Here is a 144,179-nt window from a genome sequence, read left to right as displayed (position 1 = left end):
AATTCTTGTGTTCTTGAAAGTATACTTTCTATTTCTTAGGTGTAAATCAACCTCTCTCTCTCTTTGGGTTTCATTCAAAACTTCTACAACTTAACTAATTTATTCTTGGCTGCTTGGCTTATGGAGTCTTTGATGGACTTGAACTAAAATATCCCATCATGCTTGTAAGTTTGTAAAATTTACCTTAGAATTTTGCTAGTTTTTGCTTTATTTAGATAAAAACTACATATTTATCTCCTCACAAACATGATTCTTATATATTCTTTGTGAATTATTATTTTTTGTTATCGTTTCTTCCATTCAGTTCTTAGGCTCTGTTTTGTCTGATATTACTAATTCTCTGCCAGCTTGCTTTTGGTTACTGTTTACAGGGCATCTTTTGACACATCTGTATTTTCTACTTCTCAGCATAGTTGCATCCTGAATTTTGATTTTTAATCTCAAGTTAGTAAATCATAGTCTTTTGTTGTGAGCTTAATCTATTACATATACATTTATTTTTATTTTTGCTGTCTTATTTTGTGGTTTTCTTCCGCAGACTTTCCTTTGCTCTCTTTTTCTCCTGTTTGCTTTTGAATTAATATTTTTGTCTGCATTTTGAACACTTAAGGACAGGTGGAAATAGTCATCACATATTATTGATTAAAACAATTGTTTACAAAAGTAGCATACAGAGTGGAAATCCAGTTTTAGCTTAAGAATTACATTTCATTTTTCTTTTCTCAAGAAAATCTCTAAGAAAATTATAGGACAAAAAAATAGCTGTATGAAACTGCTACTCGACAATCCCTGCAAAGAACACAAGAGACTGAGTTTCTCTTATGGTTTCTTCAACTATTAGAACCACATAGAAAATAACTGTGCTCCATTTTCTCAAGCAAATTTCATTAAAAATGTCATGGGTATTGTTTAGTTGTTAAAATCATTTAATATATGCAGGTAGATATATAAATCATCACCAAATTAATTTTGAAAGAAAAAGAAGATAGTTAATTTAATGAATTAAAATTTTTAATAGCTACTTTTATTTTCCTCTACAGGCTTAAAAGCTCTAATGTATAATCACTTTTATAGACACTCTAAAATGTTTAAAATATATATAGTTCGTGGGGCCGGGCGCAGTGACTCACATCTGTAATCCCAGCACTTTGGGAGGCCGAGGCGGGTGGATCACGAGGTCAAGAGATCAAGACCATCCTGGTCAACATGGTGAAACCCCATCTCTACTAAAAATACAAAAAAAAATTAGCTGGGCACAGTGGCGCGTGCCTGTAATCCCAGCTACTCAGGAGGCTGAGGCAGGAGAATTGCCTGAACCCAGGAGGCGGAGGTTGCGGTGAGCCGAGATCGCACCATTGCACTCCAGCCTGGGTAACAAGAGTGAAACTCCATCTCAAAAAAAAAAAAAATATATATATATATATATATATATATGTATATAGTTCGTTACTTTTTTTTTAACAAATTATAACAATACACAACATTTCTCTCCTTCTCTCATATCACACTACAACTATGCATTAATCATTTCAACCTATCACCTAGTTATTTACAATTAGAGTTATGATTTGATATTTTAAAAAATACATAAAATACTAAATTGTTGTTATGGTCAATAAATAATTATATTTAGTGCCATTTTTATCCATTTCTGTGTTCTCCTCTCTACTTGACGACAATCTTTGTTTTTTAAGCTGAGTATCTTTGGTAAATACTCTTAGTGTTTTGTGTGTTTGGAACTGTCTTCATTCTTTTTCATCTTTATGATTTTCCTGTGAATAAAATTCTAAGTCGCAGATATTGCTTCAACACCTTAAATATAGAACTCCATTGTCTTCTGGGTTTTCTATTACTGAAGAGAAATTTCCTAAAAGATTTTGTCCTTTTACTGTAATGGTTTTCCTCTACATTTTGCTATTATTTTTAGTATCTTTAGCCTTCTAGTTCTGATTGTATTTATGTGTATCTTGCACACAACTCAAAATTCAAAATTTGTTATGAGCATTTTTGTTTTCCCTCACTTAGGGAAAATTCAGTTATATCTGTTCAGATTTTACTTATTCTATCCTTTCACCCTGGAACCTCTGAAATCGATTGGCCATATTGCTTAGTTGCTTCGCTTTGCCTTTTAGGAATTTATTTTACTCTTTGTGATCCATTCTATGTGAATTCCCAGCATACTTTTCCAATTCATAAATTCTTTTTCTGCAGAGTAGTTTCACAGGGAGAGAGAGAGAGACAGAGAGTGTGTGTGTGCGCACGCAGGTGTGTGAGTGTGTGAGTTTTAATTTCAGTGACTGTATTTTTTTCATTTCCAGATGGTGGTTTAGTCTGTCTTATCTCCTTTGGGGCTTATTTACAAATGTTTACATTTTATAGATTCTTGCACTTGTTATGAAGAAATTATTCTTTCATTTGAGGTTATGTCATTGTCTTCCCATAACCCTGTAACAGCATAGTTTCCGGAAGTAAGTCAGCAGTAGTGTTTTTGGGTTTGTTTTTCCAGGCTTTGTTTTTGCTTTTTAGTGAGCAGGAACCATCCACACACCCCAGCCCATGTTTTCAAGTAATTATTTTTGTTTGGGTCTTAATTTCACGGGAAACTTTTTAAAGCCACCCTAACAGTGACTGGTACAACCTGGATCTGAACCTGTGGAGTCAGTCTTGCTCACTGCTTTGCTTGCCTATTTCGTCTTTTTTACACAAGAGTTTATCTTGGTGAGCTTCATGATGATATTTCAAAGGCCTAATATGTTTTATTGGTTGTTGCTATGATTTTGGAACTGTTCATATGGAAAAAGTGAAAACTATGCTCCACTTGGCTTATGTTTGGCACTTAGTTTGTTGTTAAATTAAAAACTGTAAATGTGCTCCTATCTCAAAACTGATAGAAAGTGTATTATACTTCCAGTTAAATATTAGTGAATATCTTTGGGCAACTGATTAAGAATTCTTTGGTAACAATGAGATGATTTGGAATGGAAATAAAGAAACCTTATTATCACTTCTACAACTGGAACAAGGCAATCTTGGAATAATATTTATGACCCCCAAATTATCTGTCAAATGAGATTTAATGTAGATATATAAAATAAATAAATTTTTTGAACATTGTGAATTCCAAAATTCTTATTAAATATCTTTCAATAAAATTTTCCAAAATTGTGAAATTCCATAGAATAATTGACATATTTCCCAAGAAAAAATACTTTCTTGATCAGGAAAGCTTCATAATTCTGGTTAAATGAAGGGAAACAGGTTTATTTATAGCTGGGTTTCAGAACCTTTAATATGCTAATGTTAGGGGGTCTTGTTGATTGAGCCATCCATGCAACATTTCAAACATACAACATGCAAAAGTTGACCTTGGAGCCTTTCCTCCTTTACTTTTGAAAGGACGTTTTATGGGAATTAGTGTTCCATAAAACAAACATTTAAAATTTAGTGTTAGATATTTTTTTAAGTTACAGTGTACTTTCTATAAGAGAATATATAGCTATACCTACTACTGGTTTTCTGCCTTCTTAATTTTGATGGAACTAACTGGGGCAAGCTCTGAACCCAAAGAACAATATCAGAAAAACTGCTTGGGATTTCAGCCCATCATTTAACCTATTAGCAACCTCATCTAACCACATACAGGATCAATGGTAAGAGGAAATTTGAATGTGACTTACCACATAGTATAGGTTAGGATTCTTAGGCTTGGAAAGAGAGAAATTAACCAGCTAAGGAGATCAGCTTCTTGGGGCAATGCTAATGGGCTCTGAAGTGTTAGCTTCTGCTTTTATGGATGACTACTCTAGCCAGTTAATTAGGTTACATGAAGCCAAGAATTCTATTTCTTAAAAGGGAACATATGTCATTTGCCTATTTTTATCCAACATGATGGTAAGCAGCCTGGACTACAAAGAGTTTTCAAATAGCACTAGTCAGCAATGTCAATAATTGGAAGATGTGAGAAATAATTTTTAAAATGAAAATGTACCAGGACCAAAAATATGTGTGTTAATGGATCCATTTTTAGTAACAGAATCAGAAACAAATCATAAAAACACTAATGAGGTGTAGTTTATGTATTACACCTCATTATTATGTATTATCTATCTTTGTTTACCTATAGTAAGTTTAGCTTACTTAAATCAATAATTTCACATTTTGTATCTTTCTTAGAACCTTTTTATCAGACTAATCTCCTGAATTCCTATAATGTATTTTCTTGAAATTTGAAATGATTTCTGAGAAACCCTTGATAAATAGCCTCATTGTTTGCTACAAAGTGAGTCCTAAGAACAGAAAGATGTTGCAACACAAGCTGAAACTGGTTTCTTAATTCCTTTTTTAGAGTTATTTCCCCTCTAGCAATTCCTTAGAAACAAAATTCAAAGCACTGCCATAATTACAAAATTTTAAAACTGTTATAAGGGACCCCAAATGTTATTGACCTAATATTTATGCCTTTTGGTTGTAGTCTCCAATAATCACTTTAAAGATGTTTGTAGCAAGTATTATTATTATTTCTGAACACTTATATACAACAAGCAATATCCTAATTAATAAATTTCTATAATATTTATTTTCTTGACTTTTCCATCATTTCTCCCCAAGCATCTGGAAAACATAAAAGAAGAAAATTCTGTAGTTGCGTAAAGTCATCTACTTAGTCATTTACCCTGCCCTATTCCCTCCTCCCATGAAAGGATTTGAGTTGGCTTAGGGAAGAATGGCTTCATAGCAAGAGCAGAATTAAGTTATCAGAATCCCCCATGACTTGATTCTAATTTATCACCAGGTGCAACTCTCATGACTTCCCGCCTTTAAATTTATATTCTAACAGCACACAATCTTAGGCAACTGACTCATTGTTCTTTGTTATTGCTCTATGTAAGTGAAATATCTTTCTTCCTACCTGTAACCTTCTTTTCTCTTAGCCTGATGAACTCCTACTTGTCCTCTAATACTTTCCAAGGAAGACTTTGCTGACCTCCCTGGGTTGATAATTGCTTTTCTCTAGGTTCTCATAATATGGCATACAAAGATACACCTTTGAAATTTTCATTACACATTAGATTTATGTGGTTTCTCCTCTCTGCTTGAAGAGAACATCCCCATTTTGTTCTTTGTGTCACCAGTGTGCACCTGGCACACAGGTGTCCAATTAATGTTTACTGGTTCACAAGTGCTACATGTGAAAATATACATTAAAATATTTGGGGGTTGGGTACATAAAGCTCCACTAAAGTAAGGATTAGAAAATAAAGCTATGTGAAGTACTGAAGAAGGTTTGAAGGACTGAAGATGGAAGTGTCTGAGACTTTGGTGTAAGATGACTGCTGTCTGTCTTGCATCCATAAGGCATTGAAGTATACCATATAAACTTATTGTAAATATGAGCATATCATAGAAAACACAGTTGATAGGTAACATGCTGGGTAGGATTAAGAAGTCAGTTTTATTTTGATGTTCTTTATAGCAAACTGCATTGCCCTCATGGTTCTCAGCTGTATTCCAATATTTGAGATGTACTGGAAGTATGGTCTTTTTATTAGCATGAATTTTCAAGGTCTGCCTTGCTACACAATCTTTCTGGTTTACAGATTGTTTGGGAAAGTGGATGGGCTATGGGATAAGTTAAAATTTCAGTATGGTGGTAGAAAAGAACCAAAGACAGATTTTGCAAGTTTGCTGTGAGATGACCTTGGTAATGTGCCAGATTTTAAGCTCTTTCTTGTAAACTCATTGAAGGCAGAACTTAATTTTTTAATCTAATTTAATTAATCAGTGAATTAATTTAATTTTATTTATTTATGAAAGACTGATTTTTATTAGCCTTAGCCTTTATTAGGCTATGCTCAACAGCACAACATCAGTGCTTAATAAATATTCAACCACTGATAGGCTCATCCAACAATTCATGTATGAAGGAATAACTTGTTAATTATTAGCACAGTAATCTATATATTTTCTGACTCAGAAATTCCAAGTGTTTCCAATAAATCTGTAGATATGAGATGTTTTGTTGCCAATAGTATTTTGTTCAAAGATAAAAGATATGTTGACCCAAACTAATTATAGAAAGCTGTGAAAGTCAATCAGCCTTTAAAAAAGTTCTCATTTCCTTTTCAAATATCTTGATTTTTAAGTATTACATCATCTGTAATCTCCTTAATTCTTCATCTCCTTGACTGAAAAAAAAGTCAATCTTCTAGCAGCCTGGAATGGGTGCTCCTCTGAAAGAGAAAGACAGGAATATCAACTAGATCTCCAATGTAGAGCTCTCTGCAAGCCTCCATATTGATATATCCAAATTCTTAAGGGACTTCTCTAGTTACATGCCAGTAGTTGTTTGAAATTTACCATATCCAATACGAAACTCTTAAATTTCTCCACTTAAATAACTTCCGCTTCTATCATCTTGCTAATCTCATCAATGACAGCTCCATCTTGCCGTTTGGCCCAGATTTTTACTCTTTGTTGACCCCTGCCTTCTCTCAAACTCATCTCTAAACCATCAGTAAACTTTACAGCTTCTACCTCAACATTATAAGACAATCTAGCATTTCTGTATCTTTCTTTAGCCCTGATTCTTGTCCGAGTCATGACCATCTCTCACCTAAACCATCACGAGAGCTTCCTAACTGCCTTCCTTGCCTCACCTTTCCCCTCTACTGTTTTCTTTTCTTTTCTGTTTCTTTTTTCAGACAAGGTGTCACTTTGTTGCCCAAGCTGGAGTGCAGTGGTGCCATCACGGTTCACTGTAACCTCAACCTTCTGGGTTCCAATGATCCTCGTACTTCAGCCTCCCAAGTAACTGGGACTACAAGCATGTACATCTGGCTAATTTTTAAAAATTTTTATAGAGACATGGTCTTGCTGTGTTGCCCATGTTGGTCTCAAACTCTTGGACTCAAACAGTCTTTCCGCCTCGGGCTCCCAAAGTGCTAGATTTACAGGCATGAGCCACAGTGCCCATTCCTCTCTACTATATTCTTAACAGGACCCCAATAACATTTCTAAAATGAAAGTCACATTATGTCACATCTCTGCTCAAAAACCACCAATAGCTTCCCATCTCATCCAGAGTAAAAGTCTTCACGCTAGGCCTTCTATAATTTATCTTCTAGTGTGTCACGCTGGTCTTTCTGTTCCTCAAATATGCCATGTCCACTCCTTCCTCAAGACTTTTGTACTTCCCTTCCCTGTTCATTGTTCCCCATATGGTCCTATCTCACTCCCTAATTGCCTTTAGGTCTCACATGCCATTGTGTTATTGATACTTTCTCTACCCAATCTACCTAATATAACAACCCCTCTCCTCCATCACTCTATGTCAGCTTTATGCTATCTTTTTCTTTCCTTTATCTATCTGTCATATGATATATTTACCTGTTTTTAAAATTTTTACTTTCTATTTCCCTTCCCCAGAACAGGAATTCCATTTGGCAATGACTTTGTTTTTTTCAGTGCACAGGTCCCACATCTAAGGCAGTGTCAGACAGATAGTTGATGCCCAGTAAACATTTGTTGACCACATGTATGAATGAGCTTGTAAGTGATTAACAATAGCACATCATTGTCCATCAACTCACTTTCCCCTCACTAGACACCATGACCAAAGAGTGGCTGAGAAATTGTTAGTCTGTTGAAAACCAAGACTTCAAAAGGTGTCTTAGAACTCGTGATTGCAGGTAATAAAACTCACAAAATCTAGAAAAGCAATAGAAAGAACTCCAGCAATACAACATTGGCTATCTCACAGATCAGAGAGCAGAGATAGCCAAGCCACAGATAGAATTTAAATGGGGTTGTGAGGTAAGAAAGCTGCCAAGTTGACTTTCCATCCTCAAGATAGCTTAGCAATGCATTGCCTCAGTTTCCCTTTCTCATATTTGCTCTTCTCTTCCTTCCTACCACATTGTTTTCCCCTGCAGATTAGCTTTTTCTGTTCCTTTATGCATGTGGAAGAATACAGCGTACCTTTTTTTTTTTTGTTTTTTGAGACAGAGTTTCACTGTTCTTGCCCAGGCTGGAGTGCAATGGCATGATCTCTGCTCTCTGCAACTTCTGCCTCCCGGTTACCAGAGATTCTCCTGCCTTAGCCTCCCAAGTAGCTGGGATTACAGACACCTATCACCATGCCCAGCCAATTTTTTTGTCTTTTTAGTAGAGACGGGGTTTCACCATGGTGGGCAGGCTGGTCTCGAACTCCTGACCCCAGGTGATCTGCCCACCTCAGCCTCCCAAAGTACTAGGATTACATGCATGAGCCACTGCACCTGGCCCACAGCTTACCTTTTATTAACCTTGTTGGGAGGAGAAATTCTGATTGGTACAGTCCAGTTTGTCATAGGTAAGTAGCAAAGAAGACAGCTAGCTTCCCACAGAAGTGAAAATCATTTCGAGCTGGTTAGATTCCTACAAACTCTCTAAAAGAAAAATCAAAATAAATTTGCCCTAAGATGTTGAAGAAGTAGTATTTGAACTGGGGTCTTCTGTCCTAAATCTTGGGTATTTTGAACTTCGCCATATTTAGTGAGTTACCCATGAGTTTTTTCTGTGACTTTGATCACCAAAATCAAGAGTGGTTAGGTAAAAATATATATAAAATAGAACAGGAACTAGGCACAATGTCTCAAGCCTGCAATCCCAGCCACTCAGGGAGCTGATCACTTGAGACCAAGAGTTCAAGACCACCTGGGCAATATAGTAAGATGCCCTATTAAGTTTTTTTTTCTTATTTTTTTATTGCATTTTAGGTTTTGGGGTACATGTGCAGAGCATGCAATACAGTTGCATAGGTGCACACATGGCAGTGTGTTCTGTTTGCTTTCACCCCTTCACCCACATTTGGCGTTTCTCCCCAGGCTATCCCTCCCCACCTCCCCCTCCCACTGGCCCTCCCCTTTTCCCCCCAATAGACCCCAGTGTTTAGTACTCCCCTCTCTGTGTCCACGTGTTCTCATTTTTCATCACCCGCCTATGAGTGAGAATATGCGGTGTTTCATTTTCTGTTCTTGTGTCAGTTTGCTGAGGATGATGTTCTCCAGATTCATCCATGTCCCTACAAATGACATGAACTCATCGTTTCTGATTGCTGCATAATATTCCATGGTGTATATGTGCCACATTTTCCCAATCCAGTCTATCATCAATGGGCATTTGGGTTGATTCCAGGTCTTTGCTATTGTAAACAGTGCTGCAATAAACATTCGTGTGCATGTGTCCTTATAGTAGAATGATTTATAGTCCTTTGGGTATATACCCAGTAATGGGATTGCTGGGTCAAATGGAATTTCTATTTCTAAGGCCTTGAGGAATCGTCACACTGTCTTCCACAATGGTTGGACTAATTTACACTCCCACCAACAGTGTAAAAGTGTTCCTTTTTCTCCACATCCTCTCCAGCATCTGTTGCCTCCAGATTTTTTAATGATCGCCATTCTAACTGGCGTGAGATGGTATCTCAATGTGGTTTTGATTTGCATCTCTCTGATGACCAGTGACGATGAGCATTTTTTCATATGATTGTTGGCCTCATATATGTCTTCTTCCGTAAAGTGTCTGTTCATATCCTTTGCCCACTTTTGAATGGGCTTGTTTGTTTTTTTCTTGTAAATCTGTTTGAGTTCTTTGTAAATTCTGGATATCAGCCCTTTGTCAGATGGGTAAACTGCAAAAATTTTTTCCCATTCTAGTGACTGTTTCTTTTGTGGTGCAGAAGCTGTGGAGTTTGATTAGGTCCCGTTTGTCTATTTTGGCTTTTGTTGCCAATGCTTTTGGTGTTTTGTTCATGAAGTCCTTGCCTACTCCTATGTCCTGGATAGTTTTGCCTAGATTTCCTTCTAGGATTTTTATCGTGCCAGGTCTTATATGGACCCAATACAGGAGCACCCAGATATATAAGGCAAGTTCTTAATGACTTACAAAGAGACTTAGACTCCCACACAATATTAGTGGGAGACTTTAACACTCTACTGTCAATATTAGACAGATCAACCAGACAGAAAATCAACAAGGATATCCAGGGCTTGAATTCAGACCTGGAACAAGCAAACCTGATAGACATTTACAGAACTCTCCACCCCAAATCCACAGAATATACATTCTTCTCAGCACCACATCACACCTACTCGAAAATTGACCACATAATTGGAAGTAAAGCACTGCTCAGCAAATGCAAAACAACTGAAATCATAACAAACAGCCTCTCAGACCATAGTGCAATCAAGTTAGAACTCAGAATTCGGAAACCAACCCAGAACCACACAGCTTCATGGAAACTGAACAACTGGCTCTTGAATGTTGACTGGGTAAACAATGAAATGAAGGCAGAAATAAAGAAGTTCTTCGAAACCAATGAGAACGAAGACACAACATGCCAGAATCTCTGGGACACATTTAAAGCAGTCTCTTTAAATGAGGAAAGTATATAGCAATAAGTGCCCATATGAGGAGAATGGAGAGATCCAAAATTGACACCCTATCATCAAAATTGAAAGAGCTAGAGGAGCAAGATCAAAAAAACTTAAAACCCAGCAGAAGACAAGAAATAACTAAGATCAGAGCTGAACTGAAGGAGATTGAGACACGAAAAACCCTTCAAAAAATCAATAAATCCAAGATCTGGTTTTTTGAAAAGATCAACAAAATAGAGAGACCACTAGCCAGACTGATTAAAAATAAAAGAGAGAACAACCAAATAGATGCAATAAAAAATGATAAAGGGGAAATCACCACAGACTCCACAGAAATTCAAACCATCATCAGAGAATATTACAAACAACTCTATGCACATAAACTAGTAAACCTGGAAGAAATGGATAAATTCCTGGACTCCTGTGTCCTCCCAAGCCTAAACCAGGAGGAAGCTGAAACTATGAATAGACCAATAACAAGGTCAGAAGTCGAGGCAGCAATTAAATTTTTTTTTTAAGCAACCAGGCATGGTGGTGCACACTTATAGTCTTAGCTGCTTGAAAGTCTGAGGAGGGAGTATCGCTTGAATCCAGGAATTCAAGGTTGCAGTTAGCTATGATCCTGTCACTGCAGTCCAGCATGAGTGACAGAGTAAGACTGCTTCTGAAAAAAAAAAAAAAAAAAAAAAAAAGACAAAATGAAATAGAAAGGCTTTAGGGGAAGAGAAAAAAAGCAGAAAAAGCAGATTATGAGAATGAGGACATTCATATTCTGAGAATCCAACCCCAACCACCATGCTGCCAGAAAGATGACTGCAGTGTCCAGTTAGCTCAGACTGCATATTCACGAGCCTGCTGCTGGAAAGCCTGAGGCATAGAGATGTTCGTGCTCCTTTTGTGGTTCCAGTGTGCCCAGTGGAGCATCAAGGACATTGGTCTGGCATAATTCCAGCACTGATCGGTATAGGCCTGCGCTGTAAAATATTTATTTTATCAATTTTATTATAACTCTGTTTCTTTCCCAAAAAATGGTGGTATCTCTGTGCTATTCATTATAAAGAAATGTAATTTACTTTTCTTTCTGCCCACAGTTAATTTAGCCCCATTGTGTCCTTGCCCCCAAGTTCATGGAAATGTGACTTCACGAGGGAAGAATCCATATAAAGATTGTACATTATACTTTAATGTCGGAAAGGTGGATGAGTTGACATCATATAATGGAGAGTGTATCACCCTTTTACTAAGAGACGTAATAGCAGAAACAGTCTTGACTGTGGCAACTGCCATAGCAACTGCTATTCTCATTTTTTATTGATGATGGATAAAAATTCTCATAATACTGTAGCACAGTAACTTGCTGGAATATAGCTTTGAGCTGCCCCTAAGGCAGACTTTATTTATGCATCTCTACTTTCACTATTTGTAATGATAATGATAATAATAATAATAAATATGAGTACTTTCAGAATTGCAACAGGAGCTAGAAGTTTCAGCTGGACTGACTCTGCTGAATTTTCTTTTATAAAGGTAATGCAAAAAAGAGCCATTATGATCCTCACCATTGTCCTGATTGCTAATAAACCTGTGCTAGCAATTTGGAACAGAAAGTGAAATCTGCCCACTGCGGGTTTTGCTGGTTTTGCAACTATTGTCACAGGCTTTTTAAAAATTATTAATTTATAAAGTGCCCTGAGCCTTACAGAATAAGCAATTGAATGAGCTGGGGAAATAAAGTTACATAAATCGCTATTAAGTTAGTAGCACAAACCACCGTGACCCTACGATGGTTCAATACAGTCATTTCAATCAGAAGTTTCTTAACGCCTGCGAAAGGAAGTAGAGACAAAAATGAATATACATTTCATGAGATTTATAAAGACTGTGTCAAATGGAGATTCCAGATTCCGAAAAAAATAAGATGTCAGGATAATGTGTAAATTTCTTGTTAATTTGACATTTTTGATGACTTTAGAGGTATTCAGGAGAGGAGTAAATCAGCACAAAAAAGGGCATCTCACCATTAATAAACATGCTTTCCTCAAGTGAACCTACAATGTCCCATCGTCTCATGAAACTCCTCGCTGGATTTATTGTATGAATGGTGTCAAGAATGCTGTTCAATAAACTATGTGTGACAGTGCCAGGCCCAGTGAGAGAGATCCTGTCTGTCATAGTACCAAGAACACTAGGACCTCTTCTGAGTAATGGGTTTTCAATGTGTGTGTGTGTGTGTGTGTGTGTGTGTAAACATGTGTGTGTGTGTAAACATTTGTGTGTGTGTGTAAAATGGACCCTGGGAATTGTGTAATTGACTAGGTTTCCCTTTTCATGCTGGCTGTGAGAGAAAACAATTCTAATGTGCAGACTTCTAGTAGTGTAAAGGTCCTTATCCTATTTTTTGTTTTTAATTACACTTTAAGTTCAGGGATACATATGCAGAACGTGTAGGTTTGTTACATAGGTATAAACCTGCCACAATGATTTGCTGCACCCATGAACCCATCATCTACATTTTGTATTTCTCCTAATGCTAATCCTCCCCTAGATCCCCACTGCCCAACAGGCCCCTGTGTGTGATGTTCTCCCTGCATCTATGTGTTCTTGTTATTCAATACCACTTATGACTGAGAACATCTGGTGTTTGGTTTTCTGTTCCTGTGTTAGTTTGTTGAAAATAATGATTTCCAGCTTCATCCATGTCCCTGAAAAGGACAAGAACTCATCCTTTTTTATGGCTGCATAGTATTCTATGGTGTATATGTGCCACATGTCTTTTATCTAGTCTATTCTTTATGGGCATTTGGGTCACTTCCAAGTCTTTGCTATTGTGAACAGTGCTGCAATAAACATAAGTGTGCATGTGTCTTTATTGTAGAATGAGTTATAATCCTTTGGGTATATACCCAGTAATGCTGGGTCAAATGGTATTCCTGGTTCTAGATCCTTGAGGAATCACCACACTGTCTTCCACAATGGTTGTACTGATTTACACTCCCACCAACAGTGTAAAAGCATTCCTATTTCTCCACATCCTCTCCAGCATCTGTTGTTTTCTGATTTTTTAATGATTACCATTCTAAGTGGCATGAAGTGGTATCTTGGTGTGGTTTCGATTTGCGTTTCTCTAACGACCAATGATGATGAGTTTTTTTTCATATGTTTGTTGGTTGCATAAATGTCTTCTTTTGAGAAGTGTCTGTTCATATCCTTTGCCCACTATTTGATTGGGTTGTTTGTTTTTTTCTTGTAAATTTGTTTAATTTCCTTGTAGATTCTAGATATTAGACCTTTGTCTGATGGATGGATTGCAAAATTTTTCTCCCATTCTGTATGTTGCCTGTTCACTCTGATGATAGTTTCTTTTGCTGTGCAGAAGCTCCTTGGTTTAATTAGATCCCATTCATCACTTGTGGATTTTGTTGCCATTGCATTTGGTGTTTTAGTCATGAAGGCTTTGCCCATGCCTATGTCCTGAATGGTATTTCCTGGGTTTTCTTATAGGGTTTTTATGGTTTTAGGTCTTACATTTAAGTCTTCAATCTTGAGTTAATTTTTGTATAAGATATAAGGAAGGGGTTCAGTTTCAGTTTTCTGCATATGGCTAGCCAATTTTCCCAACACCATTTATTAAATAGGGAATCCTTTCCCTGTTGCATGTTTTTGTCAGGTTTGTCAAAGATCAGATGTTTGTAGATGTGTGGCATTATTTCTGAGGCCTCTGTTTTGTTCCATTGGTATATATATGTATGTTTTGGTACCAGTCCCATGCTGTTTTGGTTACTGTAGCCTTGTAGTATGGTTTGAAGTCAGATAACATGATGCCTGCAGCTTTGTTCTTTTTGCTTAGGATTGTTTTGGCTATACCAGCTCCTTTTGGTCCATATGAAATTTAAAGTAGTTCTTTCTAATTCTGTGAAGAAAGTCAATGGCAGCTTGATGGAGATAGCATTGAATATAGATTTAATATAGATTAAAATTACTTTGGGCAGCATGGCCATTTTCACAATATTGATTCTTCCTATCCATGAGCATGAAATGTTTTTCCATTTGTTTGTGTTCTCTCTTATCTCCTTGAGCAGTAGTTTCCTTGAAAAGGTCCTTCACATCCCTTATAAGTTGTATTCCTAGGCATTTAATTCTCTTTGTAGCTATTGTGATTGGGAGTTCACTCATGATTTGGCTCTCTGTTTGTCTATTATTGGTGTATAGGAATGCTTTTGAACAGTGATTTTTGCACATTGATTTTGTATCCTGAGACTTTGCTGAAGTTGCTTATTAGCTTAAGGAGATTTTGGCTGAGATGATGGGGCTTTCTAAATACACAATCATGTCATCTGCAGAGACAATTTGACTTCCTCTCTTCAAAACTGAATACCCTTTATTTCTTTCTCTTGCCTGATTGCCCTGGCCAGAACTTCCATACTATGTTGAATAGGAGTGGTGAGAGAGGGTATCCTTGTCCTGTGCCTGTTTTCAAAGAGAATGCTTTTAGCTTTTGCCCTATCAATATATTGGCTGTGGGTTTGTTATAACTAGCTCTTGTTTCATTAATGCCTAGTTTATTGAGAATTTTTAGCATGAAGAAGTGTTGAATTTTATGGAAGACCTTTTCTGCAGCTATGGAGATAATCATGTGGTTTTTGTCATTGATTCTGTTTAAGTGATGGATTATATTTATCAATTTGTATATGTTAACCAGCCTTGCATCCCAGGGATGAAGCCCACTTGATCATGGTGGATAAGCTTTTTGATGTGCTGAGGATTCAGTTTGCCAGTATGATTATAGGTCCTTATAGTCAGTGTTTTTCTCCTCACTTCTGAATTCACTTTATGTTCCTTCACCATGTTTTATTATGTTATGTTAGCTTTACACATCTGTTTAGTTGCTTTATTTAAATACTTACTTGAAAGATTGTGGGGGTTGTGGAGGAGAAAAACTAAAAAAGTAGAAATTTGTAAACTTAGATATAAGCATAATGTTCTGTGATAAATTATAAGATCTAATTCTTCTGTATTACAAAAAGGTAATTAAATTCCTCTAAGGGATCCATATCTCCAAGGCAAAACAGCTTTGATAAGTGGGTACCAGTTTTAACTTGTATCGTGTGCATGAATGTATCCATATTAATGAACACTGAATGTAGACTCACAGTTTCATACTATGGGATATTCAATAGGTTTCCTAATATCTCTTTCATTTATTCGTCTATGAGATGGTGGTATTAGCATACACCTTAAAGACTTGTCTTGAAAATTAAAGAAAATTTCTATGGAGAGCAAGCCTTAACCTTCTTTAAGCTCAATTTTCTCATGTATAAAATGGATATAAAATCATACTTCTGTCATAGGTAAGTTGTGAAGATTAAAGAGGTGGGCATATGTATCATACTTAGAAAAATTCCCATATAGACTAAATGCAATTATTACTATTTTATATTATTTTACAAAGCTTTTATAATATGCCAAATTAATTCCCTCACCTTAAATATTGGAAATACAGATTTCCTCAAATGAAGTACCATAGTAGCATTCTTTAATGGGCTTAAAATGACCATTTTTAAAAATTGCATGGTCTCCCACTGCTTTCATGGGATTCTGTATTTACTTTGGCCCTAAATCTCATAAGATTAGCAACTGTAGAGCAATGATACTTAACCAGCCATGGGTGATTTTGTGCCCCCTCCTCTCCTTCTTCCTCAAGGGTATTTGGCAGTGTCTGGAGTTATTGTTAAATGTCACAACCAAGGAGAGATGTAAAACTGGTATTTAATGAGTGGAGGTCAGAGGGGCTACTAAACACCCTAGAGTGCACAGAGCAGCCCCCATAACAAAGAATGATCTCGCCCACAATGTTAATAGTGTCAAGGCTGAGAAACCCTGGAAAGCTGGGAAATCCTGGTGTAGAGTTTTACTTCCAGAGGGGACTAACAGAAGAAACTGCCATAAAGCTGGTAGAAATACATGTTTCTTACTCAGGTACTGCTGTTTCTGGATTTTCTTTCTGACTTTTGTTTCTAGTTTTGTCAGAGGCTTAACAAATACTGTAAGAAAGTAAGAAAATATGACATAGAATAGTTTAGAGTCCTGCAGATTACCATTACCCATCTGCTTCTAAATCCATAAACAATTACATTTCTAAAAACTGCTTGGACTCAAATTAACAATCTTAAAAAGATTCATCTGAGTCCACATCCAGCATACACCCAAATTAAGAATCCTGAAAAGATTTATCCGAGTCTACATCCAGCACACATCCTAAAGAAATCCTTTGCATGTGAGTGTGCAGGGCTACACAGAGCAATATCATTGGGAATGGTAAAAGGCAGATGCAATTTAAATATCTCTTAAGAAGAAATGAATAGAAGAAGTGAATTTAAAAATAAATGAGCTAGATATTTATCAAGGTAGATAAAGTTCAAACATAATATTGAGTGGAAAAAGTAAGGCAACTTCATTTTTATACAAATCGTTACAGCGAAATAATACAATACCAGTTAGGACTGTATTTGGCTACATTTAGAGAAATTTAACAACAGTAGCTTAACCAACAAGATCATTGCAATTTTGTCCTGTAAGATTTCAGCTAGAGGTAATCTAACTGAAGTTGGCTTCCAGGTGCCATCAATCTTGTCCCCACAAAGTGAGGGAGAGAATAAAATTAACCAAATTAATTGGTCTGGTGGTCCAAAAGAAGAACAGGGAATGACAATGTGCTAGTATGTTTAATTAGTCCACTTTTGCTAAAGAACTCAAACATTTATTTTTGTATGGGCTCATACCTGTCGCCAGGGTCCCTCCCATAAGGATCATGGCTTATTTTACCTTCTTTTATGTTTTCATCCTCAGGATCACAAGACAACAACTCTTGTGACAGATATTACATCCATGCTCAGATCCAAAGAAGGAGGGAAGACACAAGGTGAAACTAAATCTAAATCTGCCCCACATTAGCAAGAAAACTATGATTTTCCTAGAAGTCCCACCTTTAAAACTGCTTATAGCTCCTTGACCAGAACTTGGCCATGTCCTTCTCTATCCACCATTTGGCTTTTTAGCTAATGACAGAAGAGCCTGGGAGGAGGGATGACTAGAACTCACTAGGCCACAGACTAAAGTTCGGATAGGACAGAAGAAGGGATTAGTGACAACTGGGTGGGTCATTAGAATTTATTGCCTCGCATGTTACATATTGTTTAAAAATAGCTAATAGAGATATCAAAACATAGACTGGAAGAATATATACCAAATTTATGAAGACGTGTCTTTAGGCAGGGAGAAAGAGGAATACAACTGAACAGAAGTACAAAGAGGATTTTTAGTTGATCTCCACTATTTCATATTTTAAAACATTTGAAGCATACGTGACAAAATATTATAGCTTTTAAGCCTGGATGTTAGGTACATGAATCTTATACTCTATATTTTCCTGTAATTTTTCAAAATTAAGTAAAAAATCTTGAAAGGCATTTTGTTAACCTTCAAAATACTGGGGCTAGTGTTAAGTGTTCTTTTATCTTGAGAGAGAAAGAGACATGAAAGTATCTCCCCAAATAATAAGAGAAAGGAGGACTAAGATAAAAATTCCAGGGAGCTACATTCCCATTGGTCACCTAAGCCAGACAATTCTTGGAAGTTCTAACTTCCAAATCCATATTACATACAGAGTCTCCCAGGTGCATACTCTGAAACAATTAAACTAGGATTTAAGCAGAACCATGGGGGGAAAATGTAAGTATTCATGATTCATCTTGTTCTCGCTGAAAGTCAGCATAAAAGCTTACACGTACAATGTTTCCAAATAGCTGACTGTCCTAACATTTTCTTTCGTAAAAGATAGGTCACACAGGATACTCATACAAGAGGTGCTTTTATGTAAGACATTTGTATCCCCCTCCTCACCATAAAAAATGTGTAATAAATTATTTCCTAAAGTTGATGGTTTTGGATTCATTTTCATGAAAGTCAAAGTCACCCCCATGCAGTAATGAATTCTTTTTGGATGCAGTTCAGACTTTCCAAGGTTACCAATTCAGGTTCTACAGAAAGAATTATAACAGTCTGACAAGGGGTATCTAAGAGAAGTTGAGGAACAAAAAGTAAGGAAGAAGAAGACAGGATGAGGTGACATCACCAGCACTGGGCATCTAATGAGTACTTAGGAACTTATTTTCATGAAATATAGACAAAGTCAGTTTAAAATAGGTTTTAATTTATGCAGATAAAGAAGTCAGAGAAATGAGAGAAAGGAAGTCGCTGTTTTAGTTTCACTTTTACTTGCTGCAGATTAATGTCCCATGACCTAAAGTGCTCGCGTGCAAAGTGGAAGAGCCAGGGAGAGAAAGAAAGGGAGAAACCTGTGTCATGGAAGCTTGAAGGCTCTTCTATCACAGAACCTCACAGATTCTCTGCCATGGTGTCTTTCTTTTATTCTTTTAATTGTTTTTGAAATGTAGTAAGGGTTTCAGTGTAAGAAGAAAAATTAGTTTTCTTTTTTCCAGCCCCATTAAATATAGAAGAGAAGACAATCAAAAGAAAACACTCTGACAGAAGTAATTCTAGTGCCTCAGAAACAAGGGCAATTGTTTTCCTTTGAACCAATGTGCACAATGTTAACTTCTGTTTGGAAAGAGGCAGTCAAATGACTTTTCTCATTTCTGATGAGTGTTGGAATATTTCTGGAAATGAACTCTGTTGGCATCAAACCAGCTTAGGACCCAAAGAGAGAGTGGTGATTCAATCCCATTCTGATTATGCTGAGAGATGGAGTTGTCATTTTATGGAGATGGGTTTGTACCCACTTCCAGGGACAGTGGGACTATTTTACTGGTCAAAGCTAAGTTTAGAACATTTCAAACCAATGAAAGAAGCAAATCAACTTAGATTTTTAAGTTGCTTTGTTGTCACTACTGCTCCATGATGGAACAAAGTCATTTCATAATGCATTCCTACCTCAGGAGCTGAACCTTCAGACTTGAGTCCCTTGGACCCAAAGACTTGACCTTTTATAAGTCTGTCAACCTCTCTGAGTGGTCATTTCCTCATTTGTTGTTTGTTTTTTTTAACTTGCTTCCGGAGTGGCTGTCAAGATTGAGATAAAGATGAGAAAATGTATGAACTTTAAAATGGTGGGAAGTAAAATTATTTCAGGGATATTATAGATATTATGTGCTAATAGAAGAAAAGTAAAGATGCTTAATTTTTTGTATCTTGTAGGTTTTTCTTGTAATTTGCTTTTATGTGCAGGTCATTCTAGTATTGAGTGTGCCATCCCTAGAATGCAACTAGGATGATCCTTTTCTCAGCTTTCATTTCTTTGTTTTCAAGGAGATAAGGAGATCCAATATCCCTTCAAGCTCAAAGGCTCCAGGAGTATGAGACTCAAAGTATAAATAAAGAGCCGAGTCTATGAGTAAATCCTTGTACGGGCAACCTCTGAAAGGAGGTCCATAGCATGACACTAAGTGAAAAAGCATTTTTGAGGGACTTGAAGCTGAAAAAATAGAAGTTATCATAGTCAGTGTTTGCTTTAGCTTCTCTAAGAAGTTGGAGAAACAAGGTCTATATTTTTTGGAAGCTTCTGATTGAAAAGAGAATTTTTATGAAGTTTTAGAAAAGCCATAAGATGAGGGTGAATTCTCTGATAGCTGCTCAGATGGTTCCTGAACATTATCCCTTTCAAGGGACTGGAGCTTTGATGAATGTATCTGTCACCCCAGAGATGCCATGTATAGTATAATAGATGGATCAGTGCCTGGATGCTTAGTCTTCTATGGAAGAACACAGAATGCAGAGATTCAAGGGTGAGCTTATTTTGGTCAGTGCTGATTTTACATCTGTGCAGGTAGGTGTGCAATTTTAAAATGCAAATTACCAGGATGCTATATAGATCACCAGCACTCAGGCTGTGAAGCGGCATGTGTGTGCAGCAGGACCAGAGATGTCTGCAAGTTCAATCAAGTCTGATTCAACAGTCTCTAAAGTAGAAGCAACAGCAGATCCAGAAATACCAGCCATTGCCTCTCATGATGTTGACTCCCAAGCCAAAATAAACCAGACTGAATGAACTTTTTTGTCATATCTGATTCAGCAGCACATAGCTTAATGGGCTGCTTCCCGAAAGAGAGAAGTGGTGGTGGACATCTGTTCTTAAAAATGACTGACGTGTTCCCCAAACTAGCATTTTCTCTATGGCTTTTATGCCATGTATCACTATCACTAAATATCATTTAAACCTTTCAAAAGTATTTGGAAGAGTTAAGAAAAGAGATTACAATCCTCAGGTATGGGCCACAAGTTATCTTCTAACATTGTTTTGCTGTAATTAAATTTGCTAGAGAGTAATGGCCCCAAATATTCTTCCTGTTAGCCAGTGATTCTGTAAAAATAAACCTCTCAGTGCTTCTCACATTTGACAAATGAGCATCTTCTGCCCTGAATATCTACCAGGGATACACTTTAAATTATTCTGAAGGTCTGTAAAGTGCTTTTAAGTCTTCCATGGGGCTTTCACATGAATGCTGCTTTATCACTTTGAGCATAGAAATATGGCTGAGTTCAGACAGAAGCCTTTCCAGAAGTGCCGCATCCTTTGAAAAGAAGACAGCAAATCATAGCCAAAACTGTTGTAAGTCTAGAATGAGCTCTTGCCATGTTTGGGAGATCCTATGGTGGCCATCCCACAGTGATCAAGGGCCATCAACCCACAAAGATGTGTTTTCAAAAAACAAACAACTCTCATTTCTTTTAAATCAGCCCTCTAAGATCTACTTTCTTTTTTGCATTTCCTCTTATATTTCAAAGTGCATGCTGGGAGCCAGGCTAGGGACTTCAGGTTCCACACAATACTCATAGAGAACGAAAATGAGCCCTTCATAGGCACGAAGATAGGTGGCAGGGAGCAAAGTTTATGGAAGCTGTAGCAGCATTTTTTCAAAGGCCACTGTTATAAAATTTTCTTGAAAGAAAGTAAAATGTCTTATTCATTTGTATATCCCTCACATAGCTAGCAGTGGTTTGTATATGATAGATATTAAAAGATACTCATGATGCCATGATCATTCACGGAGCAAAAAATTATTCCTCATGTACCATGAGAGTCTCTGTGGATAATAGAGAAACTAATAAAATGAGGTTTCAATTCCAGAGTTTACCACAGGGGCACCATTTGGTCTAGGCTTCAAATTCACAAAAGGCCTGAAAAATATTTCATTTCTCCAAGTGAGGTTATGTATGCCTTCATAAAGGTGATACTGACAAGATTGAGAGCTGAAGTTGTTCAAAATACATCATTAAATTAAGACAAAATTTTTGGAACTCTGTCAGTGTTTTCTTTTTATTTTTAAAGAATAAGCCAGTGTATCATTCCATTTATATCTATCTATCTATATTAAAGGATTCACCAAAGAATAACCTTAAAGTGTTCATTATAAATTGTAATAAGTTGGGAGTTCATGTGATTTTTACCCTTTGTATGTTTTGCCCTCTGTATGTATTTTACCCTTCTGTATGTTTGAAATTATTACACTGATCACTTATGATTTATATAATCAGAGAAAGAAACAAAATTATATTCATTATATGAAACAAAGTATAGGACGCAGCAAATGACTTTGAGAGTCAAAGATAACTCCTTAGTCTGAGCCCAAATGACTCGAGAGGTGATGGTTCTATTAAAAGAAATTGAAAGATCAAGAAGAGAAACAGATGTGGGAGAGGATATGTTTTGAAACTAATTGTGAGCATGTTGAGTTGGAAGTGCCAGATGTGTTTCTGCATGGAAATGTTGAAGAGAAGCTTAGAACAAAGCTGGAAATGCAGATTTAATATGGCATTGGTGAAAGGGGAGTCACAGAAAGAGAGATGAGCCCAAATGAACAAATTAGGGCTTATAAATTTACAGAGTAAAGCAGTAAACAGACCCATGCACACAAAAGAAAACAATAATGAGGAATGAAGAGGTGATGGGTCTCATATAACCATGTGAGTGGAGGTGACCACTATGTGTCAGCCCCTAGGAGAACTTTGCATTCCATCTGGAATCAAAATGAGTAGAAGGAGCTGCTCTAGGGTGGGGTTGGGGTGGGATAGGAACATCCCAGGAAGAAGCATCCACAAATACAAACTCCCAGAGACAGAAAGAAAGTTGGTGAACTCTGGGAATAGACAAAATTTCAATGTGTCTGGAGTTCTGTGGTTATTACAGCAGAGTATAAAACACAGCCAGCACCCCAGACAGCTCACAGTCTGATGGGAGAGATGAACATAGCAACAAATCATTACAATACATTATGGTAAGCACAGGGATAGAGATAAGACAAGTAGGAGTGCTATAAATAGAGAGGAGATGTTCAGGTCTGGAAGCAGGCGGGTGCCATATTTTTCATAAAACTTTTGAAAGTTTTATGAGAGATTTTGCCAAAAAGATGGTAAGTAGTAAATGGGAGATATTGCTAGAAAGGGAAATCTCTGGAAGGGAGAGGAAAAGGGAGAATACAATATATTTACAATACATTTACAAGCTGTTGGATTAGTAAACACAGAGAATAATTGCATAGTTCAGCCAGATTCAAGAATCGGAGAAAACTTCTCTTGCAGACTCTAGTCAAGGTTCATGGTAAGTGATAGATCCCATAGCTCTGTATCTATATTGCCTTACCTGGCATCCTTAGGATTGCTGCTTCAAAGGAAACCTACAAATTAGAGACCCAGGACTGAAGGATGTCTCTCAGGACAAGGCATGTCTACACTCACTCACCTGGAGTACCCAGAGGGCGCAGAACAATTTTTGCTTCTGGGATTGTTCTTTCTCCCCTAGCTATCAACTCTGGCTGGAGAAATTAGGTCATCAGTATTGGAGTGGTGGCATCACTAAAAAGAGAATTATGCTTGTAAACACCAGCAATGTAAAGGATAATGGCATAGTTAGGGGAACACATATATTATGGTCTTATGGTGGCAGGTGTGTGTGTGTGTGTGTGTGTGTGTGTGTGTGTGTGTGTGTGCGTGTGTGTGTAGGAGACTGCAGTAATAAAAAACCAAGTTGAAGAATTAGGTTAGGGGCAAGTTGTGAAAGTTCTTGAATGATTTTGGAGGGACTTTAGGTTTTATCTTGTGGGCAGTGAGGCATCATAAAAGTGTTTTAAATAAAAGAGATGTGTAGAGCAGCCAGCTCGGAATGCAGTTTGGAAGATTACTATGGAGGATTAAACAAGGAGGTGGGAAGACCAGTTGGGGAATAATTGCAATCACTGAGGCAAGAAATGATGTGACACTAAATTAAGATATTAGTACTTGGAATAGAGATGGTAGGATAAAGATTGAGAGGAGGTATAAGCAGCATAACTGACAGAATTTAGGGATTACTTAAGAAGAAGGTATAAGAAAAAAGAAGCAAGGGCCTAGGAAACATCTGGTTTTGGCATGGGTGCCTCAGTGGCTGGAGATGCTGCTGGTCATTGCTTGGAACACAGGAAAGGAGTAGGTTGGGAGTTGAGTGTGGTAAGACATATATAATTATGTATATAATTGAGTCTGTGATACTTGCAGAGTATCTAGGGGAGATGCAAATCCAGGCATAGAGTACAGGAAAGGAAAGAGTTTGGAGTTAGAAATACCAATAAAAATCACTAGTTATAGGAATTAGTTGAAACCAAGAGAGCCAATGAAATAATTATAGAATTTGACCCAGCCGTTGCTGCCACTTAGGTCACATGCGGACTCTTGCATAATAGAGAGAAATATTTTTTGCCAGAAGGTATAAACAACTCCCAAGATCCCAGAGCCACAACCATCTGAATTCTTCAGCTATGCATTTGGCAGAAGCTGAAAACCAGCATCCATAGAGAAAACATATTTTGTCTGGTAGATCCAATTTTCCTTGCCCAAAATTCTTAGTTTGGATAAAAAGACTATATGATATTTGACATATGGTTGGTTTAGGAATGTTTGTTTCCTCAATAAGTCGATCAGATTTGCATATGATCCATTTGATCACTTACCACAATCAGTTATAAATTTAGCAAATACTTGGCAAAATTATAAAAGCTTACATACACAAATTAGATGGGCTGTGAATACAGACATGGAAACAGATGCATAGATTCTTTCTGAAGTTTTCTCTGTCAGGGTTCCTTCAGTTCTCAATCTCTTCTGGGGAAATCAGCATTGACTGTGTCATTCAAAGTGAAATTCATTGATGGTTTGTTTTGGTGACCCTATAAATGTCAGGAGTGTGGAAGTGTTAGGCTGGCAGCTTCAAAGCAGTCTTCATGGTACTCATCAAGAAAGACCCAGTGAATAATCCTTTTGGTAAGTTTGATTTTTCTGTGCTCTTCTATATATATTCATTATTTCATTTCCCAAGTATTTGACACTCCCTAAGGCAAACAGAATTTGACATGGTTTAAGCCCTTGATTTATCTAAAACTTCTCAAGATTATCCTTCGTTATATTGAGAAGGTCTTGATTTTCTTTGGTGAAAATAAATGCTGTGCTTTTACTTTATTTGCAAAATGATAACAAAGCATCTGTACATAGCAGCAAGTGCAAGTAAAGGTTACAAGTGGTGAGGTTTTCTTTGTTAAAATTACTTTTAACATTACAAAAGTGATGCATAATTTTAAAATTTCAAGCTATTAAATATAAAAAGTAATTTTAAAAAGAGGGAATATTCACGATCATTAAAAACTTGATCATCATTTCATGTTTATTAGCCGCTTATAGATAACATTTACAAAAAGGTGTAGATAACATTTACAAAAAGAATAACATACTAACTTGTTTTGTATCCTTATTTTTACTTAACAGAATATTTAAGCTATTGTTTCCTATCAACGCTATGGCTCTACTTCATTCTTTTAAAAACTGACATGGTATTATGTAGTAAAGAGGTTCCATTATTTAACCATGACTCTATTGATGGACATTATGCTGCAACTATAGAAAATACTGAACAGCCTTGTACCCACATTTTTGCACACACATATCTGCAAGATACATTCTTAGAAGTGGAGTTGCTAGGTCAGATGATAAATGTGGTTTTTTTCTGACTGCCATTGCCAAATTATCTTACAAAGGAGTTGTACCAATTTACACCCTAACTATGAATAAGAATGCCCACTTCCCTTGATCCCCCATAGTACAATATTCTAAAAAACTTTTGGGTCTTTGCCAACCCAGTAAGTGAAAAATGATTACCCTGTAGCTGAGTCTGCATTTCATTGTGGTTTGATTTGCATTTCTTCAACTATTCCTTTTTCAGTGAATCAGATACTTACATTTTTACTCATGCTTTCCAGTGACTTTTTTTTCTTATTTGTAAGAACTGTTTGTTCATTAAGAAAACTAATGCTTTGTTATATTTGTTGCAAACAAATTAACTCAGTTTGTTGTTCAACTTTTGAATTTGCTTATGGTATTTTTACAATGTGAAAATTTTTAATTTTATGAGCTGAAATTGATGAATCTTCTATGGTGTCACATTTCATATCTTGCTCAAAAAGCATTCTCACCATCACAATTATAAAAACAAAGTTTTCAGTCATTATTTTTTAATCTTAAATGTTTAATAGTTTGCTCTATCTGGAAATGTTTTGGGCATAAGGATTGAGGTAGGGAACCAATTTAATATTTTCCAGAACCTAAACTATTTATAATATCTTACCCGGCCCCATGATTTATCACATTTTGGAATCCCTTGTGTAGCTTAGTCTATTTATTAAACTTATTCTGTTCAACTTTTTTCCTACTTATTCATATTCCACAACCAAATTGTCTTGGTTATTATAGCTGTATAACATATTGAAATATCTTTCTTGTTTTTCTACTTTCTTTTGGTATTTTCCAGCTATTCTTTCATGCTTATTTTATCATGAAATCGTTGGAAGCAGGTTGTGCAATCACAAAAAAAATTAATATCTTGTTGCTAGCATGATGAAGATTGTGCTACTTGACCTATTTATAGCTCAATTTAGGGGAAACTGAAACTTTAAAAAAAAATCAAGGCTTCTTAACAATCCCCATAAAATAATTTCTTATTGTTAAATTTTTCATGTATGGCCCTCAAAATCATTTTAAAGTGTTCTTCACATAGATCTTATACATTTCTCAGGTTTATTCCTATGGGTTTTATGGATTTCATTTATATGTAAAAGAAATCTCTTCATCAAGTATATATTCTATGTAATTTTGTATGTAGAAAAGCTATTGATTTTTGTGTGATTTCAGATTATTTTTAATAGTTTCTTAGGTTTTAATGTGTTTTCCTTGGATGTTCAAAACTCAGTCTTCTATGAATCAATAATAAATTTGGCTCCTTCTAATTTCTGTACCTCTCATTTCTCTTTTTTGATTTCTCTGACTCCTTTCTCCAAAAAGGAAAATAAGAGTGATGTATTTAAGAAACCTTTTGCCATTAAGAAATGTTAAACTTTTATGTAGGAAAAAAATCTGTCAATTCTTCTGTGGCTTCATGTCTTGTTTCAGAAGATTTTTCCCATCCCCCACAGGCTAAAGACACATTGCATATTTTCTTCTAATATTTATAGTTTTCATTTTACATTTACATCTTTAATCCATCTGGAATTTATTGCTATATATTTCAGGAGATAAAAATCTAACTTTATTTTTTCCAGATGGATTGCAAAATTTCCCAACATCATTTGTAAAATTGGTCAGCCTTTCCTCACTGGTTTGAAATGCCACTTTAATCACATTCTAAATAGATCAGTTTTATTCTTTAAACCAGAGCTTAAAAAGTGTAAAGGAAATGAATTGAAGTAGAGAACAAAGACATGAAAAGCCAGCAAAAAATCCACATTAAGATAAAGTTGTGCACACACTATTTAATGCATATAATAAAATACAAAGGCCACTAATAGCAAAATAGCATAAATATAAATACTCCAGAGAAAATATTCTTATATGGTATTCTAGTAAGAAAGATTCAGAGGATGGAATGGATACTCATAAAATATAAGACTGTAGCAGTTAATTATTCAAACATTGTGTAAAGTTACTCCCTGCATATGGAATGTTATTTGAAGCCTCAAAGCTGTAAACATCCTCCAGCTGCCTAGTTTAACCCCAAATCAGATGTTTTTGAGAGCAAATCAGTATGTCCACTGAGTAAAAAGCAAAGTCTGAAATTAGAAAAAAAAAATAACAATCCTCTTTTCTTCTTGTAATTCAAGACTGTTTGGTTTTTCATTTGTGTCTCTGAGTCTCTGTAGTATACGTCACCATCCCTCTCGCTTGACATTGGAGGAAGGCTAACATGGACAGAGACCTGGCATTTGCAATTCTTTCGCTCTTTTAACAGGAAAAGTTGGTTAAGAATTATCAGGAATTAAATGCCAAACAGATTATTACATTCAACTCTGAAACCTGGATAGAAATCTTAAAGCATGTGTCCCTGCAAATGCATGGCTCTCCAGAGCTTTGAAAAGTTTTAATTAAATAGTTAACAATGAATAGTTAGGATTCACTATTCATTATAATAGTGAATCCTGATTTTCCTTGGCCATATCTATAGGGTTCTATAAGGCCTGAAGTGCTATTTGTTAGTGGAACTAAAACAGAGCCAAGAGTAAATTTATATCAGACTCTCCACTGGAACATTATAAAGAATGTTATGGGCCAATTCAAAATTTTATTTTATTATGCTATTGATACAGCTTAAATAAAAATTAAAAGAATAACCAAATATAAAGACAGTTTACTAATATTACTATGTCAAGTCATGTCCTTTGAGAGTCATCCAGTAAGGGCAAAAGAAATACACAAGATGATCATGAGGTGCGTTTTTACACAGTATCATTGAAACATGTGCATTGTGTTTTCTTTTACAAGTGGAATGATATGTTTTTAGAAAGAGTATTTGAGTGAGCTTTAATGAAGGAATTAAATAACAACAAAGGCAATAATAGCAACAGCACCAACAGCTTCAAATAAGCCACTTTCATCAGGGGTTAGGGATTAATCCGTTGTGTGTCTGGGTGAGGGGTTATGACAGACGGGATGGCTTGCATAACGTTATACAGGTGACGTAAGTAAGTTATCTTATTACAAATAAAATATAAATGTAAACAAGTCCCAAGATGTCAACACATGGGAGGTAATTGATGTTCCAGCCACCTTATAACAAACACTTAGATGTTTTGAAACATTACATTATTTAGCATTCCACACTAAAAACAGGCAATTAACTGAATAAATCTGTAATATTTCATCAGGAGTCTTACGACTGGCTATTATATAATTTAGGTTTAGGGTTTTTTTTTTTTCCAAATAAATTAAAGGAATGTAGATTTTTTTTTCCCCCTACTATAAAAGCAGCCAGTCTAAGAGGGTGGGAGTACTGGCAGCTAGGTTAACAAATGCTGCCCTAAGCAGATTTTCCTGGAAAATCTTGTAGAGCCTGTGTCTATTTTTGCCACTATTAATTGCCAAGATGGTCCTGGATGCTCTTTGACTTCCTGACCCTCTAAATAAAGCTAGACTTTAGACAGGCTTTTTATTTCTCAGGCCAGCAGAAGAGTGCTAATTACAAAATACTTTAATTTAAACACTAGAAACTCATTCACGAACCCAAGCCAAGTCTCAGATTTGAAAGCATTTAAAAATATCCTTGCAACAGCCGTACTACTTTATACTTTATCTATTTTTAGGGCCTCAGTGTTTGTTTTGCTGGAAGAAAAAAAATTAAAACATGAAAAGTATGCCATGAGCAAATCTGCAATAATAAGCAGCACATACATGTTGTGGAAGAAAATATTCAACATGAAGCAGTCAACATAAAAACAGATTCTGCTGAGGCATTTTTATAAATAGCAGTTATTATTTTGCTTTCAACTGCTGAGCACTTTAAATAACACGCCCTTAAAAGTTGTCAAGTGCTCTACTTCATATAAATATAATTTCTTGATCTTAACTTTCATGAAATTATTATGGAAAATTATAAATGTATTCCATTAGTTCCATGTGTCATTTTATAGTCATAATATTGTTAAAATTAGAAGCACAAGGAAGAAATAAAAACATAACAATGGCGTTGAAGAAGCCATTTATGAAAAAATATGCATGACTCTATATAAAAACAAAATTTGTTGACAAAAGTTTCTATAAAATGTTTCAAATAGGTATCATGTCACCCAGAGATTTACAGATAAAATTGTCCCAACTGGCTGTCAATAGGTCATACCAAATTAAGAGCATACCCTACTTAAATGTCCCTTTGAATTCTCGAATATACTAATTGGGGGGAATTAGGTTTTGAACCCAAAACAACAGTTCTGGAACTGCGTGCCTCATGTAATTACTGCTATACACCCGGGAAAATTTTCACACTGTATCTTTAAAAGGTTCTGAATCACCTCCATCTGGAAAGTATAGAGGTATGTAAAGGAAAAGGATGGCTATTTCAATTCTAGGAAAATGAAGTCTTAATGCACGAAAATAAAGCGAATTGCCTGATTTCCACCACGGGGTAGCACATTCCGACTCCCGTGACTCAACAAGAGCTGTTGGCCGTGGGTGGGGCTGATGCAATCCTCCATCACCATGTTCCCTGAGACCAAAGGCCGCCCCCAGTAGTGGCGGTTCAGAGAAGCTGCAGCTTTGTTCTCTACTGTGGCAGACACCAGAAACCATGGTAACACTTACAGGGCCCGAAACACCTTTATTCACTGCTTCAGAGCTTCTCTGCCTCAGCCCACATGATTCGACTCGGCAATATAGAAAATGGTAAAGTAGGATTCAGAAAAATACTGACGAACACTGCAAATCATGTTCAGAGTAGAAATTGTGACTTTGCTAGCTTTTCGACACTATTTCCTGCCTTGCAACTAACAGATATGTAACTAAAATGGCTTGCTGTGAATTGTGTAGCATCCAAGCCAGAAGCAATAAAATTTCTGTAAGAGCATATGCGCCATGGCAGAAGACAACATCAGCCCCGAAAAATGATTTTCCTGGGAAGGCCTGTGCAGCGATGAATAGGGCTCTCTATGATACGGAAGCTGGGCAGAGATTTTCGCTGCTTCCAGCCCACAGTGAGGTAATTTTAAAGGCCCTTTTCCCTTCATTTGTTCTGCATTCACTGAATGTACATTTTTTGATGTCACAGGGACATTGCAGAAAAGATCAGACAAAATAGTCTGACAATGGAGCCAAACTTGAAAGCTTCTCTATTTTCAGGTAACAGCCGCGACAGTTTGTCTGCACTAAATCTTTCGAGGGCATGTCACTGTAACCCCTTCCATAGCTTTTCAAACAGTTCAAGACAAACAAATCACTTAGTCGTTGAACAACTGTAACATCTGATACCATCGCACAGAAGTTGTAGCAATAGTCACTAATCAAAGTTTCTTCCATTCAGTTGAAAAAGAAAACTCCTCGGCTTTGGTTTAAGATCACCTTTTTATGTTGTCCTTTTGAAAATTATTATATGCCAAGGTTGGGGGAGAAAAAGAATCCTCCCTGTAAGAAGAAACAGAGAGTCAGGTTCTAGCCGAAGACCACTGTCAATCAATAACTATGGGGTGGGGTGGAAGTCCTCGGAGGTGGCTGGGGAGCACCTCAAAGGAATAGCCAGGCCCTCCTTAGACTCGCTTTGCCAGTCCCGCAGAGAGGGCCCACTCTCAGAGGTCTGTCTCCGGCAATGGTGTTCTCCTTTCAGGGCCTCTGACTGGCTTCTCAACGAAGCACGGACTGCCAATGCCAGCACCACCAAGCGATAGAGTTGCAACACCACCACGAGGAAGTTCTTCGCGGCAAAGAACACCAGCATCTGATTGATCACTTTGAAATACGTCATCAGTATGAGACGCACGACAAGGAAGGGCCCATCTTGTATGAAGACGCTGATTCCGATGTTCCACAGATCCGCACTGCACTGGCAAAAGAAGAGGCTGGGAAATCCCTTCTCTGTCACAGAGACAGGGCACATGACATTCTGTACTGAAAACACAAGACCGACTAGTTACTATCTCTCTTGGAAGTATAGACATGTAAGACGATGACATGGAGACAAGTCATTAACAATGAGGACTGTGCAGATAATAATTCTGTGATTTAATTACAGAACGGAAATCAAATGGAATTATCTAGTAATTTAAATCTGGGTGGAACAAGTGAAAACACCCTGCCCTGTGGCTTGCATCCATGTAGGAAATGTAAGATCATGTAGTTCTTACCCTGGGAGCAAAGCACAATTAAATAGATTCTAGGAGCCGGGCATGGTCGCAAGTGCCCTTAGCCCAAGCTCCTTGTGAGGCTGAGGCTGCACCATGAGAGGAGTAAAGGAAACTGCCATTGTGATCCTGGGGTCCACAGTGTAAGGAGCCCTCACAGTTGCATGATCGAGGCTTCAAGTCAGGAAGCATGACTGTCGCATTTTCTAGCAGCCAGTTACTGGCGTGGTTACTTAAGCCTTCCTGGGCCACAGTTTCTTCCTTTAAAAACTGGGATAACAATCATATCTGTGAGGAGAGGGGTCCTTATTCATTGACTCATTTTGTTTCCGTTAGAATAACAGCCCTGCTTTCTGTCCACTTTTTCCTTCAATCTTCCCCCTTAGGATCACAAATGATTTGTTTGATTGATAAGCTTGGGAAACCAAGCAAAGTGTACATGGCTCTGATAATTCTACATCCTCTTTTTAGGATCTGTTGGTTAGTTTACACACTCAGTCATGTGTGCAAATTGTGCTGTGAAAATTCAAGTGCTTATATTCAAATTCAAACTTAATTCATGTGAAATGTATTTTTTAAATGATGGAGGAAAAAAAGTCCTGAATAAATGCCATTGTTATTTTATTTTGTCCTAATTCCTTGTGCTTTTGTTTCACAGTTTACAAGAAAGCTGAATATAATTACTGATTTTCCAGTTAAACAAAAGGAGGTCCAATCAACAGAAGAAACTTTTGTCTTAATTTCTCAAATGTAAATTTAATTCAGGGTCAAGGACAGAAAATAATCCTTTTATAATAATGAAGCCTTCCATTTGGAGTTTTCAAACAAAGAATGCCTTCGTCTACTGGAGCCTGCAAATATTATGAAGCTGCTTTGATATGGATGAACATAATGTACTATTTGTTGGAAAATACAATAACGATTTAGTCAGAAGTAACATTTGGTCTTTGTTTTTCAAACAGCTGCATAACATTATCACCCCTGAAAGTTTACAAAATTTCTTTCTTAAATACAAATTTTCTTAGCAAGGCAATAAACCACAAGATACAGGAGGGTGAGGATCAGCAGAGTGAAAGACAAAAGAGGAACCAAGGTAAGATCAATGGTAGCCTTTCTGAAGAAATGAGGGCCAGGAAATGGCTCCCAAAGGACCTTCTAATGGTATTAACTCAGTATCTAAAATGATGGCACCTAATATTCTATAAGTGGACACCAGCTTGATCAATGAGTATAGCATACCTTCCAGGGCACACTATGACAAAATCTCTGTGTGTATGTGTGTGTTACTGGCACATATTTGTTTGTAATTATTAATCAGTGATTCTGTTTTTGGTATTTCTTAAAATCCACAACAAGTTTTTCCATCCATTCTGTTAACAATTCCAAAAAGTGAATGCTACGTTTAAAATGGCCTCAGACCTCTGAGCTTACAAAAGTGAACCAAAAAAGATGGAGAAAAATGTTCATATCCCTGTCCTAAGGGTTAATTCTAATCCTGAGGATGTCAAGTAGGGTGTCATAAAAAATAAAAAGTCAGGCTGAGGAAAATGTGATTATTAATTTCTACAATTTCTTTGGAGTAAAGTGACGTCCAGGAGAATTCTCAAATCAAAATTCCAGGGTTCCAAGAAGTTTTGGGGTGACCCCAGATCAACACCGCTCAGTTGAACTTTCTGTGATGGTAGAAGTGTTCCATATTACTGCTGTCCAATATGGTAGCCGTTGTGGCAACTGGGTGCATGAAATGTGGCTAGTGTGACTGACAAATTGGACTTTTAATGTTTTAAATTTTTAATTAATTTTAATTTAAAGAGCCATGTGATTGGTGGGTCCCTGTTGGACAGTGTGGCTCTAGATCATCACTAGTATAAAATGCCTGAGAAACAGATTATGTCTTACGAAATCTTAGAGGTTTATGTTTTTATTAAAGTAAGACCAATGGGATTCCAGGGACCACAAATGAGGACAATTTTAACTGCTCCTGTGCCTTCTGAAGTTCTAATACATAGGTCTGACATAAGAATGAAAATTGCTTCTTATGAATAATGAGAGATAAAACTTTTATGGCAGCAACTTGCTAAGCAAACTGTATATTACTGAGTCATGACAAGAATATTCAACCCTAGTGACTATGATTATCATACCTATTACATGGATGATAAAAACTGAGACACAGATGTATTACCTGGTTAGCAGGAGGTCTTATGGATCTTAACTGATGGAACTGCTGTTTGAAGTAAATATAACACTGTGCAATTATCTGCTCTACTATCTTAAGCTCACCATGTACCACAGTGGATCCACTCTTCTTGGTTTTACTAAGTTTCAATCTACTTTCCTTCTAATCTGAACCAGAACTAACACTGGGATATAGACATGAAGATGCTTTCACTTGCCTTCTTAGCTTTAGCATAGTTTATAATCAAGAGGTGTAATTTTCTGTTTCTTTGCACAAACATCAAGATACTTACCTGCCAGGTCAAGTGGAAACTGCAGCATGCTCCAAGTCCATATAACAAGGATGGCATAGACTAGTGCAGGGCTATTCCTAGGATACAGACCAAATTTTAAATTTGTAATAAACAGTATGATCCCATGAGAAAGAGAAAAATCTTCTCAGCTTATTTTTTAGTATATCCTTAATAAACCTCTTGTGGCCAAAATATCCAGTGATTTAATAAATCAGTGAAAAAATTTCTTGCATAATAATGGAATAATAAAGAAGAAGTGAAAAATAAATAATCAGAGACTTAAAACCCAACATATGCATGAATTATGACAAAGCCTCTTCTTTAGTTTTACCAAATTATGGAAGCATTATGGGAGAGAAATGATAAGGGAGGAAATGTAGATATTGACATGGATATTCAAACAGCTGATTTCAAGGAATGTCAGCAGAGGAGATTAATAATTATTCTAAGAAACCAGGGATCTAATTGAAAAGACATTTCAAAAGAGCTAAATGATGCTCAAAAATTAAAAACACAACATTGAAAGAAAATTGTCATTAGATAGGGAAAAGTAAAGAGATAAATCTAATAAAGATTTATACCAGATAGTAGAATGTAAGGCAAGGAATAAGCCTGTTTCATTCATCACTGTATCCTCAGTGCCTAGAACAGTGCTTGATGGATAACAGGTATTCAGCATATATTTGTGGAAGAAATGGTGAAGGCACAAAAGCAGAGCCTATACTCAGACCAATATATGAATGTCCTAGACCTAGGAAAATGGTCATGAAGACTACAATCAGAAAGAATAGAGGTTACAGAAATGCAAAGGATGTTAAAAAGGGCCACATTTATTTTTAGCAAAGATAGAAAGGAAGTCATCCATTTGAGCTTGGTGGTATAATAACAGATTTTGTTTCCATCTTCTGTCAAGAGAGATTTTCAGATTGGAGAAGTCTGAAAAGCATCAGGGAGGAGTAATTGAAACCAAAAGAAATGAGGTGATTTTAAGGAATATCTTTAAATGCTTCAAGTGTAGAGGCATTAAATGCAAAATTAAATCTCTAAACTCTGAGAGAATTTATAAATGAAGTTTCTATACCATCATTATCTGTTTTGACAGTTAATGGTGGAGACAAGGTTGGTGATAGAAAAATAAAGTCTCATCTTTCAAAATGAAGCAGAAATATGTCTTAAAGTGCAAAAGGCACATTTACTATTAATCTCTAGTTAGATTATAAAAATTATTCTTTAAAAGATTTCTGAGAGCCCTTTTAGAAACAGACAGATATTACAAAGTGTCATCACAGCTTCTGTGAGAAATATTGCACTCAACTAAACTTAGCTACTCTATCAAAAAAATGTAGTTAGGATTACCAAGCAGGTAAATCTGTAAAAGTTGATGACAGACATTCAGATTTAAACTAGGTTTCTGAAAAAGTCTATAGTGTCCTCATTAACAAAATTAAGAAATATTCCAGGTGTGAAGATTGTTAGATGGATTCCTGTGTAAATGACTCCCCATAGGGAGACTCTCCAATGGGTTGCTGAAGGTTGTGCTTTTGATTCTTTTCTACTTCACATTTTATCATGACTTGGTTGACATTGATGGAAGGCTTCTCATATGCACATATGGCATGGAGCGTGGATAGAAAACCAGTACCCTGGAAGACAAAATCAGGATTCCAAAAGAAGTAACTGGATGACCTAGATTAGAATAGAATTGGATACAAGAGACAGCATTTCACAGCAGCAGCCATAAAAAAAAGGGCTCAAAGATTTTCCCTTACTATTATCTCATTATGAGTCCACAGTATGACAAAATGTACAATTTACCAAAATCAAATAAAATCATATGTTGCTTCACAAGAAATATAATGTCTCAAATTTTAAGTGGAAGTGCCTTGGGAATTCAGACTATAACTTTTCCTTCTTTACACTGTCAATATCTATACACAACAGATATTTAATAAGTGCCTGAATTTTTAAATAATGTTATATGTAGTTTCTGATTTCAGACGTACATGCCAGGAAGTTTTCTAAATGTTTAACTCTATGATCACACTTAATCCTCATACCAACTCAACAAAGTAGACACAATTATTATCTCTATTTTACCAATGAGGTAACAGAAACTTGAGGAAATTTGTCCAAAATAATCTGGTTATGAGTGCTGGGAGCAGAAATCAAAACTAGACAGCTGATTTCAGTATCTACCCTTTAAACCATTACATTATATTATTTCCATGAATGAAATTGAAACTTTTAGTTCTCCTCTATTCTATAATGTTCAGAACATACCTGAAATATTATGCGTCGTGCTTCATGTTTTAGGAGAAACATTTACAAAGTTTCCTGTACCAAAGGGGAAAAACCAGAATGGTAAAGGAATTCAGAGTCATGATCTATGTGAAATAGTTCAAGAAACTGAAAACTAGAGAAAATTCCTTAGAAGTTTTATTTTATATGTTTAAGGGCTATAGTGTGGAAAAGGAATGAAACATTTCTTTTGACTTGAGATGGCCAATTCAGACTCAAAGGATTTCAGTTGTATCTGTAAGAATTCAAATTTCATCACAATAGCAGAAAGCAGTTTCTCATAATATTACCTGAAATAGAACAAGTTGCCCCTTGGGGTGAGTATATCTTCTATTAGTGGAGTTTTTCAAACAAAGCCTATAGAAAAATTTGTTGAGGATATTTTGGCGAGGATGTTTCAATAGATGCAAAAGAGTTTTCACGAGATCGTTACTTTTGAAGTTTCATCTAGTCCAAAACTTCAGTAATTCTATCAAAAACTATGTGCAATTTGCCTGCAAGGCAGTAAAAAGCAGGGGCAAAGCAGGGGGCTTTGGTGCCAAGGGACCAGAGTTCTAACACCAGCCCAACTCTCAGTGAAGAAATAGGATGTGAGACTCTATTTCCAGATTGATCACTTATTAGTTATATGAATATGAATAAGTAGTTTAACATCTGTATACTTTACCCATTTATATTGTGAGGAATACAATATTAATAGTTATTGGATTATATGATAATTTTATTAAGTATATTAATTAAATGTTAAACATATAAAGCTCCTAGAACAGCATGTGACACAAGCTATTACAGTAGATCACTACAAGTTAGTTATTTTTGGTTTCATATAATCTTGAGACTTTCTTAATTTTCCTTGCCTGACATGCCTTTGCTATAATAATGCTATTTACCTCATAGTGTGAATGTAAAGGCACAATAATTTATTAAATTAAAGCATTTAAGACTTCTTAGCACACAGTGAGTGATAAATAAACATTACATAATTGTAGCAGTGGTAATTTTACTGGTATGTCAACACACTTCTTAAAATCTTTATATATTATTCATCATCTTACAAAATAGGGATAAATGATATACTAACCCTAGCCCTAAATGAATCCAACTTTAACCACACAATAATGAATGCACGCTTTTCAGATATGCATATATTATCTATGCACACACAAAATATACAAGAATGTGGGTGTTGACATACTAGTAAAACATACTAGTAAAATTATCAAACAAAATTTTGGAATAGTAAGTCAGAAAATTTTTAAAGCAGGCAAATATGAATTATTAAACAGTAAAAATTCTCAGCAAGGTTAAATGTTAGAATGTAAATAAATCAGGGATGTTAATGGCTAACACTGAAGATCTGCAAAGGAATTTTAGGGGTGGATTTATTCTCCACTGTCCCCATGTGTGTAATCTGCCTTCACAAATGTCAACTGAGAAGTATGTAAGTAGACAATGAACTTGATTCAGAGACAGACAAAAAAAACTTGGGAAGTTTAATTATTGGCATTAGTATCACGTTTCTATTTGAAAAGCTAGGAACATAAAAGACTGGCATTTGGCATATTAGCACACTCAATCTGGTGGTTGAAAATAAAAATAAAAAGTCATATTTTGCCAATTTGCTTAGCGATTTCTTTTTGGAAGTGTAAATATCCTTGTAGAAAAGAGAGAATCAATGGACAGAATTTGTCTAGTTTCTTTTTTAATTACAAATACAATCAGAAAAGGAAAAAATAACTAAAAAAGAAGAAAAAATTAATTATTCACCTATCCTAGAAGAAATATTTCTCCATCTCTTCCAGGTGAAAGAGAGATTGACCTTAACTCTGCAAAATAAAGAGAAAACACAATGTAAACATAGGAAGAGTCTCCTTTGTATGGTCAAGTAATCACAGTGAAATGTTAGTAATGCTGTGAGAACAAATGATCTATTAATGTTGGAGAAAAAAAAAAAAGACTGCACAAATTGATCTCCAAAGATGTAAATGGCCAGGGAGCTCTTTGTGGCAATGATGTTGAAATTCTGACTTAGGAAAATTTTGGAAGGTGGCTGTAGCAAAATGAAAAGGTCAATAAATCCCCTTCCCAACAAACAAGTATAATACTAAAAAATTTGTCAAAAACAACCATCAGGGCTTGGAAAATCAACCAAAGGCAAACAACAAATTGAGTAACATTTATTCATGAAAAACTAGGCAAGCTTCAAGTAAGAACAGTGAAAATCTGAAGCATTCTTACCCATATATTCATTTTCCTATCCCCAGCTTGGCTATGTTTGTTTGTTTTTTGTTTGTTTGTTTTGTTTTGTTTTTAATTGCACGGAATGAAGTTAAACAGATGAGGAAGAAGTTATTCAAGTCTATTGCAATGCAGGAGAAAAGATTAAACTCAACTCTGCTGAAACAAAAAGTAGCAGAGTTTTCAAAAACTGGGGTGACCTACTTGAAAAGTACTGGAGAATGTCAGGATAGGGGTTAGTAAATTTGATTAGGCCACTGGTAATTTTCACTTTTCAAAGTAGGATCTTACCCTCTCACCGAGGCAGGGAGATAGGGGCTCCATCTTTCATTAAGACTGCATTTTAAGAGATGGCTCCCAGGTCCTCGAGAAAGATATTGTTGCATTGCAAACTGGCAAGAGGCTGGAAAATTTACATCTCAAAGGGACAGAAATAGAAGGGACCTATATTCAGAAAAAAGAATGTCTGAAGTTGATTCAAGTTGTGGGAATGGTAAGACTAACTATCTTGATCAGTTAAAGTGGTAATTTTACCAGTGACAGCTTTAGAGTGGAGGATGAAATCTCACACTCAGAGGTGTGTCAATAAAAGTAACAAACTTGATTGGAAATGATTTTAAAAATCTGTAGCTTGTTACTTTGAGATTACAAACCCAATTGGAGTGAATAACAAACTAACTTTAAATTTAATAGAGAGAATCTTAAAATGAGAGCTATAGAAAGACTAGATGAGTATTCCTGTAAGCTTAGCTGACTGAGAAACTGCAGGCATGTTCAGGGCAGGCCCAAAAGGGCCTAGTGAAAATCAAAAGCTTAGGTAGACATGAAAACATCTTGAACTTTTAATGTGCTACCCATTTCCATACACAGATCTTCAGAGAGCAGAAGTCATAAGGGCTCATGGTAGTTGATTACAATCTGCCCAAACTACTGGCTGATCAAAAAATTCATAGCTACAGATGTAACCACTAAGATGTCAGCTAAAAATAAAGCTGGGAATTTTTTGAAAATCTGAGACATCAGTGACTACAATCCAAGGAGAGATAGATACCTCCAATTAAGAAAACAAATGTAACAAAATGAGAAGCCTCAGGTGGTGGCAGTGGGGGGAGCCTGAAGATAACATATTGTTATATTGTCCAAAATGCCCAGTTCTCAACAAAGGAAGTATGTGATATTTAAAAAAAAAAGCCCAGAAATATCTAATTTATAATCAAGGGGGAAAACACATCAGTAGAAACTGATTCCACTGAGGCCCAGATATTGGATTTAGCAGAAAAACATTTCAAAGCAACTATTGTAAATATGTTCAAAGAATGAAAGAAAACTATGTTTGAATCGTTAAGGAAAAGTCTCATGGCAATGACTCAACAAGTGGGTAAATAATGATACAGAAACTCTGAAAATGATTAAATAGAAACTCTAGAGTTAAAAATAATATATATACATATAATTTGAGGGAAAACACATACATACATATGTATATATATGTATATGTATATATATGTGTGTATGTATATATATGTGTATGTATGTGTATATATATATATATATGAAAAACCTGTCAACCAAGAATTCTTTATATAACAAAACCATCCTTTAAAGATGAAGGCAAAGTAAAAACATTTCCAGATTTAAAAAAAACTTGGAGTATTTTTTACTACAGATATGCCTTCGGATAAACACTAAATGAAGTCTTTCAGGTTGAAAGGAAATTACACCACATAGTAAGTGAAATCTACATGGAGAAATGAAGAGCATCAAAATGATAAATGTATGGAAAATAAAAGGGAACATATAAATATACAGTCATATAGATATTTTCCTTATCTAATATCTTTTTAAAACCTAAAAGATTATATAGAACAATAATTATAACACTGGATTACTTGATTTATAACATATGAAGATATAATATATGTATAAAAATAATAGCAAAAAGGAAGAGGAAGAAACAGAGTTATCAGTAATGGAGCAAATGGGACAAGAGAGTTATGACCAAATGGAGCCATTCTGTTAGACTTTACCAGAATTGAGTTAGTTTTACCCTATAATAGGGTGTGAAATTTTAAAACATATATTGTAATCTCTAGAGCATCCACTAATATAATTCAAAAAATGTATAGAGAAATTAACATCATTGACTTAAAAAATGCTCATATAACCACCCCCACCCCCCCAAAAAAAACAGTAATGGAATAGCACAGAAATCAAAAGGATATGAGACACAGAGAAAAACAAATAGCAAAATGGCAGCTATAAATCTATTATTATGGTCTAAACACAGTGTACCAACTTGAATAGTGTCAACCCATGTCTCAGACTGTGACTTTATTTAGAAATAGCATCTTTGCAGATGTAATCAAGTTAAGATGAGGTCATATGGATTAGGATGGGCCCTAATCCAATGACTGGTGTCCTTATAAGAAAAGGAAAATTTGGAGACACAGACAGACACACTGGGGTGAATCCTATGTAAAGAAACAGGGAGAAATTGAAATAATACATCAATGAACAAAGGGACACCAAGAGTTGCTAGCAGTCACCAGAAACCAGGAGAGAAGCTTGAAGCAGATTCTTCTTCAGAGCCTCCCATAAAAACCATCACCTTAGTTTTTGATTCCTAGCATCTGGAATTGTGAGAGAAGAAATTTCTGTTGTTTTAAGTCACCATGTTTGTGGTATTTTGTTATAATAGCCCTAGTAAACTAATATACACTTAAATCAAAAGACAAAAACTGTACTTAACTGGTGAGGAAAATGCAAGATCTAATTATAAGCTGTTTATAAGGGACACAATGTAGATACAAAGACATATATGACTTGAAAGTAAAAGAATGAAAAAAAAAAATCCTAAGCCAACATAAGAAAGCTGAAGTGCCTAGATTCACAGGAGACAAATTAGGCTTTTAGAAAAGAAATATTACTAAAGAAAAAAGTGATCCTTCATGACAGAAAAGGTTACTACATTGAAAAGGTGTTAACAATTCAATTTTGCACACCTAAATACAGAGCCCCAAAATGCATGAAGCAAAAACTGACAGTATTTAAAAGAGAAATAAACATTCCAACAATTACAAGGGAAGATTTCAGTATTCCACTTTCAGTAATCAATAGAACAGCTAGACACAAAATCAATGAGGATACAAAAGAGTTGACCAACACTATCAACCAATGTGTGTAACTAACATTTTATAAAACTTCCACCCAACAACAAGTAAAAACACATTCTTCTCAAGTATACACAGATCTCCAGATAGACTATATAGTAGACCATAAAGTAAGTCTCCATAAATTTAAAAAGATTGAAACAATTTAAAGTACATCCTTAGACTAAAATAGAATGAAAGCAGGAAACAACAGAAAATAGTCTAAGGGATCCCCATATGCTTGGAAGTTAAACAGCCAATTTCTAAACAACCCAAGTCAAAGAAAAAAATCACAGAAAAAAATGGAAAATATTTTGAACTGCATTAAGTAAAAAAAAAAAAAGACGTAACAAATTTATGAGATGCTGGCAAAGCAATGCTTAGAGGAACATTCATAGCTTTTGATGTCTATAATAGAAAAGATGAAAGGTCTCAAATATAATAGAAAGTATGAAAGATCAATAATCAAAGTTTTCCTCTGAAGAAATTAGAAAAAAAAAGAAGAGCAAATTAAATCCGAAACAAGCATAAGGAAGGAAAAATTAAACATCAGAACAGAAATCAATGAGGTGGAAAACAGAATAACAATAGAAAAATCAATAAAACCAAAGGCTGGTTATGTTTAAATATCAACAAAATCAACAAACCTGACCAAACCAAAAAAGTAAATACCAGCCCTTCCCTTCACCCCCTAAAAAAAAAAACAAGAGAGAAGGCAGAAATTGCTAAACTCAAGAATGAAAAGGAAGGTACCAAACCTCACTCCACAGAAATTAACACATGTATAGTGAATATTACGGACAATTTTATGACAAAAATCTACAACTTAGATAAAACGGAAAAATTCCGAAAAAGGAAAATGTAACCAAAACTGATTTAAGAAGAAATAGAATATCTAAATAGACCTATAAAAGTGATAATATTAAATTGATCATTTTAAATCCTACACATACATACACAAAAAACAAACAAACAAAAACAAAACAAAACAAAAAAACCTTAGTTCAGATGGCTCCTTAGGTGAATTCTATAAAATATTTAAAGAAGAACTAAGACCAAACCTATGTAAAATCTTTCAGAAAATAAAGAAGAGATGCTTCTTGAGGTATTCGATGAAGTCAGCATTACCAAAGACAGAAAAAGATATCATTAGAAAAGTATACTATAGATCCATATGCCTCATAAGCAAATGTTAGCAAACAGAATCCAATGACATATGAAAAATACCACATACTAGGCACAGTGGTTCACACCTATAATCCTAGCATTTCGAGAGGCTTAGGTGGCAGACTGATACCAGAAGTTCAAGACCACACTGGTCAACAAAGGGAGATCTCATCTCTACAAAAAAAAATAAAATAAATTAGCCAGGTGTGGCATGTGTCTGTGGTTCCAGCTGCTTGGGAGACTGAGGTGAAAGGATTACTTGAGCCCAGGGGATCAATGCAGTGGTGATCACACTGGGTGGTGCCTGGGTCTGGGCTAACGGGCAACACTCTGTCTCAAAAAATAAAAAAGAAAAAAAGATTATATGTTATAATAAAGTGGAATTTATCTCCGGGAGTCAAGTTTGGTTTAATATTGGAAAATTAATTAGTGTAATATACCATTTTAATAAAATAAAAGACAACCAACACATAATTATCTCAATTAAAGCAGGAAAAGAATTTAACAAAATTTAACACCAACCAAAAAATAATTCTCCATAATCTAGAAATAAAAGGGAATTTCTTCAAACTGGTAAAGGGCATCTATACAAAATTCAAAACTACTATCATCTTCAACAGAGTAAGACAGAATGCTTATCTCTTGAGATTGAAACACCCACTCTTACTACTTCTATTTGACTTTGAAAGACATTCTTGCCAGTGCAATAAGGCAAGAAAAATAAATTAAAGGCATATAGATTAGAAATAATCAAAACAGTCTGTTCACAAGTGGCATGATCCTATAGGGAGAAAACTTAAGGGATCAAACTAATAAGCAAGTTGAGCATGGTTGTAGTAAGAGATGATCATATAGAAGTAAACTGTGTTTCTATTATGGCAGTGTAAACAAAATTAAAAAAATAATTCCACTAACAAGACCATCAAAAAGAATAAATACTTAGGAAATAATTAATAAAAACAGTACAGGACTTGTACACTGAAAATTACAAAACATTGCTGAGAGAAATTAAGGAACATCTAAACAAAGGATGATATATTTTGTGTTCACAGATTGAAAAATTTTATATTGTTAATGTGACCATTCTTCCCAAATTGATCTTCATATTCAATTTATTCTTTACCAAGAATATGGTATGTTTTTAAAATTTTTTAACCTTTTTTTAGAACTTGAAAAGTGAACCATAACAATTATATAAAAATGCAAAGCACCTACTATGGCTGAAACAAATTTTAAAAGAACAATTATGGAAGACTTACAATGCCCAATTTCAAACCTCACTATAGCTACATAATTATGATAGTGTGGTATTGGCATAATGATAAACATATAAAACACAATAGAAAGTCTGGAGAAAAACCTTTACATCTGTGATCCATTGATTTTTTTGACAAAGATGCCAAGACAGTATAATAAGAAAAGAATCCTTTCAACAAATGGTATTAAAAAAATTAGTCTCAGCTGGAACAGGACAGTGCCAAAAGTGAATAATGAACTTGGAAGCTTACCTCCCACTGTACACAAAAATTATGTAAAAACAGGCATTAGAAATAAATGTAAGAACTAAAATACAGCTCAGACTGTGTGACTTATATAGGAAAAAGGGTTTAATGGACTTACAGTTCCAAAAGCCTAGGGAGCCCTCACAATCATGGGGGAAGGCAAGGAGAAGCAAATCACTTCTTATGTGGATGACAGCAGGCAAAGAGAGCTTGTGCAGGAAAACATTTTTAAAACGATCAACTCTTATGAGACTCATTCACTATCACAAGAACAGTGTAGGAAAGACCTGCCCCCATAATTCAATCACCTCCCACTGGGTTCCTCCCATAGCATCTGGGAATTGTGGTAGTTACAATTCAAGATGAAATTTGGGTAGGAACACAGCCAAATCATATTAATAAGAAAACAAAAGAAATGGTATTTCTCATTTAGGATTAGGAAAAATATTTCCTAGATATGACACCAAAAATGTGAAAGAAAATATTAACAGATTTGAACTTCATCAAACTTTTAAAAACAAGTTTTTCAAAAGACAACATTAAAAAATAAAAAAAAAACAAGCTGTATACAGGGATGAAATACTTATATTTAGATATTTGATAAAGGACTTGTATCAAGGATATATAAAGAACTCTTATGACTCAATCCAATAAAACATGAACAAAAAATTTCAACAGTCACATCACCAAAGAAGATAAATGCATAGTTCATAATACCATGAAAAGATGTTCACCAACATTAGTTGTTAAAGAACTGCAAATTAATGTCCCTGAAATATATCACTACACATTTATCAGAAGGGTATAATAAAAAAGACTGGGAGAAAAATAATTGTTGATAAGGATGCAGAGAAAACGGAATCCTCATACTTTGCTGGTAGAAATATAAATTAATAAAGCTATTTTAGAAAAATCTCATCAGATTATTCAAAATTAAACTTGTACTTAACATACAATCAGTCATTCCACTCTTAGATGTCTACCAAAGAGAAATGAAAACATAGCCTGGCAAAAGTCTGTCAGTGAATGCTCATAGCAACATCATTCTTAATAGCAAAAAGCTGAAAGTTCTCCACATGTGCATCTACTACTGAATGAATAAGCAAAATGGGTATAAGCATTTAATTGAACACTATTTAGCAATTAAAGAGGAGCTAAACATGAAACAATATGGATCAATCCCAGAAACATTATGCTACATCAAAAAGCCACACACAAGAGTACACATTTTATAACTCAATTTACATGACATTTCTAGGAAAGAAAAATCCACAGAGCATAAAGTATATTAGCGGTTGCCTGCTAAGAGGAAATATTGGCCTGTCATCCCAGCACTTTGGGAGGCCTAGGAGGGCAGATCACCTGAGGTTGGGAGTTGAAGACCAGCCTGACCAACATAGAGAAACCCCATCTCTACTAAAAGTACAAAATTAGCCAGGTGTGGTGGCACATGCCTGTAATCCCACCTACTCAGGAGGCTGAGGCAGGAGAATCTCTTGAACCTGGGAAGCAGAGGTTGCAGTGAGTCGAGATGGTGCCAGCCTGGGCAACAAGAGGGAAATGCCCATTCTCAAAAAAAAAAAAAGCGAAGATTAACTGCAAACAGCCACAGGAAGCTTTTGTGAGTGATGGAAATGTTCTAAACCTGGATTGTGGTTATGGATAAACAAATCTATAATTACTAAATATCATTAAACTATAGAATTACAGTTGAACTTTGTTATTTAAACTATAACTTCATAAAGCTGTTAAGAAAAAAATTGCAGAATCAGAGGATTCACAAGCCTATGTAAATGCATAAAACAGGTAGATGAACTTTAATGTGAGCCAAAGGAAGGAAATGTATTTAATAAAAAATAGAATTTGACATATTTGCTAGAATATAGGGGAAAGATTTAGACATCGTTGTAATGCAGATATCATTGTAGGCTTCATCCTAAATCTGTCAGCCCAAACTATGGAATAAAACATTAGAGAAAAATTAAATGTTGTAATAATAGGCAATGCTGAGTAGGCTACGATGAAGTGATTCCTTCTTCTATTAGATATAAATATCTTTTACTTAGGTATTAAGATTATTCTTCATGATTATCCTCTTGAGCCCAAAAGCAAAGGCTTATGTCCCAGTGGGAAGGGATTAAGGGCCTCCTTCTTTGAAAAGATAGATATTTGCAGTGCCCATTCTTATGATATAGGTGAAACCCCAAACGTGAAATCAGAATGTGGAGGCTAATTTTTAGGAGAGAGAAAATTTTTTAATTATTTCTGGGCTTTGACTTTGGGAGGGCTTTTGTGAGGATGGATATTTGAGTAATAGGGGCACATAGGACTTGAATGGGAATTACAGAAGGCTATTGTCACAATGTGGTAATATTAAAAATGAAAATGACTTCAACCTGAGATAATGACAATCAAAAACAAATTTTAAAAGTATTAACCATTAAAAACTATGACATAATGTATTGAGCTCCATTAAGCATCAGCTTTCCTGGGATATTACACAAGTTTAAAATCACAAAAATATGTATTTATAAAGCTTTCAGATTAATATGTAGGTGAGAGGAAAGTAGGAGTATTTATGGTGTCTTCAAACATCAAGTGCTCCCTAAATTCTTGCTAAAGTGAGGCAGTCTTGATTGTGATAGGACTGTGTGTCATTTTACTAACACTTGCTCGCAGTTTGTTCCCCAATCTCTGCCTAGCTCAGTGCTTGACACATATTAGATAACCAATCAGTAGTGGGTGAGTGAAAAAATGCCTTACAGTTTTCAAGGTTTGGGTTTTTTTTTTTTTTATTTGGGGTTTTTGCTTGTTTTGCTGGGCAATTCAACTTTTATTCATGAAATTATTTAATATTCAACCTTTATTTGAAAACACAGATCTATAAATTTCTCCTTTGTGTCACTTCTGGAAGGGACTACTAATAGTTCATTAAGATAACTGAGTTAGGCATTTCTTGCAATGTTATGACTGGCCCCACAAAACATATCCCCCTCCTTAATACCTCTTTTATTATCCTGTTCCCTCTCATCTTCCTAAATGTTCTGCATGTACATCTTTATTTCTACGTAGGTGGAGTTAATTATCTTTCTATTGTGATGTCCCTGTCACCTTAGATGTTTATTTTTATATGCTCTGTCATGATGTCTTCATGTTTTTCTTGTAACAACATCGATTCCATTTGAAAATACAGGCTGGGCGCCATGGCTCACGCCTGTAATCCCAGCACTTTGGGAGACCGAGATGGGTGGATGTGGATCACGGGGTCAGGAGTTTAAGATGAGGCTGGCCAATATAGTGAAACCCTTACTCTACCAAAAATACAAGAATTAACTGGTTGTGGTGTCCCATGCCTATAACACCAACTACTCAGAGGCTGAGGCGGAAGAAGCACTTGAACCGGAGAAGTGGAGGTTGCAGTGTGCCGGGATCATGCCACTGCACTCCAGTCTGAGCAACAGGGCGAGACCCCATCTCAAAGAAACAAACAAACAAACAAAATAGAAAGGAAAATACATTATACAATGTAAAGCACTGACCATATGTAAAACATTAAAACTACAGAACTAAAATAAACACTTTGAAGATAATGAATCAGTTTAGATTGGTTTTAAAAGGATATGTCAACTTAATAAGCCATAAGAAAAATTAGTATAGATGAAACAGGAAATTATCTTGTAAAGGTAGCTCGTGGTTATAAATATAATTTGTGCTATAATTGGGATATTAAATTTACTTGGTAAGTTAGTGTATTTTGTTGAGCTTTATGTTTTGTTGTTTGAGAAACACAGCATAAAGTAAACTGTAGCATTAAAAGCCAGCCTCATTCCAATTTATTTTTATGGCATAGTGCAAAGCAACTCAAGCTTAAAGTACATTCAGGCACTGAGACTTAAATCCCTAATGGTAAGAAAGTCATTCCATAAACAGATGTGATCATGGGTTCTGAGTTTATTTGCTTGTGGCAAAACTAAAACTACCAACTCAATAAGTTTTAATTTATAGGCATCTACACCAGAAAGCCTTTGGGCACTTTGAACAAAACTGACTAAAAATAAAATTTAGTAAAATAAAATCTTATCTGCCCCATTCTCCATTTACACCAGGGAATGCAAATCCCGAAACGGATAGGGAGAGATTTCTCCATGTCTTCTCTCAGTGCTCTCGTAAATTATAGCTATGCTGTGTTCTAGGAGAGGATTTTATGATTGGCTATGTTGCTGACACTTGGGAATGGAAAGCAGGAGCTGGGGATGGTCATTCCACTTCAGAAGGTCGTCAGAGAACCATGACTCTAACCTGTGGTCATGAAAACATGCAGAGCTTTTCTGTTCTTGTCCACAGGGAATATCATGTGTCCCTTTCTCTAGCAGAAATCTCCCTTATGTATTTTTTTTTAAAAGAAACATAAAGGCTGTGCTGCTTTCTGATATGTAACTAAATAGCAGCAAATTCTTTGATCCTAACATTGCATATGAAATATACTGAAAATTCTTATTCATGTGAAATGCAAGTCACAGAACAAAGAGACAAGTGCATGGTCTTGACCTTGAAAACAAGGTGTTTTTGCTATAAAGAATGCTCACCTCACATTTTGTTCTTCTAGGGTCTCACTTGTGAATTCCAGGATGTCAGCTGCTGTCCCCACAAACATAAGAAGAAGTTGAGAGAGTTGATCTCGAGTGATCCCGCCACCAATGGGTAGAAGCCATTTTCCAATTATTAGCATTAACAGGAATGTCTGATGGAGTCCCAATGTCCAAACTTTCTCACATACTGTAGATAAATTATTCACAAAAACTTTGGCCTGTTTAACAGAAATGCCACACAGACAGAAGGATTATGAGCCACCACCTGAGAGAGAAGTATTTTCTTCACCATTGCTTTCAATCAGGAGTTTGCTTTTGTGGACAGTCATTTTCAGTAATTATTCTTTACTTACCAAAGAAAGTAAAAACGCCTTTCAGCTGAACATTCTGAAAAAAATCAAAAACTAATGTGGTCCTTAAGATGGGGGTGCCTATGACTAGCAAGTAATTTAAGCCTTAAACTTACTAGTGGGATTGTACCATATGGTATTTAAAGAACCAATTTTACAGTGTTTTAAAGATCATGTCTCATTTTATTATACTGTGTAGCAAAGAATAACACATAGCCAAGTTTTATAAAATGCACATTAATATCACAAAAGTTTCCTATATTTTTCTTTAATACATTTTTAAATCTCAATGTGCTAATCTTGAGATATTTGTAGCATTGTACAAATCTTCCCATTTTTTGCCTTAAAACCTTATTATATCTAAACATAAAAATGTAATAATGCTTATCAATTACCTAAACGTAAAGAAAGAGAACTATAAAATTATTATTTTTATTCTGAGTACTTAACAAGTTGTTCAATAATCCATAAGCTAGCAAGTAAATTTTACTCTGCCATTATTCTTAGACTCAGAGAGACTTACATGCCACTATATTCTGGGTGACAACTCTTACCTAATTACCTTTTAAATAAGTCTCAACATATACTATTGCCCCTACAAAGACTTAGGTCTTAAGTGGATAATGATTCCAACTTATTTATGCAAGTGACTTAACTATGCTTGTGCAATTCATTTACCTCTCTTCATCACTTGCTGATATCAAATGCACAAGGGAGGATAAAAGATGAGGCACGATACTATCCTGATTGAAACCATACATGAAAATCAATCATTTCCCATTTGTACACTTTCTTATATTACTACTATGAAACTTCACGTACAACATATTTAATTAATACAGGAAGCACATTAGTAGATAATAATAAATTTGATTGTCAGATAAAGAACTTAGAGAGAAACTAAGTGATTTGTCCAGAGTGATATAAATAGTGATTGGAGCATGAATTAGAACCCAAGGTTCATTCCATTAAACCTCACAGAACTAATAGTACATCTTATTATTGAAAGTATGTTTCAGTGATTGGGGCTTTTTTCTTTTTAAATGGGTCATGGTCAGTTTGCCAAATATCAGACTTATGAAGAAAAAGGAAGTAATTGTTTTGGCTAGAAATCTCCATTTTATTGATAAACATCTACAAAATACATATGGTAGAGTTCCTATCTAATTCAATAAGACAAGAAAACAAAATAAAAGGTATAGGGATTGGGACAGAAGAAATAAAACTGTCACTGTTCAGTTGACATAATTGTCTGGGTAGAAAATCCCAAGAAACAGACAAAAAAATAAACTCCTGGAACTAGTAAACATTTATAGCAAGGTTGTGGGATAAAAGGTTGATATACAAAAGTCAATCTGTTTCCTATATACTAGCGAAGAATAAATGAAATTTAAAACTAAAAACAAAATGCCATTTTTATTGGCATCCCCAAAAATGTCATGTAGCTTTATCAGTTTTAACAAATGCGCCACTCTGGTGCAGGGTTTTGATGGATGGGAGGCTGTGTGTGAGCACAGAATAAATGGGAAATATCTGTACCTTCCTCTCAATTTTTGCCATGAATCTAAAATTGCTCTTAAAACATTAAGTCTTAATATAATCATATCCTAATCTTTTAATAATCATTCCTTCACAAATGTATATGTCTCTCATTGTGCACACTTTATCCTCTTTAAGGGTTCCTTAATGATTCAGATTAAATATATCTATTAATATATATAAAACATATCAATGTATATACTTATGCATGTTAAATATGTTTAATAATTTTAAAATCTTATTATTTGTGAATTTCTGAGCCAAATAATTCATAACTTTTTTCAGAAAAGAATTAACTGGGAGAGGTGTATAGCATGTAATTGAGGATTATAGCAAGTCCACCATTTACTAGATCCTTAAATACACAGTGGAAAAAGCTCTCACCGTCTCAATAAGATCATCAGCTCCATTGGTTTTTTCACTGGATGTCAGTGTTTGATTAGAGGCTTCTTTTCTGCTGGTATTCTGTGATGTTCCTTCAGCCTGGAAACTGCAATACTAAGAATGGGGTAGGGGAAGCCAATTACAGCAGAAAATTAGTGCAATAAGATGGAGCTCAAAATGACTTCAATCTGTTCAAGAGATTATGAGCAGATATGCAGAGCTTATATACAATATGCATAAACATTTTCAAAAATTGAAATATAGCCTTGAGGTTGAAAACTACTTTTTAATCAATATGAAAGGAGCATCAACTATACAAGTCTTATTTTTCCATAGGTCGATGAGGATGTAAATATTCTGAGTCATTGCAGACAGCTGTAGAATTTATAGATTGGTAACTAAGATTCCTTTATTGAACCCTGCAAGAATTTAAAACCAAACAAATAACCAGTGACAACAATAAAACATATATGGTCCTGGTCAAGGGAACTACAGTGTTCTTTTTTCTTTTTCTACTTTTATTTTATGTTTTGGGGGTTCACGTGCAGGTTTGTTACATGGGTAAATTCCATGTTGTTGAGGCTTGGTGTATGAAGGAAGCCATCATCCAGGTAGTGAGCATAGTACATGATAAGTAGCCTTCCAATTCACATTTCCCTTCATCCCTACCCTCTCAAGTAGTCTCGGGTGTCTGTTGTTCCCAACTTTGTGTCCATGTGTATTCAATTTTTACCTCCCACTTATAAGTGAGAACATGTGATATTTGGTTTTCTGTTCCTGTGTTAGTTTGCTTAGAATACTAGTGACCAGCTGCATTTATGTTGCTGCAAAGGACATGATTTTGTTATTTTTATAGCTGTATAGTATTCCATAGCATGTGCCTATGTGTGTGTATGTGTGTACACAGTATTTTAAGAGTTTGTTTCATATCCAGAGACCTCTTTATTTAAAATATCATTTTCATAAGTAAACAAACCAAGCATTTTCAATTCTCCCTGTCAAGCACTGTAACAACCTAAAAAATTAGCATGTTCACCCACCAAAACATACATTTTAGTGACAGTTTAAAAGCCAATTTAGGTTTATGGAAAATTTAACAATAGACATAAAAAATGGCATTTTCGTGGATTCAAGATGGCACAGTAAGAACAACTCAGGATCACAGCTCTCAGTGAACGATCAGAGGGTGAGTCAAAGCCGCATTTCCATACAAATCTTTGTTGCCCACAGAATGGGGAAATTCCCAGGTGTAGAAGAGACATGGGATGCAAGCGCAGCAATTTTGGCTGTTGTGGCAGCTTCGGCCAGTGCTGCAGCACAGCGGCACTCCACAACACTCTGCACAAAACACACTGGTCCGGGTGCCCTGCTAAACCGGCAATCTGAGATGTGGGAGGGCAGATTAGCATATCCATCTGATTAAACGGGATTTGGACAGTGAGCCAGACCAGGAGATTCCTGAGAAGTGGCATTTGAGCCAGTGCAGATCCCGGTGCCCTGACAGCAGGTGACCGAAACACCTGGGAGAGAGCCATCTGTTCAACTTAAAAAAAAAAAGAAAGGAGCTCTGAGGCAGGGAGCCAGGTGAGCAGGTTTCACCACCACAGGGACAAACAAAACAGCAATTCGAAATGCTCTGGGTGGAGAGTTTCACTGCGGGCACAGCTGAACCCAGGATGGTGCAGCTTGGTGGGGGAGGGGTGTCCACCATTACAGAGGCAATCCACCCCTACTGAGGTACACTCCCATTGCTGATGCAGCCTGCCATTGCCGAGGCAACCCACCATAACAGAGAGACTCTGCCACAGGGCGGAGCCCGTGGCAGCAGGGCAGAGCCCGCCACAGAGCCCACAGCTACAGGGCAGAGCCCACAGCAACAGAGTGGACCCCACATCAGCAGGGCGGAGCCTCGGCAGGCAAATAGTGATTAGACTGCCTCCTAGCTGGGCAGGACAGTGCAACGGACACTCATAAAGAAAACCCCAACTCCCCGAGAGAGAGCATCTGAGGAAAAAGAAAGGTTTTATAAGTTCTGCTGCAGCAGACTTAAATGTACCTGCATAACAGCCCTGAATGAACAACAGAGCTCACAGCTCAGCACTTGAGCTCCTATAAAGTACAGACCATCTCCTCAAGCAGCTCCCTGACCCCTGTATATCCAGAGTCACCTCAAAAAGGACTGATCAGACTGACATTAGGCGGGCATCATTCTGGGACAAAGACAGAAGAAGAAGAAACTGGTAGCATCCGTCACTGTTCTGCAGCTGCTACAGGTGTACCCCAGAGAAGCAGGGCCTGGAGTGGACCTCGGCAGTCATACAGTGGAGAGGCTAGACTGGTAGAAGGAAAACCAAGTAACAGAAGTACCTCATCATAAACAATCCAGGTGTCCACTCAGAGACCCAATCGAAAAGTCAGCAACTACTCAGACAACAGGTGGATAAATCCACAAAGATGGGAAGAAACCAGTGCAAAAAGGAGGAAAACACCCGAAACCTGAACACCTCACCTCCTACAAAGGACCAAAACCCCTCACCAGCAAGGGAACAAAGCTGGATGGAGAGTGACCGTGACGAAATCATGGAATCAGACTTCAGAAAGTGGGTAATGAGAAACTTCTGTGAGCTAAAAGAACATGTTCTAAATCAATGCAAAGAAACTAAGAACCTTGAAAAAAGATTCGAGGAAATGATAACAAGAATGGATAACTTAGAGAGGAATATGAATGAATTGAAAGAGCTGAAAAACATGACAAGAGAACGTCACAAAGCATGCACAAGTTTCAACAGCTGAATTGACCAAGCAGAAGAAAGAATATCAGAAGTCGAAGATCAACTCAGTGAAATAAAACAACTGGCTCTTGAATGTTGACTGGAAAACAATGAAATAAAGGCAGAAATAAAGAAGTTCTTCAAAACCAACGAGAATGGAGACACAACATACCAGAATCTCTGGGACACATTTAAAGCAGTCTCCAGAGGAAAATATATAGCAATAAGTGCCCATATGAGATGAGTGGAGAGATCCAAAATTGGCACCCTATCATCAAAATTGAAAGACCTAGAGGAGCAAGATCAAAAAAACTCAAAACCTAGCAGAAGACAAGAAATAACTAAGATCAGAGCAGAACTGTAGGAGATAGAGGCACGAAAAACCCTTCAGAAAATCAATAAATCCAAGAGCTGGTTTTCTGAAAAGATCACCAAAATAGACAGACCACTAGCCAGACTGATAAAAAAGAAAAGAGAGAACAACCAAATAGATGCAATAAAAAATGATAAAGGGGAAATCACCACAGATTCCACAGAATTTCAAATCATCATCAGAGAATATTACAAACAACTCTATGCACATAAACTAGTAAACCTGGAAGAAATGGATAAATTCCTGGACACCTGTGTCCTCCCAAGCCTAAACCAGGAGGAAGCCAAAACTATGAATAGACCAATAACAAGGTCTGAAGTCGAGGCAGCAATTAAGAGCCTACCACACAAAAAAAAGCCCAGGTCCAGATGGGTTCACAGCCGAATTCTACCAGACACACAAAGAGGAGCTGGTACCATTCCTTCTGAAACTATTCCAAATAATCCAAAAAGAGGGAATCCTTTCCAAATCATTTTATGAGACCAACATCATACTGTTACCAAAACCCGGCAGAGACCCAACAAGAAAAGAAAACTTCAGGCCAATATCCATGATGAACATAGATGCAAAAATCTTCAATAAAATACTGGCAAGCCGATTGCAACAGCAAATCAAAAAACTTATCCATCATGATCAAGTAGGATTCATCCCGGGGATGCAAGGCTGGTTCAACATACGCAAGTCTATAAACGTAATTCACCACATAAACAGAACCAAAAACAAAAACCACATGATTATCTCAATTGACACAGAGAAGGCATTCGACAAAATTCAACAGCCCTTTATGCTAAAAACCTTCAATAAACTTGGTATCGGTGGAACATATCTGAAAGTAATAAAAGCTATTTATGACAAACCAACAGCCAATATCATACTGAATGGGCAAAAACTGGAAGCATTTTCTTTGAAATCCAGCACTAGACAAGGATGCCCTCTTTCACCACTCCTATTCAATATAGTACTGGAAATTCTAGCCAGAGCAATCAGGCAAGAAAAAGAAATAAAGGGTATTCAAATAGGAAAGGTGGAAGCCAAATTGTCTCTATTTGCAGACGACATGATAGTATACCTAGAAGACCCCATCACCTCAGCCCAAAAACTCCTGAAACTGATAAGCAACTTCAGCAAAGTCTCAGGATATAAAATGAATGTGCAAAAATTACAAGCATTCCTCTACACCAATAACAGACTTAAAGACAGCCAAATCAATTGCTGCAAAAAGAATAAAATACCTTGGAATACAACTCACAAGGAAGATAAGGTACCTCTTCAAGGAAAACTACAAACCACTGCTCAACGAAATAAGAGAGGACATAAACAGATGGAGAAACATTCCATGTTCATGGTTAGGAAGAATCAATATTGTGAAAATGACTATACTGCCCAAAGTAATTTACAGAATCAATGCTATCCCCATCAAGCTACCATTGACTTCTTCACAGAACTGGAAAAAACCACCATGAACTTCATATGGAACCAAAAGAGAGCCCGCATAGCCAAGTCAATTCTCAGGAAAAAGAACACAGCGGGGGGCATCACACTACCGGATTTCAAACTATACTACAAGGCTACAGTAATCAAAACAGCATGGTACTGGTACCAAAACAGATGGAACAGAACAGAGACATCGGAGGCAACACAACATATCTACAACCATACAATCTTTGATAAAACTGACAAAAACAAGCAATGGGGGAAGGATTCCCTGTTTAATAAATGGTGTTGGGAAAACTGGCTAGCCATGTGTAGAAAGCAGAAACTGGACCCCTTCCTGACACCTTACACTAAAATTAACTCCAAATGGATTAAAGACTTAAACATAAGACCTGGCACCATAAAAACCCTAGAAGCAAATCTAGGCAAAACCATTCAGGACATAGGAGTAGGCAAGGACTTCATGACCAAAACACCAAAAGCATTGGCAACAAAAGCCAAAATAGACAAATGGGACCTAATGAAACTCCACAGTTTCTGCACGGCAAAAGAAACAGTCACTAGAGTGAATTGGCAACCAACAGAATGGGAAAAAATTTTTGCAGTCTACACATCTGACAAAGGGCTGATATCCAGAATTTACAAAGAACTCAAACAGATTTACAGGGAAAAAATAAACAAGCCCATTCAAAAATGGGCAAAGGATATGAACAGACACTTTACAAAAGAAGACATACATGAGGCCAACAAACATATGAAAAAATGCTCATCGTCACTGGTCATTAGAGAGATGCAAATCAAAACCACATTGAGATACCATCTTACGCCAGTTAGTATGGCAATCATTAAAAAATCTGGAGACAGCAGATGCTGGAGAGGATGTGGAGAAATAGGAACACTTTTACACTGTTGGTGGGAGTGTAAATTAGTTCAACCATTGTGAAAGTCTGTGTGGTGATTCCTGAAGGCCTTAGAAATAGAAATTCCAATTGACCCAGCAATCCCATTATTGGGTATATATCCAAAGGACTATAAATTGTTCTACTATAAGGACACATGCACACAAATGTTCATTGCAGCACTGCTTACAATAGCAAAGACCTGCAACCAACCCAAATGCCCATCGATGATAGACGGGATTGGGAAAATGTGGCACATATACACCATGGAATATTATGCAGCAATCAAAAATGATGAGTTCGTGTCATTTGTAGGGACATGGATGAATCTGGAGAACATCATTCTCAGCAAACTGACACAAGAACAGAAAATGAAATACTGCATATTCTCACTCATAGGTGGGTGATGAAAAAGGGAACACATGGACACAGGGAAGGGAGTAGGAAACACTGGGGTGTATTGGTGGGAAGAGGGGAGGGACCGTGGGGTGGGGGAAGCTGGGGAGGGGTAGCCTGGGGAGAAATGCCAAATGCGGGTGAAAGGGAGGAAGGCAGTAAAACAAACTGCCATGTGTGTACCTATGCAAATGTCTTGCATGTTCTGCACATGTACCCCAAAACCTAAAATGCAATAAAAAAATGGCATTTTCCTTTCTTGTTTCTTCCGTTTGTATGAGAATTTCTGCAAGTGAATTGCACATGATATTTATCTACCAGATGCTGGGAATCTAACGTAAAGTAAGAGAAGGAAAAATTATATAAGAGAAGAAAGGTGTGGCACTTGAAAATGGAAATGTACCTAATACATATTTTACAAACTGGCTTTTAAAAAAATGTTGAAAGTCTTTCAAACATCTGCAGAGCTAACATATTTTTGAAACAACACACACGCACCATCACCACCACTACAACCACCACACATCCATGATCACATATTTGTAAACAGTAATTTGTAAATCACAAATTTGTAAATAGAGGACTTATTTAAAAAATTAAAGCTGTAAGAAGTGTGATTTTCTTAATTATTCTGGATACAACATTGACTACTCTGTAAGTTACTTGAAAAAGCAGAAAAGAAAGTCTGCAAGAAGCTACTTTTTCTACCTTCTATCCAAACAACTAGTATTATGGTTGAAATGACAAGAGTAATTAAGAAAAATGGCCATATGCCATATCTCTAGGAGCAAAAATACAGTTGTTCGCACACTTTGTGTGTGTGTGTGTATATGTGTGCAGCTAAGGCTCCAAAAAAAAGATAATGAAGATCAAAATTAAATCTTGAACCAAACAACAAATTTTCATTGCAAAGCATTTTGGTGTCTATTTAAGATTTATTTCAATAGGAAACACATTTTGATCACTTTGTAGGCATGAAAACAGACTCTGTATTAAAAATGGTAACCTTAATATGTTTTTGACATTCTAATCACTAAAAATGCATAAACATCTTGTCATTTAGGAAAAAAGGCTATGCTTTAGTGCAATAGAAGATAACTTGGGAGCAAATAGCTTTGTAGTTACGTATTACGGTATTAAGACTCATCTGAGTTGCTCCCCGCTCTTGTTATCCTATTTGTTATAGATTGATGAGATTGTCCTCTAAGTGGCCTCTGCACTGGGACTGCAATGAACTAGTGACTTGACTCTTAAAACCTGATCTGTATTGTTTTGGGGGTTATTTTGTTTACATTCTGCCTTGGATAGGTGAGTTCACGTAGATTATCTGGGTACCAACATGCCTTTTTCTTTTAATAGGCTATGTCTATTAAACTCTTATTAGCTTCAAAAATATTCCATTGGGTCAAACAAGACTCTGAACGAAACAAGACCAGAATGTTTCCACTACTTTAATTATGCTACTTCATAAATAGACCTAAAAGCTAAGGTCACAATCATTGTCATAAACGTTTTGTTCCCATACATGTAGACCCAACCAGATTCAGGAATGAAGCTAAGAAATTAGTCATCTAGGAGAAATATCTCATGAAATAGGTCAGGATGTTTTCCTAGTGCCAAATCATAAGTTGGAACATTTAGGATATAGAGTAAATGGAATGTGTGAAAGAAAATTAAATACTCTTTCTTACAATGAACAACTCAGATAATTCTGATGCGAACTCCTCTAAAACACAGAACACATAGCTGAGAAGGGCAATATGGTTTAATGGACTAGATATTCACTAGGTTCTAAGCCCCAGCATTACTGTTTATTCACTGTATCAACTTAGGGAAATTACTTAACCTTTCTGAGTCTTAGAATCCTCTTCCTTAAAATAGAAACGTATGTATAATGTCTAACTTATGGAGTTGTTGGGTCCACATATGTGAAAAAGTTTGTGAAAGTACAGCAGACTATCTGAAGAAAAGCGATTATTATCACTCCCAAAATGTTCTAAATGAGTAGACTACAAGAATTACTATAAACTTGCTTTATTCTGCCATTTCTTCTTTCTTTAACTGCAATTCCAATACTTTTTTTGTCTTTCTTTCTATTTTTCTACTTTCATTTCATTTCGTTTTTCTGCTCAGTCTGCCCAATTCAATCTCTGGGCATCCATTTTAATTCTCAGTGTCAAAATGAGTCAAATCCATTACTATTAAAGGGTCAATTTCCTTTGTAGTATGAAAATTAGAGAGCTACTGCCCAGAGCTCAAAAATCTGTTTTTATTAAAAGGGGAGCTTTTGGTTGCATGTTATTTGTTGTAATGGGATTTGACCTGTATATCAATTAATTGTGCAACAAATTTATATTACAAAAGCATTTTGGGGAAATGAATGTTTATTGTGTATGATAACCATGTCATAGAATTGAATGTGAAAGAAAGAATTGATTTAAATCACCAGAGCTTATTTTTATACCCTTGAAAGTAGTAAGTAGTAAAGAGATTGAAACAGTCTCCTAATTCCTTACAGTACAGTTTTAAAAAGCCACGATAACTTGAACCAACCATATACAGTTACAAAAACATTTTTCCTACAGACGTAGAGATAGCCTATGACTTTAGTGGTTTTTAGCAGGAGATTTAAGGGAAAAAATGTCTTCTTCATGCCTATATTGTTGGTATTTGCTTGTGGAATTCTTCAAAAATAGTCCACAGAACTAAATTACCCTCTGTGTGCCTATAATTTGGAGCAAGGCTTTTACAGATAAGGTTATACATTGGTGGCAGATAGAGTTACATATGGGAGGCTTAACCTTACTATAAAATGTCCAACTATAGCAAAGAAATCTATGTAAGTCCAAATTCTCACAGATCTTTTCTAAAGTATTTTGTCAGTGAAGGTACCAAAAGATGATTATGTCATAACTACATTTCACTGTAACGCAGTCCTGTAACCTGAACTACGAAGTCAAAGCTGGAATCTGATGGACGTTACTAACTTGGCCTCTTCAGAGTTTTATAGGAACATCAACAGCAGTAAATGACTGCACCCAACCTGGTCACTGCTTACTAGAGTTGTCTGTGTAGAAAATAGCTGTATTAAAAATCTCTGTAATAAATTACGGACTCTTATTCAAAGCTACTGTTTTATTTCTAGGTCAGTGTGATCTTCTAATACATATAGGCCCACCTTCCACATAGTGGGTCTCATGACTCTTCTCCTTTACTCTTAGTTTCAGGGTTCTAGAATAGAATTTCTATTTCACTAAGGCAGCCCATGGGACTCCCAAAAATTAATTTCCTGTAATTTGCAGAGTCTGCATTTTAAAACATACTATTTTAAATAGCTCCTACAAGTTTGACTGTATTTATATAGCTGAGTACAGATAAGGGTTTTGTTTTTGTTTTTGAAATTCCTAAAAATGTCACTTTACAGGATGCCAGATTGAGGCGTGCCCATTCTTAGCACAACATAAAACCTCACTGAAGCTGGAAGGGTTAAAATCAAATTTCCATACCCCCCATGTAAACTCCAGGGGAAGCCTTAGTAAAGGATCTCTAACACAAAATGTTAATTATATAATCCTAAATCTTTTTTTGGGGGGGCGGGGATGGAGTCTTGCTCTGTCACTTAGGCTGGAGTGTAGTGGCACAATCTCAGCTGACTGTAACCTCCGCTTCCTGGGTTCAAGAAATTCTCCTGTCTCAGCCACCCAAGTAGCTGGGATTTCAGGCGCCCGGTACCATGTCCAGCTAATTTTTGTATTTTTGGTAGAGATGGGATTTCACCATGTTGTCCAGACTGGTCTGGAACACCTACCTCATGTGATCTGCCTGCCTTGGCCTCCCAAAGTTCTGCGATTACAGGCATCAGCCACCGTGCCCAGCCATAATCCTAAATCTTACATAAATGTAGTATTTTTATTGGGGCTTTTTTTGGAAAAACATGGATTCGCTTTCTTTTGCTGATTGCCTCTTATTTATTCAATTCTTGATAACTCCAGTTACTTAGAAAAGTACACTCCTGAAATAAATTGGATCATACTGTGAAAGTAGCTTATTGCTGAATTTTCAATTCCTACTTTCCAAAAAGAAGTACCTGGGTCTCATGGTGCAGTTCCAGAAGCCATAATGATGGAACGATGCTAATCAGATATAAAAATATGGCTGGTGAAAACCTGTGAAAAGAGAGAAGAAAAAAATAGTTTAGCTATTTTAAGCTAACTTTCAAAAACAAAAATTTAAGAGGAAGAAAGAAAAATGCACATACTCTGACTACACTGAGTCAAATCTTTTTTATCTCAAGTATTTATTTCAAGGAAGAAAAAAGCATTATGTGATTTCTGCCATATGGATTATAAAGAAACAAAGTAACTGTAAAAGGCACTAGCAGCTGTCATTCTCACTGAATTTCTAATCCAATTAATAGACACTAATTTCGATATGGTTTAATGGGACACAGCCAATTAGTTTCAGGCACAACACTGGATATTTTGTATTTAATATGTTTTACAAAAAGCAAATACAGCAGTAGTAAATCTTGGATTCATTAGACATTACAATTTCAAGATTTGGCTACATTTTTCAACATTAACCTGGAACTCTGAGAGCTCAACAGTAACATGGTGCTAGAACACAAAACTCAGATGATAAGGACTAGGAATGAGAGTAATCCATTGGCTTTGTGTGTGGTTTGCTAACCTATAAAACAAAAACACAACCAACCAACAGTGTAAGCCTTCGGTATTTTTTTTTTTTTTAGGTTATGTGTATTCATAATTTTCTGATTCAAAATTCAGAGAGGAATCTGAAGAGTGGACTTTAGTGATCCAACACACTCAGGTTCAAATGCCAGTTTTGCCATCGACCTCTCAGTTTGTTTCCTAATCCACAAAATGGGGACTGTCACTGTACCAGCCAACTCAGGCTGTGGTACAAAATACCATAGACTATGTGGCTTAAACTGTAGGAGATGGGTCAGAGTGGCGGGAGAAACCAAAGGGAAAGGAGCAGGGCTTCTGAAAGGTCACAAGGCTCTGTAATGCTTCTGGGAGTAGCTGAAGGCAGCTGTTCTCTTATCCTGAGGAGTAGGTACAAGGGAGTGTAGGGCAATTTATCTTAAACAGCTTATTTTCTTATGTTGTCCAGGAACTGGCCTTTGGTCATCCTCACACCTGACTTCCCACTGACAGGGGGAACATTAATGTTAATTACCCGCAGACTGTGTTTGCTCCAGGCTTTCAGCATTACGTCTGTACTGAATAAAACCAAGCAGCTCCAGATCTTCCAGGCTGCTGTCTCTCTGGCCACCAGAGCCAGGTAGACCCCCTCACTGCTCTTACACTGCATACCTGTGCCTGAGTACTCTTCATACATTGTTTGGCCAGGGTCTGTGGGACGGACCCAGCATTAAACTACAGACATTGATTTTCTCATAGCTCTGGAGGCTGGAAGCCTGAGATTAAGGTACCAAAAGACTAGGATTCTGGTGAGGGCTCCCGACAGTATCTTCTCCATGTGTTCTTAGATATCTGTCTCTTCCTCTTCTTATAAAGCCTCTAGTTTTATTGGATTAGGACCCTACCTTTATAACCTCATTTAACCTTAATGATCAAATTAATCTCCAAATATTGTCACATTTGGGGTTGGGACTTCAATCTAGAAATCTGGAAAAGGATACAATTTAGCAGACACATTTATCTCCCAGGGTTTTTTATTTTACTTCCTATAAAGCAGTGACTGGCAGTGCTTGGCATTCAATGATAAGTAGTTAATCCTAGTATTATTATGGGACAAGGTACAACATAAATGTGTGCTTAAAATTTTGAAATAAGAAAAATAATATACTTTCCAAATTTATTTCTTCAAATTGGGCTTGTCACAGTGGCTCAGACCTGAAATCCCAGCACTTTGGGAGGTTGAGGTGGGTGGATCACTTGAGGTCAGAAGTTCGAGACCAGCCTTAGCAACATGGTGAAACCGTGTCTCTACTAAAATTACAAAAAATTAACAAGGCGTGGTGGTACAGGCTGTAATCCCACCTATTCAGGTGGCTGAGGCAGGAGAATTCCTTGAACCCAGGAAGCAGAGGTTGCAGTGAGCTGAGATCAGCTACTGCACTCCAGCTTGGGCAACAGAGCGAGACTCAGTCTCAAGAAAAAAAGATAAACAAACAAACAAAAAAAAACAAATTGAACTTTATTTTAGAGGACTCTTTCATTACAGAACATCTCAAAGTCAAAATTTTGTCAATATAATTTTATTTAAATGCTTTTAATACACAGCAATAGTTTGAAATGACCTAGAAAATAGACATGTTAATTGCTCAACAAATAGAATTATTTGAGATGAAATGTTACCCAAACTATGTCATTATAATTCAGGAGAGAAAGGTGAAATGAAAAGAGAAAATTTAGAATGATTTTTTTAAAGCTATTAATCCTTTCACTAATATCATTTTTTTTTCAATTTGTAGAGAGAGAAAAAGGGCAAGAGAAAGAGAGATCTTTTTAAAAAATCAATATTTAATATAGATAGTTCTCCATTTTTGGTTTCCTACAAAAAACAATTTTGAAACAAAAGGTTATGGGTCATGATATTATTAAAATCTGGAGAATAGTAAAACTGTAGAGAGATATCAAAAGCCCATGTTCAGCATGCTCTTAAAAAAAAAAGAACAATTAACTTTTTGACTTCACATATCAAAGGAAACATCAGGAGATAATATTTCCCTTGTGAAATCGGGAAAGAAAGTAAATTCTAGTCAGAGGGACAGTTGAAATATGCAAATTTTTGTTTGGACACATCAAATGTTGGCTGGATTGCAATTTTGTTGAGTCTCTTGGGATTTATTTTTAGATTAACAGCACCCCCCTCACAACAATAGTGTAACAATAATCTAGGGAAAACCATAGCCTGAACACGTAATAGCTCTTGAAAGAGGTTAAAAATATAACAATACCCTTAACATCTTCTATGCGTACGATTTATTTCTATAATTGGAAAAAAGTACTATCCTGTTTCAACATACTTCCTCTAAATGGGAAACTGGCTATATAAACAAACTTCAAGATTCAAGATGTTTTGTGTTGCCTACAGTAGAAATCTACACTCCAAAATCTGATATCCTATGTCTTCCTTATCTGGTCTTATCTCCTCTTTCCCTTCCTATTCCCTAATCGCATCCTATCTAGCTGAGCCACTCAGTAGTTACAACCTACTGTGTATTTTAAATAAGACAAACAAAATGTTTTGGAAAATTCCTCTCACTTCAATCCTCTTCATTAGATTATTTGACCTAATGAAGAAAGGGGGTAAGAAAAAGGAATCATATCAAGGGCCCAAGAATTAATTATATTCAACTCAATTCTTAGCCTTGTTCAACTAACCATGTGTCTCTGGTAAGAACCAAGTGCTCTCTGCTCTTTTAATTTGGTTAATCTGAGGGCAGAGGTGCTGCAAAGGTTTCACAGAAAATATCTCCCAAAATTATGAAAGTTTATTTTGGAATGTCCTTCTCTTACATGTCTATCCACCAATATTCTGCTTGTGTTTTACAGGCACAGCAGGAATTAATCTTAACCTGTATTTCTCTCCTGACCCAACATACGCTGTACTGTGTTATAGTTATGTGTACATAAGACTTTGCTTTCCTAATATAAGTTCCTAGAAGAAAGATCCTGGGTCTTATATATCTTTTTATCTCTTTCCTCTTCCCACTGGTTCATTTTCTCTTCTCTCCAGTGGAATCACAGTGTCTTACTAAGTCTTCAGTTAATGCTTATTAAGCAAATGCTTAAATACTTGAATGCCTAAATTTATGAAGGAAGGAAGGAAGGACTGAGCAAATAAAGTGAATAGAGACTACTGATATCTACAAGAATCTTTCATTTCAAGAGGTCTGGTATCAAGTAAGCTCTTTCAGCTGTGACCCTTGAATTATTACATGATAGTGTGAACCAGTATAAATTTCAGAAACTTAGAAGACCCAAATTTGAATCTTGCCTCTTCCACGCACTCATCTTTAGAAATTCTCAACCTTCTCTGAAACTTAATGTCCTCATCTGTAAAATGGGGAAAGTAATACCCATCTCATAGTGTGATTATGAGGATTAAATAAGAAAATGTACACCATGAGATTGACACCTTAGGTGCTCAGTAAATGTACTTGCTGTTTTCCCTAGACTCAGCTTTGAAAATTTACTCACGGCTACATGTTTGGTATCTATGCTTATGAAGGACTCTTAGAGGACACCAGTTTAGAAGATTGTTTCTTTGTATAATTTATAATCACTTCTATTTTTAAACCATGATTCTCAAAACTAAGCCTGTATAAGGCCACATACAGTGGCTCATGCCTGTAATCCCAGCACTTTGGGAGGCCAAAGTGGACAGACCATTTGAACTCAGGAGTTTGAGACCAGCGTGGCCAATATGGGGAACCCCTGTCTCTACTAAAAATACAAAAACTAGCTGGGTGTGGGGGTGCACGCCTGTAATTCCAGAAACTCAGGAGGTTGAGGCAGGAGAACTGCTTGAATCTGGGAGGTGGAGGTTGCAATGAGTTAAGATCACGTCACTGCACTCCAGCCTGGGCGACTGAGCAAGACTCTGTCTCGGAAAAAAAGAAAAAACAACAAAAGCTAAACCTAGATAAAACTCCTAAAATCAAAGGCCCTTTCTTTGTACTGTTGAATACAAACATTATTATGCCTAACTTCACAATCAATGTTGAGGCAACTATTATCACACTGCCATAGTTTGCATGGAGTATTTGCCCATCATGACCTACAAGATGCTGCCCACTCAGGGCCCTACCCCCGTCTTGTGCTCTGTTGCTTGCCATTCCTCCAACTGTGTCATATATCAGTGTTCTTCTTCCAGTCCTCAGGAAAAAAGAAGTGCTATCCTAACTGAAGCCCTCAACATGTATTTCTCTCTTTAGAAATACCCACCTTCTACTTTTAACCTGATTATTTCCTTATAGTTCATATCAGTTATATGGAACTTCACAAAACTTACCATGCTCCTCAAGTCTAAATTAGCCCTCCCTGGTCACTTTTATGCCATAGATTTTCAAAATATATAATTACATATGTGCATATGTATATGTGTGTGTATTTGATATCATTTAAGTGTTGACTCCAAGCAATCCTAAATAATGCAAGCGCCAAAGCTGTGTCTGTCTGCTCATAATTACAGTCATCCCTTAGTATCCAGGGGGACTAGTTCTAGAAACCCTGCAAGTAGCAAGCACTATGAATGCCCAACTTCTCTATATAAAATAGTGTTGTATTTGCATATAACCTATGTACATCCTCCCTATACTTTAAATCATTTCTGCCTTACTTATAATACCTGCTATAGTTGTAAATGTTATGTAGATAATTGTCATACTGTATTGTTTTTTGTTTATATTATGTTTTATTGTCACATTGTTGTATTTTATTGTATGTTTTTCCCAAATATTGTTGATCTGCAGTTGGTTGAGTGTGCAAATGTAGAGCCCGCATATATGGAGGGCTGACTGTATCCTCTCAGATTCTTCTGGAGTATCTGGCATGTGATGAGCTCACCACAAATGTTTAGTGATTCAATAAGCCTCTGGTTGATTTACAGTTCCTGCTTTCTCGACACTTTATTGCTGGTTTGACTAAAAAATTATTTATGAAATATCATCATAAATTGATTTTTATTAGAAGTTTTACAGAAGAAAACTAATTTCATATGTTCTGCTCCTATGAAAGATTTAATATTTTAGTGTGACATCATAGCCACTCCTTATTATTTTGAGGTTTTGCAGTGTTCTTGACCATGTGTTGTCAGTGCAATTCATTTTTAGAACAAAGAAGAGTGTGAAGTTTAAAAATTAATAAACCAGGTTTTATTTTAGTCTTTGTCTTGGTGGCATTAGGAGTAAGGAGAAGTGCAGTACCTTGTATGAAGACTAATACCATGGAACGTTCTGGTAAACTCGCAAATCATTTATATCAGGTTTCTGGATAATTGTTTATAGACATACAATATGTTGGACTGATAAAGAGCTGATAAGTATATGATTCAATGACTAAGATATGTCCAAGTGAAAAATTTTTACAAATGGACAATGCCCTATTACCAGTGAGCTATCTCCCTTAGAAAGTCAGATTTATTACAATCCCAATTACCTGTCAGAATAACAAAGTTGTCCAACAAGAATTCTTTAAGGCCAAATTACTTTGCTCAGCTTTTTTTTTCTAACTAAAATCCTCCTAAAAATATTCTTTCTTTTTCATGAAGTTGTGCTATTTGTTTTAATTCCATAGCTCTTAGCCTACCTACCAATTATCTCCTAAATACACACAAGCAGGAGAACCATCTCAAATAATTTTTTTCTTTATATGTTTATTTGTTTATATAAAAATTTATTTGTTTTGTTTTATTTGTTTATGAAATATACATATATGTGTGTTTTGCTAAATGTTAGACACTGCTCTGAGCTCTTTAAAAGCTTCACTCATTGCTTTTGTCAGTTCATTTCATCCAAAAGTAAAATATTAGTTACCATACAAAGTTGTCATTTCAACAAATTATAATGTTTTTTACAAAATGACCTGTCATGACATTTAGCAATTTAGCAGTGCAATGGATTTTATTTACTTCGACTCACCCATTAGTCTAGAATTAGGATTCCATTTTCCTCTTTCTAAAGATGATAATTATTAATGTTTTCTTATTGAAAAAAATAACATTCATTCATTTTTATAAACAAACGACAATAGAAATAAGCCTATAGAAGAAAAATTAACCATGTCACTACCCTGTTTAGTTTTTCTCTGTCTTCTGATCATATGCATATATCTGAAAATGAATAATATTTAAGTGAAGCAAAAATAGTATTCAAAATGTACGTCAACTGAATCCAGCTTTTATTTGTATTTCATTTCTCAGTATTTTCTCCTCTACAAAAACAGAGTGAAGTTATAAGAATACTAGAGCTGAGTTTCAAAATTTCATGTTAAATAAGATTTTGCATGTCACGTCCTCAGTAAAATTTCTGGAGCACTTTATAACAGTGGGTTTATTTTCATGGAAATCAAAAAACTAGGTTATGATATTCTTTTGTAATTCCCTAAACCTATCTAACAGTGTAAGGGTTGTCTGTCCTCCTTACACATAGAATCACTTCTCTAATGGGCCTTAACATGTACAATTCTAGGCTGCTCGGCAAGGGCTTTCTGTTAGTGTGAAAGAGGAATATGATGACCAATATAACAGCCTCAGTATTTCCTTTATCTATCTGCAACTTCTCAAAGTGAACCCAATGCTTTTGCAGAACACAAAGGCTCTGAACACCTGGTAAGTCACCAGTGTGACCCCCGCCACCACCCATTAAGCTTCTTAACTAGCATGTCCCTCACCACCACCTCCCTTCCCAAAGCCCTTTGCATGTGCCTGTCCCCTGGCAAGAGAGTCACAACTAAATAGCCAAGAGCTAATGACAATTCCCCCACAATATGGAAAACTGAATATAAATGAGAATGTTTTGAAAGGTGCCACGATCAGTTGATAGGTTTGTTTATTCAGTGATCTAACGGATGACCAGACAAATAATGACAGAAGAGACAAGGAGGAACTTCAAACAGGTTGAGATGAAATCATTGCAATGAAATCATTCTTTGTATTTCCAAAGTCCTTGCAGATTGTCTACATTTAGGTTTTGTAAAGAGGAGATACTACTGAATGTGACTCTTAATTGTAACTGTCATTGTTTGTTGTTGCAATTTAAAAAAAATAAAGTCATATTCTCAAATTATGATATAAACTGATAGCAAAATTGTACCCCATAGACCTCATTCAATCTAAAATTTTCCAAGCAAGCACAAGCTTTATTACAACGGAAGTTGTTCACAGTCACACTTCAGCAATATGTTTCGCTATTACTAAACTAGATATAGTAACAAAATATGCATCCATTTGAGGATCTACATATTATTTTTCTCATAGAATATTTCAGAAGAAAGCAAAATCATGGCATCCTCCTAAATGAATTGTTCCAGTTGAAATCCTAACTATTGCCATCATGATATTCTTTCAACCTTAAAGCATCTCTCTTTTTCTGCACTCATAACCACCAGTATCTCAGAAACCATTTACCTCTGAAATCTTCCTTGTCAACAAGCCTACCTTACTGTTGTATCTTGATTTTGAAGGCTTTCCACATTCTTGGGCTTAATTTGTGAAAAATTACTTGGTTCTCTAAATGTTATTTTATACTGTTCTCATATGACTATATATATTTTCTATTTTGTATAAAACCACCAACACAGCATCTAGTACAATAAATACTTATTTAATGAACAAATAAACTTACATTACTGCTGACTAAAAGAACTTCAATACTTGCTGAGAAATTAAAAGGCATTATAATTATTATTTATATAAGGCTTTAGTTGATTTCATTCTAAATAAAGACAATAGTACTTATTTCTGTGCTGTAAAGGAGATTGGTTCTTTAAGACAAAAGTGAAAATAGTCTAGAATTTTTCCCCTTTTTCTTCCTTTTACATCCTGTTTTGATTTTACAAGAATGTTTGCTTATGCAAGAGTGTATCTGAGCCAGATACTCTTATATCTAGTATGGACTTTCCTACATTATGTTCTAAGAAAAACCATGCCAGTCCTCCTTGAGCTAGTCACTTGAGATTTACCTACACAATTTAAAGAAAGGAAGAAAGAGAGAGACAAAGAAAAAGAAAGAAAGAGAGAGAGAAAGAAAAAGAAAGAAAGAAAAAAAAGAAAGAAAGAAAGAAAGAAAGAAAGAAAGAGACACCACCATCAAAACTTTGATCCTTTCTCTATTAAGAAAATCCTTGACTCTAAAAATTACGTAGTAATGTAGTCACTGAATACAAAAAATAACAAGGAGGCTGATGGAGTAAAGGGAGGACTCAACACAGGATTACTAAACTGTTAATCCTGGGAAGAAGACTCTTTCTCCAGACCTCTAAGCTGTAGCTTCCCCAACTGCAAGCAGAAGCACGAAGGCACTACCAGGGCTGTTGTCAGAACTGAATGAGCTGATGTGTGCAATGCCAATGCCTGGCTCAATAAATGTGAGTGCTCACCAGATGCTAGGAATTGTATTTATGATCTATTATTATCCGTTGTGACCTTGGATTAATGATTTAGTGTTGCTGTGCATTACTGTCCTCACCCTAAAATGGTAATTAAAATGGGCAACTAATTGATAGGGTCATTGTAAGGATTATATGAGATAAGGGAAAGAAAGCAGGCTGTAGCATTGTCAGCACTCAATAATTGATAAGTGGTGCCACCTCCATTATCATCATCATCATACCTTCACCATAATCATCATCGCTAGTATTAAGAGCCTGCCTGAGAGTGACACTAGCCAATTTATGGGAGGCTATTTCAGGTAGATTAAAACATGTATGAGACAGGAAGCTCAATCTGGGAAATAAGAAAGCAAAGGAACACTGCAGGAGCAACCCCACCTCCTCACCCAGGGCTACAGCAGTGCTGATCTTTATGTGCTTAAGGATGACTGATTTTTATTCTAATAAGTGGATAACATTAAGTCAGTTGTATATTATCTATCTCTTCAAGGTTCAGACAAACCAAAGATAAAATATAACCCACCTTCTTAAGTAACTATGGGTAATAGGTTTACATTCAGAGAAAAGTAACAAAATTGGTGTTCACCCTGGCATCTTATGCTGACAGTCCTTATATTCTTATGATTTCAACATGACTTTCCACAAAAGTACATTTCATAAAGTGCCTACATTAAACTTTTTTTTAAAGAGAAGAAACTTTTTTTTAACAAAACATTTTATACACCGAAGGCCTAATTGTCCTAGTACCATGACTTTATAGGAACCTCCAGAGTAGTGGAGAACATATACATGGGGAGAATAAACCTTGATATAAATGTGAATTTTCCACTGTTGGAAAAAACATTAAGCTATTCAGATTTGTCCTGATGCTGTATGCATAATGTCACTGCCATGAGAAGAAACGCATGAAATTCAAAAATAGGGCTATATTTATACTGACTTATAAGAGCTGCCCATGTTAATTTGTACTTTGTTTTTCTTCCAGTCAAGTACAAAAAGTGAAAAATATATGTATCTAACTTTAATTTTTAGTTCTAAATGTCTCAATTGAATATACTCATAAAGAAAGCATGGCCATTATTCAGTGATTCAGTTTCTTGGAGATCCCATTCTACATGCAGACATAATTATTATACTGGTCCGAAGTCCTCTGTGAAGTAAAAGAAGGAAGTGTGCCTTCTTCTTGGGAGTAAAGCATGGCACTAATTTATGGAGAAGGCTCTTCTTCCCAAACCATGGCACTAATTTATGGAGAAGGCTCTTCTTCCCAAACCATGGCACTAATTTATGGAGAAGACTCTTCTTCCCAAACCATGGCTTGGATTACTTAAAACAAAGTCATTTGATAATAACATTCAGTGTGTGCTTCCTAAAATTATGCACATTTAAGTCACCCTTTTGCAGTGAGTTCAAGACTCAGGATCTGAAACACACATTCCCACAAAGATACAGGAAGATAAATACAAGCATACCTTGGTTTCAGACATCTCAATAAAGTGGATCACACAAAATTTTTGATTTCCCAGTCCATATAAAAGTTATGTTTACACTATACTGTAGTCTATTCAGTGTGCAACAGTCATGCCTTAACAAAATGTACATACCAGCCAGGCACGGTGGCTCACGCTTGTAATCCCAGCACTTTGGGAGGCTGAGGCAGGCGGATCACGAGGTCAGGAGATTGAGACCACCCTGGCCAACATGGTGAAACCCTGTCTCTACTAAAATACAAAAAATTAGCAGGGCATGGTAACGCACTCTTGTAGTCCCAGCTACTCAGGAGGCTGAGGCTGGGAATCACTCGAACCCAGGAGGCAGAGGTTGCAGTGAGCCAAGATCGTGCCATTGCACTCCTGCCTGGTGACAGAGAGAGACTCCGTCTCAAAACAAACAAAAAGTACATACCTTAATTTAAAAATTTTTTATTGCTAAAAATAAAAGAAATGCTGACACAGAGACACAGAATAAACATACACGTGGAAAAACAGTGTCAAGACTTGCTCCCCTCAGGGCTACAACAAACCTTAAAAATTGCACTATCTGCAAAGCACAATAAAATGAGGTATGCCTGGAGTATGAAACCTCACATATGCTAAAAAGCTAAAGAGAGGTTTTAGGGAATTTGGACACCAAGTGTCAAGAGGGAGAGAAGTGGTTTATCTTCTGGGAGAATTTCCAGTGCCCAGGTTGGCCATATGGAAGTCACTGGGTCTCCTTCCAAATCCCTCTATCTCATCCTCTGTAGGGTCCAAAAAGATTGGGGTGGGGAGGGGGGAGGAAGAGTGTTCTTATTTCCAAACCTTTTCTCTGGTATTTTCATAAACATTTTTGATGGAATAAAGTACATATTATCACATACTACAGAATTACATCACACAAAGTTCTCTCACATTGCTCAAAACTTATAAATCAAGATCAAATTTCTTACCATATGCATCTGTCAGGCCTACGTTTTCAATTTCACTGCTGAACTTTTCAAATGCAATTGAATGATCTAAACAGATTTCACTGAATTTTTTACGAGATTGGTTTGAATTTATGATCAATTTAGGATAGAATCTTGTTTTCTAACTTGTCTTTTCTGTTTTCAGCTGTGAGCCATCCAGACAATTTGTAATACACAGTGTTTAAAATGAGATATCATAAAGTTAAGAAAATTTGGAAGAGTTTTTAACATGGAGTCGAGGGACACCGTAATAATAAGAGAGGGAAGAGTAGAAAAACTCTTTTTATCAGTATTTATCAGTCATTTGAGAGTATGTCAGAAATGTTTCAAGGCTCATGCAGATTGTCCCTTTTTCTTATCCTCCCCATGCCTGGCTAGCTCTCTCTCTTCTATAAGGCCTCAGCTCAAATGTCACATCCCACCAGGCTTCTCTGACCATCCAGTGGCCCCTTCTTGCACATCCCCTCAGTCTGTCACCCAAACCACTGGGGCCTTTAGAGTTCTGATCACTCATTTGTTCGCTTGATTCTTCTTACCTATTCATTCATCTGTTTATTAGTTACTTATGTCTTTATTTTCTGAGCCTTGACTAAAATGTGAGGTTTTCAAGGGCTGAATTTTGCCTGTTTATTCACTTCCATATTTTCAGTACTTGAATATTGCCTGATACAATATAGTAGACGTCGTCCCGTACACTGTTGTTGATAGAAAGTGAAAAGACTCTGTGCCTTCTCCAGAGAAACCTGCTCAAGGTTGCCTAATTTACCCGCCCACCCAGGAGGTTCCCTCCCTACGTGGCCTTTGTACACCTCTCTCCAGATGCAGCTCTCACCCACTGTTCCAACAACAGCTCAAATGCTGTAAAGTTCCCTGTTCCCGACCCCATATTCCAGAGCACATCCTTTCTCCTCTGACTGTTAGAGTGTGTAAGATTGAGAGCCTGGAGTCTTCACTATTCTCTCTTAACTGACCACTAACTGGTCCTAAAAGAGATGACTTAATAGCTCTGTGCCTCAGTTTCCTCATCTAAAAATGGAAGAAAACAGAGAAACAGAAAATAAACTACAGCTATTGTCAGGATCAAATGGAATCATCTCTGTGGAACCCTTGGAAGATTCTGGAACATAGGAAAAGCTAAATGTTCATAATGATTTTGATTCCAACACATTCGAGCACTTCATCAAAATGCTACCTTTTAAAATGTCAAGCATGTTTGTTTTCTGTTTCTTCTGCCTGGTCTCGCAGTATCTAACATAGTATCATGCTTGCTCAGTAAGCAATTCAAAAATACTTAAGTAAAAGGAAATGAGGGATAACAAAGCAAGGTGACCAAATAGGTGAGTTATTATTTACTAACTCACAAAGTATATTTTCCTTGGATTTTTCTGGTGAAGAAAACTCAGTGCTTAAAATTGTGTACTCTTTGGCCAGCAAGTTCAACTTAGCTTTCTACTTATTCTCAGACAATGCCTGCTTTAACAGGCTTCAAACTTGTCACAATCTTAGTAATTTTTTCTCTCCCTGAGGAATATTTTATTGGCTGGAACGCAGCTGAAATGTTGCCTTTTATTTGACTTTACCTAAATGGTAATTCACAGATCCGTTGGATTGCTGCCCAGACGATAGAAAATACAATCAAGAAAAGCTTAAGCCAAGGGATATTCATTTTCATCTTACAGAAATGTAATTAAATATGCAGGTGAAACAGATAAATATTAGGTGAAAAAAGAGCAACCTCCATGAGTATACATTTTTTTTTAGCTTAACAGGGACGTGTTGTTGGCTCACCCTCTCTATGCTATAGGATTCCAACAAATTAAACCTCTCCAACTGGCGAGTTTGTAGTGTTGATGTAACGCTGCTTGTCCCCGGACGGCTGAGCTCAGCAATTCCAGTTCCATGTTTCCTTTCCAAAGGATAGCTAAAGAAATATTCTCTGGATAAGTGTCATATGTTTGCTATGTTTCAAAATATTTCGTTCACATTTCCCTCTATAACTCTCTTTATTGTTCCACAATTTCTATGGCTTGGACTCATTTGGGTCCAAGTGTAAATTTAAATTAAAAGAACAATACTCAAAGTAGCCCAAAGTAGTCCAATGGCGGTCCATGGATCTGATTTTCAAGGAAAAGAAGTTTTTCACCTTATATGTGTATATATTTTAGTCCATCATTCAGGTTTAGTCAATCATTATATTCCTATTTATTTATTTTCAGTATGAAAGGTTTTTTTTTCCCTTTCCCCTTCCCTTCCTCCTATTCCTCCTTTGCTGCTCATTTCCACTTGTAGAAACAATGCTTTCAATTGATAACAAATGCAATTCTTTTTCAAGTCCATTTTTTAAAAATGAACCATAATATACACAACTCTATAAATTTAGGGTCCTGATAATACATCATGAACATTCCTCAAAGTTAGGGTTAAGATCTAGCTCATTATTTTTAATATCAGTAAAATAGCCTATAGTGCAAATATTTCACTATTGTTAACATTTCCTTTGCTGGATAATCAGTATGTTTTAATCTTTACTTTCCACAAACAATAAGGATATTAATATTTTTGCTCATGTCTTCACATATGGGTACCATTGGTTCTATAGGGTAGATTCCAAAATATAAGACTATAAGACCCATGGAACAAAGGCTTATCTTTATATCTGTATAAACTAATACATATTAATATTAGTATTAATTAGAGGCAACATGTTTTCTTCCATGAACTGTAAAAAATACAAAGGCTTTCGTAGTTTAATATGTAAATCAATACAGCTATAGACTAATACATATTAATATTTTTCTGTATAGAGATATAGATATAGCCATAATGTTTACTTCATCTCTCTTTCATTCCACTAGCCTAGATTTTCTGTTGGAAATATTTTCTTAACACTCAAAAACAAAAATTATATCTTGCTTTACTCAGAAAACTTCACCTAGAAATGGCATCATCCCCAAATTAAACCCTTTTTCATTTTTACCATATTATTACAAGGATAATTGCCTACATTTTTTAGCAGCCCATCTTCTGATTTTTTTCTCACATTTAGGACAGAATAGTGTGTGGGCTCTGTCCACCATATGAATGAACATATTTGTATACTCAGTTGTATTTGGTAACATCAGTAGAATAAAGTATTATTCCTCATATTCCTATTTAGACCAGCTACAGAAACTCATTTGTTGCTGAAATTTTATACTAAGTCAAATCAATCAACATTTTTCTTTGCTTATTTTCAAATATGAGTATAGCTAGGCCAGCAAGATTTTCCTTGAATTAGTGTTATAATGCCCAATATATAAAATGGGTCTGTTCTTCCGAAATAAAGGTGAGAATTTTTTTTTCAACTTTTTTGCATGGAACCAATGGTTTATTGGTTAGTCACTCAAGTAAATTAGTCTGACTTGTGCAGATATAAAATGTGTCTAGTCGATACAAGAATATTTTTAATAAGAAGGAAATAAAGAAAAACCTTTGGATCTAGAAATGACCATTGCTTTTTTATTCATCACCAATCAACACATTCTAGTTCATATAATTCTCTAATAGCCTATGAGGCATGTATTTACAGGTAAGAAATCGAGGCTGAGATACTAAGTAGCCTGCTCAAGGTCTGACTGCAAGTAGGAAAACCCAGATTTTACCCCATCATGTGTCTAATTTTGAGGTGCATACTCTAAACACTAGTATATCTCCTGGAGAACCTGACTCATTGACCATCACTCATTTTTTGTCCCAACCATTGTTCCTCTCCTGATTTTAAGTGATGTCAGTCTGAATCAGCAGTTAAAGATGTAGACGTGAAGGTAAAGTTCGATTGGCTACAGTATTTCTACACAATGCGGGTGTTTGACTTAGAGTTAAACTGGTCTACTCTTGGAGGGGGAGAGCAGGCACCTCTTCCAAGGTTGAATGTGTCCCAGAATCTCTGGTGGTGGGTGGCAGGACTTTCCATACGACAGTTTTCAGCCTCAGACTTCATCTTTCTATGACCAAAGATATTTCCACTCTGGTTTATTAAAGTTATTCAGTCAAAGTTAAATCAATGTTATATGACCTGCTGAGTGAACAAACACTTTTCTCCCCTTTTGTTTCTTTAACCCCAAGGCTTATTTTAGAAGCTAACACCATTTTTCTTTGAGATTTCCAAAAGGCACACTGGAAAGTACCGCAAATGTCTCATGCTTAAGAAACTCTTCATGGGGGTGGGGAGGGTGGAGGCAGTGGTAGTCACATTCCCAGCCTGGTTGTATTAAATTAGGATTGTTCTTGAATAATATGGGCACTGGTAATTCTAGAAATTTTTCAAGCAGTAGAAAATGTAAGCAAAATTTACATCATCTTCAGAGGCAACATGTTTTCTTCCATGAACTGTCAAGAAATACAAAGCCTTTTGTAGTTTAATATGTAAAACTGTAGGGGGGCTGTTTTATTTTTCTGAATGCAATGACTATAATGCCATTGTGTACGTAATTAGTAAATTGCCTAATACCATTTTCTCCTTTCTCGTAGCATGGGGTACTTTAAAGGTATTGATATATATGAAAACACATCCCATTTTAAAAATTAATATAGAAAGTGGCCTAACTTAGAGAAGTTCCTCTGGGGTTTGGGGGAGGCTCTTAATCAATGGCAAGAGAATCTTTTTCTCAATTATTTTATTGCCATTCAAGCCCTTCGGGGAGGAAATAAGCACCACACATGACTTGTAGTTCTTGCACACAGAGGTTAAGACCGAACCACTACCTGCTGGTCCCTTCACCAGCGTTACAACGCGTTCCTGGCAAGATAGGCAGGCCATTAACCAAGCACCAAAGCCACCAAACTCAGACACCTGAAGCTGGCGCTGTGCCAGAGAGCGCGCGACCTCTGCGGCCGCAGGGAAGTGAAGCGGCTGAAACCACCGACGCTCGACGAGAGGCTTCTAGTCTTAGGAGGGTGACCCGCTGCGCTAAAGCTCTCGCAAAGGTCGATAATACCCGGCGTAGGACATTCCCGCACGTGCACGCACGTAGAGTAACCCGCGCAAACTCACACACCCTTGCCCCATGACTCATTCAGTAAAACGTACCAACGCTTTTTCTCTTTATTCATCTTGCGAGTTTCCGAACCTCAGACTGCGTGACTCTTGCCTGGGCTCACGGATCGAGCCTTCCCAGTGTTGCACTGGGACCCTAAGGAAGCCCTGGCGTGCCCAAGAGACGTGCAAGCATCTCGCGCCTTCCAAGCTCCCAGCGAGGACAAACCGGGTCCAAATTCGAGTAGAATCGGCGGGTTTCGGGAAGATGGGCTCTAGGGCTGCACGCGAGTGCGGTGGGGGACAATACCCTAGGGCCCCGTGCGCCCTCGCTTTCCCGGGGCACTCTCACCATTTGTAGCCTCTGCCGCGCTTGAACTTGAGAGTGAGAGCAGTCTCCAGGAAGAGCAAAAGGTTGAGCAGCGCGAGCAGCCAGTACCGCGGCTCCTTCTTCACCTCGGTCACTCGCCAGACACCGACCAGCGAGTGCAGCAGGAACAGCAGCCGGGTGGCCAGGGCGTTGAAGAAGACCAGTCCCTCCATGCTGGCCCGCGCACTGTGCCTGCGCCCGGAGGACCCCGCCGGGCGCGCCCGGAGCCCACCGGTGGGCAGGAAGGTGACAAGCACTGAGATCTGCTGCTGCTGTGTCTCTTCTCACCCTCAGCGCCCGACGCCGGTAGAACTGGTGAGGGCGTCTCGCCCCTCCCCCAAACTTCCTGAAAACTCTTCAAAGAGGGGCGAATCCACACCCAGCTTTTCCAGACTGTTGGGCTTTCCAGGGAGTCTGGGGCTGCGCTGCCCTCGCTCCTGGGCGTTATTCTCCAGAGCTGCCCATCCCCCTTCCAATCTCGGGGCCAGTCTCCATCCCTGTCCTCTACCCCGCCCCCAGGCCTCCAGGAGGTCCCCAAGAACTTCCCCATCAGGAGGGGGTGGAAAGAGGAGGGAGGTGGACTCAAGGTCAAGGTGCCGCACAGCCAGAAAGGAGGAGGAGCACATCTCTGGCAGCTCCTCCTTACTTTCCACCGAAGTACTTTCATTCACTCACACGTCTCACGCTGTCACAGTGACACGAAGCCGGGACGCAGTGGAGCCAAAGAATCCAAGCAGTTTTACAAACCCAGTTACTGCCCAGTGTGAAGAATTAAAACTTCCCAGGATGAGAGGCAGTCAGATCCTCTGGGCTTTCTGCGAGCTTAGCGCACATCTCTGGACCAGTTGGTAGCCCTGGTCACTTTCACTCCTTGAAGATTCCTTATTGTGCCAGCCCCCACCGCATCCCATCGGGATTTTTTTTTCCTGAAAAAATACTGGAGTAGCAAGATAAGATGGCAGAGGGGAAGTGGAGGAGGAGACGGATGATAAAGTCGTCTTCTAATGCGATTAGACGGTAAAATGCATCCAGTCTCAATTTCAAGGACCTGCGCTCTTGAAATCAATGACTACGAATTAAACTCATCTCCTTCCAGCATCCAACACAAGAAATGAAGTCAGGGTTTCCAAAACACCTTCATGATTTCTGTTTTCTTGTCTGGTGTCCCACGGCCTGTACTACTATTTAGTTAACATTTCTCTTTAAATGTACTCAAATTTTTACTCAAAGAAATTTATTTTAAAAAATAAACTTTATATCATTTGTAAATGGAAAAGCCTGTACAGTTCCCTATAGTTGGAAGATAATTACAAAAATAGCTAAAATAAAGTGAACTAAGTTATTGAAATCTCTGTAGATATTAATTAGTGCCCTCCGAAGTTCTGTGCCTCAAACTCCCTCTTTGTTGTAAAGGAAGATATAGAATTAATAGTCATATTACTATAATACCAAGAAAGAATGCTCCCTTGACCACATAGTAACAATGAAAGAAATATGCAAAGGGAATATCTTTCCTGGTTAGGTTTAGTCCAGTTAAAATCGTCTCATACTTTCCTTAAAATCAAGTTGAAAAATTGCGAGTTATATGATTAATGTCTCCATTAGCTGAAAAATATCTAACTTCTCAGAAGAAGCTTTGAAGTTATTTCTGATACTGAAATCTGAGAGAATTTTTGTTTTCTCCTGTGGGTCAGCATTCTCCCATATCTTACAGGAAACCCAGCAATGATTTCCTGGTTCTGTTTAGTTTCTAGTGTCCTTCAATGTGGGCTGATGACAGTGACCACACACCATTCAACGAAGTGGAAGAGCATAGTAGCAGAGGAACGGGGTACAAGGAAGCAGTGTGCTGTCGGGGTGAGAGCCCCGCACCCATCAACCGGCTGACTTAGACTGCCCACTAAGTTACATAGTAGTATTGTGCCTTTTTTCCTTCTGTAAATTTGATACTAAACCTATCTACTCACAGGGTCATTGTGCAGATCAGATGAGTTCATCCATGTGAAGTGCAGGCGAGTGATAAATGCCTGGTAGACATCAGTGATTATTGCAAAGACCAAGAAAGTTACTCCAGGGAAGCTGCTCTTCAATGATTTGAGGAAGTAGTAACAGGATTGGATTGGGGGAACATGACATTCCTGTCAAAAAAACCCGGATGAGCATCACTAGAAACATCTGGAACTGAACAAGTTGAGTTCATTACTTTTTTAGGGAGAGGGTGCACTCCATGGAGAACTGCGGGGCACCTCAGTAAGAAGATGTTGGAAAAGTTAAAAAGTGTTACAGATAACTTATTGGACATGATTTGGGCTTGACTTAGGTGATTCAGGGGCTTACAAAACTGGGGTTTTACTCTAGATTAAATGCTATTAGGAAGTGGGGTTAATTTTATGTTGGATATGTTGATAAATCTAATATAGAAAGGAAAGTTTGGTGATGTTTGTGATTTGCACTATATTCATGATCAGAAGTAATTTTGTAGCTGTCCTATTTTATCCACCATGATCTCAGAGTGGCCTTACCTGATGTTTTGTAAAACTTGTATGTTCGAGAAGAGGATACCAATGCCTGGCTGATGATGCCAGACCACTTGCTTGTGGTCAGAGGTTGTCTGTCTCTCTCTCTCTCTCTCTCTCTTTCTCTCTGAAATGGAGTCCCACTCTGTCACCCAGACTGGAGTGCAGTGGTGCGATCTCTGCTCACTGCAGCCTCTGTCTCCCAGGTTCAAACGATTTTATGCCTCTAGCTCCCGAGATTACAAGGGTGCGCCATCATGCCCAGCTAATTTTTATATTTTTAGTAGAGATGGGGTTTCATCAGGCTGGTCTTGAACTCCCGACCCCAAGTGATCTGTCCACCTCTCCTCCCAAAGTGCTGGTTATACGCGAGAGCCTACTGTGCCCAACTGCTTCTCTCTTTCTCAAGCCTACTAGGAAGGGATCTCTAGGAGAGCTTTAAAAAAGGGAAGGCAGTCAGACTGACATCTTCCAATCATTTGTTGTTCCCTATTTTGAAGGTTTAGAAACAGATTAGGTTCTGTTGTCTCTAGTACTGAAAAACAAAATTGCCATTAAAGAGAATTAAAGGTTGTTTCTTACTGGAAGTTTCAGAAATATCTTAAAACTGTCAAATAGCCCAATAATCTTTAAACAAGAAGAAAAAAATAGAAATGCAGAAAGCAAGAGAAAATGTGGCACATATACATCATGGAATACTAGGCAGCCATAAAAAAGGATGAGTTCATGTCCTTTGCAGGGACATGGATGAATCTGGAAACCATCATACTCAGCAAACTCACACAAGAACAGAAAACCAAACACGGCATGTTCTTACTCCTAAGTGGGTGTTTAACGGTGAGAACACATGGACACAGGGAGGGAAAATAAGCAAGTTAGAAAATGACTCTTCTTGAAAAAAAGCAATCTCAGTTGCATGCACCCAGGTCTTGTGGTACAGGCTGGGTTTGCACTAAAATGCATCCAGCTGGCTCCACTATTCCAGGAGGCAGCTATCAACAGGTCTCCCTTCCCATCTGAATGCAAACTGAACTTAGTTGTCAGGATTTTCTTTCAATTTGAGTGATTTTGGCTGCAAGTTTGCTCACGTAAAAGGAGTAGTTATTAGAAGGGAATGTGAAGTCTAAAAGTGGTGATGGAATTCCTTGGAACGAAGAATAGGAGGTGTATGAAGACAGAGCCTCGGGAACTGGGAGCTGGAGGAGGCTGTGAACTTGCGTGGCAGCAAGGCTCTCAAGGGCACAGTTTCTAGACCTTTGCACAGCAACTCTATGACACTGTTGTCTTCCAGCCAGATTTTTCCACACTGAATTCAAATTGCTGAGATAAGGAGTTCAACTGACGTCTAGGTACCAGGGTCAATACTATGGACCACCGAGCAGGTTACTGACTGAAATCCATTCATCGGATTTCACGATGGAAATACCAGTTTAGTGTTTTGTTCATCCTTCAACATAAGATTCTGGGCAGCAGAGTTTAAGTAGGGGAGGAATGGGCATGGCAGGTACATTGGTACGTTGAGTATCACAGTTGTGGGATAACATGACCACATCCTATACCTACGATGTCAAAGATGTCCCCCCCCAATATCATTTAAACATTGTGTATGCAATTATGCACCCACCAACAGGGATGCAATACAAAGTCACATCTGCATCTGGAGGCCGCCAAAGCTGCAGATTGGTCACAGAAGCTACAGTCTCCTGGCAATCTTTATTCCTCCCTTGGCTCCATTTAATCCTACTCAGGTATTACTTGTATACATAAATGTGTTGGGGGGATGGGTGTAATACAATGCAGGAAAAAAAAATCATACACTAAGGGAAGATATATCGATTCCCCAGAGAAATCACTCATAATTAACATTTTCAATTTTTATATATATTCTGATGGTTACAATCATAATTTTAACATTATACTTTATATTCCTCTATTTCTTGATTTACCAATTTCTAGACCTTAATTTTTCAGTTTGAAATTGGGTGAATCCATTACTCCTACAATACCTTCCTCCTCATTCCACTTCTACTACCCAAATTTGTTAAAATTGTCTGTAACATTCTTTTCTCCAGCTATAATTAAACCTGCATACTGTGCCTTGTCAATTGGTTTACTCTAAAAACTGAAAATCAACAAACAATATTTAAAATATATAATTATTGACCAGGTGCAGGGGCTCAGGCCTGTAATCCTAGCACTTTGGAAGGCCAAGGCAGGCAGATCATGAGGTCAAGAGATCAAGACCATCCTGGCCAACATGGTGAAACCCCGTCTCTACTAAAAACACAAAAATTAGCTGGGCGTGGTGGTGTGTGCCTGTGGTCTCAGCTACTCGGGAGACTGAGACAAGAGAATTGCTTGAACCCGGGAAGCGGAGGTTGCAGTGAGCCACGATTGTGCAACTGCATTCCAGCCTGGCAACAGAGTGAGATTCCGTCTCTCTCTCTCCCTCCCTCTCTCTCTCTCTCTGTCTAAATACACACACACACACACACACACACACACACACACACACACACATATAATTATTGCTCAATATATTTTCAGATGTAATGTGTTTCTCCCCTGAAGTCTGAAGACATTTCTCCATTATTTTCTAGAATGTGATGTTACTGATAAGAAGTCTGTTTTGTATCTCATTGTCTTCTTTGTGTAGATAAGTATTTTTTTTAATCTCCAGGAATTTATAGAACTTTTTTTACCATGGAATGTTTATCATTTGACTGCATCTAGATGTTGTTCGTTTCTTTCACATACCCTACTCGACACAGTAGTCTTGTGTCTTTAGGTGGAGAGTCAAATCTTCTTTTATTATATCTTTGATAATTTTTTCTCCTTTACTGTTTGTGTTTTTTCCTCACATTTTTCATCTTTGTCTTTTTCATCTGTGTTCTTACCTTTGCCTTCCATATGTCTAAGTTAGTCTTCAGATTATTTCACTTTATTGTTGACCTCTATAAGTGATTTTTTGTTGGTGGTCAACTTATTTTGTAATAAACCTTATTTATTAACGGAGCATTGTTTTTTACAGCAGTTTATTCTTGTCTGGTGGTTGCAATGTCTTTTTGTCTTCCTGAATTATTTCTGTTTTTACTTGGCTGGTTGTTCAGTCCCATCCTTTACTTCCAGGGTTTTATAACATGACAGTTCTCAAATACTCTGGTGACCTTTTGTTGTTCATTTATATTTACAAACCAAGGACTGGGCAGGTTACAAGACATATTTGAAATAGGTGTTATGAGTTGCTGTTTATCTATTAAGTGGAAGAGCTGGCTGTGGTTCTGGATACTTGGGCAAGAAACACTTGTCAGCTCAGCTTCCCTAAGGGGTGCAATGAAGAGGAGCAGGCAGGAGTGTCAAGGCAAGGAAGGTTCCTCTGAGAACTGGTTCTTAGTGCATCTAATTCAATCCTTGGAAGAGCCGCCTTGACTTCTCTCTTCTACCCCATCTGCCAGTTCTGGCTGCTGTGAAGACCCATATCTACCCATAACAGTGCTCTAATTCTACCCACACCCTTGCTAGAAGCCTCACAGCCCACCCAACAACTTTTCTTTAAAGAACGCCTCTCAGGTTTTAGCTTGAGGGCAAATATCACTGGTGACAGCCTCTCTGTAAAGAAGCAGAAGTGATTTTCAGACTTCAATTGTTCTCAATAGAGGTGTTAAGCAAACACCTCCAGCATTACTGTTCTTTGTACTTGCTGGTTGTCACTTCAGCTTCTTAGGCGGCACTCACAGAAGGAACTGTGCCCACCTTGGCTAGCTCAGGCTGTTTTCCTCTGCTCTGGCTTTTCCCTTGACCCAGTCCTGTCCGTATTCGGTCTTCCTGGATTTCCTCCAAATTCCTGGTTCACCCCCTCATGCTTTCTAATACTGCTTTTATTGTATCTTTTGGGGTTTTCAAAATCTTTTCTGCCATTTCAAAGGCAAAATCTTAATTCCCAGCTCACAGACTTGAAAGGGAAAACTCACAGATTGCTTTACTGTTCTGAAATGTGTGTATTAAACAAGAGATGGAATTGTAATTATTGCACATTACAATATAACATGAATGAAAATAGAGCTTTATTAAGTTAGCAATAACTGTCATAATTAGTCTTCTTCAGAAACTAATAAAAGTCGATGGTAGTAGTCAATCTTCAGACACTCCAACAGCTAACAGGGAACAGAAATCTAAAGTGCAGGTGGAGGATCTTGATGAGGTCGCCTTCCTCAAGAGTTGGCTCCACTTCTTATATGACGATTGGAAAGTTACTTAATTTCTTTGAGTTTGGGTTCTCATCTATTCAAAAAATAATGATAGATCTTCATGTCTATTATTAGGATTAAATTAACTGATACTTCAAAAGTTCTCAGAAAAATGTCTGGAATAGAGCAGGTACTCAGTAAATATTTGTTGAATAAATAAATGAAGATATAAGTGAGGATTGAGTAAACAACACCCAAAACAGAAAGGTGTAATTCCCCAGCTGGGGCCATAGCTGAGTATTCTAAGGCCAGCTGCTTGTAAATGATGGGGTTAATGATAAAGCTGGTAAATGTCATTTGCATGAGCTCAGTGCCTTACTCTATCACAAGGAAGGGAGATAAGTAAAAACATTTTATCATCTTCTGTGATGATCTGAACTTATTCAAATAAGCCAAGGGTTATAGTTATAGTATGAAGATAACATGAATCATTGAATCATGAACATTCCTAGCCATCGCAGGTCTAGAGTGAGTTGACATGGGAAAGCATTGTAAGACGTTGCTTCTTTTATGTATGACTTAGAAGAGGTTGTCGAGTGCTATGAAGGAACCAGTGGGGTGGTAGTCCTAGCATCTTAGTTCCATCTCAGCCTCAAGATCCCCTTTTGTATAATGGAGCTAAGAATGCCAATCTTGTCCATTTCATGATGATTAAAAGAATCACATGAGGTAATGAATATGAAAATGCTTTGTACATTGAGGTCAAGGTTAATATCACCAGTGATAAGTCATGTTGATAGCACACCCCTTTGGTATGATGTTATGAAAATGGCACTTTACCTCTGTGATCTTCCTCCCAAAATTTTACTTGGTTGGTTGCTCAGTCCCATCCTTTACTTCCAGGATTTTATAACATGACAGATCTCAAATACTCTGATGATCTTTTGTTGTTCATTTGTATTTACAAACCAAGGACTGGGCTGGTTACAAGACATATTTGAAATAGGTGTTATGAGTTGTATCAGTTATATTGTATAGTTGTTATGAGTTACTATGACATTAGTAATGAAAAATAATAAAATCTGAACAAAGCCAAGAGTTTAGTTGGTAGTAAAATACCAATGTTGGTTCTGTATTTGTGACAAAATTCATGTGACAATGTAAGATATTAGTAAGAAAAATAAATGGAGGGTACATAGGAACTCTGTACTATTTTTGCAAATATTTCATGTAAATCTATATTATAAAATTTAAAGGTTTTTTTTAAATCTCGTATTTAATGTAAATATAAGATTTTATTTGGTTATTTAATTTTATTTATTTCTTTTGAGATAGACTCTTGCTCTGTCACCAGGCTGGAGTACAGTGGCGCGATCTTGGCTCACTATAACCTCCCCTTCCTGGGTTCAAGCAATTCTTCTGCCTCAGCTTCCTGAGTAGCTGGGACTACAGGCATGCACCACCACGCCCAGCTAATTTTTGTATTTTTGGTAGAGATGGGGTTTCACCATGCTGGCCAGGATGGTCTCAATCTCTTGACGTCATGATCTGCCCACCTTGGCCTGCCAAAGTGCTGGGATTATAAGCATGAGCCACCATGCCCTGCTTGAATTTTATTTCAAAGCAGATTATGCATTTAAACATTGACTTCAAAATGTCAGATAAAGGAATTATGTGATATTTTGAGAATACTTTTCAAATACCTGAGTTAATTATCTTTCTGATGTCTTCCATGAAAATAGTCTGTTTTATGACTGTTGTCATCAATAAAAGTCATTAACTCAGTAGCAAGGGATCCACAAGCTTATCTAGTCCAATCTTCTCATTTTATAAACTGAGGCCCAGAAAGGGCAGGTGATTTTTCCAAAGTCAATCTATTTCATTTTTAGCAGCTTTACGAATGTGAAATAAGAGATATTTTTATTGCATCCAAAATACTAGAAAAAAAATGTGTGTGCGTGTGTGTATGCCAGGAAAGCTTCGAATATATGAGACAGAGAGAGAGAGAGAGAGAGAGAGAGAGAGAGAGAGAGAGAGAGAGTGTGTGTGTGTGTGTGTGTGTGTGTAAAGCTCCAAGGAGTCACCTAATCCAATTATGGGACTGGCTTTAGGTAACCCTTCTGACCACTTGAGATGCCTTAAAAGATGAGGAAAGAGTTCACCAATTGGAGGGAAAGGGGAAGGATTCCAGGTAGAAGAAGAGGTGTCTTGTCCTCCCAGATTGCAGGGAGGAAGGAAGGGTGAGGGTTTGGATAAGGCAAAGTGAAACAGGAAAATTATACAGGTCAGGCCTGATGGTCTCAATCATCACAGTAATAGGATATGAGGCCATGTGCTGATAGTGAAGGTTGGTATTGGGTGGGGAACTGGAGGAGAGTGGTGAGGATTTAAGCTTGTCTTTGAAGATAAAGAGTAGAATCTTAGCAAAGGTAAATAAAAGGTTAATGAATAATCCTGAGCTAGTATTAACAGCATAATATAGGGATACGCCATTTCCTCTAGCAACCTTCAGTTGTCCAAGTATAGAGAAGGTGGATTGTGGCATTTATCCAGGATTCAGTTTTTGCAGCAGGGTCGGCCTAGTATGAAAATCTAAAGGAACCAAGGATGTTGACATCAACTATTCTGAGATCAGCTGTAAAGTCTAGGAGGAGCAAGGCAAAAAAGAAAATGGATGAAGTCAACTGACTAGAATGAAATAGAGGCAGCAAGAAATTTGATGTCCCTACAATGACCAGGGAAGGTAAAATCTCTTAAAAGTCAATTAGGTAGAAAAGGATCCTAATTCACGTATGAAGTATCTGAATGAATAAAAGGAGATGACAGGAGGGTTAAGAGAATCATAGGCTGTTAAAGAATATGGCATCAACTTCAAAAGAGAATGCCACTTCGAAAGGGTTGAAGCTCAACTGGATACCAGGAGAATACATCCTGGGATGTTGGAGGTACAGATGGTGGCATGCAGAATTGCAAAGCAGTAAGGGATAAAACATGGCAAGGGATAATTCACAATTGCAAAGATATGGAACCAAGCTAAGTGCCCACTGACCAATGAGTGGATAAAATAAATGTAGCATATATACACCATGGAGTACAACTCAGCCAGAAAAAAAAGAACAAAATGGTATCTTTTACAGCAACTTGGGTGGAGCTGGAGGCCATTGTTATAAGTGAAATAACTCAGATGGAAAACCAAATACGATATGTTCTCACTTACAAGTGGGAGCTAAGCTATGGGTATGCAAAGGCACACAGAGTGACATAATGGTCTATGGAGATTCAAGAGGGAGAGTGGGAGAGGAATCAAGGGATAAAAAAAACCCTACATATTGGGTACAGTGTATACTACTCAGGTGACAGGTGCACTAAAATCTCAGATTTCACCAAAATACCATCTATCCATGTAACCAAAAACCACTTGTACCACCAAAGCTATTGAAATAAAACATTTAAAACACACACACACACACACACACACACCAAGGAAAGAAGATGGCAAGGGAATGCTTTTTGTTTGGTGACCAAAAATTGCAAAATGGAAGGAAGGGTTAAAAAAGCTCCTTTCTAATATGGCAGGGAGAGAAGCAGCACAAGGTGAGGCACAGGCTTTAACATCAGGCTGACAGTGCTATGGTCCTACAGAAAAGAAATTAAACCTTCCATGCCTCCCTTTTCTCCTTCGTAAGAACACTACATAACATGCTACTGTGGCACCGAAGAAGGTAATGTGTCTGTATCATAGTAAGTACCTAATAAATGGGAGTCAGTGGCTTTCTTCCCCCAGCTTTCACTATGGCTAAAGGCTCTACATAGTCTTGCAAGTCTGTGCAAGGCCTGCACACAGTGGACAGAGGGCTAAAGACATCCTGGTACTAGGTAGACAGAGCATCAGTGAGGGTCGGGTGTGACTCTAGTCTTTCCTAAGGCATGAAGTTTGAAATATTTGCATGTCTAATATTTATGCCTACTTTGAGGGACAAAAATGTTGGAGGTTAGCATCCCAAATCGTGGCTGCAGACACAAAAGACAATTTCCCTTTAGGCCCTGATTGCTTCCCAAATAGCTAATCTAATTCCTGCAAGTAAGGAGGAGGCACATGCCTGGCAGAAAATAAGGAGGGAGAAAGAAGTTGAATTGAGTAAGAGACAGGAGCAAAGAGATGAGGGGAGCCTGGATAGAGGCAAAGTTATCAAGCAAACTCATTTGAATTCCATGGCTCTAGGCTTGGGTTGTGCTTATGAGGAAAGGGCCATTCATGAGCTCTATGGAGTCTTTAGTTCTCATTATATCGAACATGTTGGTTATATTTATAAAATAGAATCATAGCTACATCTGGATCTTTTACATGAAATTAAGGTTGACTTACATGCCAGATTGATTTATATGCCTTGATAAGACGGTAAAGTAAAGATTTATTTTACTTTGCACTCTTACAGCTTGGATTATTATTCATACTTTATTTCACAAATTGGTGGTAACCCAACTGCAGCCAAATCAAGAGTTCACATGCCAAGTTTTGGTCTGAACAAGTTTTGCGTCCAATATATAGTTGGCCAGAAAAATAAGGAGAGAGAATAATGGAAGAGAAAAGAAAGTGTTTTATACACCCTGGAGGTCAAAAACAGATGTGAGTAAGGTCCTTGTGGAGTGTGGCTAGTTAACATCTGGTAATCCCTAATGAATTTCGCTGTCCATTTGTAAGTTTCCCCCAATGTTTAATATCAACAGCTATTCAGGAACATAGTGACTTGCACAAAGAATAAAATTTACAGATATCAAAGACAAAGCCAGAAAATTACTCTATTCTTGGCGTCCATCCTTTCTAGGCAAAGACTACATATTTTCTTTCTGTTGATGCTGTGTTTAATAAAGCTAAGCAATTGGTTAGATTTCAATAGAGCTGAATGTGTTTTGTTTTGTTTCTTTTTATGACTCAGTGACAAAAGGAAATATAAAACCTTCTGCTTACTTAATCAGAGAACTCTGGTTTCTTCTATGTAATTTGAGCAGGAATTGAAAAAAAATCATTCCCAGAAGGACTAATTGTGCCCATACTGGTGGGAGGAAGGCAAGAAAGGAATGGGACAGCGAGGAAGGTAGGTATCCTGGCCCATTTTCTTCTCTTGGCTCATAGTCTGTCTGATTTCTTTTTCACTTTCAAGCCACTCTTTTTGACAGTGGCAATTCTCACAAACTGCAGATTTTGTAAGAAAATTTGCAGGGAAGAGCAGAAATGTCAGTATTTCTGACCATAAAGGTTTCAAATGCTGAGGGGCACAAGGGAAGTACTTTAGCAAAGCTGATGCAGAAGAGTTGTCATTCCTATTGCTAACTGCAACAATTAAGATTAAACATGTTCTCCATGCCATCCACATAGTGAAAGGTAATCCAGACATTCCTTTGACAGAACAGGCTACCCACAGAATTGCTAAATTAGTAACAAATTTAGAGATTAGTTACTAACCAACAAGACATCAATTTGTGGACCTACTCAAGTCCATTGGTAGTGGTTGCCAGGAATACTAAAATGCTAACATAATACTAGGCATTAGACTTTTTTTTTTTTTTAAGAGACAGGGTCTCTGTCGCCCAGGCTGGAATGCAGCGGCACAATCTTGAATCACGGCAGGTTCAAACTCCTGGCCTTAAGGGATCCTCCCAGCTCAGCCTCCCAAACTGCTGGGATTATAGGCGTGAGCCACCGATCCCAGTCTGAACCCTTAACATGCTCAATGGGAAAGACAGATCTCCTTGGATTTCAGATATCTGTCAGGGAAGTGGGAAGGTAGACTAGCAGCATGTGTGCTACTGAGTTGCCATCTCTGATTTAACCAAAGGACTGTGTCATCAGATATATGTTTCTTAAGGGTTAGGAATTTTCAATTAAGATAAACCTACATAGCAGCAAATGCATGCATATATTATGCAGTATTAGCAAGAAACTCTATCACATGATGGTGCTTTGTATCTTTACAGGAAGTTTTACATGTGCCATGTCATGAGATGCTAAAATGACTTCATGAAATAGAAAGAGGATATATTTTTATCCCCTTTTTACAAATGAGGAACTGAATTTTGGAGCAAATAAGTGATTTACCCAAGGTCATGCAGCTAGTATGTTAGAGAATTTAGGAAATATTTCACAGTCACTTGAATATTTTGTAATCACCCGAAATTCTGACTCAAATTAAGAGTCAGAAAACTGTGGGAACTATGACTGAGATTTTCTGATTCCCAAATTTTGCAACAATAAAATATAAACATGACTAACCAGGATACTTTTACAATTCACATGACTAAGTGACAACACATGGGCAATAATTGGCCTTTGAAATGCATGTCTGTATTAATCAGAGGTCTCTAGAAAAACAGAATTAATAGGATTCTGCAAAACCTGCAGAGTCTATATCCCAGCTTGAATCTGAAGGCTGCACCAGAAAGAGCCAATGTCTCAGAGTCCAAAGGCCATCAGGCAAAGGAAAAAAGAACACAAAAAAATAAAGTGGGTGTTTCAGTTCAAAGGTTGTCAGGCAAGAGAAATCTCTTACTTGCAGGAAGGTCAGTCTTTTGTTCTACATAGGTCTTTAACTGATTGGGTAAAACCCACCCACATTATGGAGGACCATCAGTCTACCAATTCAAATGTTAATCTCATTCAAAAACACCCTCACAGAAATACACAGAAATACCCAGTTTGGCAAGTATCTGGGTATCTCATGGTCCAGTCAAATTGACACAAAATTAACTATCATAAGCCTGCCCCTTGTCAACCTGGCACTGTACATGTCTCTGTAAAACATATATGATGTCCAAATAAAGATATTAACAAGATCATACTTCCACATTATACAGCTATCCTATATACAAGCGTAACTGCACTAACCCTTTCCCCAGAAGAGGATGGATGCAAAGTCCTTGCATGATGGCCTCTTCTTAATGTCTCCTATCTTAAGTACGTGGGCAGAATGTTATAAAGTAAATTTTGTCTCCCCTCCGTGATCTATATATTGAAGCCTTATCCCACAACATGACTGTATTTGGAGACAGGGCTTTTAGGGGGGTAATTAGTTTTAAATGAGGTCATAAGGGGGAAGCCCTAATCCAATCAGACTGTTTTCATAGAAAGTGGAAGAGACACTAGAGGTCTCTCTCTCCCTGCTCACATAGAGGAACGGCCATGCAGGTTCACAGCAAGAAGGCAGCCCTCTCCAAGTGAGGACAAGAGGCCTTACCAGAAACCTACCCTGCTGGCTCCTGATCTTCAGGCTTCCAGTCTCCAGAACTGTGAGAAAATAAATGTCTATTTTTTAAGCCACCCAGTCTATGGTACCTTCTTATGGTAGCCAAGCTGTGTAATACAATGACTAAAGCCCTACCTGGGGTATTTCTCACCATCACAGAAGAGGGAATTTATTTAAAGTACATCAGTCCAATTATTGTGTGTATGTTCTAGACCTTTCTGTTTAATTTCCAGGCTGGACAGAGACTTAAATAGGGCTCTTTCTAAAAAGAAATCAGAAGACATATGTTCTTGGGTATTTTGAGGGCTGATATAAATTCCTTTATGTCTTAGGGGAAGATTTCATCATGTTTCAAAAGCTGCATGATGAACCTGTCAATAGAAGCGAGATGTCTGGAACAGAGAATAGTCAACGAATTTTTACTGAGTGTCTACCATATGCTGAACTTTGGAAATATAATGAGGAAAAGGCACGTGCTGTCCTTTCCTTTAGGTAGTATTCTAGTGAGGGACCTAGGTTGTAAGATAGGGATTGGGTACTGATATAACCAAACGTTTAAGGTTGTTATAATAAAGAAACACTTTCGAAAGCTCATTTGGAGATTCTAGTAGAAAACACAGTTACACCTAGAGCCTTAACCTGGAAGACACTGCTCCCTAACTAGCAAAGATGTTCCCTTTTTCATTTATCACCTTTGGCTATAAGGAAGAGTAGCAGATACCATGGCCTGGTTATACTATCATCTCAACATCAAGGCTCTAAAAGACTTGGTTTAAGTTTGGGGGATTTGCATCCAATAATGCCTAGGAGCTAAACCAGAGTAACAAAGACGTGTGTGTGTGTGTGTGTGTGTGTGCGCATGTGTGTGTGTGCGTGTGTGTGCATGTGTGTGTGCGTGCGTGTGTGTGCATGTGTGTGTGTGCGTGCGTGTGTGTGTGCATGTGTGTGTGTGCATGTGTGTGTGCGTGCGTGTGTGTGTGCGCATGTGTGTGTGTGCGTGCGTGTGTGTGTGCGTGTGTGTGTGCATGTGTGTGTGTGTGCGTGCGTGTGTGTGTGTGCTTTAATTTATACTACATAACCAACTTTCAGAACCCTAATTTGTTGCAAGGCCCTTTATGTTTGTAACAAGGTGGTTTTCATTCTTTCAGTAACACTATTTTTTATTTTAACAAAGTTGAAGCGACCTCTTGAAACGCGTCCCAGTGTTATCTAATATTTTCATGTGTGCCAATATAACACCTTTGTGCTGTAAGTCCAAGAGAAATTTCAAACAAAGGGTGGTCCGTAGCAATACTAAGGTGTTTCCATTTTTCACTGCACTGTGTTCACAGACCTTGGAGATGAACTATGAAGCTAAAAATAAAAGGAATACAGTTTTTCTGTAAAACAATTTCTAAACTTTCCAAAAGGTGCAACGTTAGATTCATTTAATAGATTGGTACAGACTTTCCTTGGGGAAACTAAGGTTTCTCCCCTTCCCCCCTTTTCTGAATCAAAAGTTGATAATGCAGAAATATTGCACAAATATCATGACAATATCTTTTCTTTTCTTTTTATTGAATGGTAGTTGTGATTTGAAGAGTAACTTTCTTCAGAAAATTGTGGACACTTCACAGAAATGGTTCAAGCTATTTGGAGTCTACAAATTACCTAATGGAAGAGGTAAACTTTATGCCTTTAAAATTGTGTGTGTGTGTGTGTGTGTGTTTTATATTTTCTTTGAAGTCTCTGGTACAGATCTTTTCAGTTCGTAATATTTTGTATTGAGCATGAAATTGACTGTTGTTCTTACTGCTTCGTCTTTTCAAAGCCTCCAATGTAAGAAAAACATAGAATTTTTTTTACAAGCCCCAAATCCTAAGAACTATACCAGTGCTGCATTTGTTTCCTATAGAGCCTTTTAAAAAATAATATATCAACTTGGCTTCTACCATATTACTAGATTCTATCAAGTTGGTACCCTTCTAACAATAACAACAACAGATTTCCAAACTCCTGGTGGCAAAAGAAGGGAGGAATGGTGAATGGAAACAGTAGGGAGGAAGCTACCAGACATTAATTTTTTTTTTTTTTAACGGAGTCTTGTTCTGATGCCCAGGCTGGAGTGCAATGGGGCAATCTCTGTTCACTGCAACCCTCACCTCCCAGGTTCAAGCGATTCTCCTGCCTCAGCCTCCCGAGGAGAGTAGCTGGGATGACCGGCACGTGTCACCACATCTGGCTAATTTTTGTATTTTTAGTTGAGACAGGGTTTCACCACGTTAGCCAGGCTGGTTGCAAACTCCTGGCCTCAGGTGACCTGCACACCTCAGACTCCCAGTGTTGTGATTACAGGCGTGAGCCACTGAACCTGACCCAGTGTTACTTTTTAAGACAGATTCAAGAAGCTTTAAAACTGACTGAAAATTTAGTCACAGGTAAAAATATACAGCATGCAATTAGCTAAAAATTTCTTACAATAAATCAAAGTCGGACCACACAAAATCTACCACAGCATATTGAGTTATGAGTTGGACATTCTAGCATGGCCAGCTTCCTTCCCCCACAGTTCAAACTCCTCTACTTCCTGCCTCCCATTACCAAATTCTACTTTCAAGACATATGTTCAATCCTAAGCTTCGTATCACCCCACTGTTATCCCTCTAATCCAGGCCTCATCTAGCCTATAACCACAGCCTCCTATCTAGTCTCTCTACTCATGAGCCTATCCCTACTTCAGTCTTCAGCTATACCTCAGTTATCTGTACAGCAGCCAGAGTGATGATTTAAAGTTGTGACACAGCTCCTGCCACTGATCCTTCAAACCCTCTACTGGCTCACCATCACACCCAGTTTAAATCCAAATCCCTTTCATGGTCTGAAAGCCTCCACTTGATCATGATCCCTCACTTCCACTCTCTGCCTTGCTCACTCTGCATGGCCAGAAGTCTTACACTTCCTCATAAGATCCAAGCATGATCCTGCATCAGGACCTTAGCAGCTCCTCTTCCTCTGCTTGGAACTCCTGGCTCATGGGCTCCGCTCAAACACCTCATTAGCGAGGACTTCCCTGCTAAAATAGCACATCAGTCACTATCTGCTTAGCCTGATTTATTTTTCTCCATAATATAGTTTTCAATACCTGGCACATTTTACACTTATTTGTTTATCATCTGTCTCCTCCTAAAAGAATGTAAACTCCAGCAGAGTAGGGACTTTGTTTTGTTCACAGATGGATCTGCAGGGCTTAGAATTGTGAATGAACAGTTATTACAGTGGCCTCATTCCCAGGAGAAACATATGAAATAAAATTATGAAGTGGGATATTGCTTTATTGACAGCTGTTTGGACTGTGAAAACTCCTTGTCACCACCAAGTTACAAAGTCCCTCCTAACAAAGATAGGGAGGTAGGTAGGAGAGGAGTAAGGCCAAAAAAATGAAATAGAATTAGGGTGTTCCTGATATGATCCAAGGGAGAAATATGGTGGTTTGCATAAGGATGTGGCAGCCCAGATGCAGAGAACCAACAGGGTTTGGTAATGGTTTGAATATGGGAAATTAAAGAAAGAAAAAGAATAAAAAATTTTTTCCTTTTGTAATTTTTTCACATGAGCAGCTGAGTGTATAGTGGTGCCTTTTGATGAGATGGAGAAGGGCGAAGAAAGAATGAGATGTGTGTGTTTATTTGGAAAATGGGGATTGGTAATACTACAAGTTATTCCAACCCCCACCCCCACCTTCACAAACAACATGTGTGCACATGCACACACCTATTTCCCACACTTCTCTGCTCTGCTTTATGGCTGGGGTATGCTCCTATCATCTGATTTCAAATGGCATAAGGTAATATGAGGTACCAGTAAGAGGCTGAATAAGAAACTAGTAAGAGAATTTATTCCTTTAGACCCCTCCCTGTCTCACTGCAGTTCTGCCAGTCCCTGCATTCTAGAATGACTGCTTCAATTGGATGGACCTTGTTCTACAGGTTCAGGATTTCTCTGGGTTCCTTTTGCTTCTCTCTAAAAGATTAAAGGGGATGACAGCTTTCAATGTTGCTAATCCTAGGATGCTTTAACACCTTCTATGGGCTCCTATAATTCTGCGCACACCATGGTAAAATGTACCTAATTAAACTTTCTTTTTTTCTTTTTTTTTTTTCATTGCCCAGCCTGGACTGCAATGGCATGATCTCGGCACACTGCAACCTCTGTCTTCCAGGTTCAAGCAATTCTCCTGCCTCAGCCTCCCCAGTAGCTGAGATTACATGTACATGCCACCACGCCTGGCTAATTTTTTGTATTTGTAGTAGAGACAGGGTTTTGCCATGTTGGCCAGGCTGGTCTTGAACTCCTTACTTCAAGTGATCTGCCTGTCATAGCCTCTCAAAGTGCTAGGATTACAGACATGAGCCACAGCTCCTGGCTTTCATTAAACTTTCAATTAAACCTTTTGAGTATGCCAGCTGTCCCATGGTGAAACCCCAACTGTGGCAAGAGTCAAGTTCATGTTGATCTGTCTATTAGACATCCAAGTGAAGATATACATAGGCAAGCAGAAATGAGTTGGGAGAGACCCTAAGGCTGGAGAAGTCTGGGATACAGAAAATGTAAGTGTCTTCAGCAAATAAACTGGGAGTGGGGATGTGTACCTGTAGTCCCAGCTACTAGGGAGGCTGAGGCAGGAAGATTGCTTGAGCCCGGGAGTTTGAGGCTGCAGTGAGCTGTGATCATGCCACTGTATTCCAGTATTCCAGCCTAGGTGACAGAGCAAGATGCTGACTCTTAAGAAGAAAAAAAAAAAGACTTTCTACCAAATAGGTGCAGAAGGGCAGAAGGGAATAGATATCACCTTTTGCTCTCCAGGAAAGCAACTGTCTCCTTTGGGAATCTTATTAGATTCAAGGAAGGTCTGGACTACTTTGTCCTTACATTCAGGCAGCCTGACACTCAATACTAAAACCTGAAATCATTACCCTCCTTCTTTTAAGAATCTATCAAGACTGATCTCCCCATGCCTCATACCACTGTTTACTTTGGTTATGAAAAGAAGCCCAAATCTCCCAGGCATCCATTTTCTCCAGGACTCTTATTTTCTTACTGTTGTGTACACCCTTATCATATGATTTGATATTTCCCTCCCTTTCAAATTTTACTTTCAAGCAGTTTTATATTCTAAATGATAAATTATTTACTCTATCACCATAATGAACTTTTCAAAAAATGGACAGTTAGCCAAGAAGAGAACAAAATTAATTCACCTCAGCCATTTGTTCAGAATTATAATAGCCACAATACACTCCATCACTGAACAAACTCCATGATTAGACATTTGGCCACGGGGACAAGGAGCCAAATTAGACTAATCAATTTTTTACTATTTTGGGTTTGCACTGACATCCATGGCCATAAAGAGTTAATTGGAGCTATAAATACTTTTGGCTAAGTTTAATTAGTTCTGTGTGCAAAATCCCAGGTTGAAATAAGTGTGGTGATAACTCTGGACAAAAATTTTTAAATTCCATAAGAAGTTTGTTTTAAAAATTGACCTAGAATATGCTCTGAGAGAAAAAAGAGAGAGAGAAAAAAGAAATTGAATAAAGAAGCAAGAAATCAGAGTATGAAAAGATTAGTTACTCTGTAAAAAACCAATATGATTGCAGAGGTATTAAAATCCCTGTAGGAGATTTACAGAGAAGTCTGCCCTGGATTAGAATTTGATATCAAATAACTTAACTGAAGTCATACAATTTCTGTGTCATTTGTAGTTCAGTTAATAGCATATGTTCCTGGAGGATTACAGCCAATGATTAAGGAAATTAGGTTTTGTTTGAATTTAATTTAGTTATATAAAGCTGCTACTATAATTTACAGCTTTGATATTTAATATTTAATAACCCAGATCTTAGAAGAATACTAGATATAGCTGTGTCATTATGCCTTGAAATATTATTCCCATAAGTCATTTATATATGCTGGCTGATAAGGATGTTCATCAACTAGATGAACTCAACATGAGTCCACTGATAAAGCCAATGCAGTTTTACAGTTTGCCGAGTTCCTTGTATGTTTCCACTCCATTTCCCACACCCGTAACTTACTGAATCATAAATTATCTGGCTGGTCAATTGTCATAATAAAGAAACATTACAGCCTTTTCTTCAATAGCCAGCTGTGAGAACGACTCAACTCTGCCTTCCTCTCACATTTTGCATATCTGTGGCATTTAGTCATTAAAAATCATAGAAATATTGTCCCATCACAATTTTTTCTTGTTTTCCTTTTGTTGTTTTGCATTTTTTTCTCATTCATCTCTTTGACTTTTTCTTTTTTTCCATCATTTTTCTGAGGAAAGATGATAAAATAGTATTGACTCCAATTTTTCTTTTGTGTGTGTGTGCTTGTGTGTGTAGACATATGAATATGTATGTAGACATGTAGGTTTTCTTTTCCTCTGATTTACAAAAACGAATCCTAATTTCTGATTTTATAGATTGACATTTATTTCCAAGCATTCCTATTTTTTCTTCTCATATAAGAATATTTAAACTCCTTTTATCTTTTAGTGTTTCTGAGTTAAACTTTTTATCTCCTTTATTCATGAGTCTTTTTGCTTTTACAGCTACGAGGAATCCTTTCATCACAGCTATTATAGTTTTATTCCCCTCACTTGCCTTTACTTCCTAGTTTAGGCTTCCTTCAAAGACAGGTCAAGTCAGCCCTTACCCTCAATTAAAAAATAAGACAGAAAATTTAACCCAAAAATGGTGAGTTCATAAGCAACAGTTTCTAACATCAAAGATTTTAGAGTCTATACAGAGGGTTCACTTGAGAATGCCCATTCTAACAATTTATTTTAGAAAGATGATAGATAGATAGATAGATAGATAGATAGATAGATAGATAGATGATAGATAGATATGGATATAGATAGATAGATAATAGATAGATATGGAGATAGATAGATAATAGATAGATATGGAGATAGATAGATGATAGATATGGAGATAGATAGATAATAGATATGGAGATAGATAGATAATAGATAGATATGAAGATAGATAGATAGATAGATATGGAGATAGATAGATAGATGATAGATAGATGATAGATATGGAGATAGATAGATAATAGATAGATATGGAGATAGATAGATAGATAATAGATAGATATGGAGATAGACGTAAAATATTAAAAGTTGACCAGTACTTAAATATCCAAGTTGAACACTCAGAAATTGTCTGAAGAGAATGAAGAAATTCATTAATACATTCCAAGAAATGAGTTTCCTTTGTGCTTTACTGTCCTCTTTCCAATTTGGATTCCAACTTGGAGAACATGTTGTAATAATAACAATAATAAATGTTAATAAAATGTTAAATGTTAAAAAGAAAATGTTATTATTAACATTTCTTTTTTAAGTATAGTGATATACCTAGGGGGCAATCTTGGCTTCACTATTTTATAGCTGTGTGGCAGCATAATTCACTCAAGCTCTCTGTGCCTCAGTTTTCAAATCTGTAAAATGAGGATAACAGTAGTATTCTGTTGAAAAAGTTTTTATGTTAATACATGGAAAGTGCTTGGAACCATGACTCATACACAGTAAAATTTCCGTAACTGTCAGATATTGCTATTATCTAAGTTATTATTTTTGTTTCTACAAAATAAAGCACCAATTAGAAGGAAATAGCAGACCAATGTAAACACTAGGAAACAAACAAGCACCGTGGCAGTAACTGAAAAGTATTTACAAAACCCATATTTTTTAGCAGCATTTTGAATAATTTTGGAGGTAAAAATTCTTTGGTATTCTTTGGAGTAGCCACAACACATATTGAAGTGAGCAGTATAGTATCAACAATCGCTGGCTCAAAAGTTACCCATATGAGTAGTTGAAGGAACACTCTATGTCAAACATATTTGAGATGCAAAGGCCTTTTGTTATCTGAGTATAATGAGCTGCTTCAAATCATGCAAAGCTTGAAGCTCTGGTGGATATTAAAAATTCCATCTCAAAAACTAAAGAAACAGTATGGTTGCAGTAATCTTAAAAAATCGAGCCATAAAGCAGCATCCAGAACTGGATAAAGAGATTCCACATCTAAAAATAGAATATCCTAATTTATTTGAAGAGAATTTCACTGAGTGCAGGGTATATAGAAGACACTGACGTCTACCCTGTGAGGACCATGTAACAGAAGCAATGGTAATCCTTACTATTTAATATAAATGAAAAGAAGGAGAAAATTTATTATGTTTCAATGAATCATAAAATAAACCAGAACACACCAAGAAAGAGAAAAAGAAAATTCAAAATGTCCAAGAAGAGAAGGAAAATCTATTTCCTGTACTATGTTTTCATTTGTTCACAAATCAGATTACCATACAGTATACACTGGGAGGGGTAAAAATGTACATAATGACTAATACCAAATAAAACATCTTCCACTAAAGGTAATACAAGCAGAATCTGCAGGATATAGAAATACAGCAGCAGGGACAATAGGAAATGTGGTTTTATGCCAGGCATAGTGGCTCATACCTGCAATCTTAGCACTTTGGGAGGTCAAGAGAAGAGGATCAGTTGAGCCCAGGAGTTTGAGATCAGCCAGAGCAGCATAGAAAGACCCCATCTCTACAAAAATTTTAAAATTAGCTGGGCATGGTGGCACACACCTGTAATCCCAGCCACTCAGGAGGCTAAGGTGGGAGGATCACTTGGGCCTAGAGTTTGAGGTTGCAGTGAGCTATGATGACACCACTGCACTCCAGTCTGGGTGACAAAGTGAGAGCCCATCTCAAGCAGAAAAAAAGGAAGGGAAGGGAAGGGTAGGGAAAGGAAGGGAAGAGGAGGAGGGGGAGGAGGAAGAGGGGAGGGGAGGGAGGGGAAGGGGGAGGGAGGGAGGAAGGAAAGGTAGGAAGATAACAGGGGAGAGAGGACTGAAGTGGCTAATGATGGGCATTCCTGGGAACAAGACTGCTTGTAATAAGAAATAAAGCAATAGAACCATAGCCAAATTCAGGTCTATTACAAAGCTATTTTCAATTACCTAAAACATTTTAAATATCCAGGTAGTTATAATGACTCAGGAATACCAGTATTTGAGGGACAGAAAATTTGAGTGTGCATCACATCTTTGCCATTTACTAGCTCCATGATCTCAAGCAATCATTAAACTTCCTGAACCTCATTATTTCCATAAGGAAGATAGATATAATACTATTTACATACTATACCTTATAGGAGCTTAATAATAGTTCAGTTAAATGATACTTTGAAACATGAAGCACTACTGGAATGCAAACTGTTAATGGAATTCAGCTCTAATTGTTAAGGAGAACTCTCTGTTCAATATATGAAAAAAAAATGTAACTCTCACACTGGTCCCAGCTATAGCCCCTGGTACGTCACAGAATTAAATATATCTATCAACCAATGCTAATTTTTAAATATTTAATGATAGCTAACCATAATACCCTTTTTACCTCTGTTTATTAGAGAAGTTCACAGGTTGGTTAATAGTGGTGTAATGACATCAGAGCTCCAACTGTGCCTGGTTCCTTTATTCAAAATACAATGAAGTTTCTAGGCCTTGGAAATCCTGGTCATTTTTTCTCAGATTCTCTTGAGTTTGTTGATATTTTTCTTAAAAGTTTCTGCCTACACCTGGGACATACTCTTGCTTACACAGGGCAGACACATCACTCTCTTCTCTTTGCCAACAGAAGCCTATTGTGTTCAGATATTGGGGAGTATCATGCTCACGAATCCCTGGACCCAAAAGGTGAATGTCGATGGGTTCAAACCAATCACAATGAGTCTATGACTCTGCCACTGTCATGGCCACATGATTCAGTCTTGACCTCAGAGACACAAAAGGAAGTCTTCTGCAGCGCTTTTAGAAATGTTCTTACTCTCTCTTTTTTTTTTTTTTTTTTTTTTTTTTGAGACGGAGTTTCGCTCTTGTTACCCAGGCTGGAGTGCAATGGTGCGATCTCGGCTCACCGCAACCTCCGCCTCCTGGGTTCAGGCAATTCTCCTGCCTCAGCCTCCCGAATAGCTCAGATTACAGGCACATGCCACCATGCCCAGCTAATTTTTTGCATTTTTAGTAGAGATGGGGTTTCACCATGTTGACGAGGATGGTCTCGATCTCTTGACCTCGTGATCCGCCCGCCTTGACCTCCCAAAGTGCTGGGATTACAGGCTTGAGCCACCGCGCCCAGCCAGAATTTTTTTTTCTTTTCTTTTCTTTTTTTTTGAGACAGAGTCATGCACTGTTTGCCCAGGTTGTAGTGCAGTGATGTGATCTCGACTCACTGCAACCTCCACCTCCTGGGTTCAAGCAATTCTCCTGCCTCAGCCTCCTGAGTAGCTGGGATTACGGGCAGGCGTCACCACACCCAGCTAATTTTTTGTATTTTTAGTAGAGATGGGGTTTCACCATGTTGACCAGGATGGTTCAATCTCTTGACCTCGTGATCCACCCGCCTCGGCCTCCCAAAGTGCTGGGATTACAGGCTTGAGCCACCACGCCCGGCCCTTGTTCTTACTCTTTATAGTAGACCGCAAACCTGAATTCACTCATTCCTGCCCTTGGAATATTTACTTCTGAAGTTGTAATGTTTGGAAGAGCTGCAGACAAATTGAGATGATGTCAGGCAGTAACTCAAGAGTATTGCAGAACTACCAAGCCAGGGCCCTTCATCATTAAGCCACTGAATTAGCAGACATTAAGTTTTCCTTTTTCCGTACATTTTTTATGTGAGGCAGTAGATTTTGGTTATTGAGACGTGTAGAAGAGTCTGCTGATGCACCAACACATCCTCTTTGCCATCCTGAGATGATCTGCTGCTGCAATAGTTTCTAGCACTCTGACATTTTTCCGCCTCGAACACCTGCACCTCTTCTTCTCTTCCTGAAGCTGCAGTACCAAAGTCGGGGAGGAGGAATTTAAGCCCCTTTCCCCCATCCTCAAACAATAGAGAAGGAGATTTTGTGGAGGTGGGGGTTAAGCCTTTCCACACCTGGTGGGACATTTCTGAAGCTAGTTTTCTCAGAGGATTCCAAATGAGTCCCCGTTGCATACTGTAGAAACTTGCATATTAATGTGACATTTACTAGCCCTTTTACCTTCATTTTCTTACTTTTATTTTTCCAAAAAAATGTGCTCTATTTGATCTTGGGGTCACCTTCTAAATAAATTGCATAAGCCCAAAACCTTGTCTCAGGGTCTGCTTTTGAGGAGCCCAGCTGAAGATGAGTTGGGAATTCTGTTACTTGCAACTGAAAGCATTCTAATGTAAATCCTTTAGAGCAGCACTGTTCAGTAGAATTTTCTGTGATAATGGAAATGTTCCGTATCTGCAGTGGTCATCATGGGAGGTAGCCATGAGCCCTGTGTGGCTGCTAGAACACATGAAATGTGGCTAGTATGACTGAGGAACTGGGTCTTTCCTTTCATTTTATTTTAATTAATTTAAATTTCAATGACCACATGTGGCTAGTGGCTACCATATTGGACAGCACAGCTCTAAATGCATTTCAGTAAGTATAGGATGAATGAAACAATTACATCCTTGCCTTAGACATCCAAATTATATTCCACAACCATATTTTTCACACAACAAAGAATTGGGCTAAACCAGGCTTTGTGAAGAATACAAAGATGAATAAAATAAACAGCTTCTGCCTTCCAAAACTCAATGTAGTCAGGGAGGCACACATACAAGTATATACACACACAAGATACATGTTGCAAGAGGGGCATAAGCAAAACACACTTGGATGCACAATTCGTTTCTACTGTGGGAATCCAAGAATTCTTCACTGAGGTAGCATTCGAACTGGGTCTTGAAAATAAATACAATGTCTTTGGGGAGAGACAGAAGAAAAATTACATTTATAACAAATAAAAGAGACACAGGGAAGCAATATAAGCAAGAAGCATGAGAAGGCAAGCAATATGGTAAATCTGGGCTACAGACCAAGACTATAGGTGAGGTCCAGAATATGCAGGGCTTTGAATTCCATGTGAACAAACTTAGATTCTTTTTTTTTCTGGAGTAGTAGTCATCAAAATATTTGAACTTGGGTGTCGATGATGGTATTGTCTGATATATGTGGTGACACATGGAAACAATTCGAGACATGGAAAACAGGATTTTACAGCATTACCCCAGGTAAGAAATAATACTGATCTTAATTTTGCTTATAGCATCAAGAATAAAAATGAGAAGCAGTTTCAAACCCCTAATAGGTAGATGTGGCAGATCCTGACCACAAACTAAAAGTAGGCTATGAGAAAGAGTTGGAGATGGCCCTGAAGAGAACATACAGGACAAACAGGTTTGGTGTGTGGGGGGGGGCGTAAATAATGAGTCTATTAAGATGAAAGAGATATTCAGGAGACATCTGGACACACAAATTTTGCATTTGATGGTCAGCTATGTCAAAAGATGCAGAGTTTAAGGAAGAAAAAGAATGAAAGGAAGCTCTCGAAGTTTACTCATAGCTCAAGAAGGATGAAAGGGTTTGGAAAAATCTAAGGGAAAAAAAGTAATGCATTATATATATTTCTAAGAATCACATTATACTTTCTGATAATATTGAGTAAAAGATTATTTATTTCTGCTATGGTCTCTTGTTGATTTGGGTGCATGATTCCTGTCTACTGAGCTTATGTTTATCTATTACTCATTGCACTCAATTTTTTAGTTACTCAGTTTTTCTGATGGTTTTATTTTGTATTTTTAGCCTAAGGAAGTTATTTAAAATATAAAATACTGAATAAACAGGAAAGCTAATTATTTTCCTGGACAAGCAAGCAGGATTGTAAAAATTGTGAAGTGGGTGCTGTGGTGCACTGCCCATATCCCCATTCAAGATCAAGGCACTCATTTCCAGAGACTGAGAGTGTTGGCTACTGATAGCTTGCAGCTGAGTCCTTTCCAGAAACTGCCCTTGGCCTTGCCTGCTACACCCTCTTCTTGGAGGTAGCTTGTATCCATTAACTAGTAGTTGTAGCTCTTTTGTTTAATTCCGTTCAATTCAGAAGAACTATCCTAGCCTCAGAGCTCCCTGTGGGGTCAGCTGAAGCTCCCTGTAAATCCATCACAGTTTAACGTCTCCCTTTTCATCCTTTCCTCTCTTACAGGTGTCATTCCCATGAGATTCCCAAATAAGCTTCCTGCATGCAATCTCCATCTCAGCATCTGTTTCCCTGAAGAGGAACCCAACCTAAGATGAATTGCAAATTAAAATCTCAGTGGGTACTTTTTAACTTAAGGAAACCATTTTAGACATCATTTAAAGCATCAGGATTCTTTTTACATTTTAAAAAGAAGATTAATGAGGATGACTTTTTAAAAGTTCTGTTAATTTAATCAGCATGGCACTAGTACAATAATAAAGAGACAAATGAATAGATGAGAATAGATATCTTAGAAATGGATCCTACAATATACAAGAATGTATTATATTATCAAAGCCACTGACATCATAAAATATGATAAAGATTAATGGCATAACAAATCAAATAGAAAGGGAAAGATTATTCAATAAATGGTTCTAGGACAACAGGATGAAAAAAATAAATTTAATTCTTATATTGTATACTGAAATAAGTCCCAGATGGATTGAAAATATTATCATAGTTCAATTTTACTAACAATCAAAGAAGCAAATTAAGGCACCAATGAGATGCTGCCTTTAGCTTGTCATATTGTTGGAAAAGAGTATCTTCACATCCTGTTGGTCGAATATAAGTTGTTATAGCTTCTGAAGCACAATCTGGCACTTACTATGAAAATTTGAAATGGGTATGTCTTTGATTACTTGATGAATATATATAATATTAATAATATAGGTATATATGATAAATTTCACAAACCTTAAGAGTTTTTACAAATTTATATATTCATGTACAAATAAAAATAAATGTCATCATTTCTGTAACCATTGCTCTGTGGGGCTCAGAAAATGACACTCTAAAAGTATGGCACTTTGACACGCTGAGCACTTTGAACTGAAGAACACTGGAAGGGCCTCAAAAGCAAGTTCTCTTTGACCTTCTCTTGCCCTGCTGTCTCTCACTTCTTTCTCCCCAGAAGTGAGTCAAAGCAACCAGAATTTCCCTTTCCAAAGCAAATCATAGAAACTAGAAGCCCTCTCCTCCACAGCAAGTCATAAAACTTAGAAAAGTTACTCTCTCCCTTCTCCTTTGAAAACCCTCATTCCAGAGGAGTCCAGCCCCATACCCAGGAGGAAAGGATGCTATGCAGAGAAGCCAAGGAGAATCTGAACAAATAGGCCTTGCTGGGTTCCTACCCTGAGTCTATCACCATTAATTCGATCATACCCATTTGTCCGATCAGCTTTCCGCATGGCTGTCCCCAATCTAAGCACAAAAATCAAGTTTCCCCTCGGGTCTTTGAGTCTTCATTTTTGCAGGCTTCCTTCTGTGTCACAGAAAACTTTGATTAAATAAATTGATGGTTTTCTTTTGTAAACTTGTCTTTTGTTATAGAAGTATCATCTCTGACCCTTATGATGAGTGAGGAAAGGTATCACACCTTTCTGTCCCTACAACTCAAATGAAGATCTAAAACATTTTCAGCACTTCAGGGGTTTTCCTGGTGCCCTATCCTAGATAGTAACCTTCTCTACCCACTACAAATAAGTGAATAAGACAGAGACCACGCCGGGCTCAGTGGCTCACACCTGTAATCCCAGCCCTTTGGGAGGCCGAGGCAGGCGGATCACTAGGTCAAGAGATCGAGACCATCCTGGTCAACATGGTGAAACTCCGTCTTTACTAAAAATACAAAAAAATTAGCTGGGCATGGTGGCGGTTGCCTGTATTCCCAGCTACTTGGATGGCTGAGGCAGGAGAATTGCTTGAACCCGGGAGGCAGAGGTTGCAGTGAGCCGAGGTCGCGCCACTGCATTCCAGCCTGGCACCTGGTGACAGAGTAAGACTCTGTCCAAAAAAAAAAAAAAAGAGACCATGTCTTAGCTTTCATAGAGCTATGGTCTACTGAGGAGGACAAATTGTTGACTTAAGTAAACAACCACACAAATGATTGTTTATTAATAATTGATATCACCATTACAACGAAAAGCTCAAAGTATGAAAAGAGAAATGTAATTTAGATTTGTGAAACTGAGAAAACATAAATCCGAAAAAGCAGTCTTTAATGTGAAGAATGAGTAGGAGTTAGTTAGGCAAAGAGAATAGGGAGGAAAGAACATCCTGAAGAGAGGAAACAGTATGTGGCTTGAGTGAGAAAAGAGCTTCAAGGAAATAAAAAATAAAAGTAGTGTTGGTAAGCAGAAAAGAGGTAATGCAGGAAACTGGAGGAACAGGCAGGAGCTAGTCCCTGAAGGGCCTTATAAACTGGTTAAGGATGTGTGTTTTAATCTAATTGTAATGGAAAACTACTCCATGGCTTTAAAGGAAAGTGCATTTTAAAATGATCATTGCGGACCACTGTGAAAATAATGCATTGTTGAGAAGACAGAATTGAAGTTGGGAGCCACTTTTAGGCCATTGTAAGAGATGGTGATGACTTGGACCATAAAAGTGGCTTGGAAACAAAAACACATGGGAAATTAAAGATGCATTTTGAAGGTTGCATCCACTGGGATCAATGACTGATAGGATGAGAAGGGCATGTGCAAAGAAGATTGCAAATTCATATAAAAGAAAAGCTCTAAAGGATATACATCAAACTGTTAGCAGTTATCTCAGATTTGGGTTTGGGAGACAGGGGAAGATGAAGACAGACGTTCACATTTTGTTCTGTATAGGCCAAATGAAAATGGTGATGGTGGTGGTGGTGGTGGTGGTGGCATTAGTAGTAGTAGCACTAGTAATAGCAATAATAATATTACTAGGAGTAGTTCAGAATTATTAAATAATCTTGCATTATCTTTAATTTATTACATTGTTTAATAGAAATAACATAATTTTAAAAATAATTTATTTGATTTTGTAAGCCAAAAAGTATCTGAGGTTTCTAAACTCTCTATCAGTTTAGAAATTTGTTTTGCCAAGTTTTAGAGTGTGTCCATGACACAGCCTCAGAAGGTCCTGAGAAGGTTGGGTCACAGCTTGATTTTATACATTTTAAGTGGGCAGAGGTTACAGGCAGAAATCAATCAATACATGTTGGTGTATATTGGTTCAGCCTGGTGGGGCAGGACATCTCAAAGCAGGGGTGGGATGGAGGTGGATGTTCCAGTTCATAAATGGATTCAAAGATTTCCTGACTGGCAAATGGTTGAAAGATTTGTTTGGTCTAAATATTTGAAATCAGCAGAAAGGAATGCTTGGAGTTAAGATAAGGGAGATTGTGGAAGCCAGGGTTCTTATTAGGCAGATGAAATGTCCAGCTATTAGGCTTCAGAGACATAGATGGTAAATGCCTTCTTATTAGACCTTAAAAGGTGCTCTACTCTCCTGATTCCAACAGCTTTGAAGGGTTATTTAAAAATATGTCAAATAAACATATTTTGGGGTAAAATGCTTTGATTTTTTTCAGAGCCTGTAATCTGTCATGTTATGCAATATTAGAGTCAGATTGGAATTTGGTGCCATTGCTACGAAGATTCGGTTTTATCAGTCTTGAGACCTCCTTTTTAATGTCAATGCTGGTCAGTTATGGTGCCTGAATTCCACAAGGAGGAGTGTATAATGAGGCATGTCTGACCTCCACTTCCCATCATGGCCTGAACTAGTTTTTTAGGTTACCTTTGGAATGCCCTTGGCCAAGAAGAGAGGTCTAGTTAGTCAGTTGTGGGGGAGCTTAGAATTTTATTTTTGGTTTATATTCTCATAAAATAATTGTTATTCTATAAATGAAACATAATTCAAATTAAAAGGCAAAAATAAACTAGAAACAATATTATAATAAGTATCACAATGGATTGAGGTCAAACAAATTATTAAGGTTTGTATGAGGATTTCCATACCAATCAGCAATTCGCAAAGTAAGAAATAATAATATTTAACGGACACAGCAATCAAGAAAATGGGAGCACAATCCCTTTTTTGTTTTTATCAAATTAGCAGAGATTAACTAAAGAAGAATCTGCAGGGGGTGGGGTGTGGAGAAGGAACTCATGAGACAGGCTGTCTTAAGCATTCTGTTGTGAGTTAAATTGTTGTGGTCTGCTAGTTAGGTGATATAAAAATTATAACTATGCCATTACAATTTTTATATCCTTTGACTTGAACTTCTACCCTAGGGACCCTGTTCTAAAGAAAAAGAGTACAAATATGAAGAGATGGGTATGCCCAAAAGTGTTCCTTGCAGCCATTATTCATAGCACAATATTGGAACCAATATAATGCACAATGGTAAATGGTTAGGGCAATTATAGCATATTCTTGACCTTGCATAGTCATTTAAATATACATGGAGAAAGATTTAAGCTATAATTTTAAGTTAAAGTGTGTTTTTATGTCTTCTTGGTCCAGCACCCTTCTATGCCCTCACCTGTGCCAGCCATATATAATCTTAGTCATACCAATATCAGAAACCATATTTTATCCCAACCCCGCAAAACTTAGACAATCTGTGGCTGACCCATTTCAGCACCTGCTTACCTGATCCTGTCTTTCACTCAGATTTCCAGCCACTCCATTTAAAACAGATGCTATTCACTCCCTTTAGGCAACCTGAAAAGGAACTGAGGTATATGGGATCACTGAAATCAGTGACTCTATGTGATAAGGAACACATTCCAGAGGAAATAAATTAAAAACTTAGAACTGTGAGATTAGAGCTGAAAATCTATTTAAAATAAAAAGAGTGACGCCATATGGTGAATATAGATAGAAGAAAACAATAGCCGGTACAAAGGTTAACAAAAAGGAAAGCTGAAAACCCACACTTCTCAGTGTATCCAGTACTCCACTTTGTGAATAACAAGCACTGACAATCTATTTGTTAATGATAATATTTTAAGATAGACTTGCACATCTGGAACAGTGTTTACATCCAAGATGGACTTATTTCATTCCTGAAACAACCAGCCTTGAGAGAAGTACACTGAAAACACATAGACTGGGTAACCTCTAGGGAATGGAACTGGGAAAGGATAACAGAAAATAGCCCTCTGTTTATTTATTCAAATACTTCACTTTTTACATCATAATTTTGTGTTATTTTGACCCTTTTTTATAATTGACAAGTATTTTATTAAAAGTAAATATGGTAAGCATATTACTATGTTTTACCTTATCTTTACCTCTGTTTTAATTATACAGGTATCAGAGGAATATAGTATATATGTAGTATATCTATATATTACTCATCTTCAAACCCAGAATAAGAAATAGCTACTCAAAGCAAACTCAAGATGAAAGTAATGCTGTTAGTGATGGTGGCAGCAGTTACGAAAGCAGTAATAACAGCAGTAGAAATAGTATTAGTAGCTAGTAATAGTAGTGCCTTATGTATGTTTGGTCAACCCTTGTGGTTTTTCAATGACCTTGCATTATTGCCTTTGTCCTATCAAAAAGCCACTGTGAAATTATTCCCATTTAGCTAAAGGGAGAAGTGAGGCTCAAAGTATTTGCCTAGCAAATGACACACAGCTAATGAATAGTAGAACCAAAACAAAATTTTGCAATTTGATTCTTAAACTAGTTTCAGTTTCACTCTTTTTCCAGGCACTTGCATACACAATTATCCCAAGTGGATCCACATGCAATTTGTCTCTCCAAATGTTAGGACCATTGGTACATTATAATTTTAAGGGTGTTGTACTTCTCAATACGAAAAAAAAATGTAATCCAAGAATAAGCCTAACAATAAGAGTGGTAACTCTAGGCTTTTTTGATTTTCATTTGTCTCAGGTCAATGGCCATTTTTCCCGTGTATGTAAAACTAGAAAGGCGTAAAAATAAAATTCAGTGTGTCCATAATTCTGAAGTCCTTCTGAGTAGGAAATCATGTTCTACAGTGACTGAAAATGAAAATCACCTTGCAAGATCACCTGGATTTTGAAAATCATCATAATGAATCCTAAGCTTAACATAAACTTTGTGTGAGTTTCCACCTTATAGCAACTTGTGCTAAAAAATACCATCCCTAAATACTGTCATTTGATGACAATTAAGAAGCCTTACAGAAATCCTTCCCTGAGCAACTCACTTCCTGCCAAAGAAACTATAAATCTTCACTTTAAACCACAACATCTGCTGAGGCATGTGTGTCAGGTGGCCATTTTTAAATTGTGAATTTTAGCATCCATGAAGTCTGTCAGTTTGTTATTTTCATGTTGCTGTGAATCACTTCTGAACTGTCATTTCCTCTTACTTTTACTTCCTAAAGCTTTGCTATAGTCGGATACTCACTGGAATATCTAATACTCTGTTGTTCCTGTAGTGGCCAAGCCCTCTAATCCGTGTTATGGTAACTCTTTTATATCATCATCACTACCATCTCTGCCATCATCACCCGAGAGACATTGACCCTATATCTCCTTGGACACACCCTCTGTGTAAGACCTGATTCCTTTTTTTCCAAAGGTACCATCCCTCTTCACTGAATTCTCAAATATTTTATTTTTCTCTGAAGTATTTCAATAGCAGTTATACATTTATTTTATTGCATCAGTGGGCTATACTTTCCATTTAGATTCTTATCTCTTTTCTGTTATCTCAAAATAATTGGGAAAAAATGATGATACTGCTCATTTCGAAGTCTTATAATTTTGTAGTGAGTATTTTCTGGGACTAAACGTGTGCTATGCATTCATTTTGAGAAGAAAGATGAGAAAGTTAAGTATCAAGCGAGAATACCTTGAACAAGAATTCTTAAGAGTCTAAGAATAATTTCCAGCATAAAACCTTTCAAAAGGGAAAACATGAGATGAGGAAAACATTCCCCTCTTTAGTTTATCCATATATAGTGCTTTGGGTACTTATAAGTTAGCATTTTGGGGGGAATTCATTATGTACCAAGAATACTTTTAAGCATTTGACATGCAATATCTCATATAAACGTCACAATAACTGTAAAGGTAGCTATTATTAGAAAACAAAGGCTGAGAATTTGAATGATTTTTCCAAGGGAAATAGCTAATAAGAAGCAAGAGCCAAAACTTAAACAAAGATCTTTCTCTAGACAGAGTGCAGACCTTTGGTCAAGTATGGAAAAAGGTACTGCTAGAGATTTTACTAGATTCAATAAACCTATATTCTGTTAAAGCCAATAAACATTCTTGTGGGATATATTGCCTAAATCATAGTTTAGTTATTTCATTCATTAAACCTGTCTTAACCACCTATTATGTATTGGGCACCATGTAGGTATAGCCATTAAAGCTCCAGCATTCTGGACACAGAATAGAGAAAAAAAACCATAAAGGAAAGTATTTAAGATGAATTATAAGGCAGTTAAAGTTACAAATTATGGGAAAAAAAGAAAGAACTGGCTATGCATAAATAGAGTGGGAATGATATAGGGCTTGTAGCAGATTATAAGTTACATATCAGTCAGAAATGCAATGCTGTTTGAAAATAACACCAAGACATAAAATGTAACTGGAAATAATGTTCTCTTCCTGTTTAGTTTTGGCTAAACTTTTATGAGAACAAGTTGTTCCAGAGTGACCATGTTATAAGCAAGATAAGGGAAACTTGAAGAGGGTCCATGGTTCTACTATGAAAATAATTAAAAAGTTGGAGAAAAAGAAATTTTTAAAGAAATACTTTAGGATTTGGAGTTATTTTGTCTGACAAAAACAAAAACATAAACAAGGAGAGCCTGAATAACTATTTCAACATACAGAGAACATTTCAGAAGATGGGGAAAAGTTGTTCCAATTTTCCATTCAAGAGAGAACAAAGGACATGTATGTTCCTCAGAGGATGATGCCATAAACAGGTTAAAGAGGTCATTCTTTATCGTATTTGAAAAGAGACAACTTCATTCTCCTCCTGGGACTTGTAAGTAGGCAGAAACAAAAACCTTAAGATGATCAGAAAACAAGTTTCTCTTCTCACCCTTTCCCTGACACACATGCAGCCTAAGAGTATTTACTTAATGATCAAAGACATATAATTGTGCAACATAGATGGCATTATCTTTACTGAAAGATGATACAACATAGAGGTCTGAAACTTGTTTGGTTGTCCACATATTTTATAAAATTGAATTTTTTACCAAAATAAAAATATTTATTTTAAATAATAATTTAAATTGTTTCTCTAATTTGTTAAATATCAAAACATGTGGCAAGCTGACCCCCATTCTTAGTGGGCTGGAAATGTGCACTGCATCTCACTTTAAATAGTACATGCGCCCTCCATTTAGCTGAGTCTCCAATATTTCCTATAATATGCATACCTGATCTAGTTCATTCATTCAAGTTACCTAATTTCTTTAGACTTTTGATACTGCAACCACTGGCATGAGGTAAAGAAGGACCATTGGATGACTTCACTAAACCTAGTTAGCATACACAGTTTGTCACCTGGAGCCCTCTTCTTAACATTTAATTTAGAGATGGGCAACCAATTTCTGGCTGATATAGAGTGCCTTAGCAGTAGTGCACAAAGAGGAGACACAGAAGAACAAATACTCCATGGTCTTCCAAAAGTATTCTATGGAGCTAGGTTTCTCTAGCTAAGACTGGTACAATGTGCCAGGAGCCACTACAAGCTACAAAAGCTTGTGACAGTTGATCTCTTGGATACTTATTGAATGAGGAGCAACTTAAAACGTGATTTTCATACTTAAGTGTTATAATATGTAAAATTCAAAAACATAAGATAAAGTATGAAATTTCAAAGACATTTTGTCATTTGTAACAGAGAACGAAGGTTTGCACACTTTTGCATACTTTTGGTTGGAGTTTTGTTGGCAATGTTTGAGGAGCATTACTAGATTTCTACCAACTCTAAATTATTGTATCTCCCGTGACATAAACCTCTCCTGAATCTCTTCTTGGAAGTCTTACAAGCACAGGGTATATGTCCAATGAACAAGTAAATCCTAATTAAGATTATTCCCACCAAAATTAAGCAACTCTTCATTTGAAATGTTAGTTTTTCAATAATCTCCAACACATTAATTCAGCATCATGTCTTTGGCTATGAACACATGTCTGGAGTCAGATTGCCAGGGCTCTCTACCACTTAATAGCTATATGATCTTGAATGAGTAACTTAACTCATTTCCAATGTCTTCATAGATTGTTCATAATATTATTAAGAGGTTTGATTGTGTCAACATTTATAAGGTGTCTAGAATAATATGTGATAAATAGCAAGTAGTGCAAATCTTGCTATGGGGAATGCTAAAGTTTTCTTTTTCTGAAGCTTTGTTTTCAGGTGGAAGAAATATGACTATTGACATAATAAGCTTTATAACCTCATTCTGAGATGGTAACCTTGCACAGAATTTATCTATCAACCAACCCTCTAGTGATCCAACCTTTAGTTTAGCATTAAAGGAAAGGGGAAAGGGAAGTACTGAAAAATGAGGACCAACTCTTAACAACTATTTAAGTGTGTTTTGACATCTCAAAAAGCATTAGGAAAACAAAGTGAAAGAAAAGAAAAGAGAGAGAGAAAGAAAAAGGAAGAAAAGAAAGAAAGAGAAAAGAAAAGGAAGGAGGGAGGGAGGGAAGGAAGGAGGAAGGGAGGGAGGGAAAGAAGAAGATAAAGAAAGAAAGAAAACTGGGACAAACAGAAGCCCCTGCCAAATAGCATTTATTTCAGAAATGTGAGAGACTTGATCTATAAATTGTATTTTGAAGAATCACATTTTAAATAAAGGTACAAACATTTAATGTTGTATTATATCCAGTGGCATTTAAATGACACCAATTATATTTATTTGTGGGTATTATTTTTTTAGTTTTTTACTTCTGTTTTTTTATTTTTTATTTTTTGTCTGAAATACTTTAAAAGCACAGGGTCTATTCTAAATAACTTATCCAAAAGATTAACAACAGCCCACTAGATGATGGAAGCTTATTCAAGGAGTAAGGACCCATGGTTTTTGTGCTATTATAATATACTCCATAATTAAAAGGCAGTAAAAACCTGGCAATTTCAGGTTTTTCTGATTAGCCTTGCCCAGTAGTTCAAAAACATTTTGGTCTCAGGACCACTTTACAGTCTTAAAAACTATTAGGAATCCCAAAGAGCTTTGATTTATGCAGATTATACCAATAAACATTTACCTAATTAGAAAATTTTTACCTAATTAGAAAAAATTGTAAATATTTCTACTTTAATGCTATTAAAAATAATATTAAACCAAATGCATACTGAAATAAATGAAATAGCTGTTTGACAAAATAACTATGTTTTCCAAGGCCCAAAAAGAAATCATTTGTGACAAGGGTGGCATTGTTTCACATTTTTGCTAATTTCCTAATGCCTGATTTCAAAGACTACAGTTGAATTCTCATATCAGTTACTGCATTCAGTCTGTTGCAATATATGTTTAGGTTGAAGTATGTGAAGACAATCTGGCCCTCACAGATATGTATTTTGGAATGAGAAGAGCACTTTTTACTCATGTTTTAAGATAATTATGGATATTCTTCTTTGGTACTAAACCTGGAAAGAGACAGTTTCTTAAAGTTTAGTTGCAATATGGAATCTGGAACCACATCAATGTATTTTTAGTACATATTGTAGCAATGTCTATATGTCTGTCTTGCACTTCCAATGGATTTTTCACCTATAAATAAATTTGCATCATTGTGCATTGGCCATTTGGAAAATTTGACTCACTGATCATTTAAACCATCCAAATGGTTACATAGCAATTTTAAAACCACATTTATTAATATACCATCAATCTTAACATGAAAGCTTTTAAGAATTGAGATACCATCAAGATCATGGGGATATATTTTTCAAAGTTCTAATGTTTGCTGGAAAGCTCTGATGTTATTATTAAGAATAAAAGCTATCAATTTTTTTGAAGTAGGCAACTCATTCATTCATTTTTAAGAAAACATGCAAATGCCAAAGTCAGAATAACTATAATCTGCCAGTCATTCAAGTAATAAATGTGTTCCATGAAAAAGTGGCTACTTGAGCTTGTAACTCAATCTCACAAGTATTTTTCCTCTTGACAACCATCATACAGCAGAATGTTTTATACATAATCTCCATTTCACTACACAGAATGTTAAAAATACTTAATAAAATTCAGGATTGGGATTTAATGAATTAACAGGTTTTCTGCTTCATTGGGGACTTTTTTTTAACATTTCTTTTTTTCTTCCTTTTTAAATAAGGTGAGGGCATGTTCATGATAAAATTATCACTACTGTTCAAGGTGCCGGCAGTTTGATTTATCATTGCTTTTTTACAATCATGTCAGCATAGGAAAAAGATTCAAGTAACATCTTAGTATTATTATGAAAACAGTTTTGACCTCATGACCCCTTCAAAACATCTCAGGTTAACTGCAGACCACAGATGGAGGTTTTTAATGTATCCTAGAGGAAATTATTTTTTGTATTACTGTGGGGTACCCATTGTCATTGCAATTTGTTCGACAATCATCTTTTTACCTCTCTTCTATCATCATCTTGAATCACCACTTGCATTTTTTATTATTATGGTTATCTTTTCACATGCTCAGCTTGGCTACCCAATAAATAGTATAGTGCCTTGTTACCCAAAATGTGCTCCATGGACCAATAGCATCAGCATCATCTAGGAGCTTTTTAAAAATGCAGAATTTCAGGCCTCCTCCCAGTACTACTGAATCACAAGCTGCATTTTAATAACATCCTCAGGTGATTTGTATGCTCATGCGATGGAGACCTGATACATTTGCTTAACTGTTGTTCTCTACTTCAGGAAATCTGTCATTTCTCTATTTTAGGAAATGCTCCAACACATGAGGTTGGCTGCATTTTTCCTGATAAAGAAGTGGGTGTATAATTAAGTTAAGCTATTTAGAGTATGCTTTCCCTGCAGACAGAGTAATTGGTCCATGGCTGGGCATGTATAGGCAAGACCAATCAGAGGTCTTTTTTCAGAATAATATGGGTGGTGGGAGAAAGGCAATGCTCTTTTCTCTGGGATTATTCTACAGATAAACCAAGTTCAAAAATTGCTGCTGGCCGTCTTCGCTGCAACATGAAGGAACATTCTCCGAAGTGATTCCAGAAAAGAGGAGGTCAGAGATGGAGAGAGATAGAGCCTCGATGTCATCAAATGAGCTTCTGGATCCAGCTCTGCCTGAAGTCATCTGTCCCATGATTTTCAGTAATGTGAATTAACATATTCTGCTTTTCTGGCTAAGGTTTGTTTGAATTGGCTTTCTTTTCCTTGCAACCGAAAGAGTTTTGACATAAGATGAAAAACTCTGTGGTGACATGTGTATCATTTACATTTTTTATACTCTTTATGATATCTAATAAGTGCCTTGAATTTAATGGTCACTGTGGTTCACCATCTCAGCTCATTTTATTAAGCCCCCTATTTTATACTTTCTAATATGCATATTGGAATATGTCAACCCTGGCTTAAATGCTTCAACTCTTCTTCACCATGGGGGTGTACAGTGCTGTTTAAAATGTTCTTCACAGTATATCTATACCCACCTTCACAGGCTTTTCTGTCAATTCCTCTCTACTGGTACCATTCACCTCATTTGCTGGGTCTCAAAGGAGCCCTAGGATCTCTTGACACCAAGATTTTACATATGCTCTTCCCACTATACCTTGGATATCTAACTGATAAAGCTCTTCTTAATGCCCACTCATTTTCCTCCCTGAGATTATACTCCTTCCATGTTCTTTATCAAGCCTTTACAAACTATGTTAGATTTCTTGCACACTTGTCAGTGTAGCCTGTAAGACTACAACCCTGATAAATTCAGAGACATCTTTCATCCCTGGATCCTCAGGTTTGATATAGAACCTGACACTATGAGCCCTTTAAATGTTTATTAAAAGCAAAGAATAACTAAAAATGACAAAAGGATTTTGGTCATTATTTTTGGGCTCTACCACTTATTTGCTCTGTAACCTGGGTCAAGTAACTTACGCTACTGAAATACCATATTCCTTCATCTATAAAATAAGGATAATATTGTCCACCTTGTCTGTATGATAATTCTATGGAATTATTGGGAGAAAAATAGTTTCCCCTCAAAGACGCCTTAATCTCTGGAACCTGCTAATATGTTGTGTTACATGGCAAAAGGGACTTGCAGACATAATACAATTTATAGATCTTGATACAGTGAGATTATTCTGTATTATCAGGCAGGGTCCAGGCTAATCACATGAGCCCCTTAAAAGAGATTTTTTTTTCCAGACAGGGAGCAGAGGCGAGATGAGGTAAAAGAAAGATTAGAAGATTCAAAGCTTGAAAAGGACTTGATCCACTATCCCTGGCTTTGCAGATAGAGAAATTAGGCCATTAATGAAGGAATTCAGGCTGCCTGTAACAAGTGAAAATCACCCTAGCCAACACCCAGCAAGGAAATAGAGACCATAGTCCTATAATTCTGCCAAGAATGTTGAATTCTGCCAACAATGTGAATGAGATGAAAAGTGAATACCCTCCCAGGTCCTCCAGAAAGAAAGAGAGCCCCACAGACACCTTGATTTCAGCCTTCTGGAACTTGGAGCAAAGAGCCAGCTGAGCCAACCTAAGCCTGTGCTTTCAATCTACAAAACTGTGAAATAATAAATAGTGATTGTTTTAAGCCAATAAATTTACAGTAGTTTTGTTAGGGCAGCAATAGAAAACGAATACACATGTAATGTAGCATTTTATAAACTAAAATGTCAGGCAAATATGTGCTCTTATAATTTGATACTGTGATCTATTGGAGACATTGGGTGAAAGAATATACTGAACCAATGTTGTATTTATTAGAAGGAAGATAAGGGTGGGAGATGGAAAAAAATGATGTTAAACTCATGAATTCGGTTTGCTTTGCAAATGTTTAACTTTGAGGTTGCTTCTTTCCAGATCCCTGGAGATTTGGCCTTTCTGCATACAGAGAGGTTTTATTAAAGCTCAGGTCCCTTGTAAAAGCTTTTAATAGCTTTCTTTAAAAAAAATTATCTAAACTCTCTGTTCTGTGCTATTCCTCTAAATGCAAGAAAGCAGAAAGAAACTGAAGAAACACAGAGACAAAATTAAATCAGGGGCTCTCCTAGCTCCTCCATTATTCAAAGCACTTAGTGGACTATAAATGATTTAGAAGTGATACAACTAGACTTTTCAGAGTAAATAGTTTTCACTTTCCTGATTGGTAAAAGGAGAAAGAAGATTCCATATTCCCATCAGCAGAGATTTTGAATTATCTTTCGCCGAAAATGAAACCACTCTTTCTTCCCCTGTAGTCCATTTATATATATATATATATATATATATATATATATATATATATATATAGGCAAATCAAAAGAAAAAGAAAAGATACTACAGCTTTATTACAGCCCTTATTGGACACTTATAATATACCAGCAGGCTAGCAGGCACTGCACAGATTATAGAAATGAGACCCTGAGAAAATGATCTATAATGTAAATGAAGCCAATCAGAATCTAATATTGCTACAAGGTTGAAATGAAAGCTATGGTATTTCTCATAACTGCACTTGGCACTTAGAGAAATTGAGACTCACAACATGCTTCATAAACATTAATTAATTATGCTGGGCTTACATTTAATTCCTCCAGTGGATAGGACGTATATACGGAAGATGAAAAAGTTACCCATAACCTGGTGCTCATTCTAATTCTGGATTGTAGGATCAGCTAATAATAATCACAATAGTAGCTGACACTTGTAATCTTCAGAATATCCATTAAACATTTATTAATCAACCAATGCACCATCTCAAGGGAAAGATAAACATTATTCTTCTCATTTATAACCTATAAAATTGTGGCTTCAAGTGGAACAGTTTTGCTCAGGATTCCCCCATAAAACTCCAAATGGAGATTAGAGAATTAGAATCTTTGTATATACATACCATAAATGTTCAATACCACATTATGAGAGAAGGTTTAAAACAGTGAAATTTACAGACGCCTTTGATTACTAGAGAAAATGTCCTAGGATACATCTAGGAAAGAGAAAAAAGGTTGACAACTTGGTAAGGAAAGTTGATACACTCCCAGAGAAAATCTCTTACTCAAAGAGTTTCCTTTGACTGCAAAACACGTTTTTCTGATTCCTCCAGAACATTCAGTTCTGGAATGGTCATTAAACAGGTTTAAGATGGGGGTAAAAAAAAAAAAAAAAAATCCAGCCAAAAGGCTCACATTGGAACTCACAGAGATATCAGACACACCCACATAGTGTTTTTATTTTAAATGAACTTATCTAGGGTGCAGCCACACTTGTCCATGCACCATTGGATATGAGACCATGTATTTAAGACTCATGGTAAATATGTATAGACTATACTACTGAGAGATGCCTCCTTGTACACCCAGAATCACCACCAGCTCAGAGCCTATAATGTCTCCTTTCTTGCTACCATTCTCAAAACAAAAACCTGAGTGAGAGTATTAGAGTATCCCCAACTCATTGCCATTGTTGTGGTTTTTCTAAGTATTCTTTGTCCCACCTCCTATTTTGCTTTCTTTCCAGCCCAAGTCTTTCCACCCTGTATCTGGCCTTTCTACTCCCAATTCAGAGTTTTCATCCTGACTTCTCCCTCTGCTGGGAAAGTTCTTATCCCTATATCTCATACCCTTTTGACCTATGGAGTTGTGTAGGCCCCAAGTCTCTCAAATGTGTGTCTAATGAAACGCTGTTCACATCTCCTGTGACCCCTTAGCTTGCTTTATGTTTTCTCATTGTAATTATCACTCCTGAAATTACAGTATATGTTTGTTTAGTTTTTTCTTGTCTGAATCTACCACTAGAACGTAACCTTCTTGAGGAGAGGCCTGTTTTCTTTTCCACTCAACTACCTAGTTCAGAGCTTGCCATGGAAGAGGCATGAGGCAATATTAGTGAATCAATGAATGAATCATGCACATATTTCCATGTCAAAACATATATATATATATATATATATGTCTTCAGTGTTATTTTAATAGCTGCATAGTACTTCACTAGTATCCACATTTATTTAAACAGTATATTGTTTTTGGAAATTGAGGTTGTTTCTAGTTTTTTCTTTTAAACTAGCATAACACAAGGACTATGACAGGGAAGGGGGACAGGAGAAAGGAGGAAGAGATTAGGGTTAGAGAAACAAACCCACCCTCTTTCTTTCTTGTTAATCAGGGGCTGCTCTGCTTCCCACAACCCGATTGATTTCTAGTGGTTACATCTCTTTTAAATCAGGGTTCCTGGAGCAGTTTGCCCCTGTCAGATGCCTTATTGCAGCTACTTGGTTGTCAGGTCTAGCTGTCTAGGCTCTAGTTCCTACTTAAAGATGATGAGGTATGGAACTAAATGCATGAAGCATATCCTCAATTAATGTTAAGTCCCTTCCTGTCTCTATTGATCAAAGGGGAAGGTGTTAATTTATTCTTCCTGTACCCTTCAGTTTCATTCTGCGTCTTAGTCCTTTGGAGATAATTGAGGTAGAGTGTTACATACTATAATTTAGGATAGTAGGTTTTTTATTTTTTGTTTTTGTTTGTTTGTTTTGAGACAGAGTCTCACTCTGTCACCCAGGTTGAAGGGCAGTGGCTTGATCATGGCTCGCTGCACCCTCCGCCTCCCGGGTTCAAGTGATTCTCCTGCCTCAGCCTCCCAAGCAGCTGGGACTACAGGCATGCCCCACCATGCCTAGCCAATTTTTGTATTTTTAATAAAGACAGGGTTTGGCTATGTTGCCCAGGCTGTTCTCAAACTCCTGACCTCAGGTGATCTGCCCGCCTCAGGATCCTAAAGTGTTGGGATTACAGGCATTAGCCACCATGCCCAGCCTAGGATAGTATTTTCATGCAAGAGGTTTTGAGTGTCCAAATAATGATATACTGAATTTGGAACCTGTAGGAGAGATTATCTAGCACTGTGATTTCAAATGCCGCTCTGGGAGGGGTTGAAGAAGGTAGGAGGCAGAGTGAGAGTGTTCACAAGTCAAATGAGTCAACTCATCTGGAAAATTCAGAGTGCTGAGTTTACAGAGGAACCCAACTCTATTCTTCCCCACTTTCTCACTTATAATATGTAGACTCAGCTATAAGAATATTTAAGGCCTGTCCTAATTTCTACCCCCAGTTTCTTGACTGCAACTCAGCATGGGAGTAACTGACTGAAGGTTAATGCTCAGACTGGGTCTGTATTTCTCTGAGAATAAACTTTTATCTTACATTGCTAAGAGACCTCCCTTTTCCACAATATATACTAAACTATAGCTCTGCTCTTATAATAATAAAATGCAAGATTGCTGGGTCTATTTCCTAGAAGCAAACAGTATTAATCTACATACCTGAAATGCTTTCTGAATATGTGTTTTTCGCAAAAGCATCTGTAGGTTTTGTCATAAACACATAGTGTTGAAGGAAACTAAATTAATTACATGCACTTTAATACTGAAAGTACAAAATAACAAACCTTACCTAGAATGCATATTTTTATCTGTCTTGCTGAGAGGAAAGAGAGATGAAAGAAAAATGTGTACTTAAGAGTTCATTTAATAGTGTGGAGAGTGAGGTGCAAACATGTGTATGAAAAATGAATGCTAAAGTCAGATATTTTTGAAATAAATGAAGTAGAAACATTTGCAGCTGAAATACAAGTATAATCTCAGCAATGACTGAAACAAATATAATCACTAATAAGATATTTCTGGAGGCTCACAAAAAATATAATCAATTTTTCAGTTCATAAAATTTCAAAAAATTGAATTTACATTTGCTAAACCAATTAACAAATTCTAATTTACACAGTGTTGATGCTTCTAATTGGCAGTCGTGCATTTTTATGAGTCTTCCTGTTAATCTCTTATGGTAATCAAACTCACAAATTTAAAATTCATTGGTGTTCTTGATACATGTAACTAGTTAAAATTCTTAATTAAATTAGGGTGACTAAAAGAAAAGTCATTTTAAGAGTAAAATCATAAAGTGTTATGACTAATGCTGTACAAATTAGCATAAGGTAGATTTGGGGAGAATCATTCTGAAGACTTTGCAATTAGGAGCACCTGCTATTAGTGCACTTGTTAAACTTTTATCAATTAATCATTACTCTCTCAAATAGCAAGAAAAATTGAATGTTGTGAATATGAAGAGAGTGATTAATTGTAAGTGGCAAATTGCTGACTGGTTCCATTATTACCTGTGCTTTAAGAATTTTTAGAAATAAATATCTATTATCGGTTTTATGCATACATGAATTATACTAATGTGTTCAGTATTGGTTGGTTTTCTGTTTTACTTATTCTGTAATAATTGTTTTCTTAAAGTTATAAAGATGAATTGGAGAACATGGATTCTGTAATGGAACATTATTATGGCTTCATCAGAAACATTTAATGATTGAATTATTTAATCTTATTCTCTAAGTATACTACATCCAGATTTTTTATTAAAAGGGGCATAGGAAGAGACAACACTTGTTTTTCTGTGGTGTAGAAATCAACCCCTATTTGTAGTACAATTTAGGATTAAACAGCATAGCACTCTGACTTCAAAATGTTAATTAATTCTCAATTTGGCCTGCTGTTCTCAAACCCAAGCATTTAGATTACAAAGGGCACCTTGGTTAAGACTCATTTTATTATAAGTTAAAATTGCAAAAAAAAATTGATTTAGAAATGTGTTTCTAAATCAATGCAGTAATAGCAGGGTACCTAAAGTCTTTGCTAGAATGTACTTTTCATTATTCTAAGATTCACACAGGGATCTCTAATGGTCCCTGAAAATCCAGAGATTATCAAGAAATGTGACTTTAAGTACCATGAAATTGCTATAGCTATTTATCTTAGCCACTCATAGATAAAGCCATATAACTATTAAATGGAAAGAGTCCCAAGTATAGGAAAGACTTCAGCTATATTTTATATTTTAGAAAATTATAGGACATGAGTCTAAATTAGGAATAAGAATGGGGGTGGTTGTGGGGGGAAGATGACCTATAAACCAAGCCTTTACAAATTCCAGATTCAACCAAAAAGTAATAAATATCAAAGGAGGATGTTCTTCTTACCTTCTGGAAAAAAAAATACTCTACCTAGCATTGCCTTGTATAGAAGCTTTGGGATCACAGATGTACCCTTATACTTGGCTAATCTTGTGTGGGCTTTAGGTCATGTGTTTTCCTGACTGCCTAAGCTATAAGAAGGAAGTCCCTAATTCAGAACAGAACTATCCAGGCATGGAAGGCGAAGTCTAGATCAGGGATTCTCCATGGACATTCAGGGCCAGAGTGTTCTCTGTGGAGGGAGGCAGCTCTTCGTGGAGAAGATGTTAAGCAGCATCCCTAGCTTCTATGCCCTACACTCTATAGGACCCCTGCAGCTGTGATTCCCTCAACTGTCTCCAGACATTATCAAAAATCCCCTGGGTGGCAAAGTCATCCTCCATTGAGAACCACTAATCTCCATCTATATAAAATTCTAGATATTATTTATGTGGTAGATCAGGTGGATTCAGATCCCAGTTATATCACCTTTCAGGTCTTGGTAACAATACCGCTCAATTCATTTTCCCATTCTGCTATTCACTAACCCTGTGATTTTGGTTTTCATCTTTAAATTTTAGTCTGTTCACTTATAAAACGGAGATAATAGGTTTCAAGTTAATAGAATTGCTGTGGGTAATAAATAAGATATTACATATAAATATATAACATAATGCCTATCATATTATTAATCTTTAAAAAAAGTTGATCTTTTCGTATTATTATTTTGGGTTGTTATTGGTCCATTATTATTTTATAGCAATGAAATCTGTGTCTAGATGTCTTCTCAAGTTGCACTAGAGAAACTTTCAAACACAGATAATGATGATAACTAACATTTGTATAACACTGTAGAGAATCTAAATACTATTACAGAGCTTGTTATTTTCCTATCAACTTTTTTTTAGGATAATATGCCCAATAGTCTATTGAACGTTGTGAAGAAGTTCAAAAGAAACAAAAGTCTGTTTGGGACCTTCAAAGAACTTAAAACCCAGTCAGGGAAAATGATTCTTCTCATAAAGCCATTAAAGAAAAGTAGACAATGCTGTTCTATACGTATTTATTAGATGCAAACTCGTTGAGGATCGTGATAGTGTCGTAGACACCATTTTAATTCCCCCACTGGTACTTTGCAAGTCGAAGGCAATCCGTAAATATTGGCGGGATGAAGAAATGGAAGGAATGTCAGAATTTAAAAATGACTTTTCTTCCAAGTTGCTCTTGACTTATTATATGGCCTTATTGAAGTCATGCCTGTAAGTTGATCTCTCTCAGTAAATGGAAACGGTAATAATAATGCCCAATACCTGACGTTTATATCACCCCAAATAGTTTGTAAAGCATTTTCACTTACATTATCATATCTCATGTTAATATATCATCAGCTCATTCTCCTTTGAGAGTTCGGCAATCTCACTGCTGCAGCTACATCATGGGTCTTGGCTCTGAAGTGTTTTTTTCAGCCTAGGATGTACCTCAGACTTTAAATGAACTTGACTCCATAAGAATATGCTTTAGTAACAACAGATTGATTATATTATATGAAAGAAGAAGTTATAAGCATAAATAAAAAACGCCTTAAAACCTTTTATCTGATGGAGTAGAGCCCTAAGCATCAGTTTAGTCTCATCCTTTTCCAGATATGGAGATGCAGTCCTTTGGTGAATAGGATTTCCCAGGTTCTCTCTTGGTGGGTCACCGGCCACAACAGAAGTAGAAGCTGATTACTCTTTCATTGTCTCATTGTATGAATCATACAAAAGAAAGAGGATTTAAATTTAACTGAAATTAGTCAGGCTTCCTTTGGCTCTGTAAACTATTTCACTTGTAAGAGCATATACATTTTTTAGCCTCTCATTTATTAACCCAATAAACTAGTGAACACATAATTTAGTTAGCCAATATGGAAAGAAGTAATGTAATGCAGCTGATGTCTCTTCACCAGCCATTTGCTTAAGAAGATTCAAATGAAATTCTTTTTCTCTTCAACTGCAGCTTTGACATCTAATATACACTGAGGTAATTGTCTTAATTTTAGAGAAATCTAGCAACCATCATTAAGTGCAAATGAATTAGATATTTTCAAGCATTAAGTGTATCCATCATGAACTTTTATTTTCATTTTACTCTCACTCAGTTTATTTGGAGAACTAATTAATCATGCAACAAGGTCTATACACTACACATGGACTGTAGCTCTTCATAGATGCAGACAATGAGGCTCGGACTCCTTTTGGACACAAACGTGTAAGAGGTGGCTGACAAATATTGAGAATGTTGGTGGCTGCATGCTAAGACTTTAAGGAGCCACCAGCTATAATTTATGTACTTGGTCTGGTGAGCCATCTTCATACAATTTGAATGCTTGTAGAGTTCTTTATATAGAAAAGCTTTAATAATAAATATGTAAAATGAGAGATGAGTAAGTCAACCAGCAGTAATTACATTCAAGGCTAGAATAAAGGGTCTTAGTTATGTAATCATTGGTGAACTATAAAGCAGAAGTTAAACTTTCTTTGAACACTATCTAAAACAAGGTGCATGTCTGAGGGCCAAATCTGGATGAAAATAGAAATACTGTGGTATCCGTAAAGTTCTAAAGGACAGAGCCCATATTTTATACATTTCTGTACATATTATCATGTAATAGTATTCAACAATTTTTTGTTAAACTGGCCCAGCATTGTCCCTGGAATGTTAATCACCTACTAGTCCATTCCTGAATTTTAGGGATGGCATGGCTTCCAAGGAATCCTCTGCTTGTCCTACATACACAGCTACAGTTTGACCACTTGGGTTACTTATGTGGATGCTAACTGGTTGCTAAATTTACCTGTAAGATTTCTAGAAGCCAGGTTGGCTAATTCTTGGGCAACCCTCTGCCTCCTGTTTTTGTTAAGCCAAGAAAAATGGCCTATTTAACTAGAAATTGTCAAATCTTAAACTGATGCTAACTCCAAATCTTAAAACCTAAATCAAGAGAAACATTCTTAAAAATACCTGAACACTAGGGTCAATTGCTGCAAATGCCTCTGCAGCATCAATATGAATTAATGAAAACGTGGATAGAGTGAAATCTTCATAGAATTTTGTAAATGAGATCAGTTGTGGAGGAATTAGTTTGTCAAAGCGCATGACTGCCAGAAAAACTACGAAAACTTAAGGAAGAGAGATCTATTTTTATCCCAGTCAACAGACTTACCTCTCATAGAAAAAGGATATTGCTGTGACTGGAGTTTTTCTATCCTTTTTCCATATTCCCAAGGGTGATTAAGTTAATGACCAATAAATAGATGTTGCATTCCCTGAAAGATGATTTAAACAACTTTTGATGCCTTTGCCCTAATAACAATACTCATCATATCTAGAAACTTCGATCATGTCTCCTTGCAAGATGCCACTGACAAAGAGGCTTGTTTTTTCCTACAACAGCCCTGATACATTATTATATAATCTGTAAGCCTGTACCCAGCTTCAGAACTGGCATCCTCTGCTAGCCCTCCAGACGGAGACACTGAATATTCTTGCCGTCATCCCTCTCAGCTCAACACCACTCCCCTGGGAAAAAGTCCTTCATCGTTTTCCAGGTGTGGCTAACACCACTGTAACTAACCAACCCAATCCAGAGGCCCTGAAGTTTCAAAAATAAAAATTCCTGCTTAGAAATTTCTCCATAGACAAAATGAGATCGGTTTGCCAGTTTCAAGATGAGCTCTCCACCAATAATAGGGTTCAGTGCTCCCTACACAGGAATACAACAGTTTCAGTGCTTTGCTCCTGACAGCCTCACTGGCAAGTGTTGCTTGAAAGGGAAGGCTTCTTTTATGTCAGGAAGTTGTATATCCTACAGTTAAGGAACTTGATGGTTAGAAACACAATTTCTGTACAAGAGACTTACATTTTAAAGCATTGATCTCTCTAGATTCATGGTGTTTGATTCTTTATCTGTTAGGGTAAATATTTTTGGAGTATTGTCTACTTTTTCTCCTGGTTTGAAAGGACATTCCAGCAGCCAAAGAAGTCACTAGTGAAGTTGAGAGGAGCAATCTTAAAACGACCATCTTTGAGCTGCCTCTCTCATAAAACCCGAACATCTTCCATTGAGTCTGAGTTTTTATCTGATGTGGTAGATACAATGATTTTCCTTGTCATGAAAAGTGACACCAACTGATACGAGTTATTTCCAGTCTTGGCTGCACATTAGATTCACCTTGAAAGCTTTAAAAAATACCAACGCCCAGGCCCTACCCAAAAAATTCTATGTAATTGATCTAGGACAATGAAAACCCATTAGTGTTATTTTTTTTCTAACTCCCCAGGTGATTCTAATAAGTGCCCAGAATCATGAACTTATGCTTAGATTTATTATCTCTCTCTGTGATAATCTTTTAAATTTATTTAGCTTTACAATGTTCTGCAAAGATAATCTTCCCTGGAGGACTGAAGGGTAAGATTGATGATGAACTCAGTATTTCTCTACCTGAAGCCATTGGGGAATGGATTGGCCACCTCTTCCCACTGGGCCACTATTTTAGATATAGAAAAATTAACCTAAAAGGGATATTTATCATTAAATGTGTTCATGAACTAAACGTGGTGGTGCTAAATGGTAGATATAAATCTAGAGGAAATATTGCACTTGTCCCTGGATCAAATATTCTCACTTATCATTTATCATCAAAAGACATATTAAAAAATTCTGCCTTAGTTACTTAGTGAAAATGTTTCTCCCTTCTCCATCTTTTAACAGATTAATGAAGACTTAAACCTGATCTGCTCTTGATCTACCAGGGTCTGATTTGACAAGGAGGATCGGATAACTAAATGAATCTTTGATCAGGTTAGTGTGCAACATGTGAAGTAAAAAATAAAGGCTAATGTGTTTTTACAAATTTTAAATCTTAATAGATGATAGGGAGTTTTGGTTCTGCCAAGATGGAGTAGTTACATTTCTCTCCAACCTCTCCCCTCCAACACATAATGTTAAAAAAAAAAAGCCCTGGACATAACAAGGCATATAAATTCTCAGAAACGGGGGAAAGAAGAAAGTCGTCTGCAAAGGGACCTTGAGACTTGAGGAACAACATGGTGATGAGTTTCCTGTGTCTCCTCATTGCCTCTCACTTATCCCAGACAGTGCCAGGCAGAAGCTTCCAACCCAGAATTGTCAACAGCCACAAACCAAAATGCTCCAAGAAAAACCTGCTCAGCCCAAGCCAAGAGACCAGGAAACATGGCCCAACATTAGGAAACTTGCTTGGCAACATCACCCAACTCTAACCAAACATGAATGGGAAAAAATTATATCTTGCTTTCCTCTCATTTCAGCCATGCAGTGGGAAGTTAATCTTCCACACCCAGGTGAAAATAGGCAGCACTCTGATTCCCCACAGCTGATCGATGTCCATGGGGCTTAGCAGGGAGATAATATTCCATCCCCTTCTGGTGAAGATGGGCAGTACTCCAATTTCCCCACAAGAGTTATGGCAGTGGAGCCTGGTGGGGGGTGGGGGCTGAACCTCCACTCTCACCTGCAGTCAACAAGATTAAATAAGGAGGTACCAGTTGTGGCTAATCTGCACTTTAGTCTACCTCCACCCCAGGTGTCAGCAAGACTCAGTGGGAAACTAAACCTCCACACCTATCTAGTATCAAAGAGATGGAATAAAGTAGTAGAAGGCAGGGTCGTTGACAATGGAATAGTTGCCCTCTAACTTGGTGTCAGCAGGACCAGTGAGAAGCTAACCCTGCCTGGCACTCAACAGGCAGAAGTGGTAGTGGGAGGCAGGAATAATTGAAATTCCACTTCTTCTGGTGTCAGGCTCAGTAGGGAACCAAACTTCATTGACACCCTGCAGCAACCATGCAGTGTGAGTCAGTGTCCACTTTTGCCAGGGTGTGGTAGATGAAGTTGAACACATACAGCCACCCAGATCTTGAGGTGCCCCTTAGAAGTGGCATGGCCTGCACAGAAATAATTGTTATATAGGAACCAGAGTCTCATAATATAATATCCAATATGTCTAGGACACAATAAAAATTTTTTTCATATCAAAAGCCAGGAAAATCACAATAATTAGAAAAGCAACAAACAGAAGCTAGCACCAAGATGGATCAGATGTTTCAACAATTTGACAAGGATTTTAAGGCAACCATCATAAAAATGCCTCAATCAAAAAGTCACAGAATCTCTTGAAACTAGTGAAAAAATAGAAAATCTCAGCAAAGAAATAGAAGTCATTTAAAAGGAACCAAATGGAAATTATAGAAATAAAAAACACAATTTCTTTTTAAAACTCACTGAATGGGCTCAAGAATAGAATGGGAATGGCAGAGGATGGAATCGGTGAACTTGAAGATAGATCAATAAAATTTTCTCAGTCTAAACAGCTGCAAGAAAATAGATTGAAAATAAAAATAAAATCTCAAGGGCCTGTGGGACAATAACAAAAGAATAAACAGTATCATTGGAGACTTAGAAGGAGAGGAAAAAGAATAGAACTGAAAAAGTATTCAAAGAAATAATGACAGGCCAGGCATGGTGGCTCATGCCTGTAATCCCAGTACTTTGGAAGGCTAACTAAAAACTTTCAACATTTGGTAAAAGGCATAAACCTACAAACTCAAGAAGCTGAGCAAACTGCAAATAGAATATCCAAAGAAATCCATGCCAAGATACATACAACATAAATAAACTTCTGAAAATTCAAGACAAAGAAAAAATCTTTAAAATGGCCTCAGAGAAATAATACATTACTTATAAGAACATACCAATTTCACACCTACAACCAGTGAGGACAGAACAAAGTGACATTTTTTAAATATTGGAAGAAAAGAACTCAATCACAAATTTCATGTCTGATAAAAATAGCTGTTAAAAATGATGGGAAAATAAAGACATTCTCAGTAGAAGTAAAGCAAAGAAAATTTATTAGCAAATCCACTGTTAAAGAATGATTAAAGAACATTCTATAAATGAGAAGGCAATATTAATAGAAGGCTTGAAACTTTGGAAGGAAATAACATTGGAATGGATAAAAATAGGAATAAATATAATAGACAATCTTCTTGTAAAGTTCTTACATCATGTTTGACAATTAAAATAAAATTTATAACACCTTCTAATGTGGTACTTAATGTATGCTGAACAAATATGTAAAACAATTCTATTTTTAAGTTGAATAGGGTAAAGGGAACCCAATGGGTGTAAACTTTCTAAGCTTCACTCAAAGTGACAAAATGTTAATAACGCCAGACTAATACACATATTGTTATAACCTGGGCCACCCCTCCTGAAACTAAAATTACCATCAATAAAAAACAGGATAAAATTTCATAAAATATTGAAATAACCCACAGAAATGTAAGACAGGTGAAACAGAGGAACATGAAACAGAAAACAAATATTTTCTTTTATACTTTTTGCTGTCTTAAAAAAATATATGTCGGGTATTCATGTAAGAGTATCTGACTATATACTCTTAATATATTCAGATATATTAAGAGTAAAGAATCCAATCATAAAGAAGAATCATATCGTAAGAATCCAATCATAAAGAAGAAACTAAAACACTATTACCTAAGGTATAAATTCAGGAAGTATACAAGTGACATTTTTAGAGAGGGAGTTTAAAGTAAGCTCTCAAAAATTTGTTTTCTGCCTGAAGAATGATAGCTTTCATTTCAGTCAATTTTTAGTTGTTCAGATAGCTAATATATTGTGGTCCCATCTAGCATATCTAAAATGAGCTATTTCTCATTTTTTAAAATATCATTTTACTCTTCCAACAGTATAGAATCATTAGTTTCTTAGAAGAGCTATGTATATCAAAATAATACTTTTATATGTTTTTATTATAAAGGAGATAAAAATACATTAGTGAATCAAAAGCAAGGCTTTTCAGACTAATGTTCAACTAAAAGAAGAGGTATTTAAGGTACATTTATGTTATCTGATGTTGATCACTTATTATGTTTTTAAATCATCTGGTAAAATATTATTCAAAATAATAAACGATGGTTGCTTTTATTAATATTGTAACTTTTTTGTGTTTTTCTCTTTGCTTATTTGTAATTAATAAAGTTTTTTTCAAGAAGCATGCATTGGTATTATAAGATAAAAATTCCAGGTTAGTATAATATAATAGCCATCAGTAAATTCTAATTCCTCCATATATTCTCCCAAAAACTATACAGATCAAGGACGTGAGCAAACAACAAACAACATCACCATCAAAGAGGATGCTAAGAGAAGGAAAATATTTAAATTATTTTTATGATTAGAGCATAATATTGAAACTAGAAAACTGGAACCCTAAATAATTTAAACTACCAGTAATTTCATTTATGAATATCAATGCAAAAATCTCAAATAAAATATTATCAAGCAAAATCAAACAGCACATTAAAAAATAATATATCCTGACTAAGTAGAATTCATCACAATAATGCAAGAACGGTTCAACAATTTTTAAAAAGCCCTTAATGTAATTCAACGCATGAGTAGATTTAAGGAAACAAAATCATACATCTTCCTAGATGCTTAAGAGGCATTTAAAAATTCAACATCATTTTCTAACTTAAAAAAAAGACTCTGTGAAATAGAATTCAATGCATTCATCCTTAAATTGATTATATACGTGTCTGTGTGTCTATGTATGTATGTATATCTAGTCCTCAACACAAACAGTAACATTGTGTAGAAAACACCACATAAATTTTCACTAAGGCAGGGATAAGACAAGAATGCCTATGATTTCCACTAATATATCATCTTGTTTTTGAGCTATTACTGATATGGTTTAGATCCTTGTCCCCACCTAAATCTCATGTTGAACTGTTATCCCCAGTGTTGGTGGTGGGGCCTTTTGGGAGGTGATTGGATCGTAGCAGTGGTTTCTCACTAATAGTTCAGCACCATCCCCTTGGTACTGTCCTCATGATAGTGAGTTCTCATGAGATCTGGTTGTTTAAAAGTGTTTGGCACCTCTGCTTCTCTCTCACTCCTACTCCAGCCATGTGATGTATGTGCTCCCCCTTTACCTACTCCCATGATTGTAAGTTTCCTGAGGCCTCCCGAGAAGCTGAGAAGACGCCAGCATCATGCTTCTCATACAGCCTGCAGAACTGCAAGCCAATTAAACCTCTTTTCTTCATAAATTACCTGGTCTCAGGTATTTCTTTATAGCAATGCAAGAATAGACTAATACAATTTCTCAATGTAATAATAAGCCCAATAATTAAGAGTATAATGATTATAAAGGAAAAAACAAATACTATATCTGTATGTATGAATTACAATAGTATACTTGAAAAGAATCAATAAAAATATAATTATAAACAAAAATATAATTCCACAAGGAATCAACATATAAAATTAGCATGCAAAAATTATTTCACATATGCAAAAATAATTACAAAATATAATAGAAGGAAAGATCCCCTAACAACAAAAAAGTGAGCAAAATGAGAAATACAGTGAATAATAAATGTGCAAAATCTATACATGGAAGATAATAAAACACTACTGAGATGGAGTCACCTACTGTACCCATGTTGGAGTGCAGTGGCATGATCTTGGCTTCCTGCAACCTCCATTTTTCAGGTTCAAGCGATTTTCCTGCCTCAGCCTTCCAGGTAGCTGGGAATTACAGGTCTACCACCATGCCCAGCTAATTCTGAACCTGGGAAATGGAGGTTGCAGGGAGCCGAGATCGTGCCACTGCACTCCAACCCAGGTGACAGTACGAGACACCGTCTCAAAAAAAAATAATTTAAGCCTCACTAACATTGGGATATACCAACATGTATACCTCTGGATAAATGAAATACAAAGCATTACTTATTAAGTATTGTCTAAAATGCTTACTGTGTATTTAGTAAAGTCTTTAGACCAACCTTTCATATTTTCAGAAATAGGGATAAAGAAAAAAGATAAACATCAAGAGGAAACAATCAGATACATTCAGGATGTGGGATAATCAATGAGAAAATGGGTTTGGTCTGTTTCAAAAGTCAATATACAAAACTATAATAATGGAGAACAGGCTAGTGGTTGCCAGAGACATTGGAGGGAGTGGAAACAGGAGGAAGAAGTTGTGGCTATAAAAGGGGAATACAAGGGATCCTTGTGGTGATGGAACTCTTCTGTATTTTCACTGTATCAATGTCAATATCTTAATTGTGATATTTTTATACTATCATTTTGCAAAATGCTATCATTGGGGGAAATGGGTAAAAGATACATAGGATCTCTCTGTATTATATTTTGCAACCGCATGTAAATCTATAATTCTCTCAACATAAGTTTAGTTTAAAAGTAATTTTTAAAATAAGTTAAATACTTATTTAAAGCTGGGGAGACTATTCTAGATTTTAAAATACTAGGTATAAAATGAGCAAGTGAAAATATGGTCATTACCTTTTGCTGAATATTGATGGTGGATATTTATTTTGTTCAAGCGTTCTGCATGTTTGAAATTTTTCATTATAAAATCAGAAAAATATTCAATCCCATTGTTAGACAATAGGATTGACTTGATTAGAAATTGATCATTTCAGGAAAATAGCTGAAATAATATCATACCAACCTTAGCTACTGAATTTTCTTCTCTTTATGGTCATCTTATTAGTTAATATGACATGCTATTTTTAGTGACTTGCTTCATTAATTTACCCTTTTACTTGCTGAAGACACAGCAATGGTCATATCTGGAAAAAAATTAATATTCATTAATCAACAGAAATTTCTGTTTGATTTATTATGTAGAAATGATGGCAGGGTTTTGATTTGGGGCAACATCAAAAGAAAGAGAAAGTCAGATAAGTAAGATTCTCAAGCTTTTTATTCAGTTTTAACTTTGTGTAGCACCCACAGTGCAAGTCAGCTTGAATGTTGAACTCAGAGCACCCCCCCAAAAAAGAGAGATTACATTAGCCATCAGGTCCGTTTGCCTTTGCAAACTCTTATTTTGTTTCTTTACTTAAGCTTGGCTTGTGACTATTATTCATTTCTTTTACTTCCTACAAATTAAATAGGACTTCTTTTAATGCAAACTTTTTTAACACAACTTTCTGGTAAAAAAAAAAATTCATCACAATTCTTTCTTATGCACTTCTCATTAAAATTTTCAGGTTAAATATATTTCAAAATATCTAACTTAACAGAAATTCTTAGAACTGATAAACGAATTCAGTAAAGTTGCAGGATAAGAAATCAACATATAAAAATCAGTAGCATTTCTATATGCCAGCAGTAAACAATCTGAAAAAGAAACCAAGAAAGTAATGTCATTTACAATAGCTATAAATCAAATTAATCCATGGAAATTATCCAAAGAAGTTAAAGATTTCTACAATGAAGACTATAAAACATTGATGAAAGAAATTGAAGAGGACACAAACAAATGGAAAGCTATTCCATGTTTATGAATTTGAAGAATCAATATTGTTAAAATGTCCATACCACCCAAAACAATCTACAGATTCAATGCAATGCCTATCAAAATACCAATCACATTCTTCACAGAAATGGAAAAACAATTCTAAAATTTACATGGAGCCACAAACAATCCAGAATAGCCAAAGATATCCTGAGAAAAAGGAAGAAAACGGGGGAATCACATTACCTGACTTCAAAGTATACTACAGAACTGTGTAACCAAAATAGCAAGCTGCTGGCATAAAAACAGATATGTAGACCAATGTAACAAAATAGAGGACCCAGAAGCAAATCCATACATCTATAGTGAACTCATTTTTGACAAAGATGCCAAGAACATACAATAGGGAAAGCACAGTCTCTTCAATAAATGGTGCTAGGAAAACTGGATATTCAAATGCAGAATCAGACTAAACCTTATGTCTCAGCATATACAAAAATCAAATAATAATGGATTAAAGATTTAAATCCAAGATCTCACACCATGAAACTACCACAAGAAAACACTGGGGAAACTCCCCAGGACATTGGACTGAGCAAACATTTTTTAATAATATCCTACAAGCCCAGGCAAAAATGGACAAATGGGATCACATAAAGTTAAAAAGCTTCTGCACAGCAAAGGATACAATCAATAAAGTGAAGAGACAACTCACAGAATGGGAGAAAATATTTGTAAACTATCCATTTAATAAAAGATTAATAATCAGAATAGATAAGGAGTTCAAACTACTCTTCGCACATGAGATGCGTCTCCTAAATACAGCACACCAATGGGTCTTGACTCTTGATCCAATTTGCCAGTCTGTGTCTTTTGATTGGGGCATTTAGCCTACTTACATTTAAGGTTAATATTGTTATATGTGAATTTGATACTGCCATTTTGATGCTAGCTGGTTGTTTTGCACATTAGTTGACATAGTTTCTTCATAGTGTTGATGGTCTTTACAATTTGGTAGATTTTTGCAGTGGCTGGTACTGGTTGTTCCTTTCCATGTTTAGTGCGTCCTTTAGGAGCTCTTGTTAGGCAAGCATGCTCTCAGCATTTGCTTGTCTGTAAAGGATTTTATTTCTCCTTCACTTATGAAGCTTAGTTTGGCTGGATATGAAATTCTGGGCTGAAAATTCTTTTCTTTAAGGACGTTGAATATTGGCCCTCACTCTCTTCTGGCTTATAGGGTTTCTTCTGAGAGATCCACTGTGAGTCTGAGATCCGCTGTGAGTCTGATGGACTTCCCTTTGTGGGTAAACTGACCTTTCTCTCTGGCTGCGCTTAGCATTTTCCCTTCATTTCGACCCTGGTGAATCTGACAATTATGTGGCTTGGGGTTGCTCTTCTTGAGAAATATCCTTGTGGTGTTCTCTGTATTTCCTGAATTTGAATATTGGCCTGCCTTGCTAGATTGGGGAAGTTCTCCTGGATAATATCCAGAAGAGTCTTTTCCAACTTGGTTTCATTCTCCCTGTCACATTTAGGTATACCAATCAAATGTAGACTTGGTCTTTTCACATAATCCCATATTTCTTGGAGGTTTTGTTCATTTCTTTTCACATCTTTTTCTCTAATCTTGCCTTCTCACTTTATTTCATTGAGTTGATCATCAATCTCTGATATTCTATCTTCTACTTGATTGATTTGACTATTGAAACTTGTATAGGCTTCATGAAGTTCTCACGCTGTGTTTTTCAGTTCAATCAAGTTGTTTATGTTCTTTTCTATGCTGGTTATTCTAGTTAGAATGTCATATAACCTCTTTTTAAGGTTCTTAGTTTCCTTGAATTGGGTTTGAACTTGCTCCTTTAACTCCTTAACTTCAGAAGGTGGGTAGAAGTTTGTTACTACCCACCTTCTGAAGCCTGCTTCTGTCAATTCATCAAACTCACTCTCCATCTAGTTTTGTTCCCTTGCTGGTGAGGAGTTGTGATCCCTTAGAGAAGGAAAGGCGTTCTGGTTTTTGGTGATTTCAGCCTTTTTGCACTGGTTTCTTTCCATCTTTGTGGATTTATCTACCTTTGGTCTTTGATGTTGGTGACTTTTGTATGGGGTCTCTTAGTGGACGTTCTTTCTGTTGATGTTGAACCTATTTCTTTCTGTTTTTTAGTTTTCCTTCTAATAGGCCCCTCTGCTGTAGGTCTGTTGGAGTTCTACTCCAGACCCCGCTTGCCTGGGAATCACCCACAGGGGCTGCAGAACAGCAAAGACTGCTGCCTGTTCCTTCTTCTGGTTGCCTCATCTCAGAAGGGTACCTGCCCTATGTCAGCCAGATTTCTCCTGTATGAGATGTCTCTTAGTCAGGAAAAATGGGGTCAGGGAGCCACTTGAAGAGGCAGTCTGTCCCTTATTAGAGCTCAAGTGGTATGCTGGGAGGACCATTGCTCCCTTCAGAGCTACTGGGCAGGGACATTTAAGACTGCTGAAGTGGGACCCATAACCACCCCTTTCCCCAGGTGCTCTGTCTCAGGAAGAGAGGGCTTTATTTATAAGTCCCTAATGGGCTGCTGCCTTTTTTTCAGAGATGCCCTGCCCAGCCAGAAGGGAGTCTTGTCACAGTCTGCCTGCAGAGGGCTTGCTAAGCTGCTATGGTTCCACCCAGTTGTTGTGTAAACTTCCCAATGTCTTTGTTTACAAAGGCAAGGTTCAAACCACCTACCCAAGCCTCAGTAATGGTGGACATCCCTTCCCCCACCAAGCTCAAATGTCCCAAGCTCAGACTGCTGAGCTGGCTATGAGAATTTTAATCCTGGTGAATCTAACGATTATGTGCCTTGGGGTTCCTCTTCTTGAGGAATATCTTTGTGGTGTTCTCTGTATTACCTGGGGTTGAATAGTGTCCTGCTTTGCTAGATTGGGAAAATTTTCCTGGATAATATGCTGAAAAGTATTTTCCAGCTTGGATTCATTCTCCCCATCACATTCAGGTACACCAATCAAACGTATATTGGGTCTTTTCACATAGTCCCATATTTCTTGGAGATTTTGCTCATTCCTTTTCATCCTTTTTTCTCTATTCTTGTCTTGTCATTTTATTTCATTAAGTTGGTCTTCGACCTCTTATATCCGTTCTGCTTGATCCATTCTGCTATTTAAACTTGTGCATATTTCACTAAGTTCTCGTGTTGTATTTTTCAACTCCATTAGTTCATTTATATTCCTCTCTATATTGTCTATTCTTTTCAGCATTTCGTCAAACCTTTTTTCAAGGTTCTTAGTTTCATTGGGTTAGAACAAGTTCTTTTAATTCCCAGAAGTTTCTTATCATCCACCTTCTGAAGCCTACTTCAGATAATGGAACACAGTCCTTTTCCATCCAGGCTTGTTCCATTGCTGATGAGGAACTGCAATCCCCTGTAGAGGGAGAGGGGTTCTGATTTTGGGTATGCTCGGCCTTCTTATGCTGGAACAAAGGAGAAAATACTAAGGGCAGCCAGAGAGAAAGGTCAGGTTACCCATAAAGGGAAGCCTATTAGACTTACAGCAGATCTCTCAGCGGAAACCCTACAAGCCAGAAGAGAGTGGGGGCCAATATTCAACATATTTAAAGAACAGAACTTTCAGCCTAGAATCTCATATCCTGCCAAACTAAGCTTCACAATTGAAGGAAAAATAAAAACTTTTATGAACAAGCAAGCACTCAGAGATTTTATTACCACCAGGCCTGCTTTACAAGAACTTCTGAAAGAAGCATTATACATAGAAAGGAACAACCAGTATGAGCCTTTCTAAAAATATACCAAAAAGTAAAGAGCATCAACATAAAGAAGAATTTACATCAACGAATGGATAAAATAGCCAGTTAACATCAAATGGCAGTAACCCTAAATTTACATCGACTAAATCCCCCAATCAAAAGATACAGCCAAAACCTAATGGTATATCCAAAGATACACAAAAACTCAAAACAAAGGGTTGGAGAAAAATTTACCAACCAAATGGAGAGCAAAAATAAATAAATAAACAAAAAGCAGGAGTTGCAATTCTCACATTTGATAAAATAGATTTCAAAGCAACAAAGATACAGTGGTAAAAGGATCAGTGCAACAATAAGAGATCTTAATACCCAGATACATAAGACCCATAACGAGATTTAGACTCAACCAGAGAGAAAATTAATAAGGATATCCAGGACTTCAACTCAGATCTGGAATAAGTAAACTCAATAAATATTTATAGAGTTCTCCATTTAAAATACACAAAATATTGATCGGCCATTATTAATACCCATTTTTAGAATGAAGCAATATTCCTGTTCTCTCTCCCTCTTTTTCTTCCTCTTTCTTCCTCTCCTTCTCTCCTTTTTTTACTTTTCAACATCCTAGTTCCTCACCTCTACTCAATACATTCCTCTGAACACCTGATTCCTTGTGATTCTCCCTTCCCACAAAAAAAAAAAAAAAAAAAAGAATTTCAAGCCAGTGGATCTTAGCTTGCTGGTCTTCATGGGGTTGGGATCCCCCAAGCCAGATCACCTGGCTTCCTGGCTTCAGCCCCTTTTTTTTTCAGGGGAATGAGTGGTTCCATCTTGCTGGCATTCCAGGCACCACTGGAGTATGAGGAGAAACAACAAAACAAAATTGCTGCAGCTAAAATGGCCACACAGTTTTGTGCTGGAAACCCGGGACACTGGTGTTATAGGTACCAGAGGGAATCTCTTGGTCTGTGGGTTGTGAAGACCATGGGAAAAGTGCAGTATCTGAGCCAGAGTGCCAGAGTGTCCACCCAAGTCCCTAATGCCTTCCTTTGGCTAGGAGAGGGAGTTCGCTGCCCCCCTGCACTTCCCGGGTGAGGTGATGCCCCTCCCTGCTTCAGTTTGCCCTCCTTGGGCTACACCCACTGTCTAACCAGTCCCAATGAGATGAACCTGGTACCTCAGTGGGAAATGTAGATATCACTCATCTTCTGGCTCACTATTGCTGGGAACTGCAGACCAGAGTGGTTCCTATTCGGCCATCTTGGCCAAAGTCCTTGGTGGTAAAATTTTTAATTGGACTTTTTCAAAATTAAACCCAAAGTAAGCCAATGAATAGAAATAAGTAAGATAACAGTAGATATACATGAAATTTAAAATACTAAATAATAATTGAAATTTCATTCTGCACAAAAGTTGATTCTGCAAAAAGATTAATAGAATTGATTAGCTTTTAAAATGATCCGGGGAGAGAAAGAAAAAATGAAAACAAAAATTAGCAATATCAGAAATGAAAAGGGACATCACTACATATCCTAGAGATAAAAATAAGATAATAGAAAATGTTCTGAACAATAGTATTAAAATGCTTAATCATAAATTTAACAATATATCAATGAATGTGCAAACTTCTACAGTAAAAACTATATAACATTGTTAATAAAAATTAAAGGAGATACAATTAAATGGTAATATATTCCATGATCATGGATTAGAAGATTCAATTAACATTAAGACGTTAATTCTCCTGAGTTGATATAGAGTTTTAACACAACCCAATATAAAATCCTAGCTAATTTTTTAAAACATCGTCAAGCAAATGCTAAAATGTATATGGAATCTGTAAAAACCTAGAATAGCCAAAAACAGTTCTGAAAAAGAACATCCAAGTTGAAGGAATTGTATATACTCGATTGTAACACTTATGTTGCAGTAATCAAGTCAATGTGATATTGCCTTAAGGATAGAAAAAATAGATCAAAGTAACAATCTGGAATCCAGAAGTTGACTCACTTATATGCACAGTCAATTAAAGTTTTACAAAAATGCAGCAGCAATTTAATAGGGAAAGAAAATTCTTCTCAGCAAATGGTTCCTAGAAACATGGGTATCCATAAGGAAAAAAATAAACCACCATCCCTACATCACATCACACACAGAAAATAGAAGATCATAAACTCAAAAGCTAGAATTATAATGCTTTTAAAGGACAATATATAATGACATCTCTACAAGTTGTAGCCAACAAAGATTTCTTAGGCCCCAGAAAAAATTTAACCATAAATAATTTAAAAGTTGTGAAATTACATCATTGAAATTAAAACGTCTGCTCCTTCAATATCACCAGTAGGAAAACGAATAAGCAAATCATTGGGGGAAGTATTCATAATGCATATATCTGAAAAATAAATATATTCACAAAATGTAAAGAACACCTACAATTCATTAACAAAACTGCTGCAAATTTTAAATATTGGGCAAAGAACTAAACAGACACTTCAAAAAAAAGATAAATGAATGGATAATAAAGATATGATGAAGTACTTAATGTCATTAGTCATCAGGAAACTTCAAATTGAAACCTCAATGACATACCATTTCAAACCAACTAAAATAGCTAAAACGAAAATGACTGGCATAGCAAAAGTTGATAAGGATGTGGCAAAATAAGAAGGTTCGGGCCGGGCGCAGTGGCTCACGCCTGTAATCCCAGCACCTTGGGAGGCCGAGGCAGGCTGATCACGAGGTCAAGAAATCGAGACCATCCTGGCCATGGTGAAACCCCGTCTCTACTCAAAATACAAAAATTAGCCAGGCGTGGTGGCACGCGCCTGTGGTCCCAGCTACTCGGGAGGCTGAGGTGGAAGAATCGCTTGAACCCAGGTGGAGGTTGCAGTGAGCCAAGATTGCGCCACTGCACTCCAGCCTGGTGACAGAGTAAGACTCCGTCTCCAAAAAAAAAAAAAAAAAACGTTCATGTGGCCGAGTATAAATTGGTTAATCTCTTTGGGAAAAGATTAGGTAGTTTCTTATAGAGTTAAATACACACTTACCCTATGACCCAGCAATTCCACTCCTCAGTAATCACATAGAAATAAAATATATGTGCCCTTAGTTCCCATAACAAAATGCATCATCAAAAACTGTATTAGTGAAACTAGCCTTTGCTATGTCTAGATTGAAACATGTTTTAAAACACTGCTTTTTAAAGTAAACTTTAACTTGAAATAAAAGCTGTAAACAATAAATTTCCTGTCCATTGGGAAATTATTTCTGACTGAGTCATCAAAGTCTTAAAAGGTTGAATTTTTCCAAGTAATATTGTGTGAGAAATATACAACATTTTGTTCAACATTATTTAATGTCTTCAATATACAGTTTATTGCATCAGAATTCAAATAAGTTTTTAAATTAGCTTTCACTACCAACCGTAACATAGTTGGGTACATGAGCACATCAGTATCTGTAGACAATAATAAATGCTGCATTGCAGCTAGGACAAACTTGCCATAAGAATATAGCTGTGGAGACAGATTTTTCCTTAGACAATGCAGAATTTAAACTAAGCTTTAAGAAGCAGATATCATGACAAAAATAAAAAGCGATTACTCAAACTTACTCCAAAATTGTCTTAATTGCTTAAAGCTTTGATCTGATTGCATTAGCAAATGTTGAATGGATTCACATTTTATATCATTTTATTATTCACATTGATATTAAATGAGCAAATATTTACTAAGTGCCCAGTATGCCAGTTGTCAGAATTGACATATTATTTATCTAGTAAATTTTTGTATTTCATACACTTCTTTTCATTACCCCATCACATCCCCTAGTCCAAGACACTAATGATCTCCTGCTTTGACTAAATGACTTCCTAAGTGGTTTTACCTTCTTTACTTTCAGTCTCCTTGATGCATTCTCTTAACAGCAGATGATTTTTTAAAAGCATACTAGGAACATGTTATAAGGCCTTTGAGTTAGATAACACTTGTTCTTGGAATATTCTTTCCCAGTCTGTATATGGTTGTATCTTTCCAATACTTAAAATTTTTCTTAAAGTTCACTTCTTTTGTGAGTTCTTCTCCTGAGAACTCTTATCTAAATTGGTCCTCCCAACCCCAAATGCATCTTTATTTTAGCACCATTTCCATTTTTAATTTGTCCTTAAGTATTGGTCTGTTTCTGTATTTTAGGTCTCCCCAAGAAGGCTGTCAGCTACTCAAGGGCAGGAATTTTATTTGTTCAAGTATGCAGTGTATACCTACCACCTAGAATGGAGGCAATGCATAGCAGACACTGAATAAAGATCTATTTAATGTTGCACTGTGGGCAAAACAAAAGTGATCCCTGCTTTTATGAAACCAACAGCCTAGTGAGGGAGGTAGATATTCACCTAATAATCACAGAAATAAATGGAAAATTAAAAATTGATAAGTGCTTGAAATAGAGAACATGATTTTATGAGAAAGTGTAATAGAAGGAAAAGATATTTCTGGAAGAATTAGGACAGACTTTCCCAAGGACAGTACAATTAAACTGAAAACTGAAGAGTAAGCGTTACCCAGGAGTTGAGAGGTGAGATGTGCCTTTCAGTTAGTGAAAAGAGCTGTGTTGTGAGATCAAGCCTGATGGATTAGAGAAAGGATTCTTACTCAGGGACATCTGTCAAGATCTGGGGGTATTTTTAGTTGTCATGACGGAGGAGGGTGTGCTACTGGCATGCAGTGCATAGAGGCTGGGGATGCTGCTCCACATCCTACACAGAACAAGACAGCCCCTGGGCAGCAAAGGGTGATCCAACCAAAATGTCAATAGTGCCAAGGTTGAGAAACTCTGGGTTAAAGTATTGTTTCTCAAACATTTTCTTTTCAATACAAAATACATTTTACAACATAACCCAGTAAATTCATAAAAAGC

The 144,179-nt window shown here is 36.8% G+C and overlaps 1 protein-coding gene and 1 long non-coding RNA gene across 4 annotated transcripts; one reads left to right on the top strand and one right to left on the bottom strand.

Annotated features, from left to right (window-relative positions):
- Nucleotides 1–27,238: 27,238 nt before the first annotated feature.
- On the bottom strand, nt 27,239–78,515 carry TMEM26 (transmembrane protein 26). Of its 3 annotated transcripts, none has more exons than XM_035268292.3 (6): nt 77,784–78,515; nt 61,251–61,329; nt 51,291–51,404; nt 49,015–49,235; nt 34,075–34,151; nt 27,239–31,370 (listed from the first exon to the last, which is right to left on the bottom strand). In XM_035268292.3, exons 1-6 carry the CDS (start codon nt 77,804–77,806, stop codon nt 30,946–30,948), a joined length of 939 nt encoding a protein of 312 aa, XP_035124183.1. In that variant the 5' UTR covers nt 77,807–78,515; the 3' UTR covers nt 27,239–30,945. The 3 variants fall into 3 exon arrangements, with proteins under 3 accessions (XP_035124183.1, XP_002756382.1, XP_009008133.1); XM_002756336.6 differs by having other exon boundaries at nt 78,082–78,515; XM_009009885.5 differs by having other exon boundaries at nt 27,239–31,365; nt 78,082–78,515.
- LOC144578500 (uncharacterized) lies at nt 77,801–116,429 on the top strand. The gene is made up of 6 exons (XR_013524397.1): nt 77,801–78,466; nt 93,611–93,705; nt 105,180–105,290; nt 106,132–106,167; nt 107,481–107,694; nt 116,300–116,429. It is a non-coding gene; the product is annotated as an uncharacterized LOC144578500 (long non-coding RNA).
- The last annotated feature ends 27,750 nt before the right edge of the window (nt 116,430–144,179 follow it).

This window comes from Callithrix jacchus, chromosome 12, assembly GCF_049354715.1.
Source record: "Callithrix jacchus isolate 240 chromosome 12, calJac240_pri, whole genome shotgun sequence".
NCBI lineage: Eukaryota > Metazoa > Chordata > Mammalia > Primates > Cebidae > Callithrix > Callithrix jacchus.
The sequence above is the reverse complement of the archived record's forward strand: the minus strand, read 5'-3'. Positions and strand labels throughout refer to the sequence as shown.

Excerpts from the sequence above, each read along its gene's own strand:
- TMEM26 (XM_002756336.6), bottom strand. The coding sequence starts at position 78,272 with ATGGAGGGACTGGTCTTCTTCAACGCCCTGGCCACCCGGCTGCTGTTC. Across the intron at positions 49,236-51,290 it reads CTGATGATCTTATTGAGACG|GCCAAAGTTTTTGTGAATAA; the intron begins GTGAGAGCTTTT and ends TCTGTTAAACAG. Across the intron at positions 31,371-34,074 it reads GTTTCCACTTGACCTGGCAG|TACAGAATGTCATGTGCCCT; the intron begins GTAAGTATCTTG and ends TTGTGTTTTCAG.